The sequence below is a fragment of the Dermacentor albipictus genome, chromosome 1 (assembly GCF_038994185.2).
Source record: "Dermacentor albipictus isolate Rhodes 1998 colony chromosome 1, USDA_Dalb.pri_finalv2, whole genome shotgun sequence".
Classification (NCBI taxonomy): domain Eukaryota; kingdom Metazoa; phylum Arthropoda; class Arachnida; order Ixodida; family Ixodidae; genus Dermacentor; species Dermacentor albipictus.
Genome location: NC_091821.1, coordinates 216975409 through 217097883, shown reverse-complemented (window position 1 = coordinate 217097883; position 122475 = coordinate 216975409). Strand labels below are relative to the sequence as shown.

The window sequence follows — 122475 nt, the reverse complement described above, 5'->3', positions numbered from 1 at the left end:
CCTCCTCCTCCTCCTCCTCCTCCTCCTCCTCCTCCTCCGTATCATCATCATCATCATCTGTAACCAAAACATTTATTGGGTTTCTATTCACAGGGTCTTTTTTGACGCTCTTTACTAGGTTTAGCAAGGGTGGGACTCTTTGTCCAATGCTCCAGCGGTTTCAGCTTCCCTGCCTGCTCGCTGCACGAGACCAATTTGGTCCTAGCAGCGGTCGGCGGCCAACGGTGTCTGCCATTACTCTCCACTTGAATTTATGATTTTGGGGACTGCTGTCATATGTTGGCATTGTCATGTGATCTGATATGTGGTCTTTAGCTGCGCATCTGGCGGGGTAGACGTTTTACTTGGTATATTTATGTTGGGCAAGGTTCCTGTCTGGAGCTGTCTCGAATCATTGACCTCCGCCCTCGTGATTGATATATGTGAGGGAGGATATCGTATCCTGGTGCCAGTAAATCCGAGTTGTCACTGGGAACAGACGGTGCACTTTCCAGTTCGGATTCTCGGGTACACAAATTGCATACCGTTCAACCACTCTGTCCGTCTCTTCGTTCCCCGGCATTCCTGCATGTCCCCGCACCCACAGGGCTGTGGCTTTGTTGTGTGAAATGTTACGCCACCTCTCATCTCGAGGAGTACATTGAGTGCGCGGTGGCCTATTCTGCTGTTCAGGAAATGTCGGCAGGCGTCTTATGAATCAATTGGAATGGTTAGTGATTTGCCGGTTCTGAAGCCCTCCGCCGCAGCTAGAGTGATGGCTCCTCAGCTTCAGTCACGCTTCTTCAGCTTATTGAGCCGCTTGTAATTTCGGAAAGGCTTGCGTTGATGACCATGGCCATTCTGCATCCTCGTTCGAGATTTTGTGCGGCTGCCTCCTCGTACACTACGTTGTTTTTGTGGAGAACGTGCGTTTGATTTCAGTACGTTGGATGTCTTCAGCTGATCTCGCGTCCGTCGGGTTCCCTTTTTTTAAAATATGTTTTCGAAACTTTCACAGAGCTTGAAATAGAACTTACAAAACATATTTCACGTTAATAATTTTCTCACTGCATATGCACTCTGTGGAACAATCAACAAATGAAAGAAGGATCCCCACGATTTGACCACGTGAGTTTATCTTTGCCATCCACCCATGAGGTGACGTGCAAGTGATGTTAGCCAATAAAACTAGACGCTTCCTTCGAGTTAAATTTTATGTCTCCATACGACTAGCTCATATATAAGACGGGGTTGTCGGAGCTCACGAAGAGTACAAGCTTGGCCAAACTCCAAGCCTTCCTTCACATCGCCCCTGCTCTTGGATGTCTCATTGTGCCGTATTCTAGAGCTTTGTAGGTACCCTACTCCATATGGGATCAATAGATAATCAAACCAAGGAAACATAGGGGAAATATATGTTATTTTACTTGGAGTGTAGAATTGATAAGCTAAGGGAAAATCAAAGTCGACGAAAAAACACGTAGTACGGTTGGAGTGTGTAGTGCGAATATTCAAGCGGTAGGCTGTGGTGTCATCATCATCATCTTTAACCATCATCTACTGGGGCCAGGCGTTTTCGCTCCCTGGCTCGAACTCACTAAATCGCTTGGGAATTTGAAGGTCTCGTTTATTTCATGACATTTCAATGCGAAAAAAAAATGTTTCATAGCGTTCTCGTTTAACCTACTACGGTCACATTTAATTCTCGAGCGCTCAAAGGAGTTCTAGGGATAGATTAGCACATCCGAAGGCGCTATGAAGACGACGGCATAACCGTGGCATGACGATTCTGAAATAATCAAGATAGTATAACGAGGACAGTACGACGACGATGACATGACGATAATGGGATGACGACCGATCGTATGGCGATGTTGCCTTGACAACAAAGACATGACGGTGACGATATGACGAGAATCGGATGAAGAATCTGCAATATCGACAATGAAAGGGCCATGATGCTTTCACTATGACGATATGACAAGAACTGCATGACAACGAATGTATATCAACGATGAAATGACGGCGATGGCATAACGCTGGCATGTTCGCGACTGAATGACGTCAGCGTCAATGCGATGAAATGATGAGGGAATGACGTTGATTAAACGACGTAATAGGTGTGACAATAGGATGACGACGAGTGTATGATGATGACGACATCACGACATTTGTACGATGACGATCAGGTGAAAAACACCGCGTGGCGAGCCTCGTTTGACGACGTTGTTTGACGACGATGGCGTGACGTGGACGGCCTGACATCAACTGTATAAGAATTGGACGAAGACGATTACGCGAGAAAGCTTGGCGACGACTTGGTGTGACGACGCTGATGCGAAAATGACGGCGTCACGCGACGACGGCCCATAACCAGTGGCACATACCCCTGGAGACTGCAGACTGCACAATCTCTGGGTTCGGCGCGCTTGTGCTGACCGGCTCGTACCGCTCCTACTGAGCCTCTTATTTTTTTATCTGACATTGTCTCTTATAACAGCGGAGCTGTATGTAACTAGGGTGCCATAGAATTTTCGTGTCCGCATACAAAAACTATCATCATCAACGGCTCATACGCCCGTAAGTAAGCAAAAAATGCAATGGCTCATAGCTCCATGAGCCAGAGGCTACAAGCACTCAGCCAAGTGAAGCGAAAAGTTCTTACATTCTTTCTAATCAGGCATGGGACATACACAATGGCATGTCGAAAACTGTCATCATCAATGGTTCATAACCCCGATGGGCATTGGCTCATACCCCCGTTGAGGAAAACCAGTGAGGAATTTTGAGCCGTTTTGTAGGTACGAATATGCGCAAGTCAATTTTCATGACCTTCGTAAACCAATTACATAAGCTGTCACGCTTGCGATCGAGGAGTAGAAGTTTTCAAGATAGTTGTACAAACCGAGGGAGAAGTTCACGGTGCGCTTTGTGTTCTTATTGCAACGGATACTGCGTTTCTGAGATACCACAGTTAAAGTAACGCTTAAAGAAGGGTGGAACTTCTAATAATAATAATAATAATAATAATAATAATAATAATAATAATAATAATAATAATAATAAGCTGGGTAATCATGTTCTCGCACTTCTACTTCATCTTCCCAACCATTACCCCGTCCGAACGTACAGTCCGCAAAAGGCTTGAGCGATGCGAACACATTTCTGCGTATGTGACTGTGGGTTCATATGTTGCGGCTATGCCCCATGCAATCCTTAAAAAGGCAGGCTGAATCCTGCCAGCTTTAGAAGGACTTCCTTTCGAGCAACGCGGCGTGCAATTCCAGCGACCCCTGTGCATCCGTGGATTACAATCCATTGCAGGGTATTACAGTCAAGCACACAAACAGAACCATTCGAGTGGTCTGGCCACATTGTCGCGAGGCAGGATTGTCGATATTACGTCGTAGCTTTTGAACGGTGTAGTTATCAATGAAAAAAAAAAATTACAGTGTGGGCTCATTCAATTTCGCCCATTACCATCGCCCACAAGCGCCATGCTCAAGGAATCAACATACCAACATATTTCGATCGCAAAAAACTGTATTTTAAGCACATATACAAATACTATTTTCACACCAATACACTGAAAAAAACGTGAAAAGATACGAAACAAAAGAGGACGCACTCCCCGCAAGCGGTGCCACAGTTTCGTTGCACTATCGCCGCGGGATAGCGACACGGCGACTAGCTCGCAGCGGTTGGTGGGGGCGTCCTCGCCAAGCCTTGCCCAAGGTGGCCATCCGGTAAAATCAGTGGAGCAGCCAGTGCGCCCCCAAACGTCTACTGTGGCCATCGTGCTAGCGAACCGAGTGCGCTTCGAAGTCGCCGGTCACGCGGTCAGGAGGGAACGCACGGTCAGCCACTCAGCTTGGATAAGCACAGCTGAGGTGGCGGTTAGGCCGCCTGCAGAGCCTGGTGGTGTTGTAACGCTGCAGTTGTGACGAGGTGCAGCCGGGCAGACGGCAGCCACACGTGCGGTGAAGCAGGAGACGACGGGTGACTCCTGTCGGGATTGCCGTACTGCCGTCTACTCTGCTCGCGGAAAACCTGATGGAAGGAAGGAAAAGATGCGAATTGTTTGTGACTCAACCAGGGGTAGAGTCAATATCCTCAAGAACGAGTAAAGGACAGATTTATCTTTGACACATCTAGGAAAGAAGGTTTGTCTATATGAAGGAGCTCTGCCAAAGGAATGGTTATGTGCTCAACAAGCTTCAGAGAGCGTAAGTGTAGAACAAGGCACGGGGCTTGCTATGCACAACAGCAGCATATGCAAACATGTATGAGTGCGTATACTATTCGAGTTACTTCGAACACTCTCTCACCTAACCGTACACGGTGAAATAAAAGGCTATATCTAATTCTTTGTGTGATAGGTATAACGCATTTGCAGTGGAAGAGCAAAGGTGTTGTACTTTCAGGACATGAAAACTCAGTTGTACGAAAGCACTCAACGTGGAGGAAGGCTCATGAATGAGAAAAAAGTCATCCACGCGAATTTTCGCATTTCTTTGAGAATTTAAAAAAGTGGAAGCGAAATAAAAATTCGGCTTTGTGATATCTCGTTTTCACTGTTAAAGTTCAACTGTAGTATGACGCTTTCAAGGAAGCAGTTGATGAAAAATTCGTCCGGGTCCGGAGAGATCGACCTCATGACCAATGCGTTTCATTGGCGGTCTTTCTTAGTTAACGAGGAAGTTAAAAGCTCGCCGCAGGAAGACGAATTAATCGCCATCTCCAAGCACATGGACACTGAACATCGGAAATCAGTTCTACTGAGGCGCGCTAAGGGAGGAAGGACCATGAAAGGGAAAATTGTCATCCACCCAAATCCATGTGTTTCGATTTGTCGACTCATTCGCCTTCGTGCTGCGTTCACTGAAGCTAGACTAGACGGGGTCGCCAACAAATCGCAATTTCTTCGTAATTAACATGCCTAAACGGAAACCAATGAGGGCGTTAGAAAAACTCGTAATGCCAAGTTTGACCTGCAGTCTTTAATTTCAATGTGCATTCACAGCCGAAGGAGAAAATTATATTTATCTGCAATCCCTGGTCCATATAATTTTGGTAAAGGGTATGGGTGCCAATAGGGCTGCACAACATCATCTGGCACGCAAAAGTTCCGAAAAAGTTAGTTTTTTTGCGCCACTTTGAAGTGGTGAATTTTCGTAGTTTGTTCACATCGCGTGACTGGCAGGCGAAGTGGGCAAAGCCCAAACACATTTGACGAACAGCGGACGGCTCTTGGTGAAAAAGTCGCAGAATCTGTAATTTCCTTTTTTTTTCTTTCATTCGGTCTAATGATTCATAATACGTCATATGAGTTGAAGGGTTTTCCTGACGTCACGTGAAAGACAAGCGAAGTGTTGGTGGTCCGAAAAAAATTTGACCAATTGTGGAGGGCTGATTGCCGAAATGGAATAGAATAATTACAATAGTTTTTAGTTAATCGTGGAGAGCTGATTGCGGAAATGGAACAGAACAATTATAATAGTGTTGCGTTAATGCGCCCACGGATGTTTGGGTAGGTCATGGTCAAATGAAGCGAGGCGAAACAAATTGTAAAAAAATAAATTAGTGCTAGTCATTCTTTTCACAAAAGGATTCATCGGACTTGTAAGAAAGATCACTGCCTGTAGACGAGCAATACATTATTACACCTTAACGCCTTAATTGTTTGCCATTTCAATTAAAAAACAACCACATCAAAACTTCAGACCGTAAAAATAGCCCTGTTTAAAAAAGCGCAGGTGCGGGTAAGAGCAACTTTCGTGCAAGATATTGCATGTGAAATACAAGCAGGCCTGTTTGTATCAAGAGACATAGGCGTTTTCGACACCGAAACCGACAAAAACGCCTCTCGCTAGCGGAAATAACGCACACCCCAAAACACTGAGAACCAACTCGCTTTGCTCTTTGGAAACTCTGAAGGATTAGGCATCACCAGGGCTACGTGAAATAACGCAGGCCGTGGTTTGGGATTTGCGGCACGCGCTGTCTCCTGAAATGGTTCTTGCGGGCTCTAATAAAAAAAAAGGCAGGCAATTACGAGCCAATTTTTGCCAAGACCACTATCATAACCTGGCACTACTCATTTAGAATCAACCTAGCCAACTTTAAACTTCGTTGCGGCTGGACAATAAACGGGGCACAGTGTCATTTGGTCTTGAATATTTTACTTTCGAAGTGACCTCGACGCTTCGGGTGGTACGGAGTGTAAGTCAGGGTTCAATTTTCCATCGGCATGCAGATGTATATATCTGCACGAGAAACTGGCTACTCAGCTGACTTTCTGTGTTTTTCTCAAGACTACTGAACGGGAAAATCAGTTGCGCAACATTTAGTATGCCTGCTAAGAGAACAAAATAACTCTGTGTCGCGTCCTCCTGGGGGGCACATTCTCTTCCGCTTTCTACTGCATTTAATGCGGCCACAGGATACGCTGCGCATGGGGCTGTTGACATCGCGAAGGCGATGTGAGCCAAGGCACATCGCCAAGGCTGAGAGACCCTTATGGGTTTCCGTTATCCCTTCGTTCAACATGCAGTCGGGTGGATAACAACTTTGCCTTTCTTTCGCTCCTTTGAGGACACAATGACAGTGACTCGTAGCTTCCACCAGGCGATACCTTTTCTGTACGACCATATTTGACCACCATAGGGTCTAGCGACTGGTCTCACGGAAGACTATAGATTGCGAGGCAAAAGTGGCTACAGCGACGTTTGGCTTCCGCGTATTATATCCACGGTGGATCGACAACACGCAACAACACATTTTCTCTATCGCTTCATTGTTAAGTTGGCGCGCTTGCTTTTTTTTTTCTCAATATTTACATACCAGTTGTATGTTTATGGTATTTCTAAAATAAAAAATAAATTACGGTGTTTTACGTGCCAAAACAACAATCTCATCATGAGGCACGCCGCAGTGCAGTACTCCGGAAATTGCGACCACCTGGGTTTCTTTAACGTGCACCTAAATCTAAGTACACGGGTGTTTTCGCATTTCGCCCCTGTCGAAAGCAGCTGCCGTGGCCGGGATTGGATCCCGCAACCTCATGCTAAACAGCCTAACACCGCTGGCACTAAGCAATCACGGCGGGTGTATCCTACTCTTTCTCATCCTGAACGCTTTTATCTAAACACGTAATTTCGTACGAACTTTATCGCATCTATTACTCCTGTGATATTGGTAGGTGGTGTATTTCATGGTAGATGTATATGGTTCAGGTGTCCATAGAGAAGTCAAACAGTAAGCAAGCCCGCAGCCTCTAGCTTTCCTCTTCGTCTACGAATTCACGTAAGGTTACCACCGGTACTGTCCGCATTATGACTCAACTCATGGAGATTTTAGAAATATATCGGTCATATATTACTCAGCTACAAAGTTGTAGACTTGGTACAGCTGTTTACCTCGTGTCTACTTTTTCTTGGATTTTAAGTTATGTGTGACTGAAAGAAAACACGGATTGTGCGAACTAAAAATTTGCTCTTTACAGCCCGTATATCTTTACATACTCTCTCTATCTCATAACAGCGTTGACTGTAAAGCCAAATAGCCCAGAACTAGGTACTAATGAACAGTCTACATGCCCTTCTACAAGTACGGACATCGGTATTTGACGAAAACGCTACAATCCATTCGCTGAACGATAATTTGTCATTGAAAGATTACGCTAGATGATTACCTGAAACCGGCCTATAGGCAGTAGTTAATCGTGACACCTTGTCTTACACGAGCATATATGTGACCTACAATCACGGTGTCTCTTACGAGATAAGATGGCGTAAATGGAATAGTAATAAAAGAGGCCGCACATTGACTGCAGCGTTTTAGTTGGACTGGTGTTTGGCTTACCTCGCGTGTAGCCTCCAAATGCGGCTGCTTGGTGCAGCCACGCCGTACGTGTCGCCGTTGCTCTCAGCCTTGATGGCGTTCAGCATCGTCAACGCGCACGGCAGCGGGTCACGTGGGTGGATGCGTAGCCTGCAGCCCGAGACGTCGAGGCTGCACTCGGCAGAAGTCACGTGGTCGCACTCGACGAACCGGCCACTCGTGGTCGCGGCCGCTTCCGATCCACGCGTACTCGGATCTCGCGCACTGCGTTGACAATGCATGGCGACAATGAACACTGCTGTTGCAATGCACATTCGTCAAGCAAGGCTCCGACGAACGCTGCAGCTCGTCTCACGAAACGTGTCCTGCTTGATTCGAAGCAAACAGCGCCTTCAGAATCGAAACACTAACGACGTCATCACCCATCCGGGAAGCAGGAAAATAGATTCTGGCTGCTCAATTGGGCTCTCTTACCATGCATATATGCTACGAAATGACGATTGGCGCCGAATATACATAGTAATGTTGGTTCTGGATATCTAACTGCCATGTGTTAGAATATAACAGAATTTTTTCTAACTCATCCTCCCCACACTGAAAAGCTTTTATAGATTGCCAAAAAAACATTCTGTGTGTTCGAACAATTGCTGTTTCCGTTGTATTTCAAACTTAATGATTAGCCGCGACCGAAAAGACCTCTAGCAGCGGTATTCTAGGATGGAATTTTTCTCTTCGATTTTATTTATTCAGACACGACTTCAACCAATAAAGAAAGTGCCCTAATAAAATACTTCCCGGTGTACAGAGATTACTACGTCATGCGCCACTCGTTTTACTGTCAGTGTTTCTTGCCATAATTTCAAGCACTTTTGTTTTGTGTGCAATTTTGTCATTTTTTTCATTAAGGGGAAATAACCTGAACTTCATCCTTTGATACCCCGCTTTTGTCTATGTGACACAATGTGGTATCGGAAAGGTGTCCTTTGGGACAAGAATGTGTCTGAATGCACTCTTTTCAATTGATAATTTGCTATTTGATTCTTACGCAATTGGTATGGTAGCAAAGAGCGGCATTGTATGTATATATATAGGAGTGCCAACTTATCACGTACCCAAACATGACGTTGTTGTTTTTGTTGTTGTTATTATTATTATTATTATTATTATTATTATTATTATTATTATTATTATTATTATTATTATTATTATTATCGTATGCAGCTACGCTAAGTTCTTAGCCTATTTTTTTATACCATTGTTGGCACACGAAGGTATATCAATACAATAACACTGAATCTGTCTGTAACTCTTGCTGAAACAATACTATCCAACGAAATGACGTGGTCTAGCTGTGAGGAGATTTGAAATCAGTTGGGGAACTAAAGGTACCAAGCAACGAATGGATAAATAAAAATGGTAGGCGCTATTTTCACGCGTAGACGATCCAAACCTCCAAATTTGCAGACGGGTTCTCCTTGGCGCAAATCGTGTTCGTCTCTCTTTCTCTAGACTTTTTGTAAAAGAATAGCAATAATTGCGCTTTCGGCGAACATTATATTCCTTCTGCCAGATTACTGCCGATACGAGACATTGCCGAATGCGCACAACTCGATTCAAGGCGCTCAATCGTAACTCCTTGCTTGGTCTTGGGACGTGAAAATTAAGCGATGAAATTTTTTATATTTACGCCATATAGCGGAATGCAACCGACTGCCTGAGCCCACATGTTCATTTGAGGCGTAAACGTGTAACTCAACAAGTTACACGCTGTCTTTATTTTCTTTGCCAGGCAAAAGGACCCGTCAATGGGATTTTCACAACAGTATAGAAATAACATAAAATTTGTCTGTCCACTGAGGATGTTCCCAGTGGTCCTGATGTAGAATATAGAAAACACCGAATTGACCGTTACCTCGTTATCAGTAGGTGCACGGTGAACCTCGAGGCTTCCACCCTCTGGTGCCAATCTCCTTGCGCGGCCCATGGTACTTGCATGGTGTTACGCAGAGGCACGGTGTCCTTGACGCCCATACCAACGAGCGGGTACCACTCGGCCCTCGGGAACAGCCTCCTGGGTTGTCCTGCGTGGCTGCCGCAAGTGCGTTCTTCGACCGTGTACCACGGCTTGAGGTCTCGATTATCTGGGAGGACGTCCTCGGTGGCCAAGTTACTGAACGCGTAGGACAGGTCATCGTTGGCCCCATCTGGAAGTGCGGCGAGTGAAATCGAGGAAGGCGTCTTGCGGGATGGCGTCTCTTCCGACATGGTTGACAGGCAGCCTTGGAGGAGACGGCGAACTTCGATGCCGCTAGGTACACCGATCTCCATGACAGGTAGCAGGACGATGCCGTTCCTTTCTGCGATGGTTCTACGTGCGTCCGCCACGATGGGTTGCGTGTTCCAAAGCACGAGACAGATTCTCCTTTGTCGCGTGGGGCTCGCGTGCCAGCGCGTGAGCGCGTGGCCTCCGTGTCGCTCTTCTTTTTCCTCTCTTCCATTTCTACAACTTGTTAAGCGAGTCATGGCGGTTTTCTAATATAGTGCTAATAATAATAATAATAATAATAATAATAATAATAATAATAATAATAATAATAATAATAATAATAATAATAATAATAATAATAATAATAATAATAATAATAATGTTTATTGCCACACAATATACAAAACAACACAAGCAGGCCGGTCTAAGCCTTAGTTGGCTTGTAGGACCGTGCCGATGAATATCATAGACAAGGCAAAAGATGTACAAAAATTGATGAGAGATGAATAAAAAAAACAAAAAAATGAAAGGCAAAAAATTAAAAAGAACAAGATAACATTTGTTTACCTATAAATATAACAAAAATTGAGGAGGTAAATAATGCGATGAAAAAAAAAAGCAATGTACAAGAGGGTAATTTTACTCTAGATGTTTTAAGATGTGTTTGAGCGTTCTTTTTGATGTCGCGTTAAATAACTCTTCTGGTAGTTTGTTAAATATATCAGGCACATAAGCACAGCGTCTGGCCGCGCCATACCTTGTGGCTGAACGTGGAACAACATAACGGACATGTTTTCTTAGCTCCCTTGCGGCGGCACGTTTTTGTTTGAAATCGGAATTCCAGAAATGTTTAACGACAACTGTTTCTATAAGTAATGAATAGAAGTTTGGTAGCCCAAGTTCACGGAAGATGTTTGCAGATGTTACTGTTGGGGAATTGTACGCAACGTTTTTAAGAATGTTTTTTAGAATCCGGTCAACCCTGCATCTCCAACGATCCGAGCAAAAGCCAAAGACTGTAATGCCATACCTTAATACACTGTAACCTTGTGCCTGTGCTATAATCTTTTTTACAGCCAAGGGTGCAATACTTTTGATATTAAATAACAGCCAGGCTACTGACCTCAGTTTGGAACAAATAAGTGATAAGTGATGTTGCCACGATAAATTACTATCGAAATAGATTCCGAGATATTTCACACAATCCACGTATGGAATAGGTGCGCATTTACAATGAACACAGACAGACTCATGTAAGTAGAGAGGCAAGTTAATAACAGTAGTCTTAAGTGGGGAGCGAAAACAAACAAGTTTTGTTTTTTGGGCATTTACAGCAATTCCATTATTAGAGAACCAAAGCATTGCCTTGTGCACGTCATTTTGCAACATTTCAGTGGATGTTTTATAAGAAAGGTGTTTCGCTAATAATACGGTGTCGTCAGCATACTGGAATACTGAACATTTCGAAATTGCCAAGGGGAAGTCGTTAACAAAGATATTAAACAACAAGGGCGACAAAATGGACCCCTGAGGAACTCCAGCTTTTACCGACAGCTTAGAACTAAATATGCCCTTATCATCGGTAGAGACCACCTGAAATCTGTTGCTCAAATAATTTTCGAGAACTTTGTAAAAAGGCCCACGAAATCCCCAAAAATGCAGTTTACTTAACAAGATTTGATGATTCAGAGTGTCAAACGCTTTCGCTACATCTAAAAATAGCGCACATGTGAAAAGATTCTGATCAAATGCCGAAAACAGTTCATCTGAAAATTCCTCAAGCAGTGCCACAGTACCACGCCCTAAAACAAAGCCAAACTGTCGATTGGTAAGGATAGAAAATTTGTTAAGAAAAGAAGACATAGTGTGGAAAAGAAATTTTTCTAAGAGCTGAGCAATAATCGGTAATATTGAAATTGGCCGATAGTTTTCAATACTATCTTTTTTCCCTGACTTGTGTAATGGTACAATAACTGCAGTTTTTAAGCATTCTGGAATTTCGTCGCCTTCCAAAAAACCATTCAGTATATGAAGGATAATATCCGACAGCGCATTGAAATTCCTCCTGATGGTGTGTAAAGAAATTCCATCATATCCAGTGGGCTTGTTAGGACGGAAACTGAAAATAATTGCCTCCAGATCACCCTTCAAAATTTTCGGAAGAAAAGCCGACTCAGATACGGAATGTCCTAACGGTGAAGTGCTTGTATATGGAGAAAGGGCCCTTTGGGAAGCTTTAACAAAGTGCCTGTTGAAAGCATCAGCCACTTCTGTGGGAGGTTGTTGAAAAAAACCGAAAATAGAACGGCTATTCGAACTCACTCCTCTGAGATGATTTACCAAAGACCAAGTTTTGCTTACATTATTTGAAGATTGTTGGAATTTATAAAAAAAGTAACGGCGTTTGGCGCCACGCAGAAGAGCAACAACTCTATTTCTTGCCGACTTGTATTCTAATCGCAGTCTTTGATTTCTGGGATTTCTTTTGCAGCGTTTCCACAAGTTGTCTAGTTGGTTTGTTTGTCCACAAGTTGTCTAGTTGTCGTTTCCACAAGTTGATAGTTGGGCTGCCCTCTGCGAGGCAACAAGCTGGAAGCTACGACGACGGTTGCTGCGGGACGTGGACGACGTCCTCTCCCTGACGAAGAGTAAGCAGGCGCACGGCTCCTTCTTTTTTTCCGCAAGACTACTGCAGCAATACCCCGGGCAACGCTGGTGCGCGTGCGTCGCTGCTTGCTGCTGTCAACGTAAAAGTGCCTGCCTCGCCTCCCTGCTCGTCATAGTTGGGCTGCCCTCTGCGAGGCAACAAGCTGGAAGCTACGACGACGGTTGCTGCGGGACGTGGACGACGTCCTCTCCCTGACGAAGAGTAAGCAGGCGCACGGCTCCTTCTTTTTTTCCGCAAGACTACTGCAGCAATACCCCGGGCAACGCTGGTGCGCGTGCGTCGCTGCTTGCTGCTGTCAACGTAAAAGTGCCTGCCTCGCCTCCCTGCTCGTCATAGTTGGGCTGCCCTCTGCGAGGCAACAAGCTGGCAGCTACGACGACGGTTGCTGCGGGACGTGGACGACGTCCTCTCCCTGACGAAGAGTAAGCAGGCGCACGGCTCCTTCTTTTTTTCCGCAAGACTACTGCAGCAATACCCCGGGCAACGCTGGTGCGCGTGCGTCGCTGCTTGCTGCTGTCAACGTAAAAGTGCCTGCCTCGCCTCCCTGCTCGTCATAGTTGGGCTGCCCTCTGCGAGGCAACAAGCTGGAAGCTACGACGACGGTTGCTGCGGGACGTGGACGACGTCCTCTCCCTGACGAAGAGTAAGCAGGCGCACGGCTCATTCTTTTTTTCCGCAAGACTACTGCAGCAATACCCCGGGCAACGCTGGTGCGCGTGCGTCGCTGCTTGCTGCTGTCAACGTAAAAGTGCCTGCCTCGCCTCCCTGCTCGTCATAGTTGGGCTGCCCTCTGCGAGGCAACAAGCTGGCAGCTACGACGACGGTTGCTGCGGGACGTGGACGACGTCCTCTCCCTGACGAAGAGTAAGCAGGCGCACGGCTCATTCTTTTTTTCCGCAAGACTACTGCAGCAATACCCCGGGCAACGCTGGTGCGCGTGCGTCGCTGCTTGCTGCTGTCAACGTAAAAGTGCCTGCCTCGCCTCCCTGCTCGTCATAGTTGGGCTGCCCTCTGCGAGGCAACAAGCTGGCGGCTACGACGACGGTTGCTGCGGGACGTGGACGACGTCCTCTCCCTGACGAAGAGTAAGCAGGCGCTAATAATAATAATAATAATAATAATAATAATAATAATAATAATAATAATAATAATAATAATAATAATAATAATAATAATAATAATAATAATAATAATAATAATAATAATAATAATAATAATATTTATTGTTGCCATCTTACAATAATCGTACATCAGAAGGCAGGCCCGTCAAAGCCAACGAAGTGGCTTGCGTGACTTGGCCCGGCATGTCGGCAAACAAAGTCAAAATGGCAACATGTACAGAAATGACAAGCTCGTGAAGTTCATCACACAAAATGAAACAGAAAATCAGCTGAAATCAGTGACAAAAGAAATACAAGAAAAGAGAAATGCAGTATTATACATATCTTACAGTGCCTTCAACATTTTTTTCAAGTTTCGTTTCGAAGTTGCAGTAAATATATGATCAGGAAGATCATTGAATATTCTTGGGACATAAGCATACCTACTAGCCTTACCAAATCTTGTGTTGCAGTGCGGTACTACAAAACGCAATGTTTTCCGCAGTGCACGGGGAGCAACATATTCTTGTTTGAAATCAGGGTTCCAAAAATGTCTCACCACAACCGTTTGAGTGAACAAAGTTTGAAATGACGGAAGACCCAGATGTATAAATAAGTTCACATTAATAATAATAATAATAATAATAATAATAATAATAATAATAATAATAATAATAATAATAATAATAATAATAATAATAATAATAATAATAATAATAATAATAATAATAATAATAATAATAATAATAATTGCTAATAGTAATAATTCTGGCCCGCTCGCGAGCTCTAGCGGTGAGTGAAATTAGGTGAAATGAGAGTGTGTAAAACCCGCAAGCGCTGTACAGATATGGGCAAAATTTGTTGCATTTAATAGATACAGTTACAAGCTATCTAGTTTGGGAAGCACAATATCAAATTATGGCTGTGCATACTTCTAAATGTGATTGATAAGAATGGGTATGTCCAAAAAATATACATACGCAAATTTTACACATCTGTAATCCTCCAGCAAAAACAGACAACGCACTTCTGTCAAGTGCATCTCTCCGAGAAGATAAAGTGGAAAAACGGCATATGTGAAGTCATAGTCTACGTGAAATTGTTACAATGTTTACAAGTGTGTTGCGGAAGTCATCATAAAAATAGTAGTACTGTTCAGAAAGGTGGGTGATAGATCACGTTTATCTGCTCTAGTCGTATTATTAGGTGTAGTTTAGTGATTGGTGATACTGTTTTTCATTGCTGAATTAAAGAGTTGTAAACATGGCGCTTGGCTTTCTTGATTTTGAAAATATCGAACATTATTGATATTACCTTTTTGTTCGAAATGCAAGAAACCGCATCGAAATTACTGTTGTGGTTGCCGAGTAAAAAGAAATCTGGCAGTTTTGCACGAGGCGAAGCATCGATTGCGATAGCAAATTATTAGGCTGCTATACGGAGGGAGGATAGTTACTATAATCGGCCGTAAATTTGTAAACATTGGCTAATGACTAAATTCACAAACATAGTTTTATGCGCGCACACGGAAACATGAACACATCTCACTCGATGACAGCGGACGCTCGCTGTAAAAATGCTGGCGTCACAAAACGCGGCATATGCAGTGAGCGAATTGACTCTAGTGCTGTCTCTCACTTCAACGCGTACTAAGCGCACACGAAACCATCAGCTAACGGCACACCTACGACTACGAACCGACCGCCTGTCGCTTTCACGATGGAGCCGGTGCGACCGCGCTAAGGCGTGCCATACGCAGACGCCGCCAGAGTGGAACGCGTCTTCTCCTACTCCCGCCTCCCGGTGCCTTGCGCCCGAAGGAAGACGGCGCGCTTGCTCCCCGCCTCCCACGCTTGCACGAGCGAGATCGAGCCACCATCTTCGGCTTATCCTCGCATGCTCTCACTCGCACCTATAGCTTGCAGCTCGCGGCCACGCCGGTATGGAACTTGGACTTTATACGGAATATCATGGCGACGGTGACTGCCTAAATGGTCCTGGAAGTGTCTACATAATTAGTTTTGCAATTAAACGATGAGGGCTCCCGAGCTAAAGCTTAGGCTTGCCACACATACTGTTAGCAGAGGTACAGCGCGTTCAAAGGTGCGAAATCGTCAGGGCAGTCAAGCAATGCAAGATGTAAACGTGAATGCCTCCCTGTCTATCTGCAGACTGCTCGAAACGCCTGCAGCCTGCACCTTCGAAGGCGTATCTGCTCATTCTAGTGACTTGTAACGTTGTGTCATTCTATAATTCTGTTATTGTGGACTTCGATCATTCCCCTTCCAGAAGGCAAGAAGTGCCCATGCGGGCACTACGCACACATCAATGTGCAGCAGAGCGCGCCGTCTGCTTCACTAACATCATCATCATGATCATCATCCAAAACACTTATTGGTTTCCATTTACAGGGTCTTTTGTGGCAGTCTGTCAGGGTAATATTTGACGCTCTTTACTGGGTTTAGCAGAGGTGGGACCGTTTGTCCAGAGCTCCACCGGTTTCACCTGCCTTTTGTTTCAGCAGCACCCACAGGATCTTGTGTTGGATCGACTGTGGCTGTGTTGTGTGGAGTGTTACGCCGCCTCTCATCTCGGGGAGTACACGGAGTGAGCGGACTGCACGGACTGCACGAAAATGAATGTATGTCAACGACGAAATGAGGGCGATGGCATAACGCTGGCATGTTCGCGACTGAATGACGACAGCGTCAGTGCGATGAAATGAAGAAGGAATGACGTCGATTAAACGACTAAAGAGGTGTGACAATAGGATGACGACGAGTGTATGATGATGATGATGACATCACGACATCTGTATGATGAAGATCAGGTGAAGAAAACCGCGTGGCGAGCCTTGTTTGACGACGTTGTAGGAGGACGACGAGGCTGCGTGAGGGCCGCTACGAGCCTGAAAGCTTCGAAAACTCTGCCAGGCCAAACTCCACTCGGCCAGAGAAAACGAACGCGCACCGAAGTGCACCACGCAATGCTCGGGGCAACACGATAAAAACGCTTGCGCTCACGTTGGCTCTAGCAGTCCGCGGGTAGCGAGAACAAGAAAATTGAAGAGGCTCAATGTGTCCTCGCGAATAAAAGTCAAAGTAAAAAAATAACTAAGAACGTAGCTACCTTCGCTGGTTTTCGTGTCTTGACATGGATGCTTTGGCGCAAGAAATGGTGGTATTCTTTTGTTTCATACGACGGCAAAAATGAATCACCACAACGCTTTGTCTCAGCGGACCTCACTGCGTGCTTTGTCAACTTGTCTGAATGTGTGTTCGTATGGCTTGTCTAGTTGTATAGTCCGATGCATAACTTTAAGGAAGTCAGTGCACATTTGGCGTCAAATGTTTATAACAAAATTAAACCCACAAAGTTCCGGAACTGAAAATCTATATAAAGAGCGACTTTGGAAATGTCAGTGCACCATGCACTCCGTAGATTCCGCTGCCTCCGCGAGATGCCGCGTCCTGCCCGTTCCATATCAAAACGCCCTTGAAACTTTGTGCTCGGATAGGACTCCTTGCGTTATGTGACTCCTGGCCTATGGGCGTTGCCGCGAAATCCAGCCCGATTTCGCAGTGCTCCAGCTGAAATGTCTTTTCGAGCGTGGCAACGACATTCTAGACAAAATCTAGCATGATTTTCGGCACCGGAGGTTGTTTCGGTCTGTAGTGAATGACAGCACGGAAAAATTTCGGGGGGGGGGGGAGGGAGGGGCTGAAGCCCCATAAGCCCCCGCCTCCATACTGGCTACGGCCCTTGTAGCAACAACAGCGTGCTAATGACCGGGCGTATCGCTGCCATGATGACTCTTCTTTTCAGTGCTTCAAAAGTGGGAGGGATGTAAAGCAATATTTTTTGGCTTCGCTTAAACGCGGAGTCTAGGAAACAAGGAAGACTCTGCTAGCTCATTTTTGGACGCACTTTTTCAACAATTTGATATCTGTACTTTTATTGAGACCTGCTTTTCCGGTGACTGCCATGTTATTCAGTTAAGGTGCTTATACAGTTTTGCGAAGCATCACGAGAGGAGGCGGTGTGGCTATATTTACGTTAAATAGCAGTTTTCAAACTGCTTCAGAGTACTCACTGATGAATGTGCATTGCGAGTGCGTGTAGATAAAGTGGCTTGATAAAGTCATTGCCGTTACTTATAAACATCCATTTTGGTATTGAGTGGCTATATAGATATCGATGCATTATCGAACGACACTTGTACGTAAAGAAGACTTCATGTTTCTTTTTCTTTTGTGTGTTGAAATGTTATTCACGTGCTTACAAGAGTAACAAACACGTCTGAATTGCTATTTGTTGCATAAAAATATCACAAATAACTCTGAAGTGATCGCTTGCCCACTCCCCCGTTTTTTAGCTTTTTTCACCCTGGTTTTATGAACTATTATATAACTTTATAATACAACGTCACCTTTCAGTGAACTTAAAAGAACCATGGGAAATTAAGGAAACCGTAAGGAAACCCTTTCCTTCTGAAAAGGATGAAACAGCTGGATAAGTTCTTTGTTCCATTCATTTAAGAAATCTGTCTGTCGAATATACAAAGATAAGAAGCAAATTGTATTTCGATATTAAGCACACACATAATTCATAACATTAAAGTACGATAACCAGCATTTCTAAATATAAAAGGAAAACATGAAAAATGTGTTGCCGAGCTTATGGTAACGAGAGGCCAGATATTCCAGAGTTCATAATCGAGGATGTACCATGCTCAGGCGCCTTACTTTGCTGGTGTTTCAACGACTGCGGTCCTCAGTAGGAGTAGTTGCACTTAATACATATCTGGTAGCGTCGGATCATTCATTTATGGCAGCATCATAAACGCACACTCCGCTGCTAAGATTAAACACTAAGGCCCAAACAATGAAACGTTCCTTTCCATCGAGCGCTTCCTAACCTTACGTGAGGCCTCCTTACAGCGAAGGACCGATGGAGGAAGCAAGCGTACTCTGTAAGCTCCCTTCGCCCATCCTCACGTAAGGAGCGGTTGTCCCATGCCTGGGTTCGAGATGATCTCTTAAAAGCTTTACGTGAACACCATTATTTAATAAAAAACTGTTGTATGGTCAGACAATTTTTAAATTGAAGAGCTAATATAGAGATGCGTGGGTGTTTTTTTCTAGTTTTTTTCACTAAACGTAAAAAGTACCATATTACAGTGCAATACTTGATGTGCTCCAGCAACGCTGGCACGCCGGCGTCGTGCAACGCCTACCAACGCTTTCATGCCGCACGCGTGACTGAAACGAACATGCCTGGCAAGATGTACCGTGCTCGTGCTTCTCCGCAGGTGGACGACAGCGCGCACGCGCAAGGAAACGTCACGTGGCTATGCGTTGAGGTGAAGCGCTCGTTCAGGGCCAGAAGCGGCGTAAGGACGCATGAAGGTAGCTTCGGAGCAACCTTACGCTGAGGAAGCACCAAGGAAGCCTTCACCGAGGGCCCCTCAGTAAGGAAGCTTTCAGAGTGACATAAGGTGGCCTCACCGCAATGAAGGCTTCCTTACTGAGGTAAGCAAGATTTTGTTGTTTGGCCCTAACATCGCATATTAACTAAGACCGCAGACGAATGAGGCCGTCGAGCAAGGTTGTAATCGGGGATTGTCGGTGTGTCTGTCACGAAGACCTTCACTGTAGCGCAACTAGCAGACGGAAACAAAGGAGGAACAGAGCGCACACACAGCGCTGACTTTCAACAATGTTTTATTTCTGGTAAACAGCGACACTCTCACAGTCGGCATCAAAAGTTATTCGGACCGTGGAATCCGAGAAACGTTGAATTGCCGACCAGTTTGAGACCATAGCCAGTAAAAAAAAAACGCTATGTTGTTTGCATATAGTATACAGGGTTTAGTACAGGGTGGATACATCCGAAAACCAGGCTGCGATGCTCCGGCTGTGGAAACATTCAGCTTTTTCTCCGATCCCGTGATCTGTAAATTTTTCACTCCAACTGTAGATCCCGCACGTGACGTCACAGAGAAAGAAATAACAGGAAAGGCAAGAAGTTAACCAGGTTACCCTACCCATGGTGGAGGGGAAGAGAGCAGGAAAGAAAGAAGGAAAGGGAGAAGAAAAGGAAGAACAAGTGATGCGTGAGCACACCCATAACAGCGTTCACCGCGCAATCGCACGTGGTCGTCACATCACAGAACACGTGTTCAGACTTAGGGATAACAAATAAACGCTAATATTAAACACCATTGTAAAAAATGTCACTATTATTGTCGTGTACTCCTAACGCACGCGTAAAAAAAAATCTGTGTCTTTGTTTGATAGGGAAAAATGATGTCTTCGTTCCTAGCGCACGCATCACAGCATGTCTCCATGTAGGCACATACAATGATTATTTTGCCATTACTTTCAAAAGTGATAGAAGATAATAAATACACTACTTTGAAATCTCCTTCGAGCAAACAAGGCGGTTATAAAACGTCAATACGGTTTTCAGAAGACACAGACACACACACATAAAATTTAAAATTGACCGAGATGGCCTTACTTGATATAAACCATAACATGATTCAATATTTCCAGCGTAAGTTTCTGGCGGTAGGAATCTTTCTAGACTTCAAGAAGGCCTTTGTTTCAGTAAATAATGATATTCTATTACCGTAACTGTGGAAGTGTGGTATCTGAAGGAATGGTTAGAAAATTCGTAAGGTGCTACGTTGAAAGCCATTTGCAAAACACCAGTTATTACCACCGTTAAACCTAACGCAAGAAATATGGCTTAGATAACGCGCGATGCGCCACAGGATTCAATTCTAGGCGCGTTACATGTTCTCGTTGACATAAACGATATTGCAACCATACTACATACGCCCAAGAACATTCTATATGCTGACAGCACATTTTTTATTATTTACTATTTATTTTATTTTTGTCTTGAGCGAGAGGGATAATATTGCATTACGTTGGAAAAGCTATCTTTTTAGGTTCAGGACAAATACATTAGAATTAGCTGCTAGAAAGACAGAGTACACATTGCTTTTCAGCACATAAGAAGCCTATTGAGCAGGAGGATTTTGTCCAATTCAAAGGGCAATCTGTTAACCATGCCATATCGCATAAATGACGTCAAATTTCATGAAATCTCATGTTGGTCTGTCGACACCAAATATGTCTATACTAACACTTGGCGTTGTATCAGTACTGTTCGCAAATTAAGAATCATGCTTCCACAGTGAGTAAAAAAAAGCAACTGAATCCACTCACATTTACAATATTGTCTTTTACAACGAAAGCTAAGACAGTAGCATTCGCGTACTACGAAAAGGAGCCGTTCTGTTGATTGAAGGAGAGGCGTGTCGCTATCGTATACGGCTCCTACTTAAAAAATAAATTAAACAATACTAACGGTTACAAACATCACGAAGAAAAAGCATTTGGTACATATCAGCAAATCAAATGCATTCCTGCAGTTTCTTTTGTAGAAAGTATTTTCGGCAAGGCCACAGTCATTACCTAAATGACTCAGATCTACAAAAAGGAAGAAAAAAGAACACACAACAAAAACGTGCAAATTATGGCATCCAGAAGCTGTGCTCCGTCTCGCAAACTCCGCGCAGAGCAGCGAAGGCTATAGTGCTCGTGTCAGCCAATCAGCAACGAGAGCCGGTTGCCTAATCCAGAGGAAGGAGACGGAGGGCTCACCCATTGCGCACTAAGTAATTCTTCCGCGACGCATCGATTCTACAACGCGACTAGGCGAGCTAGAGGGTACGTGATTTGGATTCAAACAGCGCTAAAAAACGGGATAAAACGAGAAGCGCGCAAAACAGCGCAACGTCGTGTGCCTTCTCGTTTTGTCCCGTTTTTGGCGTTCTATGCTTCCCATGATTCGACTCCGTTGTCGCGCATCAGGGGCGCACAGTGGAGGAGCCTTTATTCTGGCTCCTCTTTTCTCGTCGGCTCACGCCACATAACTCCGTGTCATTGCACGGAGTTGACGAGATCGGTTCCTGCATTTTTTAAACCAACATGTCTCGACTTCCGTAATTGAAAAGTGGGTCTCAAATATGTCCTTCATGAATTAAGAGAATATACTGCTGCCTATTATCAACTCAGAAGTAGCTCCGGACGAGGACGAATTTTTCTTCGACTACGAAGCTTTGTTTCTGATAAAGCCGGCCGTGTGGGTTTCCTTTGTATCTTCGTGCTACTTACGGGTAGATGTCAGTTTTTCCTTTCGTGAGCCTTCCCCCACCTTGCGGAATTCCGCAGAACTGATTTGCAATAGTAAAGGTAGCTCAACATCCCGTTTTGCTTGCTGTTTGAATGGGCTACTCATGTTTGTTTGCAGGAAATTTTCAGTCACGAATTCCAGACACACGTTTGCTTCGCTTCCGCTATGTACTTCGTGTGCACACTTTCATATGTACTAATACGCGTTTTCCAAATCGCTGTTCTGAAAATTATCGGTTATAAATTTTAGAATTTTAATTTCTTATTTTGCTACGCACTAAGAACATTGTTGTTGTTTCTTTGTACCGCCTTATATGTTACGGTGCATATCGAGCACTGTGTCAAGGGAAATTTAGGTTGATAGGTGAGTATTAGACGTTTCATTGCCTTTTTGCTGGTTCCCTAGACATCTGTTCAGTTCCTATCGTCCGAATAAAAATTCAGATGCGATTAAATTCAATTGAGAGTGAAGCCATCGATGAAACTGTATGGAAATACAAAGAATGAATTCACAAACTACATGCCTTACGACATTTAAAACGGCAGTGCCGTATTGTTTGAAGCTAGATCAGGCTACCTGAGAACGGGAAGTAATAGGACAAATTTGTCCGACGACCACGATTCGTTCATAGCGCGTGGAAATTATGCAAAAACTATTAAACATGTCCTTATTAAGTATATTAAGTATGTCGAAGATCAAAAGTTAAATCCTGGTATTTTACGTGCAAAAAGCCACGATCTGATCATGAGGCACACCATACTGGGGAATTCCGGATCAATTTTGACCACCTGGGGTTTGTTAACGTGTGCCTAAATATAAGCACAGGACGCGTTTTTACATTTTGCCGCCATCGAGAGCCACCAGATGAAGGAACGCGTAAGAATGTACCATATAGTGATGACTCGCACGACCTCCAAACTATTAAATTAAAGGCAGCGAAAGTGCCTCGAGTCTGCTAAACCCATGCTGCTGATTCGGCCTTCCCCACGTTTCTCAAGAGTCAACGCATTGAGGGCTAATCTGTTGAGAAAACTAAACGTCAAATCACACGACTGCAAATGCTACCGGTCCGTTTCGCGCCTGCATTCGCCAACCCGCAGATGCGCCTCTGCAACGAGCGGGCGGTACTGCTCTCGCGAATCGCTTTTGAACTCGAGAGTTTTATGGTTTGAAACATATTAAACACCGGTCACATTTAAAAGAAAGAGATAGAGAGAGAGGTAAAGAGCAAAGGTGTTTCGGATTGTGTAGAAAAGACTCCGGATGAGGCTCCCTTGTGGGCACTTCCGCCGTGAAAGTATCTTTTTTCTAAATTTCTTAGCAATTTGTAATGTGGTCGAAGATTTACACGTTTTAAGCGCAATAAGAATGGGTAAGAATAGCTAGTAATTTGATGGTTTGCGCCGCTGCGAAACATCTTAATCCCATCGCGGACAGACGTACAGGCCGTACGATCCAGCGGCAAGTGCCCACAGTAGTACGCGCGAGCTAATGTACCATCCTTAATTTAAAGAAACAACTACATGCGTTTTAAGCGGTTATTGAAGCCTGAGCACTATTAACTGATCGCCCACGAAACGCGCACCTCCGAATGAATCCGAGGCGGCGCCGAACGTGCTCGCCGCGCGACAGTGCACACATTTCCACGTCGCGCTGACGGCGGCTTTCTAGCCGGTGAAATGGACGATCTGGTAGACCGTCTCGGTGTTGGCCGCAGCGGACCCGGTCGGCGAGCTGGTGGCACTGCAGCGGTATACACCGTAGTCTGTCGGCGACACCCCGTAGATGTGCAGCGAGGCGTGGTGTCCTCTCGAGTCGGCGAAGAATTTCCGGTCGGCCAGGTCCAGATGCTGGTAGACGCAGCCGTACTGCACAGGGCAGAAGCACGGCCCGCAGCTGGGCAGTGGAGGACGCCACGCGACCGGCGGCTGGCCCCGCGGTAGCGTCGCCTTCACCCACACCACGTTCTGCGAACAGGCAAAACGCGCTCATTCCTCCCGCAAGCTCCTGGCGTGCATGGCGTGCCATGGCATGCAGCTGCGTGCTCTACACAAAAGCACATAACGCAGGCCGCCACTATTCGGACGGGCATGACCCCGCAGGGCCCTGGCTAAATTTGCCCAAAGAGGCGCGGCCGTCTCCTTAGCCGCAGTCGCTCTATTACACCTATTTAGCTAGCTTGTCCATGGCAGCGTATACGTTGGTGTGACTATCATAAAACCTCCATTTTATTTAATGTAGTTCGCTCTTCTATAGACATGGAGCTCGCCTGCAGGAATAGTTTCGGCCATAAATCGCCCTGCTTCTATCACAGAGAGTGCGCAATTAGCTGGAAATAGAATACAACTGAAGTGCAAATTAATAGAAGGGTCTGGCATGAATGCATATCGTGACCTTAGTAACAGGCCAGATAGACCGTTATATCATGCTTCCGGTGCAGCATAAGTACATATACAGGGTTCTCATTTTTTTTTTGACAATGCAGATTTTTAATGATACGGCTATAAGCGCAGCGAACGTGGCGTTTTTGCACATGAGTTCATTGGCAAGGCGGACATACTTTGTCTCTAATAACGTGAACTTTTGAAGACTGATTAAAAAAAGATTCGTTAATTAACATTTTCCTAGTGTCTTTGGGGCAGTTGTCTCAGTGGAAAATTTGATGGCAGTCACATTTTTAATGCACCCCCATTCTTTAAATACCTTGAAAATCGCACTTCGATATATTCATCATCAAATTGCAAAGCTCAATCGAGGCAATATCGAGACTGAGCGCGTCCCGCTGGGCGTCAGACGGCAACGCCCCGCGTAGAGAAGCGTGAGGGAGGTGAAGTTTGAATGGCAACATGCCGCGGCAGATCCTGGCCCGACACACTCCAGCCGCATATGCTTGCCAGGCGAAGCGTGCCGTATCAGTAGCTGCCGCGACTGGCCCGAGACGTTCGGTGTCCAACTTCCTCGCGCTCATCGTCACGGGGCGTTTCGTTCTGATAGCGGGGCCGCCTTTCTCGCGTTCCCGCGGCGGTTTCGAGATTGCATGGATTTACCGTTGAAATTCCATGATAAATATATCTCGAATTAGGTGCGACTTAACAGATTAAAAAAAAAATGAGGGTACAATAAAATGTGACTGCCTTCAAATTCTCCATTCAAACAACTGCCCCTGAGGTACTAATAAAAAAGTTAATTACTATTTTTTTTCGTTAATGAGTCTTCTGAAGCTTTATTAGCCGCAATGTATGTCGGCCTCGCCTAGGAATTCGTCTGCAAGAACGCCATGTTGGCTGCGCTTATAGCCTTTATATATATAAAATATCTATGTTGTCCAAAAAGAAAAACATTCTGCACATACCACTTACTTCCTCTGGAAAGGAGAAAACACAGAAATATCGGTTCACGCTGGCGGTCCTTCGTCGCAAAGCGTGGCGTTTGCCTCAGACGCATGCACTTACACAACTGAAACGACCTTTTCATGGCTCTCTTTCAGTGCTAAGAATGTATACCGCGGGAAAATTAGTGAAGGCCCACAGTTCAACCACACGGAATAGAAGCGACCTAGCTGCAACACATATGGCGCTAATTAACGCAAATATTTCGTCATACGCCCAGCATCCTCCTCTTGAGGACGGCTTTGATCCGCGCACGCCGACAGAGAGACAAAAACATAATCTGCTTCCGCTTAAATAATGACTACCCCAGCTAACCCACATATTAGCGTCCTTAATGGGGTTGAATAGGCCCCGCATTCATTTATGTTTTCTTAACGTCTGGGAGCAGAAACGACGCTGGAAACAAGCTTCACCTAGAGACCAGTTATAATGTAGTCATCGCATCTTGGTACAACGAACAGCGGTTCCTATTGATAAACGCCCCGAGCACGCTGTCATATCAATATCCACATGCTGTAAGTAGCTATATCCAAACAAATGTAGGATGCAAGTGCAGAATCATCACTAGGTTAGTTATAAACCTCTCATATACATGACACTGAAACCCTCTTATATTCGGTAATAGCCCAATTATTTAGAAATAACTGTACCCACGTATCATGAACTTTTGTTAATAGTTCATGATACGCGGGTACGTTCCGAAAAACAGCAAGATATATATGCCCCGCTAATTGGTAAAAACGTGCAGTGTATTTTATTTATGTGGTTAGGCGCTTAGCTCCGCCTCCCCGCTCCCTGGAACAAGCCCCTGGTTTGTGATACGGAATGTTGAGTTTGGCACAAGCAATGTCTTTTGCATGGATAGCACTCATGGAGTTATTGTTATTCTCTATGGTAAATAAGTGTCGTATTTGAGTTCGCTGCGGTTTGAACCCTATAACGGCACACCCATTACTTGCTTGCGCAACAGCGTTGCTTGGACATATGTGCGGGCTCAGATGCGCACCTATGTTTGCTTGCTCGGGGCGATCGGATGAAACAGCGTGTTTCAGCACCTCAGTCATGACGTTTAAACGTCCTGTCGTTATTAGGGCTACTTTCGTCGACGAGCAATAAATGACGCGGCCGGTGTGAAAGGGACAGTACATCACCCGCCGACGACCTGCTTATACCATTATTTGCAAGAGCGTATGCAAGATTGACAGGTTCAGCACTGATGCTCGGTTAGAGTAATCAGACTTTGGTCGCGGGTTGCAGCTCAAAAGCGAGCGAGGTTGTTTACACAGTTACTCCTAACGGACAGGACCAGACTGGTCAAAGTAGCTACCAAAATAAAGAAAAAAAAGAAAAAAAGAAAAATATATATAGAAAGAGAAAGAGAGAGCCCTCATAAGGAAACAGAACATAGAAAAATAATGCAGCACCATCCTTGTAAGCTACGAGTGTAAGTTTGAATTTACGTAAAATGGGTCCCGATTATTAAACACCAGAAAAACGAAAAAAAAAATGATGGGCGTCACTATCCTGCCTTGCACGAGAAAATTCGCGACTCAATCAGACGTGCATGGAACACCGTTCGAAGACAGGAAAAGTGCAACGAAAGAAAATTAAGAAAAAAAAACGTTTTCAGAGTACTCGAACACCCGCTACGATCGCGGAGCGCTTGTGGCATTCTGTTGTGAAGCTAAAGGTCACGGGTTCGATATCTGGCATTAACAGTCGCTGTACTCCCCCCTATTCCCTCCCCTCCTTATTACCACTTCCACCGTATAGACGGTGTATATTTTTTGGGTTGCTACAACAAATACAAAATCAACCATTTCAACAAGTGTGAAGCGCTTGTGAGGGGTGAAAGTGTAATCGAAGAGCAAGTGTCTTTACCGAGACCAGCTGATCTCCGTGCAGGTCGCAGACTAGCTCGACGTCGCGTCCTCCGTTCAGGTAACGCACCGTGCCCATGCCAAGAAATTTGCCCGGGAATGGGTCCATATTTTTCGGTGTCGGTTGCCTCGGGTATGATGGGACCCAGGGTCCTGGATAGGGCAGCGACGGAGGGGGCGGCGGTGGCGGTGGAGGTGGGGGTGGAGGCAGCGCAATGACTGGGTAGCGGCCATCGGGGTAGCCCTGCTGATAGCCGGGCGCGTATGGGTAGCCGTGAGGCTGGTGGTAGCCATGGTGCCCCGAGTGAGGGTACTGGAAGCCACCCACGGCGGACGCCGGCTGGTACAGCCAGTACTGGTGGTGGCAGTCAGCGCGCGGCGGCTGCGGCGCGGGTTGATGGTGCGCCGTGCTATGGCGCCGGTCCACCGCTGTGAGCAGGCAGAGCAACAGAGCTGTCCTCATAGCGCGCTGGCGTCTCTGGGCACTGTCGGGCGGCACCCACGATATCGCGGCTCTTTTGCTTTTCGGCCAGGAAAGAAGGACCGTCTCGGGGCATCAGCCAAGCCGAACGGGCCGAGAATCGTGCAAGGACGGCCTTGCACGCCCGTCTCCAGGGCCGCCTGATGACGACCCCCGGCGCGTCCAGGTGCCGCGCGCTCCCGGCGTTGGCGAAGCTGCCAGAAGAAGCGGTGCGGAGGCGGCGGCTTTTGTCCGGCTCCACGCTGGAGGCGCCTTTAATGAGGGCCCTCCGCAGCGGCCATTCCTTTCACGGATGACACTGCTCGTCTCGACGGCTCTGCTGGCCGGAAGCACGCTGCGCACACCTAGCGCTCAACGCCCATCTCGTTACTCGCCGAGCGCGCGTGTCACAAATTCACGATGGATGCCTGTTCGTCTTGTCCTTTTGAAAGTAACAGGGAACGAAGGACCTCGCAAGTGTTAATATACGCGCATCTTGTTAGATCTGTCCGTTTTATTTTCGCTTTTCCCTTTGCTATCAAGAAACGAATGTTGTGCCACTGAGATCTGCTAATCGTGCTTACATGATAGGAAGACGCCCGCTACGCCCTAAGCGCGTCCTGCAGGACCACAATAAAGTTTTCCAATCCAGAGACCATCAGAGACGCAATATATCGTTGAGCATTAAGCTCTCTTGTTCCTTCTGCCGATTACTTGACACAAATGCTAAATTTATTAGGGAAGCCATCGAAGCCATATCTGTCCTCGGGTATAGGTGGAACACGTTCCAAGACTTCAGTGCCGGGAATTTTTCAGAAATTCCTTTGGGCTTGTATTTTAATGCGATGCATTCTTTGGCTCATAGCAGGCATAGCGCATTCTATAGAACTTACTAGAGGGAACTCTGGTGCTGCGATTGTTCAACTTCCATGGGAATGATGGTTAACATGGATTTGTCTCGTTTTCGTGCTTGTGGCTTCAAACGTTCTTGTGACGTTATTACGCTTTATCTCTCTAAATTTCCGAGTGCTCATTGTTCTCTAAACGCAGCAAGGTAATTTGTCTCTGAGGACGTGCACATAATCATTGAGAATTGTTGCATTTATAACGCAATGTAAGGGTTAATTAACTTCCTTGAGACGATCGAAAAAGCGCCAGGGGATACATGCTGTGGGCGGCGTAAAGGAATTAAGGGGTGATGGGGGTTGGGAAGGAGTGCGACGAGAAATATGGTGATGGGGTGAGGAAGAATCGCGTGCCTCCAGCTGTGCGCGACAGCACGTTTATAGCGAACCCGCTTATGCTATATTTAACCATCCGTGCTACCTAAAGAGGTTCCTAAGACCGACTCTGTTCTCTGCTGGATAGCGCAATGAAACAACAAAATGTACCTGGGCAACCTGATTGCAACACATACGCCTTTAAGAGCAGAATTCTTTTATGAAAGCGAACCTTTCCTTGCTTTCCTCCCCGGGATGCAGCGAGTCTGCTCGGTCGGTTTCTTGCCGACTAAAGTGGACCGATCCCGTAGGGTGTGCAATAGAACACTGAGCACACCCCGTGTGAAGGAAATATAGGAGGTGCGGCGAGAGCGTTGTCAAAGAGTGCAGGAGGAATGAGGTGGGAAGGGAGGGAGGGCGAAGGGGCAAGGTTGCTTGCTCAAGCCGCAATTCCAGCGGAATTCCAGCAAATTTCTGAGAAACTAGCGCGGTCTGACAATCACTATCGATGATTATTACCAGAATTTCGTTGAAAATAGGTAGCTTGAAAAGTCACAGAGCTGTTTGAAGCCAGAAGGGCGACTTGAGTCCAATATAGACTTCTACATGTCTTGATTGCATCTCTGAAATACCTTGCTCAAAATGCATTCTAAATGAGTCACTTCTGTGAGTAGTTCGACATTTCGCAAATGATTTTGCAAAACAGTACTTAGTACTGGAATTTAAATACATTTAGATGGTGGTTTGTACTCTTAAAATAATTTTCAAGATACTTCAACGGGAGCTGACTGGTTACCCGTGAATCACCTTACTTGGTCTTTGATTAATTTTACAAACCATTGTTGTTACAGCATCGTGCGGCGAAAAGCGCGTCCGTGTGTCTTTATGATGGCTATGCGAGCCACATAATCAGATAATGATTTTGGCACGTAAAACCCCAGAATTTATTTAATGATGGTTATGTGCGACAGTTCTGACATGACAGCGTTGGACGAGGCCGCAAGCTTTGCTTTGAAGCTGACTTGCTTCACTAAGTAAAAAAGTGTTGTTTGGCGCTGCCAACGTCAAGAGAGAGAGATAAACGGGATGATAAAGGCAGAGAGGTTCATCGGACGAGATTATGTTTCACTACCCTGCACTGGGGGAAGTGTAAAAGGAAATGAAAGACGGAAAATACAGCGGAGAGGAAAAGAAAACTGACGGGAAAAAATGTGGGAGAGGTCGTGAAAGTCGATGAGAATTACAGTATCTCCAATAGGCCACTCGAGCGAAAACATTTCAAGAATGCGTTCACTGTCTTGTGGTATGACGACCGTATGGATCTGCGTTCCAGGACCGTCTGCTCCGAAAACGGCCAGTCGTCAAGACGTACCAGCGCTGTCGCGAGTAACTGCCTGTGTGCGCTGTATCGGGGACAATGACAAAGAACGTGTTCGATACTTTTCTCGTCGCCGCAGTGGTCACACGCAGCACTATCCTCCCATCCGATGCGGAAGGCAAACGACTTCGTAAATGCGACGCCAAGTCACAGTCGGTAAAGTACCGTTGTCTCGAGTCGGGATAGTCCAGGTGTACCCCTGCATACAGGGGTACAGTCGATGTGGACGTGTGTGCTGGAAACTAGATGTGTTCCACAACGATTGCATCGTATGCAAGCACTCGAAGTTGCGCTGCTGTATCTGTTCTTGACAGCGGCATTGGCTCCTGCACATCGTCTTCATGAGCAGATCTAGCAGCTTCATCGGCCTGTTCATTACCCATTATGCCACAGTGGCGAGGGAGCCACTTAAATGTGATGTCGTGCCCTTGCTCCACGAGGCGATGAAGGAGCTCGCGGATTTGTCTAGCAGTCTACCAGTCTAGCAGTTTCATTTATTACGCCACAGCCAGTGATGTTTTTCCTTGCAACGGGCCTTTTTACATGTGTCTATCGTAGACAACTCCTTCAGTAGCCTTTTTTCTTGTTTTTCTGCAATTTCTAATCTTTTCTTTTTCTCGGCAACCGTATATTTAGTCTTCTTGGAAAGCCACTTTCGTTCATTCTTTCTTGGAGGGCTTGTTTGCAACCAGGCTCTAATGTTTGTTGAGAGGCTACTCATGCAGTTTTTCTGTATGACAACTAGTGATCTTGAGTTTATCAAGAAGGATAGTGAGCTTTCCTTCTTGCACTAGTCAGTACAGGCATGTTATTATACCAAAATAAAGGTTCTTGTTGTAAACATATGCGTCTGCACCTGACTATTAGATATTCGATTCGATATTCGATATTTACTATTCGCCCTCCTCTACTTCTTTTTCAATATTCAGCACTTTTTAAGATATGCTTTTGGAATATTCGGCAATTTCCAGAGTAAAATTCTTTAAATAAATTGAGTAAGTTACGCTCACTCACAACGAGGGCTGGCCAAGAAGCCAAAGATTATATGGTTCTGGATGAGGTGAAGGAGGTGCGGTAGGAGGTTAATGTAATAATTTAGATTAAGAATGCAAAAAAATGCTATGTTTCAAATAATAATGAAATGCTAATAATAAATTCTGCGATGATGGGGAAAAATAAAGGTCTTACTTAAATAATTTATGAGCTTATTTTCTTTGTGATGCACGGAACTGCGTAGTGAACGGTACAATGCATAAAACATAAATATTTCACGACATTACACGTTTCACGGGGTAAAAAAAAAAAAAACGCAGTTGTGTGCATTTCATTTATTCATTGCTTCTCTAAACCTTGGCATTACATAGATTCCAATTTACGCTCCCTATAGCTCAAGTCCGTCTGTTAGCACACAAATCAGTGGTGTTACCAACACTCAATTATGCTGCGATTATTTGGGAGCCATACACAAGTACAAATATTGATTAAATGGAAAGGGTGCAAAAAAAAAGGCTGTTCGTTTCTTTTTTAATAGCTTCGGTCGCAAATTGATAATTGAAATGTTGTCGGAAGCCAATTTCTACCAACCCAAAGTCAGAGAAATCGCTGTTCCCGTCTGAAGTTTCTCTATCATTTAATTAAAGGACATTATAGCATCGACACGACAAAGTTAATTTGTCATGCTTTCAACTTTATTGGTTGATTGTTTATGCAAATTTTTTCTATACTATTTTTTGTGAAGAACACTGCTAAAATCCCCAAAGAGGGGATTGCAGTATAAATAAATAAATAAATAAATAAATAAATAAATAAATAAATAAATAAATAAATAAATAAGTGTGAGTTGGATCTGCTTATCTTTTTTTTTTTCTAACACTAGCCACAGTTTCCGGTCCCTGGTAGTTGGCTGTGTATAGAACGCCTGAGGCATAGAGTTCACTACAATAGGGGATCGTTCAGCCACCATGGGAACGATGGTCAATACATGCATGGATCTGACTGACATTCGCGCTTGTGGCTTTGTTTAGTACGCGTCTTCTGTAGGGTTGTGCGAATATTCGAAACTTTCGAATAACGAGTCGAATATTACCAGGCCTATTCGATTCGGTCCTCGAATTGGACAGTTACTGTTAGATTTGGTTCTCGAATAGACATTATTCGAAAATCCGAATAGTTTCGAATAATTTTTGGAATACTTAATGCTGTGAGCTTTACGTGATCGTATATTATTTAGACAATTCAGACAGCATCGTCGAATTGACAGTTCGTCGCGAACGGACGCTGTTCCTTTTTTTTTTTTTCGATGGGCAATGCTCGTCAATGCGGCATTGTGCTCTCTTCCAACCTCCTTGAGCAATCTAGAAGATCACACAAGTTCACAATCCGCCGTTTGAAAAACAGTACACGGGAGTATTTGTATTATGCCATCCGGTAACCGTAAATATCGAACCCGCGACGTCGAACCCACGACCTCCAACGGATAGCGCCAAAGAGCCACCGCAGTAGGTGATTAGCGATCGTCTGGTGAACTTTCGTCCGGGCTTCTAAAGAGAGAGAGGGAGAGAGGAATAGAAGAGAACGCACGTCCGGTTTGCTACCCTGCACTGGCGGAAGGGGTGTAAGGACGAAAAGAGAGAGAGATGAGATAGAGCACAGTTTCGGGAGCACAGTTGAAGGTTCGCACCGAGTTTACACACGGTTCCCGAGACCTGTCGACTTGAGGAATTTCAACAGCGATTTCATGGCTTTCTGTGCCATCGACGCGTACAGCCAGGGTCCAAGGATCTTCATTTCCGAAAATGGCCTAGAGTCCAGCTGGTTCAGTGCTGTCCAGAGAGCTTCACGCTCGACGTCGTACTGGGGACAGAGACATAGGATGTGTTCAATCGTTTCTATAGTTCCGCAAGAGTCGCACATGGGCGTATCCCCCATTCCAATGCGGAACGAGTAGGCCTTCGTAAGTGCCACCCCGAGCCAGAGGCGGCACAATACTGTTGATGGCACTTATTGCTTTAAGGATGGATCAAGCCTATGAATATGACACTTCGGAAGGTTGGGAGAAAACCAGTATTTGTGTGTGTCATAGCTTTAACCACGATATGAAGCTTTCTTGCAGCGTCCGTTCTGGATAAGGGGATTGGAACTGGTCGGGCTTCCAGGTGGGTAGACCGGGCGGCTTCATCGGTGAGGTCATTACCAGCAGTGCTAGTATGTCTAAGTAGCCACTTTAATATAATTTCATGCCCTTTAGCGATAGCTTCACGGTGGTCCTCTCTTATTTCATATGTCAGCTGCTAATGAGTCCTATGATATAGGGCGAAATGCAGACTCTGAAGTGCTGCCTTAGAGTCGCAAAAGATGACCCATTTCTAAGGTACCCAGACGTATAAGTCGATCTCAAAACCTACGTGAAAAATACGAGGGAAAGAATAATGTAGCATATGTCCACGCCACTGAATTTCGAGACACAGATAAAATGGCCCTAGTCGTTGTAAATACTTCCCACCGCGTGCTCGCTGCATGCTCTGTGAGCACGCGCGGCGCATCGAGGAGGCGGAGGACCTTGCCATAGGGCTGGCCATGAGTAAGGCCGATATAGAAACAGCGATATGTGTTTCTAAAGCCGCGGTCCGAAACTTCAACCGAGGGCGAATCTCTCCGATCGCGCAAATTATTGTAGATCAGTCAACTAGCAAACGAAAAATACAACTGGTACGGACTCCAGCACTCCGGGGCTCGAGGATTTATCGACCGAGACGCAGAAGGCCAGTCGGAGTACGGGGGAAGCCGAGACAGGCTCTACCTCGAAATTGCACAGCACTTTAGGCTAAAGAATAGAACCTTTCCCTCCGGGAGAATACAAAGCTAGATAAAAGGCAGGAGGTAGCCTGGCGACGACTCCAGAGACGTTACCACGTCCCGCCCTTTATTACTTCTACTACTCAAGTCAGTTCTCAAGTGAATGGACGTGTATTTGGTTTTCTTCTTTTGCGATCTCTTCCGCATCATGTAAGCAGTGGGAGACCGTGCTCCTCAGCTTCAGCTTCGGCCCGAAGATCCAGATCTCAGCAGTTGCGCGAGCCGAGGAGGTCGCCGTGCCCCAAGGGTTGACATACGAGCCAGTAGTGGCGACTTTTGTCTCGCGGGTATGATACCGAGGTCTTACAGTGCTTACAGCGCACCACGATACGTTGCGCATGCATATCTTAGTTGTTAGTATCCCCATCGCCCAAAATTTTTCTGGTGAGGGTATGGCGTCAGAGTGACAGAAATACGTAGCCATGATAGTGAGCACGACGAAGAAGGGCGAAGGGAAACAAGGGATTACTTGAGTGACGCTGCTCCGAGAGTCTCCGTGTAACAGCACGTAATGGCCTTCAACACGGCTTCCGCCAATAAAGGAGAACGAGCGCGGAAGTTGTGAAAACGCCGAGATTCACCTGCCCGAACGAGCGTAGGAAAGACAGCTTGCCCGACAATCATCCCCGGCGCGCTCGCTTCCTTCGAGTGAGCTGCCAGAAAGACTGGCGAATAAGTGGGTTAGCAGCGGCGGCGCCGTTCGCGGCCGCGCTCGCATCGGCGCGCGTGTGTTTACGGTGTTCATCCAGCGTGCGCGCAATGAGGAAAGCTGCTGCGCCTCGTTGCCAGCTTTGTATCCGCGGGAAGGACTGGGCGGAGGGGGATACTTTCCACCACCGTCGTTTCGTAATAGGACGGTGGCGAGCAAAAAAAAATGGGAACAATAAGCGTAGCGAGGCAGAGGATAGAGCTGGTTGAGGGGTGCCCAAGGAAAAGTGGCGGAATTTCGGCAGTGTCTTTTTCACTCGCGACGAACGCGCGCAGCCGAGTGTGACTCCTGTTGTCTGTTGCGCCTCGCGTGGCGCTCCTTTTCAATGCGGACGCGCGCGGCTGCTGCGCGAGCGCGGTTGGCGTGGCCTCCCGCACGCGCGCGCTCGGAATGGGCGCCGCCCAACTTCGCTCGTTTGGTCGGCCGCGTCTATAGCGGGCGGTGAAAGCGACCGCACCATTATGCTTACCGTTGCACGTCGCGTCGGTACACGGGAAGACGCCCCTTCCGCCGTGGTTTACACGCCGTGGGCGTCATTAACCATCATGCGGAAGCGGCGCGTGCCGCACACACGGATGTGAGTCCGGGAGGCACAGGCTCGCTAATTTCTCTCTACGGCCTGTTCAACTTCTCGAGGCTCGAGTGTTTACGTATTGTCGAAGGAGATGGGGTTGACGCGAGTGCAACGAAGCACTCATTACTAGAAAACATATGAACGAATAAATGGCAGTTCCTTCGCAAATGTACATTAGCTGTACTGACACCATGTATTCTGATGAAGGCCGGACCCCGGCCGAAACGTCAATAAACCGCTTCATACGCGCGTCTACTTCACTATGCCACGCAATGAACCTCAAACTCAGAGGCTATGCTGAGAGCACGCACGCTATGGACTTAGGGATTCGGACCGTCTACCTGAAATGGCGTCGCCCTCTTCCCTCACCTGACAAAGAAAACTCTTCATATCCTATGATCAAAAAGAGCAAAAAAAATTTAATTATGGGGTTTTACGTGCCAAAACCACTTTCTGATTATGAGGCACGCCGTAGTGGGGGACTCCGGAAATTTCGACCACCTGGGGTTCTTTAACGTGCACCTAAATCTAAATACACGGGTGTTTTCGCATTTCGCCCCCATCGAAATGCGGCCGCCGTGGCCGGGATTCGATCCCGCCACCTCGTGCTCAGCAGCCCAACACCATAAAAAAAAAAAAGAGAGAACTTCTGTTTGCTCAAATGCATGCAAAGTTCGTATATAGTTATTGCAGATTTCCAATAGGCAGCGACTTTACACACACCTTCCTCCCTATGTGTCATCTCGAAACCGGCACTTCATAGCATTAAAAAAATTGTTTAGTGGTATCCGCCTTGTAGCTGAAGCAGCGTGCCGGAATGAAAGTATAATCGGCCAGTCGCATGTTTGTGGGAAGCGCGATTTTTTTCGTATAGTGCGTGGTTTCATTACAGCGATGACATATATAGCCTATACGCTACGGCCTCTCGTACCGGAAGTGCGCTATCATATCTGAGCGGGCATTGTGAATCAGCCAACATCCCCGTCAGAGGCTATCAACGGCATGTACACCTTTGTACTGCTCAGACAAGGGCAGCTGCATGTTTTTTTCACGCTCACTAAGCGAGTAGTTCGGCTGCTGCGCGTGTGACAGCGGCGGAGAGAGGGAGGAAACCGGAGATGATACATGTGCACGGTTGCTGCAACGCGCTGCTTCCGGAATCCGGCTCAACTGCGGTGTGACCCTGACTATCGCGCCGCGTTGGTGCGTCGCTGCCCTACTCACTGTTAACTCTGGCGCCACACATAGATGGTTTCAGGAAAATAAAAAGAAAAACCTTCGTTTTTACGAGCGCCGTTTCTACTACGGGTGCCCAACTTGTCTTAATAAATTCGATTCCTCATTTTCATTATCCCACTGGCGCACGAGAGAAATGCAGATGACGCATTGTACTCGATGAGGCCCAGTTCGGAAGTGCTTAATTTCACATTTCCAAACGAAACCAACGGCTCAAATATTCTGAGCAGAAATTTATTTATTTATTTATTTATTTATTTATTTATTTATTTATTTATTTATTTATTTATTTTCTGCACCCACGAATAACCTACGAAAGAGAAGGTTAAAATGAGTAGCTGCATGAGTTTCTTTAAATCCCGAGACATACGTATAATACCCTAAAGGTCAGAACTAAGGCTGGGCTCATTTTTGCTTTGCGGCCAAGAACAGTACGTGGAAAACGTTGGTCCCTGTCCAGACAAGTAGTTTTCGAAAGATGAAGGCTCCTTTACTGACTATTTTTCCAGCCAGCGAGCTCAGACGAAGATTTAACTTCCTTCATTTACTAGGTTGACTATAGTGGCGGTTGGATAACGGTTTCGGAAAGAACTCGGCGTTGTTATGACCGACATGTGCGAAAACTCAAGACTCAGCGGTCACCCAGGCGGCCATTTTCACGCCATTTTCGTTGTGTGGGAGAAGGTGCCCCTTCTCCCACACAACGATAATCACCATCTGCCTTGATGCGTTTCCTTTCTTTAACGCTGCGAGCCCGGTACTTTCCAGTAACGAACGGCACGCGCGTTATCAGCATGACGTAGCATTCCCGACAGGAAAGTAGCGGGCGCGGCGTTTTCAAGAAAGGAAACGCATTAAGGCAGATGACGATTATTGTGTGGCAGAAGGGGCACTCCAAAGGGTGTAAAATTTTCTTACAGTGTATACAGCTTCACTGCAAAAAGAGAAAAAAGAAAAACTGCTGCCGCGGCGCATGTCTGCTTCTGGAAGTTGCTCCGGAGCGTCGACGACAAATACAGCCATCGACGATTGAGCGGATTGGCTCTGCAGGAGGTTTCACGGCACTATCGTGAGCAATATGAGCGGGAACACAGGAGCGCGTGTCAGATACCCTCGAACCTAGTGTTCCTGTATATGCTCCTATACGTGGCGGCCGGCGTCGGAAACAAAATGGAGAGGAGGACGATGTTCTAATAACTGTTGGCCCTCCCATCATGCATCTCTTTATACGAAGTGCGGAACTTCGCATCGCCAGCGCACATTGATGAAGCTGTTTGATATTTCGGTTACTGATAACTTTGTGCACCGAAGCGTGGCCAATAGCAGCACTGTTTTGAAGCGTAAACACTTGAGAGCTACTTTCCTGGGAAATCTGTCAGCCTGTTTGGAACGTGTGACACGATGCGCTCCATAAGATATACATAAGGTCCTATGGGGATATATCTGAAAATACCCTACGTTAAACGCAGGAACGGGCGCAAGAGCTGCGCTCTCAAAATGATAAAAAAAGCATGACTGAAAGACAAATGACTTGCTGTAAGTTACTGTGCACGTAACCGTCTTATCGGCTATCGGCGGCCATTGAAATGCCGTAAGCTGCCGTTTTCGACAAACGCAGGCGCGGTGGGAGCGCCAACAGTTATAACGGAAAAGCGTCCCCCTTTCCCCTGTGTTTCGACAGCGCCATCCCAACACCACCTAGACAACGCGTCTCGGTTTCGAGGCTATTTGCCATGCGTTCGCCTCTTCCCTCTCATATTTCTCGCGATAGTGCTTTCTGCTTTACATGAATACGGAGAAAGCGTGCCTGCTGTTGTGTTTTTGTCTTGAACACTGCAGGTGCTGTATCAGTATACGTATCTCACGTAGCGCCTCAGTGTACGTATCACGCATGATACGTACACTGAGGCGCTGAATTATTTGAGGTAATGCCTATACATTACAACCCAGTCTAACCTAACCTAACCGTGCTTAAACCATGTGCTGTGACAGCTAATTGACCTGCGCCGTAACCGGGCCTGATCGATGTTCATCTTGCGGGCCATATGAAATTTAAGTGAATTTGCAAATGGTAAAATAAGTAACCATCACGGAGATAAAATCTTGGCATCAAAACCATTTGTCCCCCACTCCGTCATTTCTTTCTTTTTTGCGCTTTAAGCAGTTTATTTCGTTATCTTGATTCTTTATCTGGTAAACTGGTACATAAAAGCGGTATTGACCGCTTTAGCGAGGCACAAAAAAAAAAAAAGGTTTCGCGCGCGTTCGCGTAAAGTAAATATCCATCGTAAGTATTACGCGACTCTGACCACGAATGCTCTCATGGAGAGTATACTAACAGGAATAAAAAAATTGAGTTATGGGGTTTTAAGTGCCAATATCACGACCCGGTTATGAGGCACCCCGAAATGGAGGACTACGGAAATTTGGACCCCCTAGCATTCCCTAACGTGCACCTAAATCTAAGTCCACGGGTGTTTTCGCATTTCGGCCCCATCGAAATGCGGCCGCCGGGGCCAGGATTCTATCATGCGAACAGGAATGTGTCGCATGCAAGCAAAGTAATAAGAGAACCATCATGCACCGACGCGACCATGCACGCGCCCATGTGAGGTCAACGTTCTGCGTGCTTGTTGCGCCCAGCATGATTCACCGGGGCAAGCGAAACGATCGTGTCTAATCTACAGTATTTGAGAGCGTGCCAACTGGCGTCCATGTCATAACGAAATGTGCGGTCACCGGTACCGAAACGTCCATGCAGTCAAACAACAATTAGTAATTGGAACGGCATGCAGCAATAGAGTATAGTTCCCTAAAGCTTAATTTTACTGCTTTCTTTCAGTGTTTCATTCTTTTCTTTCCTGCGAGGGCCGACAGGCGTTTGTGGATGTTTGAGATAGCTGGCGCAATCCAGCAATTATGTATTATGCCAGATGACGTACAAGTAAACAAGACATCATTTTCTGTCCCTCGAGTGACAAAGGGACAAAATGTGAGGGAGCTACAAGTGCAGGAGGCGCGTCGCGTTACCAGCGAATCACATGTGAATTAAGCGAATTGCAGCACGTTGCCGAATTATTGTAGCAGTGCTCAGGCACCAATTATTTGCCGTGTCATTTTCGCAGGACGTGATTCCGTTATCTTTATTTCATTTGAGGGCGTTTCAGTTTTAAGTTTATTCGCACTTTTCATAACGAAAAGGAAAAGAAATGCTAGGAGCATCAAGCCCTGACGAGGTTCTTATATGTGTGTGTGTGTGTGTGTGTGTGTGTGTGTGTGTGTGTGTGTGTGTGTGTGTGTGTCTGTTGTATGTGTGTGGTGTATGTCTGTGTGTGTGTGTGTGTGTGTGTGTGTGTGTGTGTGTGTGTGTGTGTGTGTGTGTATGTCTGTTGGCTTCTTATGATATGATTAATAAATATCGGGCCCTTCGGTGCCCTTTCTTCTCGTTCATTGCATTATGAGGGTCTCGAATCCGGCAACACTGATGCGCTCAGTTAGCATGTGTGGGTTTATTAACCAGTTGCCTTGACCCAGAAAGTTCACGTACCCGTGTCGCTTGCGGCAGAAAGGAGTTTCACATCGCCGCTAATGTTTGTGAGTGGTGGCACTGGCTAACACTCCCTCGGTTAGTTCTGGTAGTAAAACATAAATACCGCGGAAAGTGGATGTGAAAACGGCACCGTGGTAGCTCAATTGGTAGCGCATCGTACGCATAATGCGAACACGTGGGATCGTTCCCCCACCTGCGGCAAGTTGTTTTTTATCTGTTTTTATTTCCATTAATTTATCATTTCTTTAATTCAATTAGTAAGTGCAAGTGATTTCCACTGTGTTGTCCTTGTTGTCTATGTTTGTTGGCTTCTTATGATATGATTATATACAGGGTGTTTCAGCGAACACTTTCAAAAATTTTTAAAGGTTACCTGAGGCAGAAAACACAATTCTAGTTCACGAGCAGGTCTACTCGAAGCGGCGGACACTACTTGCACAAGAAAATTTAAATGCATAATCGACTAATTAACAAGCATTCACTAATTAGGTTTTAATTAAATAACTTATGGCCTATATTTCAATTTACACATACGATGGAGCATGTTTTATTCGAATGTGAATATATCTGCCCAGCGGTCGATTTAGGCATATCTGGCCTCCTTGAAGCCCTTTGGTTCTGCAAGAGCAAGGGGGAAAGTAAACATGTCCGCAGTAGAGATTAGTAAGGGACGATTGGGAGATTGGTGGAAGAAAAGTAAGGAAACGACAAAAAACGGAGACGTACAAAAACAAAGTTCGCTATAGGGGGCCAGAAAATTTGGTTATGGGAACTCATCGTGTTTTTTTTTTTTTTTTCTTTTTTAACCTAGGTTGTGCATTAGGTAGTATAATAGCAAGAACTTGGTGACGCAATCCCGCCACCCCGTTCCAATGTAGACGCTCATAACATCCATCCCTTCATCCATCCATCCGTCCGTCTATGTTGTGTAGCGTGCACTCCCACGTAATGTGCTATATAGGGTTGGTTGTGGCCCCGCACCACGGGCATTCATCCCTGTAGGCTGTGAGGTGTATGCGATGTAATATGTGTAGGTGCGTGTGAGTGCCTGTCTGGAGCCTACGGAACAGGCAGTGGCTTTGCCGCATCTTTGTTTTTGTGTTTAGGGTTGGTGAGGCTTGTCAAGCAGTCGTTAAGAGTGCTTTTTCTCTCACCAACCTCATTTTCCTGTGTACGGAAACTGAAGTAAAACATTGATCGATCGAATGATTGATTGACTGATTGATTGAAACACAAGATGGCGGGCCTTCGGGCAGTTCTGCTCCCCAGCAAGTACACACTAGATTTGGCAACCAAGCCACACTTTTAAAGCAAAGCTATCTAGCCTACCTCCTCGTGCTTTGACGTGTCGTCGTCGGCTGTCTCGTCGAGTAGAAGCAGTCTCTATCGGGGATGACAGGGTTTATAGTGCTGTGCCAAGCTCGCTATCTCTGCACAGACTCAGGAACACCAGTGTGGCTGATGACCATTACGGGACGCGAACTCCAATTCCCATTCCCTTTCGGCGGAGAACCAATTGTACAGAGCGAAATTGTATCCTTTGAAAACATAATAAAGGTGTTTTCAAACAAATAAGTCGCCGAAACCCGCTGCGCGTCTCTTATCGTTATGGGCCATTGTCTTGCGGGCTCGTCAAAGCTTCGCTTAGATCAATTTCCACACTGTATGTTCTTTTTTTTTTTCCAGGTCCATAATCTGCGTGCGCGACCCAAAGGTCACCTGATCTCCTTAGCATTCCTTTTTTTTTTTGACCCTGTACGATTTCACATTCTTTAAGCACGCTGAAGAGCTCCCATTTAGGTCATTCGCTGCCATTAGTCGCCCAACGCAATCGCTCGCGTGCGGGGCACTGTTTCAGCCATGGTCAGACCGCACTCGTCACGTCATGTGCAGTTTGCAAGAGACGCAGGAAGGCGGCAAGGCCGAGACGTTGCGTGCCGCGCGACAGAGCCACGAGCAGCGGCACGCCATGATGCGTGCCCTCGCGTTGGCGGCTTTCACCGAGAAGCCGCGACTCCAATTGAAAAGGGCAAATATTTCAGCTTACTATACGGGGACTAAAAATTAGAATCGCATTAAAGTGTTTTCCGTGCCAAAATCACGATCCGATTATGACCCATGCTGTAGTGGGAGACTCCGGATTAATTTTTACCACCTGGGGTTCTTTAACGTCCACACAATGCACGGTACACGGGCGTTTTTGCATTTCGCCCTCATCGAAATGTGGCCAACACGGCCGGGATTCGATTCCGCGACGCCGTGCTTGGTAACGCAACGACAAATCCAATAAGCAACCATGGCAGGTACTAAGGGGACCGCCCGTCTAGACCATGGCAGGCAGGCAAACATAATGTCCCGTCTATGCCTCACCAGTGGCGTAGCAAGGTCGTCTGGCACCCGGGGCCCATAGGTCTTCTGTCACCCCCCGGGTGTAGCCGGCGGAAAGAGGGGTGTCTTGAGACGTATATGACACCCCCCACCCCCCTCTACAGGCCCCTTGCACCCGGGGCCCACGGCCCCCCGGCCCCCCCTATTGCTACGCCACTGTGCCTCACTGTTTAACTATCGCACTTTTTTGAAGTCACAGCAAAGCTTTTATAAAGCAATGCATTATTACAGTTCAAAGCGACTTTAAAAGGCATTTACCAACGTTTCGAGTGTGAAATGCCATAACCATGCGTTTGCAAGGAGGTGCAGGTGCGTTAAACTTGAAACGTCACGCTTTGCACTTTTCAGTACATACAACCAACCCTATTATAAAATATTAAACTTTGGAGTTTGAAACTGCGCAGTGTGCTATGTGAGGAACGCCGTAGAGAAGGGCTCTGGATTAATTTTAACGTGCTCACAAAGCACGCTGCTGCTGACAGTAACGTTAGACTATCGATACCATGCAGCAGCGAGGACGTCGTTTCAAAAAGGTGGGAACCCGCAAAGTGCACCCCCGGGGATAGCTCACTGTCACGGGAGGTCTAGCGTCATTGCTCTCTGCGAGTGTGTCTGGTGCATCCCGCCAGTGCAGCTGGCGACATGTTTGCACTGCTGCAGAACATCATTATTCTAGTATACGCTAACATCGTTGCACACCGCTTGCATGCATACGTGTTCTCAGTACCCGTCAGCTATGTGGGAGCTAAAGGACCAAGCATGCGTGAGCGGTTCGTGTCAAACTCTGCGATCTTCTACATGCCAAAACCACGATTCTATTATGTAAGCCACACCGTGGTGCGGACTCCGGATTAATTTTGACCACCTGGGATTCTTTAACGTGCTTTCAATGCAAGGTACACGAGCGCTATTATATATCCCGCTCCCATGGCGGAACGCGGTTGCCGTGGCCGGGATCCAACCCCGGTGGCCGCGGTTTGCGGATCGTATCATCCGCCTGTTTCCGTACACAGCATGCGCGACGAATGCCTCACCCAGCGATCCCCAATTACCCCTGGCAAGCGTCCGTTGACTCCATAATATTCCTGCGATTTTCATAATCTCCGTTATCTCTCAATTAATCTGTGCCAATAAATAACGCGAATTCTTCCTGGAGTGCACTCATTCGAGTCTTGTCTGATGGTCACCTATACTGCCTCTACCACATCTCGTTCGCGTGTAAGCACACGAATACGAAATCGATCGTTGCATTGTTACTGACATTATACATACACCACTATAATGGAGAAGAATGTGTTCATTATTACGAATCAACATGGCAAATGACACTGAGTTACCTGTAGCGAAAGCATAGAAACCAGCCTTTCAGAACGTTCCGCCATGCATTCCTGACATATTTCCAATGGCGACGCTTTGGCCGTCAAGCTATATGATCCATTCTCATCAGCTAGCTAGCTGATGAGGCGTTGTGGTCGCACACAGTTTCTAGACAAATGAGTGTGCGGTTGATTTGTGGTGCTAATGTGGCTCCTCGAGATAAAATTGTACCCGCCGCGGTTGCTCAGTGGCTATGGTGTTGGGCTGCTGAACACGAGGTCGCGGGATCGAATCCCGGCCACGGCGGCCGCATTTCGATGGGGGCGAAAACACCCGTGTACTTAGATTTAGGTTCACGTTAAAGAACCCCAGGTGATTAGACTAAATACAGCTGATTATCCAAGCTCTGTGGTAACAGCGGCTTGCGAAAAATTGATGAAGAAAGTTGTGTAACGCCACAGCTTCAACTTCCAGGAGCGTAAGAGGCATGCTGTGATCCCTTACCAATATAAGGTGTTGCACAATTTGAAGAACGTCGCGCAACGTTATGAGGTGAATGTAGTGTTTTCTGCTCCTCTTTAAATGGCCCGTTTGTGTGCACAGGTCCTGGGAAAGATTGAAACGATTCTTAGCCATAGCCCTTTTGCTTGCCATGTAAGCCACAGGTCACAGTTGGTTCCTTGCACGCGCGGTGTGGTTTACGAATTCCATTTCTCCCGCGGTGTTTATGTCGGCCAGAACGGACGCTGTATTAATATCCATCTAAAATAAAATTTCAAGAATAATTCATCTGGCGAGCATTCCCACGTAGCAAAACATTGCAGGGATTGTGAAAAAGATACAAACAAGGTGTGCCTTCTGCTTCTAGAGAAAACAACAAATTTATTCCGTCATAGGGATCGTCGTACACGGGAGCTGTTCGAGGCATATGTTATAAAGAAGAAAGCGCGTGCATGTGTTAGCGATCCATCTTACTTGCTGATTGTGAGGTCCAATTTCTGGACACAAGATTGTGACGGCAGCGATTTTGGATGGCCTATCAGCATGATGACCTCATTTTAATTGATCATTGTATATATATGTCATCTTTCACCCAATAAAATTCAGCTGTGAATCCGCGCGTCCTGTCATTTTCTACTTCTGCTGTCCGTGTATCTTAGCGCAGTAATCCCAGTATTACAAGATGTACATCTCTCTTGCTGAGGTGCGAAGTAAAACAAATACACGCAGACATTTGGTTTGTGTTTTACTATTTCTCTGAACCTTAATTCGCCTATTGATGCAACAGATTACACAAATAACAGATGTTGCTTTGAACACTTCTCGACCTTACGAGTCTAAGAGCGCAGTCACAGCAAAGACACATGTCGCACAAGCCCGTATACGTCATCCCTCCGGTCTGGAGCGCGGCGCCCGCGAGAAGGGCAAACGGCGTCCGGTTTGAAATATCAAATTTTTCCGCGGCGCGTAGCGATGTAATACTTGCAGACACGATCGTCAGCGCGCATTGTATGAACAGCGCTTGTCAGCTCAAAATGGTCAGACCTGGTGAGGAGTCCTTTAAGGAAAGGAAATGCGGCAAGACAGATGACGATTATCGTTGTGGGACAAGATATAACCCAATGGGTGTAAACTTTTTAAGAGTGCGATATCTGTTACACTCTTAGGCAAAGTTACAACCTTTGGAGTCCCCTTCTGCCACACAACGATAATCGTCATCTGCCTTGATGCGTTTCCTTTCTTTAACGCTGCGAGCCCGGTACGTTCCAGTAACGAACGGCATGCGCATTATAGCATTTCCGACAGGAAAGTATCGGGCGCGGCGTTTTCAAGAAAGGAAACGCATCAAGGCAGATGACGATTGTCGTTGTGTGGCAGAAGGGGCACTCAAAAGGGTGTAACTTTGCCTAAGAGTGTACTCTAAAAAAAGTTTGCACCTTTTGGGGTGTATATCTGCCACACAACGATAATCGTCATCTGCCTTGATGCGTTTCCTTTCTTTAACGCTGCGAGCCCGGTACTTTCCAGTAACGAACGACATGCGCGTTATCAGCATGACATAGCATTCCCGACAGGAAAGTAGCGGGCGCGGCGTTTTCAAGAAAGGAAACGCATCAAGGCAGATGACGATTATCGTTGTGTGACAGATATACACCCCAAAGGGTGCAAACGTTTTTTTAGAGTACTCTATCACTACCCCAGTCTATTGCATGTCTGACGAAGCAACAGTGAATCACTTTTGAAGCGTTTATAAAAAGAATAAATTGAATAAAAAATTATGCAGAAGCCATTGACGATTATTGTCAATGTAAGCGAATAGCCCGAACGATCAAGCGAACGAGTTCACTCTTAAAAAAGTTTGCGCATTTTGACGCTCGTTATCTGCCTTGCTTGTGTTTCCTTGCTTTAACGCTGCGAGCCCGGCACTTCAAAGTCACAAACGGCACGCGCGTTATCAGTACGACATAGGATTCCTGAAAGGAAAGTAGCGAACGCCGTTTTTAATAAAGGAAACGCAAGCAAGGCAGATAACGAATATCGTCGTGCGACAAGCCCCAGGTTCTAAACTTTAAGAATGTGTTGTACACTCTTAAAAATATTTACACCCTTTGGGGCTTATCTTGTCCCACAACGATAATCGTCATCTGTCTTGCCCGCGTTTCCTTTCTTTAACGCTGCGAGCCCGGTACTTCCCAGTCACGAACGGCATGCGCGTTATCAGTGTGACGCAGCATACTCGACAGGAAAGTAGCGAGCGCCGAGTTTCAAGAAAGGAAACGCAAGCAAGGCAGATGACGATTATTGTTGTGGGACAAATATACACCCCAAAGGGTGCAACCGTTTTAAGAGTGTACACTCTTAAAACTGTTGCACCCTTAGGGGTGTAAATTTGTCCCACAACAATAATCGTCATCTGCCTTGCTTGCGTTTGCTTTCCTGAAAACTCGGCGCTCGCTACTTTCCTGTCGATAATGCTGCGTCACACTGATAACGCGCATGCCGTTCGTGAATGGGAAGTACCGGGCTCGCTGCGTTAGAGTAAGGAAACGCGGGCAAGACGGATGACGATTATTGTTGTGGGACAAGATAAGCCCCAAAGGGTGTAAATTTTTCTAAGAGTGTACACTTAAAAATGTTTGCACCCTTTGGGGCGTATCTTGTCCTACAATTATCTGCCTTGCTTGCATTTCCTTTCTGTAACGCGGCGAGACCGGTATTTCCAGGTCACGAATGACATGCGCGTTATCAGCGTGACAGAGCATTCTCGATAGAAAAGTAGCGAGCAAGGCAGATGGCGATTATTCACTCTAAAAGCAGTTGCAACCTTTAGGGTGTATACTTGTCACACAACAATACACTCCAAAACACAATTACACCCTTTGGGTTGTATCTTGACACAACGATAAACATCATCTGTCTTGTCCGCATTTCCTTTCTTTAACGCTGCGAGCCCGGTACTTCCCAGTAACGAACCGCGTGCGCGTTATCAGCATGACAGCATTCCCGACAGGAAAGTAGCGGGCGCGGCGTTTCAAGAACGGAAACACAAGCAAGGCAGATGACGATTGTTGTGTGGCAGATTTACACCCTAAAGGCTGTACCTTTTGTCTGAGAGTGTACACTCTAATAAGAGTTTACACCCTTTGGGGGGTGTATATTTGCCACACAACGATAATAATCTGTTTTGCCCGCATTTCCTTTCTTGAAAACTCTGCGCTCGTTACTTTCCTGTCAAGAATGCTCTGTCATGCTGATAATGCGCATGCCATTCGTGACTTCGAAGTACTGGGCTCGCAGTGTTAAAGAAAGGAAATGCAGGCAAGACAGATGACGATTACTGTTGTGTGGCAAATATACACCCCAAAGGGCGCAACTGTTAGTGTGTTGTTGTGGCACACACTCTTAAAACGGTTGCACCCTTTGGGGTGTATATTTGTCCCACAACGATAATAGTCACCTGCCTTGCTTGCGTTTCCTTTCTTGAAAACTCGGCGCTTGCTATACTTTCCTGTTGAGAATGCTGTGTCACACTGATAACGTGCAAGCCGTTCGTGCCTGGGAAGTACCCAGTCGCGCCCAGTTCCCAGCGTTAAAGAAAGGAAACGCGGACAAGACAGATGACGATTATCGTTGTGGGACAAGATAAGCACCAAAGGGCGTAATTTTTTTTTTAGTGCAAGACAAGCACCAAAGGGTGCAAATTTCTTAAGAGCACTCTTAAAAACATTTCCACCCTTTGGGGCGCATTTTTTCCCAAAACGATAATCGTTATCTGTCTTCCCCACATTACCTTTAATGCTGCGAGCTCTGTACTTCCAAGTCACGAACAGCACGCGCGTTATCAGCGTGACAAAGTAGCGTGTAAGTACGTAAATCTATGTACACGGGCGTTTTCGCATTTCACCCCTCTCGAAATGCGACCGTCGTGGTCGGGATTCGATCCCGCGACCTCGTGCTTAGCAGCCCAACACCATAGCCAATATGCAACTGTTTTTAGAGTGTGTACACATGCTTAGCAAATGTACACCATTTGGCGTGTATATTTGCTACACAACGATATTCATCATCTGCCTTGCTTGCGTTTCCTTCTTTGAAAACTCTGCGCTCGCTACTTTCCTGTCGAGAATGCTCTGTCATGCTGATAATGGGCATGCCGTTCGTGACTTGGAAGTACCGGGCTCGCTGCGTTAAAGAAAGGAAATACAGACAATACAGATGACGATTATCGTTGTGTGGCAAAAGGGTGTAATTTTGCTTAAGAGTGCACTCTTAAGCAAAATTACCCTTTTGCCTTTTGTCACGTGGGTTTGCCCACGTAACCCCCATGCCACATCACACAGACTGCGGCACCAATCTTTACATTGGCAACTCCAGTGCCCAATGTTTTGTTTTCTTCTCGAGTAACATCTAAAGAAAAAGTGGGCAGCTCGCATTAAAAGCGAAAGCAAGGTTTAGCGTTGTGCTAAAGCTTCTCATACGGTGTTTTAAGAATGTGCGGGGGCGACATGTTGGTACGACACAGTTCACGAATGGAACTGCTACGACTCGCAACACTGAAGTGATGAGGTGCGCCACCAGTGCCGTTGCAGGCGTCCCACATCAATGGTGCACGAGATGACACCGAAGGAAAACCGTCAGCGTTTGCAGGTTGAAGTGTACTGTCCGTTCTGTTCGGACAGAACTGTAACCCAAAAGAAAGTGGGGGAGAGTCATGTTCAGCCTCCCCCGACCCAACAGAAAAATCCTGGCACAGCCCATGTTGTGACATGCGCACAGCTGCTCAGCAGGAACGCTTGTGTTTGTGCGCACAACACTTGTACGCCAACAGTGGGGGGCAGAACGCTGCCCAGGCTCAGCTGCAGAGTCAATTGGGCAAGGCATGAGAGTGTGTCCACCGGGCATCCTCCGTTTTGCAGCCAAACACATCAAGTCTCTCTGCACCTCAACCTCCACATGCAGGCTGCACATGCGCGTCAATAACACGACAGCACGACCGTGAGTGCCCATATAATTGCTAATGAAAAAAAAAGGAGAGAAAAAAAGAACTTAATTTAAGCTCCTGTTATTTTTGCAGCTAGGCTACGCGGTTTGGTGGATGTTAGGAAGAAAAAGTTTTAATGATACCTTCACTACTTGCAGATACGAGCTAAAATTTTATTTTCACTTGTCATATTTTGCAATTGCAAAAGTGAAGCCTAGCAGCAGTGAAGTCCCCCATATCTGCTTAACAGAAATCATGAGACTAGCACTACTTTCGAGATATCCATCCCTAAAATGCACTTACCTATTAGTGCTGTTTCACTTAGTAGCATACCAAAGGCTCTCGACACTTTGGGACAATCTTAGCTGATATGCCGATGCACTTTCTAGCAAATATTAAAGACTGATCTCTTGAAAGCGGTACTAGTCTTAGGATTTACGCTGAGCAGATGTCAATTTCGCAATCCCAACATGCATCCTAAAGTAGTTAACATATTTTTGGTAAGTGGCCAAATTATCGTTGTAACTTGTACACACACACAATCGAAGGGAAAGATCAGTGGGTCTGGTGCATATTCAGGAAAGTAGTAGCCACAAGGGATGCAACATTTCAGAAAATCTTGAGTGGGGAAAAAGAACCAGTTTGTTTACCATTTCTTTCAGGAAACTTCATAAAAATTGAAATTGCAGTACAAATAGCTTATAATTATTCCAGCAGCAAAAAATAATTATTCTTATACATGCGATAATTACACAGGGATTGCGAAGACAAGAGAGTGAATGCCTTGTTCTTTTCTATGAAAGATTGCCAGTCTGGTAACTGACAAAAAGATCACTCTGTGTCGAAGTCACTCATGCTGGACACACTCACATTAAGATCAATCGTGGCTGCTTCCACCTTCCAAATTGATTTACGTAGATGAGTTTTTGAACACGTTTTCTTGTGAGCCTGTTGCAAAAATTGTTACGAACATTTCCAAGCAAAGATCAGTTTCATTCACAACTTGCAGATGGCGAAAATGTGTGCAGCAGCTTAGAAGCTGTAGTTGTCAGTAGCTGCTTAATGAAAAGGCTTTGCCACCAGGTTGATGGTTGCATGTGCTTCCCACAAATCCCAGATGCCAGTCCTGGACCAAAACCCAGAGGGCATCCTGTATTTCACGATGTTTGAAAGCTATGCTGTGTTTTCAAAATGGAACTGAAAGCAATTAATTGACACTTGAAAACTGTGCTGCCCTTTTCTAGTCATCATGATCGCCTCAAGAATTGAATGATGCACAGCAGAGAATGGCAGGTATGCAGAACTGTACGTGGAAATTTTAATGTTTTTTCCTACTTTCTCTGTGGTGGAAAAAACAACAATGAAACAGCCTTTTGAACATCTCATATGGTCACAAGATTCCTGCGCTTACAAGATAAGCTTTGCAAAATGACCTGCATTATGCTGCCTTACACATGCTTTCCATGTGCACTGATTTATGAATGTTAGAGCTGTCACACACACTTAATGACACATAATTGCACAAGAATTTTAGAGGCAGAATAAAGTAACATGTCAACCACAAAAAGACAGTCTAGTTTTTAAGACACTGCAAGAAGTGTAGAAACACTCAACATCTTCAAGTAAGTAAAAATGTTCACTATCTAATATAGGTAAGGCTCTCTCAATACAAGACTACACTAGAGTCGAGAAAACTACATACCATATGCCAGCATTTCAAATTTCAAGAAGACAATTATAAGTGACAAACAGTGCCCATGATTAGGTGTTCCCTGCATTAAGGCACCGCTTATGGATTGCTTTCATGAAAGAGACCATATTAATAATTTATAGCAAGGAGGAGGTTAGCAACTCCATAAAAGTCAGAGAGCTATCGCATATGTGAAACAAAAGGGAATATTAATGACACGGCCAACAATGCTAAATGATTACCTTGAACTTTATTGCATTCCGATAGGCTTGCGGCTTTACGGAATACACTAAAACATTGTATAACATATGTTTAACAACTATGCTTTTAGTTAATGGCTGGAGGGGTATTACCTTAAGTACAAATCTTTTGCAGTGGCAACATTTACAACAAGAATGAGAAAATTGATGCACCGTAGTGTATAGAGGAAACAAGTGTGTGTACATGTCTAATATATACGTGTGTGCGTGCATGTGTTACATGTCAGAGTTGCAATTATAAAAAGAAAAAAAAAAGCAATATAGGCTCGCAAAACATGTGTATAAATGAGAACAAGCTGCCAAACAAAATAAATGCAGCAGTGGGCACAAACAGAGAAATCCCTCAAAATATGTTCAAGATCATTGGCAAAAAGGGCCTCTGCACCCTTTTCTTGATAAGCACTACAGGCCATTTGTAGAAAAGGACTAGAATTTCATTCAAAACTTGAACAGGTACTAACAATGACAGCAAAGATTAAAAGCAACCTGAGATCGTCAGCTACCTTGTAATCACAAGAGGACAAACAATGCACATGTAGCTTCAGCGAGGGCACATGTATCACGTTAATGCTAGCACAACCTACAATTTGCTGTATACCTGCATAAGTGCAGCTGCACTTTCCGTTCACTCTGAGCCTCGAGAAGACTATGACGTGGCACTACTTGCCAATGACTACCAAGCTGCTTTGAATTTTTTTTTTTGCTCAGGCACCTTCAAATGATGGACTAAGAGGTATCGGCAACAAGAGATGTGCACACTTTGTGTGCTCAATCCTTTGCTACTCTATATAAGTATGAAAAGGCAGCTGCACCTGCATGAAAATACTGGAAAAAAAGAAAAAAAAAGAAGGTTGCATAAATGCAGGCAGGTAAATCTGTCCAGCAGAAGCTGTAAATTAGTGGCACCAATTTCATGAGGGCTATATACACAAAGCACCCGTGCAAACTTTGCATGACCTGCAAAGTGAAGCTGCACCCCTACATCCCTGTGCTGTGGAGGTGGCAAGGTGTGTAGAACTTGTGCGTCATCTTGCAATAAATAAAACTGAGGAGTGGCTACATGGAAGCACTGGCCATGCGATAGAGGCAGCAGAAGGCACCCTTGTTGCGGCCCTCGTCCTGCAACAACTGCACGCGCGCCCACTGGCGCGCCTGCGACGATTGGCGCACTGCCTCCATAACCGCTTGAATGTAGAGGCCGTCCTCGAAACTAGCAGCACTTTCGGTAGGTTCCTTGGCCCAGCCCTGGCCATGGGCACGCGAGGCGAAAGCATCCCGCAGCGCTGTAACCATCTTGACGAGTCCCTTGGCGTGCGGCTTCGGTACCACGCAGTCCGGCGCCTGTTTCAAGTCCTCAACGTCCAGGTACAGCACTTCCTCTTTGGCGCCTTTGCGCTGCCCGTGCAGGTCTCCGCTGCGTACCACCAGGTTGCCGCGGGTGCCGCACACCAGAAGCTCCTGGCTGAACTGGCCCGCGCAGTGGCTGTTCAGCGTGACGGTTGCATATGCTCCGTTGCTCAGCTCCATTTGGAAGGTGCAGAAGTCGTCGCTGCTCACCTGTCGGATGCCACACACAGTGTCCGTCGTCTTGGTCAATGTCCTCGTCAAGCCGTGTACACGAACTGCGCGAAGGCCCGTCACAAAAGCTGCTATGTCGATTATGTGACTGCCAAATGTGGACAGTACACCACCTCCCATGGACTCTTCGCAAGTCCAGTCGTAGCGGTCATGAACAAGAGACCCGCAATGTACTCGAGCCTCAATTATCTGCACAGTTCCCACATACCCGTCCTGTATCTGCCGCTTCATGTGAACGTACGCTGGTAGGAATCGCAGACTGTGGCAAAGCACCGATATGAGCGTTGGGTAGTACTGCGCCGCTCGCACCATCTTAAGTACTTCTGACTGTGACAGACCAGCAGGGCGATCACACAGAACATGTTTTCCAATACCTAGAGCCTTCACGGCGATCTGGGCGTGCTGGTGAGGAGAGCACATGATGCACACCAAATCAACGCTTTTGCGGAGAAGGACCTCATCTTCCTTGCTCGTGTAAAATGGAATGCCCAGTTCCAAAGCAGCTTCCTTCGCTGTATCAATAGTCCGGCCCCAAATGGCTTCTACCTTAAAGCCACGAGAGCGCAAACACGGGACCAGCACTCGCACAGACTTACCAGTGCCGAAAACACCTACCCCTGGCAACATGTTCACGACGGAAGACTGCTCTGACACCTTGTTATAGTTTTCGAAACATTATAGAGACTACAATACGGCGAAACTTCATTTAGATCACTACAACGAGTACACCGAACGCTAGCGCGAAACCCGCGCACAACGACGAGAACGAAAAACTAGCTATCAGTCGCACATGACGCAGGCGCACACACCAATGCACACACAGCCACCGCATCCAACCGATCCAACGGCTACGGCCGCTCTACCCTCTGGCGATCAGCTGGCGAGATTTGAGATACTGGCATTCAAATTTTAACTAATACACGAACAAATGTGTGTTCTAAACAAATTAATTTATCTTGAGAATGAAAAATTAGGTAACATTGATATTAATATGTTGACACGATATCGACTTGCATTGGCTTGACTACTCCATCTATGACTCCATCCAGTTAGTTTTTTTTCTTTTTTTTGAACTTTTCTGCATGATGGTCACCACACGGTAGGGCAGTCGTGTTGTCAACCGGTGAGTTAGGAGTCTTCGTCATGTTAATTTTTGTAGTGCTGGGCTCAGTATACCGTGTATCAGGCTAAAGTACTGTCTGCGCCAAGGGACCATCAGAGAATAACTTTTGTAGGAGGGCTAGGACGGAAACAAACGGAGAGTACACTGCTGCTGAATACTGTATTAATGCTGCCTGCGTATTTTCCCCACAGAAACATGCGCTTTCCCCGTGCGTTCAGTTACTTTGGCTCTCTCCTTCCAGAGTGAAGTACCAACCCTTCAAGCTGTATGTAGTTGGTCACACCTAGCGAAAGCACAAACATTCACCGAGTTGAATCGTCAAAAGAGAAAGCTAAACTCTACCGACTGTTGGAAGCAGAATTTTGATTTAAGCCCGCAAAATTTCAAGTGACTAAAGCCAGCGAACGTAGTAATGAATGTGCACATTTCACAAGTCTAGTTCTGTGCCAAGACCGGAAACTGTATATGTACGATCGTCGACAGCGGATGATTATTATGCATTAGATTATAGCATTACATTGCTTAGGTGACTGTTGCTGAACTCCTCGTCAAAAGATATAGATCAAAGTAGTGTATAAAATTTCAGCTTCGTCAGCTTTAGACATCACAATTGTGCAGTTTAAAGAAATATTGTTCTTGATTGCGAAGTTGTAAAGGTAGGTTGGGTTAAGTAGGGCTAAACTGGAAAGGTTTGAAGCGGTACGTCTCCGGCTACTGCATTTCATGCTCAAATGCATTTCACTTATAGGAAAATGTAAATTTGCTTAAAGAAATAAATGAAAAGAATGTTAATGAGAAGGCCAGCAGGTCATTTTGTATGCTGTTGATCCTGGATTGAGATTACCATGAAGTGTGGAAACATGGGGTATATGTAAGGGCCCCGTTCGCCCGATTACATTCGTTTATCATCCATCATTAACAGCTAGTCGATTCCAGTGATAATGTGGGAAGAGCGCCGCTTGTGCCACTGACGACGGGCAGGAAGGAATAACATTGGAATAGAATGGCTGCATTATCCCGTCCCCTTGTGTCACTGCTTTTGTCATGGTGTTGCCTGCAGTAAACATTTACTTTTTAAAGTCAATTCTACTCTTTCCGCCTCATGGAGAGTGGCAGACGATGCTTTGACCATGATGTTGCCTGCATTAAACATTTCCTTTTTTAAAATTCATCATACAATCCCCACATCATGTGCATGCATGAGTGGCAGACTGTAACATAGTCCACGTTTTGCTGAACCAACCCTATATGTTACGAGTGCTTGGTAGCAATTCATTGTCAGTTTTGATAATACTTGGACCATGGCTATTTACTGGCATTGAAGGGACAGCAATGCACTGAGATACTTCTTTGTTAGTATGGACATGTGTTCAAAGTATTGGGGACGATTTTATGCAGTGACACATGTTTGCCATTGTTTTGTCTTCCTTCCCCTCTTGTATGCTTTAAAGGGAAGCTGAAGAGTCTGTCGAATTGAATAAGACGCTCATATACGAATGCAGGAACCTTATAAACCATGCAGGTAAAATATTGGGGGGGATTTTTCGCTTAGGAGTGACGTAATCGTCGGTTAAAATTGCGCTGTAGCTCCGCCCCCCGTCGAGCGCCGCGCGCTGCTGCTGACAATGCGAGCGGAGACCAGAAACCGCGCCGTAGTGACGTCAACACTGGTGTTCCGTTCCTTCGCAGTCTGCGCGACTGTGCCTGACCGTGCTTATTTCTGCGTGCGTGCCGTGCTAATCTGCTTTGCTCCACCCTACATTCCTTTTCTTGTATGTATGTAGAGTGGTAGTTGATGTGCGCAGCATCAATTGAATTTGTAGGCCAATCATGCCGGCGTTCTGTACAGCCTACGGTTGCACGAACACCAGCGGTCGCAACGATGTTCCAATGTTCCATTAGTTCCCGCAAGACAAGAAGCTTTTGTGATGAACGTAGCTTTAAAAGTGGGAGGCTGCTGTGAAGCGAAAGAACTTCAAGTGCTCAAGAACAACAGGGCTGTTCTCTAACCGCTTACGTGACGACGATTACTACCAGAGTATCAATAATGCGTGCTTTGGGCTCTCCTTCGTGTTTGCACGCTGAACGGAAGGTGCATGTTTATGTCCCACCGTAGACGCAGGTTTCATTGCCAAGTGCCGCGAATTTTCTATTCGCACGTGTGTTGTGAAACAGCCTGCATGCAGCTACCATAACGCTGTGCATGTGTTGGAAAGCCGGCTCACGCCAGGGTGCTGCGCTCCCCCTTCTCTCGCGCACATAGAGATACCGACCATCTCACATAGCCGACGGAATTCGCCGGTTACGAGTAGCGTGCGGATGACGGGCTGATGAAGGTTCTATACTACATGTGCTACAACAGCTGGTAAAGTTTTACCACGTTTAAACCGTCTGTGTGGATTGCCGACTGCTTTGGGGCAGCGCACAAATGCCGAAGATAGCTTCACCGCTTACATTCTACGAGGAGGCCTGCAGGATCATAACACTACAGTTGTCCACCCGGAAACGTACTCACTGGATCGCCGAGTGCAGCTTAGCAAAGAACATACTCGCCAAAGAACATTTCCAACACAAGGAGATGCTAACACTTCGCCTTCGTTCGTGATGCTGCTTGCACCAGCATTTTTTGCTTCTTGGAGAGGCCGGCTCTTCGCAATTGGCTCGTACATGTAGGGACAAGTACATGTATGTACAAGTATAAACCCCATACAAGTGATATTGCACACGACAGCGACAAGCGAGGCGATGGCTGTCGCATTCACTCGTCGCCTACAAGCCCAACTCCACGCGAGCGACGGCTTTGAGTGATGACTTCCTGGTATGAGGTATGAGGTATGGCAGCAATATACGCGCCGAAAGTAGCGTGACACGTGCTTTATCAATTTAAGTTGATGTATTTTACTGTAAAAAGGCGCATAAAATATTTCTGAAGGTCTTGCACTAGGTTCTTATTCTTGTACGTGTAAAATTCAATAGTTTGCTCATTCCATGGGACAAACAGTAGTATTTGAGTTATGAACTCCAGTTCTGGCTTCGCACTATTGGCTAGTCGCTCATAGCACTTCCGGGCAACAAGCGACGAGTTCTAGATTTCTAGAAACGAGCAATCAAGCGACAACACCGAGCGATCTGTTCAAGCGACGGCCTGTTTTGTCTCTCGAAGCCGTCGCCGTCGCGCGCAAAATCGCTCTCGTGGGGTTTGGTCTTAACGCCGAACTCCTTAGAGAAACGCAAGCCCTCGAAATTTTCCATGACGGTCTAAGCAAAATAGCACCAAACTACCTTGCACCATACTTTGTCTGTAGCGGCAGCAGTCGGTCCGGACGAACACCATTGTTGACGTCGCGAGGCGCCCGACCAATCACAGGCGGAAACGAGGCGCGCAAGCTGCCCTGAGTGTGCTGCTGCACTTTTTGTCGAAATAAAATCTGTTTGCGCTTTCTTTCGCTCAATTTCGATGCAATATTCGAATTCAGAGGGTTGAAAACCATGACGTACTGCTCTTCACTAATTTTTTCTGGAAAAGCTTTCAGCTTCCCTTTAATGTTTGTGCATGCTGAAGTGTCCTTTCTTTGTCTTTTTTAAAGTTGTAATCTTGCCTCAACCTTATTGAATTCTCTAGTTTCTGGAAACTTGGTAGAAAAGAATGGAGGCTTAAGTAATACCATTCAACAGCCAGCACATTTTTAAACTATTATGTGTTACAACCCCATCAAAATTGGTTCAGTGGACGCTGAACCAACTTAATTTGCCCTTCTGATGTATTTAGAATGGTGCTCACTAAGTCATTCTATTACGAAGTCGCACCTGCAGCTGAGCGCACCATATGCAAGACCTGACTTCATTACCCTGTGAAAAAAAAAATTAGGATTAGTGTTTAAATGTTTTTCCATTAATTTGCTCGGCATTTATAAATAAATTTTATGTTGTAAGGTTAAGGGTTGCTAGCAGGTCGTCATTTAGTATGGGCAATGTTTATGCATTGTACATGCAGTATTACAAGGCTTACTCTGTGTTGCCCCAGTACTGTGCTCAGTGATTGAAACACAGTACTCGGAGTGTGTGGCTGTCGGCACATTTTGTGCCACTTGTGTGTGCTGATCTGGTGCCTTTTTGTATCGCATGAAAGCGAGAGATTTTGTGATGCATTGTGACTGCATACAGCCCCTCAGCGATCTCCCAGGGCTTGCTGGTGGTGCAAGAAGTGCCGGCTGCCATGTCGTCAGAGTATTGCATTTCAATTGCTGAACACTGTACTTGCTGTGTATGGACATTCGTTGGTCTTATGTTTTATTAAAAGCCCCCTGGAAAAGACCTATCAAGAAAGGGGTCAGGCAGGAGACTTAATTTCTTCAATGCTATTAACTGCAGGCTTAGAAGAAATATTCAAGCCATTAGTCTGGGAAGGATTAGGAGTGAGGATCAATGACGAATATCTAAACAACCTTCAGTTTGTAGATGACATGATGCTGTTCAGCAACACTGGGGATGAATAATAAACGATTGAGGACCTTAACCGAGAAAATATAAGAGTAGGGTTGAAGATTAATACGCAGAAGACAAAGGTAACATTCTATAGCCTGGCAAGGGAACAATAATTCATTATTGCCAGCCAGCCTCTAGAGTTTGTGAAGGAGCCCGCTGTGGTTGCTTAGTGGCTGTAGTGTCGGGCTGCTAAGCACGAGGTCGTGGGATCGAATCCCGGCCACGGCGGCCATATTTTGATGGGAGCGAAATGCGAAAACACCCGTGTACTTAGATTTAGGTGCACGTTAAAGAACCCCAGGTGGTCAAAATTTCTGGAGTCCCCCACGACAGTGTGACTCATAATCAGATCGTGGTTTTGGCATGTAAAACCCCATAATTTAATTTAGTCTGTAAAGGAGTATGTTTATCTGGGTCGCTTACGCACAGGGGACCCCGATCATGAGAAGGAAATTTACAGAAGTATAAAAATGGGGTGGAGTGCATATGGCAGGTATGACCAAATGCATACTGGGAACTTACGACTGTCGTCGAAAAAGAAAGTGTACAGTCAATGCGTTCTACTGGTGTTAACATATGGAGCAGAAACTTGGAGATTAACGAAGAAGCTTGAGAACAAGGCCTGTGCGAAGAGGGGTGTAAAGAAAGATGTCAGGCGTAATGTTAAGAGACAGGAAAAGAGTGGTGTGGATCAGAGAGCAAAAGGGGATAGCTGGTATTCTAGTTGTCATAAAGAGAAGAAAATTGAGTTGGGCAGGCCATGTAATGTGTCAGGCAGATAACTAGTGGACTACTAGAGTTACAGAATGGTTTCCAAGAAAAGGGAAGCACAGTCGTGGGTGGCAGGAAATTAGGTGGGGCAATGAAATGAGAAAATTTGCAGGCGCAAGTTGGAATCAGCTAGCACAAGACAGGGCTAATTGGAGATCGCCTTCATCCTGCAGTGGATAAAGATAGGCTGATGATGATGATGATGAAGAAAAGGGTAAGACGGTAGAGGACAAGAGCGGCAGCCAGTGCCAAAGCCACTCTGGTTGTATGGGCAGTGCAACTACCATGCTCCGTGGTGTTGACTGGTGCTGAATTCTGTGGAGCTATCAGGTGGAATGGTCGTAGGGTTGGTGTGGCTAAGCCCTTGATATCACAGTTAATAGCTAGCAGTGGTTTCAACAAGTACACATACTGCATGTGACCCTAACCTACAGTGCTTTGAAGATAATGCACTTACTGTTTGTATGTGTGGTGCAGTGTTTTGGTAGTGCCACAGGACCAAATTTCAGTTAAAGGAGTGCAGACACCAAATTCTCCAGGGATCATTTTTACTCTTGGGTAATATACAGCATCTAGGGGATAATAATAGTGACCAGCATATGCATGATCGTGTCCCCAGTAATTTAATACAAAATGATTTCTTTGCACAATTATGAATTTTGAAATTCCTGCCAGTAGGGGTGGAGATAACCTTTGAGTAACATAAATCTTAAGTACCCGATGTCACGGAGTTCACATGAACCACCAAAGTGCTGATGACTATGTTCTCACCCATCGTCTGCTCAAATTTCACACGTGTCCATGTTCGTTGGTGCCGGAGCTAGGTGGTACATGCACGTTTGTGTCTCCTGGCCATGTGCAGCCTCTCTGAAGATGCGTTGCCTCTAGGGTCTTTAATGTCACGCTATGTTGCTCTCAAAATGATGTTTTCATGATGGCTATTGCCATGAGTCTGAAGAAGGGAGCCACATTTCATTTATAGACCGTAAAATTGAAATAAATAACCTTTTAGCAGTCTGCTGTCAGTCATACTTCGTGAAAGCGTTCCTTGTAAGCATACAAAGCTTATGCTATAGTCACTTAACCTCTATATTTGGTATCTACACACCTTTAACACTGTCCACACTACCTACCTGTGCTGAGACTTTTCATTTGTAACTGAGGAGCAACTGCAATAATTTCTCAGGTGTATGATATGCATTTACTAATTACCATTGATTTTCTGTAGTTGGTTGAAATTAGAACTGCTACAGTGTATTGTGAGCAAAGGTGCTGAGAATTTCGAAATGGCATGCTGTATGAGGGACGCTGCAATTCTTTCACACGAAGCAAGGCCACCCTGAAGAGGCATGGTCATATTTTACCTGCAATGGAGCAGGGTTATGGGGGGGTGGGTGAGGTATTCTGTAAGTGTCTATCTAGTGAACATGTCCATTTCGTCTGCTGCTGAAGTTCTAATAGGCTGGCCTGGGGTATGCATCAAAAGGAGACAGGCGCGCCCAGCAAATCAGCACTTTCTCAGCAGACAAAATGAACATGTCCACTAGGTGAACACTTGCAGAATAACCCCCCTCTATCATGACCAGGAATTCGCAGTGACTGCAGCAGAGTTCCTTGTTACTGTACCACAGCTTTGATGGGCTGCAAGAGGGGGAGAAAATGTTAACTGGAAGTGAACAGGCTATGTTTTGTTTTATTACTGTTAATGGGCCTTTGATGTCTTTGAAGAAAATTTAGAAGCCAGTAATACATCATCGAATCTCCTTAAAAACTTATTTGCAGATTTGATGGTGCAAATGTCACACATTTAGATCATAGTGTTGTTATTTGTCTAATGGGAGCAAAATGCAGGAACATCCATGTACTTAGACTTAGGTGCATGTTAAAGAACCTCAGGTGGTCTGAATTATTCCGGAGTCCCTCACCACAGTGTGCCTCATAATCAAATTGTGGTTTTGGCACAGAAAACCCCACAATTTAATTTTTTTATTTGTCTAATTACGGAGTGGCAGTTGTAAAATTTGCACTGTTGTTACTTGGGCTGACTCTTGATGCTATTCTACTATAATTCTTATTTATAGTTTTTTTACTGACTAGGTCTATGAGGTAGTTATCGTAAATTCCTTTTTTGGCTTGCTTATTCATGATTACCTTCCTCATATTAAGCAAGAATGTCGTTTTCTGACTGCTTTGCTTTAATGGAGTTGTAATTCATATGGAGGTTGTAGCTTTTAATAGATTGCATGTTGTTTTCATATTCAGTTAGTGATGTAGTATTGAGTGCAGAGCTTAATGTTACAGCTGCATGCTGGGCAGTGCTAGCACAGGAATGTTACACATAAATGAAAGGAGACAAATATATAGGTCAAAGCTGTTGGTGTTCTTTTTTTCCTGTTATTTGCTTTTGGACAGTTTTTGACAGTTTCTTTATATTCATCTACACCTTTTTCACTGGAAAGCCTTTGGTCTGTAGCTTTCATAAAATAATTTTTATTTTGTGGAAAAAGTGTGAAAATGTTTTTTTTTTAAAGGAATATGAAGCACCCAAACAGTGCTGACAATTCATTGAATGACGAAGACATTGAGGGTGTCAAGGGCTTAAAACGAATGCGCTTGGGAGAGATGGATCAACCTTACAGCGTAAGACTGAGTTCACATTATTATTGCTTGTAGAGGTAAGGTTCCTGCGCTCTCTAAGGTAGCATCGTTACCCATTTTTCTTCTCCTTCCCTTCTACAGTGTCCTCTTTACCTTTAACTATTATTGGTCACCATCACAAAGAAGGCTCAGAATTGGGCCAAATAATTTTTGTTGTCTCTCTTAATGCCATTTAACCTGTTTTTTGCCTTCTTGAAAAATGAGGATAAGAAAAGAAAAACTTTGAGGTACCAAAAAAGTTGGGAATACAGTGGCAACATGAAAGAATGTTGTTACCTTGTGAGCGTGCTGGTACCTTATGTAGACACTCCATTGTCTGTAGGTCTCGCTGTGCATGCTTATGAAGCACTTCAGGCACCATGACATTATTGTCCATTGATTACTTTAATAGCAGCAGGATTCCTCAATGACAGAGGACACATGAAAACACTTATGTTGTCTCGGATACAAAAAGTTTCAGCTGCTTGCAAGAATAGGCATATGGCTAATTTTGTACATTTACTTGGAACAGCATCAACTGTATGGGAAGAAACTTGTGTTTTTTTAGAATGTACTCATGACTGGAGAGGCCCAGATATGATGTGCAACTCAATATACACAGCCTAGCTTTTCTGTAGTTCCTGAAATGTACTTTTGTTTCCTCTTCCTGTGGCAGAATTTCTTCTGGTGCCTACAGGTCAAAAACAATTTGTTTTGTCAGGTACCATGGTTAACAGTGGAACTTGCCTACCTTGTCTGGAAATGATCGTGATTGATTGCTGTGTGAATGGCGCATCATAAAATGTGACATAGTGATCCTTTGTTCTTTGTTAATTTCTTTTTCTACACATGTTGGAAACACTGTATTGTGGTGAGATGCTAAAGGATTACTCGAATCGTTAAGCTTGGGCAGATCTCCATTGCATGTCTCAATCACAATAGAAGCACATTGTTTTCGGTTCAATACCATTGACACCCATCGCCCACTTCTAGTGGGATATTAAAATAACTAAAAATAAGGCCATCAAATGTGCAATGTCTTGTAGAGTAGCAGTAACCTTTTTCCCCATCTGTCGCAACTGTTGCTGCGTGCCCTGCAGGAAGCAGAAAGAATATTTTCAGCACAGGTAATAAACACTTTGGTGACGCTAAAGAAATATTGAGGTGTTGCCATGGAAGCCATGTCTGCACCTTGGCTATGATGTCACCAAATTTGAACATTTCTCAGGTGTAATTATCAACTCCACGTTTCCCTGTCACTCCGTTCCTCTGCCTCCGCATTTATGTCCCAGTGACTTTGGTCGTAAATACTCGTTGGGTTTGCTTGTGCTTCACACATAATTTCTGTGGACTAGTGGGCAGCTCTCTGAAAACAAGACGAAATTAGTGGCATGGTTCGATTGAAAATGGTGCAAAACAGGGTGAAATATTTACTCGAAAGAATGCTTTTAAAATGTTTTATTGATTCAATAAAAGGTACACATTTTTTTGAAGAAGTGTGAGACTGATTGAAACATTGAAGGAAAACAGTGAAATACTGGTAATGACATTTGGGCTGTGCTTCTCATTTCTGAACCACAAGCATTATTGGCCAAGTTTAATGGCCTGTGGCGGTGAGGTGGTAATCTAGGTCCTTTACTTTCAGGGATACAACTACTTTTGCCAGAATTCATGTTTACAGGTGACAGGATTCCTGGCACATTGCCAAGTATGCGGTCTTAGCACAGTGTCAGAAAGGCTGTTGCCCATAGACACTGACAGATCCAGTGCTAGTCATGCTAAATCTTGAGAAAGTGAAGGACCGAGATGCCAGGAATAGGCATGAAATTATTGTCTTATGGATTAATATATCTTCAGCACCAGTAAACCACATAAACAGTGACAAGCAACAGGATAATTTTATAAGCTAATTGGTGAAAATGACAAGCCCATATCCACTCATAAGGGAAACAGGTCACCTCATTTCTCATTGTGCCACTGTCTTGTACACCTGGCCTTTCAACTGAGCTAACATCTTGTTGCATAGAATCTTGTAAAACAATTCTCTTTTCTCCATTGTGCTTAGATTCTGCTGATTACTTCTCTTTCAAAGTTCTCACCTACGTCCGTAATTTGGCCAAGTACTTGCAAAGAGTTGTCCTCGGGATTTGTGTGTTGTCCAGCTTGAAGTCTTTCAAATGTCATATACATTATGGCTGGCCAGGTGCTTCGTTTCGTCTGTGTGAAGACTTTTTAATGGTGATAGTCATTATACTGATCACAAAATGGGCCTTCACATGATGTGCTCATTTAGTTGGCTGGTTAGTCAGTTTGTATAATAATGAAAAGTTTGCCAGCAGGCTGGTTGGTGTGACATAATTTAAGGCTGTGCTCTAAAGTTACAAGAAAGCGAAAAATCATAAGAAGCCAACAAACACTGACACCAAGAACAACATAGGGGAAATTACTTGTGCTTAATAAATGAAATAAACGATAAATTAATGGAAATGAAAGTGGCTGAAAAACAACTTGCTGCAGCTGGGGAACGATCCCACAACTTTCGCTTGGGGGATCGTTCCCCACCTGCAGCAAGTTCTTTCATCCACTTTCATTTCCATTAGTTTATCGTTTCTTTGTTTCATTTAAGCACAAGTAATTTCCCCTATGTTGTTCTTGGTGTCAGTGTTTGTTGGCTTCTTATGATTATGACTAATCAAAATCGGGTCCCTCGGTTAACCCACTTTCTTTTCGTTTAAGAAAGGGAAGAAGCGTTTTATAGTTTTATTTAATTATATAATTGTTCATGCCTACTTTATAATCAACTGTATGCATTTATTCTTCTACCAATTTTTCATTTCTTTGCTTTCATTGCCTTTATACCATATATCAATGTGATTATTCTCTTGTTGGTCATTTGTGCAATGGCCTGTTGACTGGAGCTTCACTTGTGAATAACAGTATCTGCATCGAAGGATAGAAGTCATCTTCACGTTTTGGCGTTTTTTGTCTTTCATCTCCACTAAAGAAGTAGAAGAGAACATCTGGTGTTTGATAAAGTGCTGGAAGCCAGCTTTTATAGTCATGCTCAATTTGATTAGTGAGTTTCCTATCTGCACATTCTATCTGTATGATCTGCATGTGATGTGCTTGTTAGTCCTGCATTCTAAACATAGCCTAATTCTTTGTTGCAGTGTCGTATGGCTTGGTGATTTTTTTTGGAAATGTCTAAGATGTTTGTTTACTTAAAAATATATATCTGTAGGCTTTACTACAGTCCTTCAAGGAAAGCATCTTTGCAAGACTTGAAACATTGGAAGGTCGCTTGGATGCTTTAACCGATCAGTGCCAAACACTAGAAGACAAAATTGAAGTGCTTTCAACTGCTGTGAAAGAGCATGTGTCAGCAGCCTCCTCTGGTCTTGGCAGGTACGTCCGTTTATCCAGGTAAATGAAGCGAATTTTTAATCCCTAATTCTTTGAACTCTGGAGGGCACACATACACAATTTCACTAATGCTTTTTCTTGCCTTTTCAGCTCGGGAGGTAATGCAGTTTATCACTTTTATTGAACCATAACTGGCATGGAGCTTAATGTTAATCTACTGTAGGTTCTTCTGCTATTGTCTCCTTGGATGAAGAACCGGTAGCAGCTTTTGCTGCAGGGTCGAGTGTGACCCTCATAACTCTCAACACAGAAGGTAATTATTATTGTTTTTTTATTGGTGAGACCTGTGGCTGTTGTAATAATGCTTCCATGCTACTTTAACAATTTTTCTTATAGAGTGGAAGTGTCGGCAGCATCAGCATGCAAGGAGGAAAGAGTAATGTTATAGTTCTCTTTAAATCCATGTTGGCTATGTTATGCTGTAATTTACAGCTCCGTTTTATAGCAGTAAAGTGTTGTAAGACAAGACCTTCTTATTCTGGGTATCTTAATTTTCACAAATTTCATGTTTGAAAGTTTCATGAAGCCTGCGAAGTTTAGTAGCTGCAACTTTATGCGATGTGCATGTCTTGAGGAATATTTGTGCTGAGAGGAGTTTTACAGTATCTTAATATCTTTCATTACCTGTACAGTTCATGAATATTCTGCATAAAGTTGAAATTGAACACCTTAAAAGAGCTTTGAAACCAGTTGTGCTTAATGGGACTGACAACTGACCAAAATGTGTCATAAGTTTTTGGCAGAAATGAAAACAAGATATACTTTATATTGATAAAATCAAACAGCATATTAGCAGTTAAAAGAGGCATTTAAATTTTGAATCAGTACAGTAAGTTGCATAAAACTGCATGCCACAACACTCTACTGCGGAACTCATGATGGTAGGGCTGGAGCCATACCATGTGATGGCAAATTGGTGTGCGAAAGTTAGCAGGGATTAAGTGTACTGTGATTGATGTTTAAAAATGTTTTCATTATATCTTTATATGCATTTGCACACTTATGAATGAATATTATGAAGTAAAGAATGTTCACACCTACAAATAGCATGCTGTCATTGTGGCAACGAGTGGAACGGCAGAACAGTGGCTTCCATTGGCGTCCATGATTGCCTGGTGGTGTGCTTCAGTGATGTATGCATGGGTGTTTGCAGTGGTGTTCTGTAGTCTCCCTGTGAGATACGAATGCCTTGGTCTCATTGTGCTGTAAAGGCTACATGCATAAAGGGGTGTTGGTGCTGCCAGGTGAACACTGCTGACGGAGTAATACTTGTTGGCGGGCTAGTTGGTGCATGTTTCCAGAAGAGGGTTATAGCGCCGAAAAAATACAACACACAGCAAGCGAGACGGGACAGGCACATCCCGTCTACTTTATATCGCGCTTGTCCCGTCTCGCTTGCTGTGTGTTGTGTTTTTTCAGCGCTATAACCCTCTTCTGGAAACTGCTGACGGAACTTGGTAATGACCGGATCATGAAAAAACATGTATAATATCACAGAAATTCAGCAATTCTGGGGACAGCGTGACAACATGATGGTCGCCTTGATAAATAAAAAAATAAATTTCTAAGGGCTGAGGCCGCACTTATTGGCTCCTCTCCCATGCCAGCATATGATTGCTAACATGCTTACCTGTCAATGTTTTGAGCATAGTGAATGACTGCAGATAGTAAAATTCCTATGAAAGATGTATAAAAGGATGGCCTCGATGATCATTTCCATGTGCACCAGTCAGCATGCTCAGAAGTTGATCTTCAGTGATGCGTTGAGCTGCCATGTCACAGGTGGGAGGGCTGTACGATGCGTCTCCTCAGTATGTGTGAAGAATGATGGTTTAATAGACACCATGCGATACCAACTAGCTCCATCTTTACTCTTGCTGATGTGCAGCAGTGTTTTAATGTCATGTTACTGTCTAATGAGAATATTTTTTATTTTATTCTTGTCATTATGATCCTCCATCCCTTTTTTTTACTGTTTTCCCCTTCCCCAATGCAGAGTCGCATGTTAGATCACTCAAGTTCAGTCTGACCTCTCTGCCTTTCCATAACTAAATTCTACTTCTACTACTATTTTGCAGAGGGGTTGTTTTCTCACAGTTTTTGCAGAAAGCAATAAAAATTATTGTTTTTTTGCAGAATATCTTTTTTTTTTCAAGTAGTTACTACAGCGAGATTTTTAAGTGTATGTCTAAATTTTGTTTTAATTCAAAGCTTATGAGCGCTAGAACTCAGTACTCAACTTCTGGTTAATTTTCATGATAAAGCCATTTCTTCACCAGTATTATTATGCACTATGGTAATGTCACCAAGGCAAGCAGCGAGATTAATTTGTAATTTTTCTTTCCTCTTCTATAGTCTGTTGCAAGTCCAAGAAGCTAGAAGTTATGTACAATATCTAGGAGGTAGCAGATAAGTGATGATGATTAGCTGACTTCTGACAGATGGGCATTTTATGATATGGCAATGGCTTGTCTAATGAATGTGTTTCCTTTGAGGAGTATTTCCTACTTTATTTTTCATGTTTCAGAGATTATATTGTCATCTTTTTGAGGCTGCTTTCCTTTGCTGCATGAGTTAAGTTGTAGGAAATGGGCATACATCATCCTGATTATCACTGCATCACATTCTCAGACTGATAGAATGCATTGTCATATGATCACATTGTTGACTTGTAGTAGCTTTTCTGAGAAACTTGTCAAGTGGGTTAAAGTGATCTTGTGTCTGGAAGTGCAATGACATGTGAGGGTTAGTATGCATAATGCAGTAATAGTTACAAACGTTATGAAGGAAAGTCCTTACTTGCATCTGATTTTCACTTTATCTTATTCATGTCAGCTTATGTATGTTCCACGTGAGCATGCGTATGATAGTGCAGAAACACTTGGTTTAAAGGGGGCTTGACCGAGTGCCCTTCTTCTTACTTCAGTCCTTAGCCCACATGTGAGCATAACTATGACTGCCATTGATATCTGCCTGAAGGCTTAAACTTTTATTCTTATGTTTATTAACTAAATGAGCTCTTTGTCTTTTAGTAGAAAGAGTTTTGTTTATCTTAATTTAGAGACATTAGTAGAAGAATTGCTGGTAAGGAATTGATTAATTAAAAGAGAGCACCTACTTTACCAATATTAGTTTCCAGTACAGCAAAGGACCCTTAGTGTAAGCATGGAGAACTCGCACATGGTAGTATCCAACATTAGTAATAAGCGATGTCTCACTGCCAGGTGATGTCCTATCAGATTTATTTATCTCTGTAACACATGGCTGTATGTTTGGCCAGAGATGCAACTGTATTTAGGATTTTGCGCTTGCCTGTGCATATTTTATTTCTCCTAATTCCTGGTACTTGTGTTTTGTGGTTGTTGCAGCGGATTATCCACATGGTTCGTGGCTTGGGGATGAGAACAATCCAGAGATGAGAGTGCGCTGCCCTATCAATCCAACCACATTGTTCCACATCAACAACACCTGCAGTACACCTGAGAAGATGGCCCTGACCTTGCTTGACCACCTCTTTGACAGAGAGACACAGGCTCGCTCCAACATTTCAGGCTCAGGCAAACACAAGAAGCAGCAGTTGGATCCATTGATGATCTATGGAATTCGATGTGAGTTGCTGCTCCTAAACATTGGTTTGATATTGTTGTCTGTTGTCATGCTTCTCTGTTCTAAGTGTACGTACTATGCTCACAGGCTGGTTTGTATTTACTATGACATTAGTCTCAATGAAATGACAAAAAGCTCTGCTGCAGTTAATTGTCATTAATGATGCACTTTAGGGTTTCTCTTGTTAAGTGGCTCATGCTGATTTGTATGAATGTGTCTTTCAGATTAGTAATGTTATTTCTCTGTCTCATTATGTAATTATGTACTATCAGCATAAATCCAAATTAGAATGATTCCGAAACCACTGCAATGTGTTTTTCCATTTCCAGGTTTACCTGCAATTGTAACCGTGACATAATTTGGTCTGCAAAATGTACACGTGGTACTACAGATACAGAGCTATTACGTGTCGCATTTCCATGGGTGTTCTGATCGGTTATTTCCTGTTCAAGTTTCAATTTATTCTGATGATACATATTGCGTTCTTGTAAAATGCCTTTAATTGCATTTTAGAACGCTGCAAGGCTGGCTGCGTGGTCACAAACTCAGAGTCCTTGGTTGTGCACTTCGCTCTCTTCATTTTCTGTCGCTCATCCAAATGCTGATATATAATACTTCCCCCCTCTAGTGAACCCTTAACACATCTCACTCAATTTTATGTTGACATGTTCAAATGCCTAGTCGCTCTGGTGCCTTCAGAACATGACCATAACGACTGCGTGGTATATAGTCTGGAATGGATTGTGACTGTTCTGGTTGCTGTGTTCTTTCAGGCGTCCCTGCTTCAGTGGGCAAATCTGGGTAGGCTTTAAGAGACTAGTCAAAAGTCGTGGGTGCATCTTCTGTCAAACGCTCAGCACCTGAACTGAGTAGGGGTCTTTTAGTACTGAAATGGTTGTCTTTGATTGATTCATTTCCTAGACAAGAATAATGGGGTGATTCCTGAACTGCGTTTCCAATCAGCATATGGTATCTTCTTTTTATATGATCCAAGTGATGCCTGTGCCACCTGCCATCTTGGGTCATTGTTGCAAACAACCTGTTGCCGCAATCTTCAACTACTGCAGTGGTGTTGTTCAGCAAATTCTTTATCCACACCTTCTCGCCTGGCACATAATCTTTTCTCATGTCATCCACCCTCCCCTTTTTGGTGTCTTTCCGGAGATGCAGCGCATCCAGTTGAGACGGAAGCAGCCTACCAAGCATTAATTGTGTAGGCGTTTTCTGTGTTGTGGTGTGTGGTGTCGTATGCTGCTTAAATAAGAACCGTTACAGCTGGCAGGGGAGGCTCTTTGTTTCTGCAACCGTGCGCTCCACTTGTCCATTTGTAGCCTGGTGGTATGGAGCTGATGTTACGTGTTTGATCATGTTCAATTTGAAGTAAGCGTCGCATTTCCTAGGAAACGAATGCTGTACCATTATCAGAAACTATCACTTGTGGAATGCCAAAAGTGGCGAACAGTGATCGGAGCACATCCGTAGCTGCAGAAGTAGACTGTGATTACACGTCTTACTTCTAGACACTTGAAGAAGGCATCCACTACGATTAAAAAGCTCTAGTTGTTCACCGGCCTTGCAAAATCCACATGAACGTTCCCCATGGTTCACTTGGACAGGGCCATTCCGGCATTGCAACTGCTGGAGAAAGACTGCTGTGTATCTAACATGTCTCACATGACCGCACCTTGGTCTCGATGTTGGCATCCAATTCAGTCCTCCGCAGGTGACTGTGAACGAAGCGCTTCATCATAGTCATTTTTGGGTGGTTAGAGTGAAGGAGAGTCAAAACTTCCTGTCTAGCCTATGTAGGAATCGCAACCCATGTGCCCCATAATATGCAACCACAGCATGTGGAAAGTTCTTGCACCCAACTCTTGTAGTGTTGGAAGCTTATACCTTGCCATGACGCTGTTGATCATGTTTGTAGCCCCTTGTAAACTTGAGAAAGCATTGAGTCTTCCACTGTCAGCCTTGCTATCTCCTCGGCAGTCAATGAAGGTTTGTGCAAACCTTCAGTCATCAACACGTCACCTGGTACCGCTAATTCATCAACATCTTAAGCAAGAGGAAGTTGACTGAGAGCATTTGCATTCTGATCTCTTTCCCCTTCTCAGTACAACAACTCGTAGTCATAGGTGCTCAAAATCATGCACCAACGAAGCGTTCACAGTGATAACATTTGCTGAATTTGCCTCCTAGGGCACATTATTCCAAGTAGTGGCTTATGGTCAGTCACTATCAGTACATGCCGACCAGAAATATACTGATGAAAATATGTGATGGTAAACACAATTGCAAGCCCCTCTCTGGCAAGTTGGGGTTAGTTTCTCTCATATTTGCCGAGTGTTTTTTACACAGATTCTACTGGTATTTCATGCCCGTTTCTGTTCAACCGCGTAAGAACTGCTCCTAACCCGTAAGGTGAAGCATCACAGCTCAGCATCAATGGATGAGCGCCATTGTAATGCGCAAAAAACGTACACTCATGTAGTGCATCCTTAAGTTTGTTGAAAGCAGCTTTGTGCAGGGCTTCCCATCTCCACTTGGTTTCTCTGTCCAATAAACAATGAAGATGTTTGGCGATGGATGCTTTGTCTCAGAGGAACTGGCTTAAAAAATTATTCATAAGAATGATTATAGCTCCTGCTTGTTGGTTGGTTCTGGTGCACTTGTTATTGCTTCATCCTTTTCAGACATCAGCTCAATTCCCTTAGCGCTCACTTTGTAGCCCAGGGACTGCACTTTGTGTTCCTCAGATATGCATTTTTCCTTGTTTACTTTGAGACCTGCTTGTTGCAAATGCTGCAAAACTGCTTCCATTCGATCTAGATGCTCTTCATTCGATGCTCCCATGATGAGGATGTCATGTAAATAGGGTGCAAACACCGGGCAGTCCAGCAAGCAGAGTATCCATGAAACGTTGGAATATAGATGGTGAGGCTGAAACGCCGAATGGTAGATGCTTCACTGTGTACAAGCCTTTGTGTTGACATCCAGCATCTCTGAAGTGGCCTTGTCAATGTGTAGCTGTTGATAAGCCTGTGTCAAGTCAATCTTTGAAAAGATCTGTCCTCCTCGAAAAGTTGCAAGCAACTCTGCTGCCATTGGCTTAGGATGCGCCGTTGGCTTGATGCTTGTGTTTACTGTGCTCTTGTAATCCCTGCACAGTTGTAAGGATCCATTCTTTCTCAAAACGACCATTGCTGTCACCCACTGAGAGGGGGAGATTTGCTCGATTATGCCTTGAGCCTGAAGTTTGTTGAGTTCTCGACACTTGCCAGTGCTTTAAAAACTTGGGTGTCAAGTCTTCAGCAAGGTCAATGCGTACAGATGGCCTTGAATGTCCAGTGAGAGCTTCACTGAACACCACACAGAGCTTGGCTAATGTAGCGTCGATTGTTGTTCCCGTGAGATTGTTCAGTCCATGCAGTGTAAATTCAAGTTTTTTGCACCAATTTCTTTCTATCAAGCTGGCTCCAACTTCTCCAGCCACGAGTAATGGTACCTGTGCCTTGTTTAAGTAGAAAAAAACATTGATAAGCACGAAGCCGAGGATGTCCAAACATTCTCCTGATCACGTCTGTAGAGTGAGCTTGCATTCTCTTAATGCAGGGGTATCGTCAGTCCAGAAGCAAGTGAACATCACTTATTATAGAAAACGCTGTTCCGGAGGTCACTTCCATCTTGAGTGGCGGACCGGACAGCCATACTGTCACGATGAACCTAGCTGTGGTTTTCATCTCTAGACCCGTGTGAAAAACAGTAAAGAGGCCATCTTCCTGGTCCTCTAAAACTTCATCCTCCTCTAAACGATGGCTTCCTTGGTATGTCTGTTGTTTAGTCTTTTTCGGGAGGCAAGCTTTTGCAATGTGACCTCTTTTGGAGAAGAAATTATATGTAGCATCCTTGAAGAACCATTTGTCGGCCTTATGATCTGCTATGCATCCAAAGCACTGAGGTGCCTTGCTTGTACAGCACTCGCAAAAATTGTTGGCCTGTTGCTGATTGCCTTAAATCTGTCTCTGCTGATCTCTTGCTCGTTCAGCAGTCAAAGTGAGCATGTGCGCTTCGTTAAACGTTAGCTTAGCCTCAGCTGGCAACCGTTGTTGAAGATGATAATCATGGATCTCGCATATCGATCTGTCTCGTAGCATAACCTCCAAAGGAAGCCTCATACTCCCTGCGTGAGTCTGGACTTCTGTGTTTCCGCCTGACATATCAGGACCCACTTTTGTGGAGTCTACGTTGCTAAAGTTGCAGTCCTTTGCCAAAGTTCGCAGAACTGTTACATTGTCTTTGACAGATTCATTAGCGAGCTGGTCTCGTTTCTGAAAGCGATATTGTCCAAGTAACTTGGAAGGCTGGGTGTTGAAGTGCTGGCTCAGTAACTTGATGATGTCCACCAAATCCACCCACGAAGTAGCAACGACTTAATTTGGGCGAGTTGGTACATCTTGAGTAAAACTTGAAGCAGCACGATGAAGACAAAGACAACAATAGAAAAAACACAACAGGACAAGCACTGTTGTAGAAGAAATGGGTAGTAGCAACAACTTGATTTGGGCAGGTTGGTTCATCTTCAGTAAAACTTGAAGCAGCACGATGAAGACAACAGAAAACACGCACAACAGGACGAGCGCTGTTGTAGAAGAAATGTGTAGTAGCAACAACTTGATTTGGGCGAATTGGTTCGTCTTGAGTCTTCTTTGCGCTGCTTCAAGTTTTACTCAAGATGAACCAACTTGCCCAAATCAAGTTGTTCCTACTACAGATTTCTTCTACAACAGCGCTCGACCTGTGGTGTGTTTTTGTTTGTTGTCTTCGTCTTTTTCGCAATGCGCCAAGTTTTACCCACGAAGATTTCCGTGGTGCAACTAGGGCCCTCAGCCTCTCATAGGTCTGCTCATTGCACAGCGTGAGAACTGCTCGCTTCTTGGAAGATTCAACGATGTTGTTGGCTTCATAGTAGAACTCCAGGTGCTCTACCCATGATGACCAGTCAATGCCGGGCACAAATTCTGGTATCTTGCCTTTAGGCATTGTCTTCAAGGAAAACATTTTTTGCAGGATCTCGTTTCCTCATCGCCAGTATTGTAAAATGCCCTTTATTGCATTTTAGAACGCTGCAAAGCCAGCTGTATGGTCACAAACACAGAGTCCTTGGTTACACACCTTGCTCTCTTTGTCTTTGCTTGCCCGTCCAAACACCGATATATAATTTGTGTATAATACTGGGTATTTTTTTTTAAATGCGAAGCTTTCCTTTGCCTAGTCAGAACCAAGGTGATTTGTGAGGCCCTCTGATGTCGGAGCTTGTTACTGATGCACGTGCAGCCCCATGCGACCGCTTGCTGGCCGCTGTTGGCTCGGCACCTTTGCGCCATGCGCATGTGCGCGCACCCCCACGTGCCCGCTTGCATGCTGCTACTGGCTTGGCACCTCCTTGCTCCACTCGCTGGGATGGCTGTGTGTGCCACATAGCTCATTCGAACTCTCAAAAGTATCAAGCGGAAGAGTGCAAAGGCTCTGCAAAGTTTGCAGAGGTATGCGATGCATACCGAAGCCATGAGGCAGAAGGTGAAGCAACGGGGCGACCATCAAGAAGAGATGGGCCGTGGAGTGCGAGCAAGAAGAGAACTTACGCATGGCTGAAGAACAGTGGCATGCCAAGCAAATGGCCATTAAACAGGCCGCTGAGACCAAGTGGTGCCTATTGGAGCACTGGCTTTTATGGGATGCAGGCACATACTTTCAGAAGCATTTTGTCAAAGATGAATTTGGTGTGGTGGGCAGCTTCTGCGATCGCCTATCGTTCCGATTGTACGTCACCAGTGTGTCATGGCTCATGCGTGTGGCGGTCCTCGAGCCATTGTTTCCCCGGGTGAATGTGAGTTCATTCGAACTTTGCGTCATGTGCAGGGGAGAACTGCTTCGTATTGACTTAGATAATCATCAAGGATGGTTTCTGCCATAATTTTTTTTACCTGCACCAAAGGCAATTTGGAGGGCCCTTCCTCAGGAAACCGTGCCAGTGATGACAGTGCGAGCATCACGAAATGCAGGAGATAGTGTTGATGTCATAGGTACTCTTTTTATGCATCAGTTTTGCATTCAGAGAGTCTCTGAAAATATTTGTTCGTGTAGGTCTTGCAGCAGTGCGTATCATAAAGATTACTTCACTCAGCTAGACAATTTTGAGGATGGGCTCCAAACTACTCATTTGCTTTAGCCGCCTACTGCATAACTACATAACACATAACTGCACAAATTACTTCTTACCTTCAATATTGCAGCAATATGGCTTCAATATGGTAGCAGTAATGTCACCAATGACAATAGAAATAATAATGACATCATGATCACCCACTGCAGTAACCCAGAGGCTATGGTGTTGCCATGCTAAGCTTAAGGTCATGAGTTCAACCTCGGCTGTTGTGGTCGCATTTTCATGGAGTTGAAGTACAAAAATGCTCAGTTACAGTGAAACCTTGTTAAACCGTAGTTGGCTGAAGCTTGGAAACAGTTTTCACTAAACGGTAGTACTGCGTAGCCGAAATAGCATGAGATCGCCCACTTACCTGTCGAAAGCAGAACTCTGAGAGAGCGCGATAAAAGGGGAAAGAAAACATACAGTAATTATTCACTTAGTGCGCCAAAAGTGTGATTTTCGTTTGATGCCGCGGCAGCCTAACAGCGATGACCGCGGCCTCAAACTTCTGAAGCTGTGAGCCAGCTTTTCAGCCAGCCCCCTCTTCTCGGCAAACACCCGCATGGCAGATATCTCGTTGGCGTTGCATATTCTCTGTGCATGGGCACGGTAGCGCTGCAGATGTCGCAGAGCGCCTTTTTCGTTGCGGGGTGCTGTTCTCGTCGCGACAATTGCATTCCTGAGGCTGATGTAACGTGCAGCTTCTGCCACTGTTGGACCTGAGTCGCCCATGCTGTCGCTTTCCGTGTCGTCCTCATCACTGTCACTAGGCGACACTTTGGCAACAACAGAGGCAACGATGGGGAAAAGTCGAACCTCATAGCCGACATCTCTTTGCGGTCGCAGCAGTGCTGCCGAGGAACTGGTGTTTCGCATTCACTTCGCATTCGCATTCACTTCACTAACAACTGAACATTTATTACAGAAATCATGTGATATTAGTTAGCACTTGTCCTGTCCTCTGTCTTGTCGTTTTTTATTTTTTGCACTCTTTACTTTCATTATGAATGAAAATTAACTCGTCCAACTTGCTGTATTAAATGCTCACTTTGTGTGTGGGTGGCACATAGGGCTGGCCATTGCATAATTATAACATGCAACCCGCCTTGGCATAGTGGCAGTGGCGTTGCAGTACTAAGCCCTATGGTGTGGGATCTATCTCGGCTGTGGTGGCCGAATTTTGATGGGGGTGAAATGCAAAAACACCTGTGTACTGTGCATTGGGTATGCCAATGGCGTAACCATAAATTTAGTTATTTCGGGGTGTATTCTACCACTCCAGACAGCTACCACTCCTCCCTCTCTGCTTCTCTCTCTCTCTCTCTCTCTCTATACATATATATATATATATATATATATATATATATATATATATATATATACACACACACACACACACACACACACACACACACACACGAAGTGTGTCACAAAAAAAAAACGAGACTGGTCCTATAAATTTTTGTACTTACAGAATCAGTTCTCTGACATTATCGCCTTCAAAGTAGTCCCCTTCAGCATTCACACACTTCTGCATTCAGTGCTGCCAGTTCTGGAACGAGGTTTTTGGAAGGCCCTTCAGGAGATTATCCGTTTTTGCCTGAGCCTCTTCAACTGAGGTAAAATGGGTTCCCTTTAAGCAAGATTTAACTTTAGGAAATAAAAAAAAGTCGCATGGAGCCAAATCAGGTGAATAAGGTGGATGCCCCATCACGGTAATGTTTTTGCTGGTCAGAAACTGCTTGACACATAGGGGCACGTGAGCGGGTGCATTGTCCTGGTGCAACAGCCATCCATCACTCCACAACTGTGACCTTTTCTCCCTAATTTTTCTCGAAGTCTTTTTAGTACTTCAATGTAGTAGGGTTGATTAACAGTCTGACCACTGGGAACCCACCCAATCATTACAATTCCATTAATGTCGAAGAAGACAATTAACATTGCCGTGAATTTTTATTTTGACATGCGTGCTTTCTTGGGTCTTGGGGATCTTGGAGACTTCCACTGCATTGACTGGCGCTTACTTTCTGGGTCATAGGTAAAAATACATGTCTCATCACATGTTACAATAGATTCCAACAAGTTTGGCTCGTTAGCAATGCATTCTACCATGTCCACACACACGTCTTTATGGCACTGTTTTTGGTCATCGGACAGAACTTTTGGAACAACCTTCGCACAAATCTTCGTCATGTGTAATTCGTCCCTTAAAATGCGTCGAACAGCTTCCCTATCCAAGTTAACCAACTCCGCCATTGCAGGAACACTTAAACTTCGGTCACCACGGATCACATCACGAACATTGGCAATGTTTTGGTCTGTAATCGCTGACCTTGGGCGCCCAGCACGTTCATCATCTTCCACACTGTCCCTTCCCCCTGAAAACCACTTATGCCATTCAAACACATATGCGCAAGACAAAGTTTCATCTCCATAAGCCTTGGTTAAAATTTGAAATGTTTCCGTGGCTGATTTCTGAAGTTTCACAAGAAACTTGATGTTGATTCGCTGTTTGGTTTTTACATCAGACATTTTTCCGGCAGAATGCAGTTGCACGTGTTCACTCAATGACGCAGCACTCTCAACTGGCGTGATCGGTTCCATCGAAACTGGCCGCATGAATAGAAGAGGAGGTGTGTGGGATGACGTCAGCAAAACTGTTGTTGCCAACTCTACTCTTTTTTTTAAGCTACACACTTAGCCTTGTTTCTTTTGTATCACACCTCGTATATTTAAATGGAGGTCGTAAACCACGTGAAGACAACTCCTTACACTCCCTGGATAATAATGCTTTAAAATGTGGATGCCTGTTTTTGCGTTGCAGAAACAACACTTTGCTTAACTTCTGACAAAAGTTTTTTCATTGCTAAGGCATGCAGCCACTTCACATCAAATTATGCTATCATCCACATGCTATTTTAAAAATAATGATATTAAAGAAACAAAGTTTGTACTTAATGTATGTCGATGACCTAGCTGGTACATGACTTAGAAAAGCGAACAGCGCTAAAAACTTGGCCATACAAAAACAAGACAGTGCACTATCGTGTGTCTACTTGTTTGCAGGCCAGGCATGTAACAGTGAAGATAATCATTGTTTTGAAGCCAGATCTTCTAGTGAGTGGTATGGCGACGGCTACATATGGAAGAGGGTGGCCACTGTTTTGAAAGTTACCTATCATTCGGTCATGCTTTCGGCGTTGTGGACATGCTACATTATTGTAGATTTAAATATACGGGAATGAAGCTTTGCGCTAGAACTTCGATAGTATCATATGATATAAGTTTCACTCACTTTCGGAGACCTGCTGCCCGACTTGTTTGAAGAGATGTTTGGAAGTAACTTGCAATCATGGTATTGTAGTCATTACGCGACGCATATTTTTAATTGATCACACTCGGGAATTGATGAGGCAGACAGTCTGAAGCGGGGCTGCTTCCTGTTCAGAAGCCTTTGTGAAAATTACAGCATCCATAGCTCGCAGTAAAATAAGGGTCAGTAGCTTTGAGAGATTTGAAAGTTCCGTGTCTCCTGACACCCGTCTTTTCTGAGGATTGCAGAGATGTTTAGTTAGGATGGGCTCTCTGCAGCAAGCAGCATGTTATGACAGGGTAGGTGAGCGTCGGTTAGGCGACTGGCCACAGCCGTCTGGTGTTAAGCGATCGGGCAGGGACGAGTTGCTGTTTCTATGTCCATGATTATCTGCATACTGCCAACTTCGTTCTTGATGCCTTTTATGCCCCCCCCCCCTCCCCCCTCCCCCCCTCTCCTACCCATCACCCCACTTCCCTTCTTAAAATTCTTTTTCGTTAGTCACTGTCACACGCTCCAACATCCACCGGGTTGTTCAACGGCGCGGCAGCCCCTAACATTCCTATAGTTCTGTTTCTGTGTGTTCTTCGAGGTGATTCACTTTCCTGCCTTCTGTCAGGATTGGGGGCTCAATCCCATCGTCCGTGGTCCTTTGCCAAGATTGGAGTACGGCATGAATTCGAAGGTAGCTGGCCCATGCCGTCGTCCAACTTATTTATGCTGAGATCGTTGATGAAGTGAAGAACTGCTTCTCATCGAGAACGAGGAAAAGGGTTTATTTACAGAAACTAAATCAGTCTAACATGACTGCTTGAGAAAAAGAGTATTAGTCCAACAGGACTGCATGAGAGAAGTGACTCAGTCTAACATGACTGCTCAAGAGAAGTGTCCTCAGCATTCGCACAACCACAGTTTTTATACACTCGATCCGCCGGTCATACGACGCGGCGACTGTTCGTTTACTCATCACCAACTCGCAGCTGCTCTGCAGACCAGTTTACAGACACAAAGGCAACCGCGCTCTGATGCCCGACGACGGCGTTGGCGGGGTGCCGAAGCGTGAGACGCACCAAAATACGTTGTCCCCACGGCAGCTTGTCCATGCGTGTCAAATCAGCTCCGCGTTGGGGAACTCCGGAATCATTGTTCACGCACCGAACTAGTTCCGTCACAATGTCGAAGGGGCTGGAGGAAGGCGGCGGATTCCAGCGCAAAGGTTGCTTCTTTGAACGCCTCCCAGCTGCAGCGACGGAGAGGGAGAGGTGCGCGTCGTGTCGCCCTGTCGTAACTCTGTGGCAATCTTGTTTCACAGCTCGCCATTCTTGACAGCGCCTCCATGGCCCGGAAAGTCTCGACTGTCTAGCGCTGACAACCGCTAGGCAGGAAGAGAACGGCTGCTGGTCAGGGGGGGGATTGATGTCTTGGCTCGCAGCGACCACTTGTGCATTGATGTCACCGCCCCAAAACATCCAACAAGGACAGGCAACTGCAAAATGAACCCCACAACACGGCTCTGCGCCGAGATGACGTGCATTGGCTCTCACTTTAGACTCGCTAGGCTTCAAAAAAACAACAACAACATAAGTGCAGAAACAAAAAAAAAATGCTACATTTCACTATGCCAATTTCTGAAGCAAATTCCTGCTGAAAAATTCAGCAATTAATGGAGGGAATTCTGCTGAATGAGAGGGGATTTTCTTCGCCTAAAGAAAAGCTAACACTAGTAACCCTAAAATTTAGGCGGGACCCTCAAACGCAGAATTCAAATTAGCCTGCTCAAACCATCCGCATTGCTATGCAACTTTCCCTTCTTATATCTAACGGAGAAGTTGTACTCTTGGAGAGTGAGGCTCCATCGGAGCAAGCGGCCGTTTTTGTGTGACATTTGATTGAGCCACGTCAGAGGACAGTGGTCGGTCTCGAAGATGAACTTCGCTCCGTACAAGTAACACGACAACTTCTGGGCGGCCCAAACCAAACAAGCGCATTCCTTCTCTGAAGCGCTGTAGGCTTCCTCTCTTACATTTAGTTTACGGCTGGCGTAGAGGATAGGATGCTCCTCGTTATCGTCGCCGACCTGACTAAGTACCACGCCCATACCTCTGTCGCTTGCGTCGCATTGAACTATGAATTCCTTTGTGTAGTCTGCCGCGCGAAGCACAGGGCGAGAAACCAATAGCGTTTTCAAACTTTGGAAAGTGTTCTCTTTGTCCTTATCCCAGTGTACGTTACTCGGTGCTCCCTTTCGGAGGGCGTCTGTTAGTGGACTTGCCAATTGCGAGTAATTCGGAATGTACCATTGATAGTACCCCACAAGTCCCAGAAATGAACGAAGGTCCGTTTTCGGGCGCGGCTGAGAAAATTCTCCAATCGTAGCTATGTTCAGCTCAGCCGGCCGTCTCATGTCCTGACCGACAACATGGCCCAGATAAGTAACCTGCGAACAACCAAACCTACACTTTTCCGCTTTCATCGTTAAGTCGACTTTGAACGTACGAAGCCTCGCATTCTTGTCGTAATAGACTTTGGCGTTCTTTTGAGCTATTGCCATGTTCTTTCCGACTAGTTCTTGGGTTGCGCTTAGCCGTTCCAGTAAATTTAGCACGTATTCAACCACTGTTGGACTCTCCCCTCTTTCCTCCCACATCTCTCTTAACATTCTCAGTGGAGACCGGAGTGTCCTCCAATACACTAGTTCTGCTGGTGAGAACCCTGTCGCCTCATGTGGAACCGTTCGCAAAGCAAACAAAGTTGCCGGCAGACAGTTCTCCCAGTCCTCCTTGTGCTCGTAACAGAGCGCACGCAAAACTCGCTTAAGCACCGAAGGCCACCTCTCTACATTGTTTGACTGAGGGTGATAGACAGAACTGTGTATTAACTTTACCCCGCACTTTTGCAAGAATGTGGAAGTCAGTGCGCTCGTGAATACTGACCCTTGATCTGCCTGAATTTCGGCTGGAAACCCAACTCGTGCAAACACTGTCAAAAGCGCGTCTACTACTTCGGTGGAGCTGAGCTCTTTCAAAGGGATTGCTTCTGGAAACTTGGTAGCCGGACACAGCATGGTAAACAAGTGCCTGTAGCCTGATTTTGTTTTTGGAAGAGGCCCTACCGTGTCTATTACAAGCCGTCTGAAAGGCTCTGTTATTAAGGGCACTACCTTCAGTGGAGCTTTCCATGTCTCCCCTGGTTTACCAGAACGCTGGCAGGCGTCGCATGATCTCACAAAGTTTTCTACATCTTTGAAACAGCCAGGCCAGTAGTATTCCATAAGCAATCTTTCCTTTGATTTGTTTATGCCTAGGTGGCCGGACCACCCATTTCCATGACAAAGACTCAAAAGGTCCTCCCTATACTTAGTAGGTATGACTAACTGATCTAAAATCCTACCCTTTCGATCTCTGTAATGCCGATACAACAATCCTCCTCTCTCATGTATCGTTACGTTGCGCCTAGCAATGCCTTCTTTAGCTGTGTCACGTAATTTAGCTAAGCTCTCATCATTCTTTTGCTCAGCTGCCAGTGACTCTCTATCCACGCGTAAGAGTTGATCAAAGTTCTTTGAGGCCGGTGATAATAACGACCCTGTCTCGCTTGTGAGCGCGTCTGCTTGCTCTTCCTGCAGGCTAGAACTCTGACACTCTAGTGCTACGCTCTCATTGAGCTGGTCAGCTGGCAGGCTCTCCTCAACTGTTCTTTTGTCCCTCGGGCCTAGCTCGGATTCGGGTATTGAAGTTATCCCCTTTTCTGCTTCAGCTGGAGGAGCTTGAGCATTTTCAGCCGAAAGCGCCGCGATCTTACGAGCTTGGCCTCTGGTCAATGCCTGTACTATGCCCTCTCCCAGTTTGAGCCCTCTGTCACGCAGTAACTGATTCGAACGATTCGAAAAGATGTACGGATACTGCAGTGACAAAAATTTGGAAACTGCAGCCTCAGTCTCTAGCTCCCCGAATGGTCCACTGATTTTGACTTTGGCCATGGGCAGACACACGCTGTGTTCTTCTACAACCTGTTTTATCTATGCTACTTCTCCGGTGAAGTCATCTACCATCACGTAAGACGGATGGACAATGTCCAGCGTGGCGGCACTGTCTCTTAGCACTCGGCATGGTTTTCCATTAACTTGCAGGTCGTGGAGATATGGACTTAAAAATTCCATATTCTCATCTTTTTCCTCCACGTAGGAAAAAACTACGCTAGACTTCTCGCAGTTTACAGCTATATGTCCCAGTTTGTGGCATTTGTAACAGCGAATTGGTCTAACAGATTCGAATTTTCTTTTCTGTTCTTTTTGTGCGGTTTCTCCGTTAAGTTTCTCCTCGCTCTTTTCTGCGGGCTTTTCCGCCATGTCTACAGGCTCTGATCGTCTAGTTTGCGCACCCTTTTTGAACGGAAATGGTTTCCGCGGTCCATTTCGACCGTCCCAGTTTCCCTCCTCGGCGTTCAACTTTCTACGGGTTGCGTACTCTTCGGCTAATTCAGCCGCCCTTTCCACAGTGTTTACATTACCTCTGTCTTGCACCCACAGTTTCACAGCTTGGGGGATGGTTTTGTAAAACTGCTCTAGACACATGCATTCAATGATCATGTCTCTGCTGTCGTACGCTTCCGCGCTTTTAAGCCACTCGACTAGGTTGGCCTTTAAGCTATATGCAAACTCCGGATAGCCCTCGCTATCTTTCTTGCCTGTGCTCCTAAACCTTTGCCGAAAAGCTTCGGCTGAAAGGCGGTATTTCTTCAGGAGACTAGCCTTAACTTTTGCATAATCATATGCATCCTGCACACTTAGTCTGGCGATTACTTCTGCCGCCTCACACGGCAACATAGACAGCAACCGCTGTGGCCATGTACTCGGACCGAAGTTCATCTTCTCGCAAGTCCTTTCAAAATTGCTTAGGAACAAGCCTATGTCGGTCCCGACCTCAAATGGCTTTAATAGCCTGTCCATGCGGTACGATTCTGCCTCACTTGATCGTCCCAGAGCGCCTTCACTTCCTTGAGGCAACTCCAAACGTTTGCTTTCAAGTTCAAGTTGCATTTTCCTTAACTGAAACTCGCGATCTTTATCGCGTTCCTCTCTCTCTCGCTTTTCTCTTTCTCTTTCCCGTTCTTCTCTTTCTCTTTCCCGTTTCTCTCTCTTTTTGAGAAGTTCCATTCCCATTTCAATATCTTCCTCACTGGCCTGATTGGAAATTAGCTCCAATAATTCCGATTTGAGCATTTCCTTGCATACATCTAGGCCCAGTTCCTCACCAACAATCAACAACTCGTCTCTCAGCAGTGTCCTTAACTCCATGACTGCTGCTTTACTGCCTTGATTCTGCTCTCTAAATCTAGCTAGGAAAACACAACCTAGCTAACACACAACAATCTAGCTTCCCTACTGTTCTAAACAGAACAACCCCAAAATGAAGCCTAGAGAGTCAAAGCAAAAACCAAGCACTCACCGCAGATACAGCACCATGTCGCAAAGTCCATCTCACCGCTGTCAGCCAGTTGTCAGGATTGGGGGCTCAATCCCATCGTCCGTGGTCCTTTGCCAAGATTGGAGTACGGCATGAATTCGAAGGTAGCTGGCCCATGCCGTCGTCCAACTTATTTATGCTGAGATCGTTGATGAAGTGAAGAACTGCTTCTCATCGAGAACGAGGAAAAGAGTTTATTTACAGAAACTAAATCAGTCTAACATGACTGCTTGAGAAAAAGAGTATTAGTCCAACAGGACTGCATGAGAGAAGTGACTCAGTCTAACATGACTGCTCAAGAGAAGTGTCCTCAGCATTCGCACAGCCACAGTTTTTATACACTCGATCCGCCGGTCATACGACGCGGCGACTGTTCGTTCACTCATCACCAACTCGCAGCTGCTCTGCAGACCAGTTTACAGACACAAAGGCAACCGCGCTCTGATGCCCGACGACGGCGTTGGCGGGGTGCCGAAGCGTGAGACGCACCAAAATACGTTGTCCCCACGGCAGCTTGTCCATGCGTGTCAAATCAGCTCCGCGTTGGGGAACTCCGGAATCATTGTTCACGCACCGAACTAGTTCCGTCACAATGTCGAAGGGGCTGGAGGAAGGCGGCGGATTCTAGCGCAAAGGTCGCTTCTTTGAACGCCTCCCAGCTGCAGCGACGGAGAGGGAGAGGTGCGCGTCGTGTCGCCCTGTCGTAACTGTGTGGCAATCTTGTTTCACAGCTCGCCATTCTTGACACTTCCCACCTGTTCGTTTGGTGTTTTCTTAGCTTCCCTGGCCCAGCACCCCCATCATTGATAAACAGTGTGTTCAAACTAGCCTAACACAAGCTCTTCTCAAGTTTATGAACATAATGAAAGTCAAAGACAAGGGAAAGGAAAAGAAAAAAAAAGGGGGGGGGGGGCTGCTTATGGGTTTTCTAGGCAAGCAAGTTGCAATATTTTCATAAAGCTTCGGCACAGCGTGGTGGACGATTTGTTCAAGTACCAGAAATGAGAAGCTCTCGACAACACGAAGGCCTGGTGGAGAGCAACAATGCTCCCAAGTTTTATGCACATGCTCGTCCTATCTTTATCTGTATGTGGAATTCTTAGCTCTGATCCCCCCTCAGCTGTTGTGGTTAACACATTCTGGAATGAGGTAGAGGTGCGCCATGAGCGGGGCCAGAATGCTTGTGTATGAGAGAGGGGATTGCCCCCACGACACCGTCCTCCCCCCTAGGGCCCTTTGGACTGCCACTAGCCCTGGCCTTCCTTTCACATTGAAACTTTCCCTTTCATCCATGTTGCTATTTCGGAGCCCACCTCCCTTAAAACTTTTTGTTCCGTAGGAAAGGGGGAAGGGGGGCTTCGACCCCCCCAAACCCGCTGGCTATGCCAATGGGGTACAAGTTAAAGAACTCCAGGTGGTTGAAATTAATCTGGAGTCCCTCACTATGACATGCCTCATAAGTGCATCATGGTTTTCACACATAAAATCCTAGAATGTAATTTTTAAATAACATGCAGAAAGAGTATACACAAAGTACAGTTAAACCTCGATATAACAAACTTCCATATAACGAAATTCGCGATATAACAATTTACTAACGATATAGCACTTTATTCTATGCATATTACGAAGTAAAAAAAAGAAAAGTTCACACTAACAAGCGGTACTGCCTTTGCTGCACCGAGTGGGGCGGCAGAGTCATGGCGTCTCTCATTGCATGGCAGCGCATGTGACTACTTTTGTATGCCCACAAGTTTGCATGTGAGTACCCTGAGTTCTGTCTCCCTGCGAGATACAATATGCCATTGACTAATTTCGCCATACATGGGTACCACTAGTAAGCACTACTGGCATATTCTACAACTTAGCTTGGCTAAGTTTTGACTTGTGTTGGACTAAAGCAGTGGGACAGGAAACAATGAAAGCACGTAGCTAGTATGTAGAAATTTTTCAACACTTACGAAAACATGAACCACAGGAGCATCGCCTTGATAAATAAAATATTACTTTCTTACAGCTAGGGCTGCATATGGCACCTGCTTCCCACCAATGCCAGTGTATAATTGCTATCGCGCTCACCTATCACCATTTCCAGCATGTGTCCAGCGTAGGACTATATTGTCACTGCAGATTGATAAATTCTGGTAAAAAATATTCCACGGCATTTTTCATGTTGCCACTGTATGATTGCACACTCACCGGTAAGCTTTCTGTTGCTTTAATGGAAAGTGGTTACTATAAAAATTGGTTGTCCATCCCTTTAATTTCGCAATTTCAACTTGTTCCTAAGGTGAATGAAAGTTAATTAGCACATTTTAATATGTTAGCCAAATTACCATTGAAACTTTTCTTGCTGTTAACATCCGCCTAGCCATATAACCTGGCTGTGAAAACTGTGGCTTAGATCAGTTATTTTTATTAGTGTTGTGCATTAGAAAAGGGGCACCCTGAAATAAGTTGCATATTTTGAACACAATCTTCATGAAAAATTGTTCAGCTGCAAAGAAAAAGGTTGGAATGAGTACAATGTTAACTAAAACATGAATTTAAACAGAAGACCATTGGTACAACATCTTCACTAGACAAGGAAAGAGAAGTGTCTGTGTCAAGATGCATGAAAAATTGTCATTTCATCAAACTACCTTTTTTAGGTTACTGAATGGCAAGTGTGCAAACACAGACACAAGACGGAACGAAAGGGGCAATAGAAACACTGACTACACCTTTTTTTAAGCTGGTCAATTGATGCTAGATTGTTTGTCCCCTAACAAGTGTCAACCTTTAGGCTGTACTGTTGTAACTGTACATGAGCATGTGGCCACTTGAAGTAGGTGAGGACACCAGTGCTGCCCCATCTGCTTGCATCTATTTATTCATGCTGTGCTGTGCCTGTTTTAATTACTGAACTGAAGGAAACAATGTGTATTGGGCTGGCTGCCTTACCTGAAAATGAGTGTTGTGCTACTGCATTCTGTAGTTAAAGCTTTCCTTTTTAAAACTTTTGTTTCAGGTCATCTAACACATTTGTTTGAGGTGACCAATGCCGACTGGGACAGAATCAAGCTGAATATAGACTCAAAATGCCGTACAGCATTTCGGCGCAAGAAAAGGGGACTGCCTTTGAATCCAAAGGTGAGCGTCTCTTTGGTTAGTAAAGCAGCAACGCAGTCTACCTTGGTTAATCTGGCATTAGTGAGGTGTGTTGTTGCTCTAGTTTAGTTCGACCACATGCCATGATGTACCCACAAATTTGTACAGAATGTAAAAAAATGTGTACTGGGTTCCAAGCAATTACTATATTGTAGTGGATACGTTACACTGCAGAAAAACGTTTATACTCCTTACCTGTGGCTTTCCTTCAGTGGCTTCTGTCATTGCTTCTACTTCCTCATCCTCGTTCATTCTGTTGGTCAGCTTTTCCTGATTTGCCCACAACTGTCTACAGTACAGGATCAAGAAAGCGACACAGCCAGCATAGCTTTGTCGATTTGTAGCTATGTGCTTACCTCAATGCATATTGTAATTGCTAGTGTTACTCATCTCATTATTTACAAGTGTATATAGCAGGGACATATTGTCAATGCAAAGATTATTAACCCTTTATGGATGAGTATACACCAGAAAATTTTTTCCCCCAAGTTCCAGTATGAAGTTCGTTGTTTCTGGCTAAATGTATTCAGCCAACACTGAATGACAGGCAGCAAGCATCATTTGTTGGATTAGAGCAGGATGAGGAAGACGTTTGCCGCAGTGCTCGGTTTCTTTAGAAAGCGTGCTCAGAGAAGACAGACAAATGCAAGATCCCCAGCTTCAGCGCTATCACACAGGTAATGTAAAGCAAATGCATTGCACACCTGTGGTTCTCGTCCAATGAGAACTGTCTGTACAAGTTCCTAACAAAGCCATTGTTGGCTTGGAGTGAAGCTCTCTACCACTGTTCTGCCTTGTGCTGCCCTCCTATGACTGGATAAGCTTTCTACAATATAGTTTTCCTTCTTGTTGAATATGCTTAGTATTTTCAGCGTATATTCTATTTGGCTAATTTACTGTACAATTCCGAGCAAGCGCCCCGACCTGTGCAAAAGCCCCCCCCCTCCCCCCAACTTCACTGCTAATTTCAAATTTCCACGCCGTGTTCCGGGAAAGCCCCCCCACCCCCCCCCCCCCACGCCAGTGTTACACGCCGTGCCCAGGCAACACTGGCTTGCCAGATTCAGTCCAAAAATCCGATCCAATTCAATTCTACTTTGCAGCCCAAATGCTACGTGCCATTTGTTGTTTTGTTTTGGCGGCTTCAGGTCATGCATTCCTACACAGTAGCAAAGAAAATCAAGGTCATCCAATGCCATCGAGAAAACAGAAAAACGTGCACCAGACGTCTTTTCAATTCAAGCTCTACCAGAAACAGATACGGGAATGGGAGAATTTTGACAATTTGCTGCAGCAAAACTACGGGAAAGCCTAACTTCGACAGAAGCTAAGTACAGTCGACTCCCGTTAATACGAAGTTCACGGGGACCACAAAAAACTTCGAAATAAACGAACTTCCAATTAAGCACAAAACACAAAAAACAGCACTTTATTTGTGGCGAAATCGAGTATTTTCTCTAAGAAAAATAGTCGGTCATCTTGCTTTGCTTCTTCTTGCCGAATCGTGCTGCTGAAAGCAAGTTCTGCAGGCTGTAGATGTGGCGGAACGCTTCTTCCACGTTACCTTCAGCGGCAAAGAAGCGCTCCGCGAGAGCAAGGCCCGCAGCTACATCAGCAGCCTTAGGTTGCGGCTCGCCTTCAATGTCATCGTCGCTTTCCTCAGTCGCTTCCTGGGGCCGAATAATTTCTACAATTTTGCTATCCGTCAGCGCACCGCACGTTTCGACTGCCTTGTCTACGGCGACGTAATCTTCAAAATTGACGTCCCCGAGAGCATCACCAAAATCAGTGCCGTCAAGCTCGCTTGCTGGCGCTTCCTCCGCTGAAATTTCAGAGGCATCCTCCGAAGAAGCTGCCACAAAACCGCAAGCCCTGAAGCAGTTTGCGATTGTTTCTTGCTTCACACGATCCCATCCTCGCGCCAACATGTGGATGGCACTAAGCAGGCTCACCTCGTACTTTGTGGAGCTATCCATACACAAAATCATGCGCTCGAGGAGGTGCCGCCTGTACAGGACTTTAATATTCTTGATGATGCCTTGGTCCATTGGCTGCAAAACAGCCGTTGTGTTTGCAGGCAAAAACGCGAGGCGTATTGCACTCAAGGCTGGCACATTCACGTGAGCACTGCAGTGATAGACAAGGAGCAACACCTTGCGGTTCGTAGCAGCAAACTTACGGTCCACTTTGCTTATCCAGCTCTTGAAGATTTCGGCCGTCATCCACGCTTTCTTGTTCGCCTCATAGTCCACAGGCAGCATCTTCACGCCTTTAAAACATCTCAGCTTCGCGGCTTTCCCGATCACAAGTAACCGACATCGTTCCGTGCCAGTCATGTTTGCCGCGATCAGCACCGACACTCTCTCCTTGCTGCGTTTGCCCCCAGCACAGTTGTCGTCCTTGAATGTCAGGGTCTTCTCTGGTAGAAGCCGATAGAAGAGTGCAGTCTCATCTGCATTGAAGATGTCTTCCGGTCTGTATTCGGCGAGATATTCACGCAGCTTTCCGTCCTTCCACGTGGCACATGTTTCCTGGTTAACGGACGCCTTTTCACCACACACGCTCTTGAAAACCAGGTCACGGCCATCTTTAAAGCGCGTCAGCCATCCATCTGACGAAACGAAGTCATCGATCTCCAACATTGCTGCAAGCGTTCGGGCTTTCATCGCAACGATGTCTCCGCTGAGAGGAAGTTTGTTGCTCCTGGCCTCCCTAATCCAAACCAGCAGAGCCTTCTCCAACTCTGGGTAAGCGCCGGTGCGCATTCACTTCCGAGAAGTCTTGAACTTGTCGTTCTCAAATGCATCCATTATTGTGCGCTTGTTCTTGATGTAGTTTGAGAGTGTGTTCGGCTTGATCCCGTACTTCCGCGCTATGTCTTGTTTGGCGGCACCTCCCTTCTCAACTTTCTTCAAAACCTCGACTTTCGTTGCCAGGTCGAGCGTGCGATAAGAGCCACGGTTTGCCATGGCTATAAACTGCACGACTAGGTACAGTCAATTCCGAATCACCCGTGGAACAACCTAGCCTACGAGCTACCCGCACAAAGGCGCTCGACCAACACACGCCTCGACATACGCTGCGCACGCTGCAAGGCTAATCTCGCACAATCTCGCCACTGCCAGTATGCAGCGCTGCGTGCACCTATGGCACCCGCGTGGCCTCTGCGATCAGCTCCAGCCACGCGCGGCAGCCGCGCGTGGCCTCCGGCGGGAGCCGCTTTGCCTCCCGCCGGAGTTGATCGCGGAGTCCACGGCAGCCGTAGCAATGAATAATCGCGCCACTCCAAGATGGCGTTGCAGGCGGCTGCGGTGGCGATGACACCAACGCGGAGCACGGAACTGTTGCAACACTTAAAAAATTGCACATTCTACGAAAGAATGACGGTCACCTCGAGGATTTCGGCTGAAAATTAACTTCCAATTAAACAATATTACTGGATGAGGACTTAGAATTACATGCAAAACTGACGGGACCAGCACTTCACTTCTAATTAAGCGAAATTTCAAATTAAGCGGCTTCGAATTATCGGGAGTCGACTGTAATGGCACACCAGTGTTCAGTGTATACGTGGACAATGCGCTGTTCGAGTTCTTTGAGCGCAAAAGAAGTGCAGGACGTGTCATTAGCAACTGGCTACTTTCTGAAGAGGGTGTCAAAATAGCCATCAACATGCAGTTGGGAAACTTCGTTGCTTCCAGTCATTATATAAATAGGTGGAAGCAGCGGTTTGGCATTGCAATGCGTCGCGCCATGAATGAGAGCCAAAAAATGCCTGAGGAATATCTGGAGGCGGCAAGTGCCTTTCGGACTTCTGCGAACTCCCTGCGACGGCACAATGGCTACACTTTGTACATCGCCATTATGGATGAGACGATGGTCCGCATCGACAATCCGGCGAACAGGACAAACAACTTGGTTGGCGAAAGCACCATGTGCATTGCAAATGCTGGATGTGCCTGGCGAGGCTTCACGGTTGCCCTAGCTGCACGCACCACCGGCCACAAGCTCCCGGCCTTCGTTATCTTCAAAGAACCAACCAGGAAAATTTCAGCTAGGGCCTTTGCATGCCTTTGCATACCAGGTGAGAATAATTTTATTTTTGACTGGAGCGAGGAGTCAGAATGCTGCCGAGTTCATTGTATCACAATGCTGACTTTTTTTTTCTTCACTCATAGCAAATGTTTGTCTCATCGCCACTAAGAATGGGTGGATGACTTAAGAAAAGATGCAAGAGTGGCTATAAAGAGTTTGGGGCCCAAACGACAATGACGTGTGGCGGTTACGGGTGCTGGACCAGGCGCCCATTCATAAAATGCAAGTTGCGAAAACTGCTTTCGAAGTGCTCTACCGACGTGCTCTACGTGCCTGTGGGATGCATGAGCATCCTGCAGCTCGCTCACGTATGTTGGAACAAGCCGTTTAAAACCACCGTACGACGTTTGTGGGAGGAATATATGCATGAGGAAGAGAGTAACACCGAAAGGAAACTTGGAAGAAGCTGTCGCGGCAGGAGGTCCTTGATTCTGTTGCCAAGGCTTGGGCCACTGTATTGGAGGAGACAGTGGCAGGGTCCATCAAGGGGGGCATCTTTAAAAACACACTCAATGGTTTGGAGGACAGTGACCTGCATGGCGGGCTGGCAAATGTTGGAGCCGTGGTGCCAGAAACCGGGGTGAACTTATAGCGGAGGGCTGCAAACTTTCTTTTGCTACCGACTCTCAGGAGTCTTTTGATGGTTTCGCTAATAAAGTTCATCTTCCCAATAAGATTTTAAAACCATGTGCACTGCATTTTTTTTTGCAAGAAAAAACTTTTGTCATCGCCATCTCAAATTTTGGTGCCCTTCTGGGATAGTGCCCTCCCCCCCTCTCTCCCCCCGCCACTTTGCCAGTACGCCGGTAATTTCGACTTTCGAGGGGGTGGGGGCCACATGCTCGGAATTCATGGTACATAGAAAATTAACGTTTTCGTTGAGTACTTGTCTCTTCCTTGAAGGGTCAACTTTATTGAAATACTTTAAGTAATAAAAAAAATTTAAAAAAATTATGAGTATATGTAAAAAAACGTTTAAAAAAAGGTGCTACTATCGCATAAGTTCATGTCGCAGATTACAGGCTTTACTCATTACACAAAAGTGCTTCTGCCCATGCGCAAACAAGTCTTACGATTCCAGCATGCCATGGAAAATAAAAAAAAATAAAGCTATTTTACAAAGGGTTGCTTTACAGTTCCATGTGACAGTGATGATGTGGAAGGCCATGTTTTGTGGTTGTGGTCACGTATGAGCTGGTTCTAGGCAATGTTTACAAATATGTGAACGCCGATGGCAATGTAAAGTTGGGAGAGTCGTTGATTGATGACAGTGAATTTTTCCTGCAAACTTACTATGCAACACAGATTATGCCCATGGAGGTGATGAGCCGTTCCAGGAGCCGCAGCTAATCGGGACTGAATTGTACCTCGCACATCCCCATGCATAGCAGTTTCTTCGTTTATGCATAGAATATTGACCAGACTCTGCTGTGCATCTCTCGTCTTGCAGAATGATTCATTCTCATATTGGCAATACTGTCTGAGTAAATATGACCACTAATTTTAATTTGAGTTTTCTTGTTAGCCTTTGTAAGCAAAGTTTTATGAAAATGCCACTTTTCAAGTTAAAAGTATGCTTTTTTGTTCTGTTGTGTTTTCCTGGGGCCTATGCTTTCCCAGCTCTCAGTAATTTTTGTTCTATTGTCCTTTAAAAAACACTGAGAAAGCTAATAAACTGCATTACAGTTGAACCCACTTATAACAGTATTCAAGTGCAATGAAAATCCCATTGTTATATGCTATAACCGAGAATTGTTACAACGGGGTTGCAAAAAAAAAAAGAAGCAGAGGGGACAAACATTCAAATGTTTTAATTCGACAGAAAGAATTATAGTTGAACCCACTTATAGCATTACAAAGATGTGTGTAGGGCACATACCTTCGAATGCAAAGGCAAAGTTGTATGGTATGCAGGCAGGTGCGGCGGCTCGTATTTTTTTTTTCAGGAATTTTGCTTTCATTTTCTTTTTGGCGCACACACCCAGTAGCCAGATTTAGTTTTTATAATCGATAATGCAGCATAGGCACATTGTATGAAGTGGTTTATTTCACCATAAAACACTCGCAAAAGGCAGTGCATCGGCTGCTCATTGTTATATTCGATATATTGTTAAAAACGGTATAGTGCTAAGTGGGTTCGACTGTGTATGTTGTATGTTATTTATTGTTCATAACATATTGCAACCTTTGTGGAAAAATTACGGGGCAATAATAATCCATTTTATGGCTTTTACAGCGGTTTTATTTGTCTGTGGAGACCATTATCCATGCAAGTGTGAATAAGCAGTGCGCTGTAGCTGCTGAATTGGTTGCCTGTCCAGGTATCCGGTTCAACCGCAACAGGTTCATCGGGCCAGAAGGCAGGGGCTGTCCACAATGAGCCAGAAGTGTCGGATGACAGCATGAACAGCATCGAGCTAGTTCCACAAGCCTCGGAGTTTTGCACTTTCTCTCTGCGAACAATCGAGGATGGAAACAATGAGGAAGCTGAGCTAGCAGCAGCGGCTGCAGTGTCTGAGGGGCAGGTATGCTGGTCAGCATGTTCTCCTATTGGTCAACCTGAGGTCTTTCTGCACAGAACTTGGTTTATATCTTTTGAAGAAAAAAAAAAAATGACGATTGGTGGCTGATAGCTCTCTCTTTCACTATAAGGTGCATTGCTTTGACATTTTAAATTTTTATGGTATTTCTATTCTGATATTCTTTTTTGCTTTAGTCTAGGACAGTGAAGACAATTAAATATTTTAAATAAATTTTTTTGCCCTGAAACACTAGACAGGCGGCAAGATGGAAGTGCAGGACGTCGAACCGAGACTTTTTCCAGTTCAAGCTACTGCTCAAACAACCTGGTTTGGTCGAGGTTCAACATGAGAACAGATAAAACAATGGTTCAAACCAGGTTATTTCAGCTTATTCAGGTTCATAACAATTCAGTAGCGATCAAAATTCTGAAGTCAAAATTTAAAATTTTTTTTGTCTACAGCATTTTTAATATGCCTGGTGGAGATAAAATAAAGAAGCGAAATTTGTAAGCATAAGCACAATGATAATGTTAATTTGCCATGAAGATCCAAATTTTTATTAAAGTTTTTATCATCGTCATTCATGTTTCTATCTTAAGCACTTGAGCCTGAAGCCCATGTTACTTCTTAATTTTAATTCTAATAAATTTTTGAATTACCTGTCACAGACATAGTGATCCTGCATTTTCAGCTTGGTCATTCAAATTGGCAGACAAAAATATTAAGAACAAGTTATGGCCACCATATAACTCTGTACTGAAATTCCACTAATTAACATTGCAATTAATGTGTCACGGCGAACGAAAATCACGGCGAACAGATGTCCTATTCTGTCGTATCAGAATAGGACACACATTTGGCACGCATAAGTTTTTACTCACTGGAAATGATCCTCCAACCTGTGGTAGATGCGGAGAGAGGCTGACCGTCCTCCACGTCGTCCTGGAGTGTTGGAAAGCCGAGTCTGAAAGAAAGATTTTTTCCTTGCATACAGGCAGCACATACCCCTTCATCCTGTAATGTAATGTTACTCGGCCCAGAACCGCTCTTTGACACGCAGTCCTAGGCTTCCTGAAAGATGTTGTGTTACATGTTATTAGCCCCACACACTCGTAGCGTGTCTTCTCTTCAGAGGATGCTGCTGTGATAGCTGTTTCATATAGCACATGCCTCTAGGCCCTTGTGTTTCAAGGGCTCTGGCGAGGCAGTAGTGCTCCAGGTAATCTAACATATTCTTTATCTTGCATCATTCTTTCACGATGGATTTTAGTGCATAGAGAACACGTCATTTGTCATCGACATAATCTTATTACAGATAGATTTTACGCACTCTAGAGCGTCTATTTTTAAGGCCTCTTTACAGCCACGTCACATCAACCTCATAGAACCCATAACTACATTGCGAACTCATCACCATGGACCTGGCGCTCTTTGGCCATACGTCGCCCTTGCGCCAATAAACACCATACATTCATTCAATGTGTACAACCTTTATCATTGTAACTATCATCAATATCCATCAGTAGAAAGTGAAGGTATTAAAGGTGCCCTGAACCACTTTTTGTCGAAGTGGAGAAAGTGAAGTGGGGAAAGGCATTTGAAGGGAAAATAGGCTATTTAAGAAATACTTTGCTGCAAAAAGTACTTCAATGCGTTCAGCAGAAGTAGAGTTATTGGCAATTAAACATGGCCTTCGCTGTGCTCCCGTTCTTCCTTTAATGCCTTGCTCTGCGAAGGCTAGAGCGCAGTGGGGAGTGTCCACAACGCTCTGCCTTCTAAATGTGACCATGGCGCGCAGTTCAAATTTCATTTTGTATGTTAACATAGATGCCACACCTTGTGCCCCTTGTGCCTGTGACGCGCTAAACATAAGCCAAACGCAGTTTTCCTCAGTGAGCTGCAGTGCACTTAGCCAGTGGACTCGTGGCGGCACCCGGTGGCGGCCGTAGTATCTCTGCCATGTAGCCGACCGTGTCTTGATGTCAGTTATCGGTGAATAGCAACCGTCTAAAGGAATAATAAAATAAAGCGTTCTGAAAAGAGTGAGGACGAAGCCCTCTGTTGAATAGATAGCGTTTGAGAAAAAGGTGGCCTCGCAATCCGCTTGCGAGCTCCACACACCTCGTACGACAGCATAACTTGGCTGAGATGTTCACAGCAGCGTATGCTACACGTGGACTATGTTATTTCACCAATTCCAAGTGGTGGTTTTGGGCCCCTTTAAACTCCAATGGGACCCACTGCGGTAGCCTAGTAGCTAGGGCCTTGCATGGCCGCATTTTGATGGGCCTGAGCTTGAGATCGCGGATTCAATACCAGCTGCAGTGGTCGCCCTCAGAGGGACCACTGCAGCCACACCTTTGTACTTAGTTTTAGGTGTGCAAGTTAAAAAACCTGAGGTGGTAAAAATTAATCCCGAGTCCCCGACTGTGGTGTGTGCCTTGTAATTATATAATGGATTTGGCACGTAAAACCCCAGAATGTAATTTTAAAATTTTGGACTCGAATGGAAAGCTTGGTTATTGAACATCTCTTGTGCACAGAAGTGCACAGGATGTTTTGAGTATGTAGCTCTTAAACTCTTTAAAAGAGCGTTTTGATATACTTACAGTGCTTAGTTTATATTTATTTATTTACAGTGCTTTTGATCAAATGCTTAGTTTATGAGTCAGGTTCAGTAGACAAAACTGCAAGTCACCCAGGACAAATACAATTTCCTATAAAATTTTCAGGACCACCTGCCGAACTGATTTGTAACATTTTCTTTGTTTTACATGTAACTGTCCCATTGGTTTGCTATGACTTGTTCAGCTTCAGCTCTGAAATGGCTGCACATATTTCAGTTCAAGTTGAGTTCCAGTTAAAAATAGACTTTGCTTTCAATTATAATTCAGTTCCCACTCCAGTTTGGCACTTAGTTTCTAAATGTGCAGATATATAAGGTGGATTTAAAAACTATTGGTTTCTATCTATTCCAGTTTTTGAATTAACATGTTATGGAAAAATCTTACCCTGAGAATGTGCCTTTAGTTCTCAAGAGCAGGCCAGCCTAAACCAGAATTTGCTCTCAGCGTACTGAAATTATGCATATATTCACCCCCACCCCCCCCCCAAAAAAAAAAAAATGAACAGTAATGCTTTCAACGCTTTCCACTTTATTGGTGCTTCACTTTGTCCTAAGGTCCCACATGGTGTAGATATATTCCGATACATATAGGTCGAATGTCAGTCCTAAAAAAACAATTATTTGCTCTTTATTCGTAACAGTGTCACGTACACTGCACGAAACTTAGAACTCTAGAGGCTTTAGGCATTACATGGTCAATATCAACACTCCCAGGATTAAGTCTTTGTTCTCGAAGCAGACAAAATGTAACTTTTGTAAAGCTTGTCTAAGAACCATGTTCAACTAGACTGCATCTGTACTTTTAAAAAGCACTTGATCGTTTGCCATGCACACATTTTGTGTGGATGGTGTTATCAATTCATTTTTGTGCTTTTTGCATTGTTAATCTACCGTATTTATTAGAATATAAGTGAACCTTTTTTTTCCCGACAAGGTTCCCTAAAATGAGCTGTTGACCTATATTCGGGATCAAAGAATCTCGACTTATATTTGTGACCAAAGCTAGTGAAAGTACCGAGCTAACAGAGTTCCTCAGTCGAGTCTGCTGGATCTGTTAGCAGAGATTATCCATACTGACTGTAAGAAAGGCTGCATACCAAATGCACTTGACGGCACTGAGGACATTGTTTGTTGTGGTGTCGTGGACACCTTCGAAGCATCCGACGAGGTTGCAGCTTGCACCATTGACTGACGAGATTTAGTAGCTGAGCTTATGGTGAATAAACGTGTGTCATGTTTAAAGTCTTTTGTTATTATAAAAAGTGTGGGTCAGCCTATATTCGAATGAATTGTTTTTATTTCTCAGGGAGTTCAATATATATTGGTCTACCTATATTTGTGTTGGGCCTATTTTCGAGTAACTATGGTAAATAGTAAATAGACATATCTTAGTAGTCTTAAAAAAAGCACTGAAACAGTTTTTTAGCATTTTTACAAGCTTCACAGTTGGTAGATCGTGCGGTCATGCAAGTCTGTGCAGAGTATTATTAATGTGTGCAACATGGATCCTACATTCTCGTTCAATTGTTTTTTAATGCCCACAATTTTTTGCTCTTTGTGTGGCATCTTGGGGATTTGGGCTGCTGTCGAACAATATGTCATGTTCTACAACATACATAAAAAAATTGTAATTCACCATAGTGTACCTGTAATCTCTCAAATTTTACTAATAACCTTAAAAAAACTATTTTGGCAAACAGTTCGCAGGACCAGCTTTTTCAGTGGTGCTCCTCTCTAGCAGCATGGCTGTCTGAAATTTACTATAATCGAATTTCTGTATAGGTTGGAATCAAGGAAAATTGAGTTCGCGAAATAGAGGGAATTCTACAGTAGTCCTTACTGTCTTTGACCTTACTCAAATGTATGTTACGGCTTTTTGACGAGATATTTATTTAGTGGTATATATATTCTTTATTGTTGCTTTTACAAGATCCTTAAAAGCTGTTAATATTTCTTTCTTTCTTTCATTAGAACAGAAAACATGCAAATCAAATATTTTGTCAGCCCGCTAAAGCAGTGATGCTTTTGAGCGGGACTGGGCAGTGCTATGGCCCGAGTGACAGTCTTGTGCTCTAAGAACAGAGGAAACAATAGGAAAAAAAAAAGTACAATAGCAAAATTAAATTTCTTATATGTGCCACAAATAGTAACCTGTAGTCTGCGAAAGCATGATGCTTTTATGCGGACCACTGTATATTTGCCTTCAACAAGGCATAATTCAAGTACACGATTTCTTTCCTTCCTCCCTACCATTCCCTCTCCCTTTTCCTCCATCGCTCAGCTAATTTCTAGTATTTGTTCCTGCACGAGCAATAGTGTAAGCAAAGAGGTATTACAACAGCAAAATATATGTACTTCACAACCCTGTGCTTCATCATATACGGTTGTAAATGTTTTGGAAGAGTAGCAGTCACCAATAACTTAGAAAGTAAAAGAACACAATACAAATAGAAAGAACATAATACTGCAGTCTGTTTTATACATTTGTTAGCGAAAGTTCATCAGAAGTCCTGTCACATGGTTTTCTTCGATTATTCCCAACCACTTGTCAGAACCGTGCCGTGTACAAAATCTTTTATTTTCCTGAATGACGATACGTTGCAAACTTCTTGTATTTTATTAAAGTAGAACGGTACATAAAATGATCTCGTTCTCTTACCATAGTTTGTGAACGCTTTAGCCTGAACGAATGTCTCAGTCTTGCGCAGATCACGAGTTTTTACGTTTTTTTGTTTTAAATGATCCATCAAAATAATGCTTCGTAAATACCACCGAAAGAAAAAGTTGTTTAACATCAAATATACCATGTTCTACCATCAGCTCACTGTGGCTGATGGAGTTGCTGTTTGTTCCATATGTTGTGTTGTTTGTTATTTTTTATTATTATTCTATTTAACACGTTTAGCCTGTATAACGAAGCAAGTCTGTAGATCGTAATGCCATACCATAATACAGTTTCACCTCGAGCCTTAAAGTGAGTTTTCTTAAACCAACATCACATACTGATCTGATTTTGTACATGACTACACTACTGCTCAGAGTCATTTAGCTACATGCTGTATGTGATGGACAAATGAGAAATATTCATCGAAAATAACACCAAGGTACTTTATTTTTGTGGCATACTGCATCCTTTGGCAAGAGCACTCAATGCAATGCTCACTATGCAAGTATAGATGTTCAGTTAGCTGCACTTTTTTGTACAGACTGTGAAAGCAGATTAACTGTGTTCTAACCTGTTCTGTGTTTAACTGTGTAATAACCATGCCATTATTTATTATATATCTTCCTGTAACAAAGTAATGCATTCATTAAAATTTTCATGGGGTAATATTTAAGCAGTACCATCAGCAAATTGGTATAACTTTGAGTGCAGCGATAGATGGGCTAAATCGTTCACATACAAATTAAGCAGAGGGCCTAGTGTGGATCCTTCTGGGACTCCATGCTTTACGTGTATTAACTCGCTGTCTATATTTTGAATTCAAATGACATGATATCGATTTTTGAAGTAGTCTTTAAAAACCTCTATGAAAGGCCTGCGGAATCCCATTTGAGCTAATTTTCCAAGGAGTATTTCATGATCTAACGTGTCGAACGCTTTCTTTCAGATCTAAAAGAAAGCCCAATTACTACCTTATTTTTATCTATTTCGCTGTTAACTACGTCTGCAAAGTCTTCTAGCAGTGTGATTGTGCTTCTCTTGCTTGGTTGTTTCTTTAGTTTATGTGCTGGTATGTAACTACTCTATCTCTACCAATATGTGTGATGAGTTAGTTGGAGCGATTCTGTAGACTCAGTTCACCTGGGGCACTGGTGCTGTTGTTTTGCAAGAAGTCGAGCATGTTATGATCGAAGATTGTGGGAGTGGATGTTTATGTTACTTTGTGTTGACATAATGTTAATGATTTGCTGCTAAATTAACTTTGTCATTCTTTCTGCATAGGTATTCTGCACACAGCATGGTGACTTCCAAGTTGTTCACGCCACTGCTGAACAACTTGCCCAGATCCAGCAAACCCACCAGATTCAAATTTTAAATGGAAACCATATTCTGGCAGCAGCTGTAGATAGGGCCTCTGATGATAATCCAACTGTTACCATAATACCTTAAAGCAGCTGTAAACATTTCATGGAATGCTAATAAACCTGTTATTTATTAGTGCTGTGCCTATTTTTTTTTTTTTTTGCTTGCCATTAGAGGAAACAACTTTTTTTTTCTGTAAATCACAAACAGGCTTTTGCATCGTGCCTTCCTTTAGTTGGTCTGCCTGTCATCACAAAATGCTGCTCATAAAAAAAAAAAGAATATCTGTGGGCAGGGTTAGAACTTATGACTTCTTGGTTAATAGCCAGGTCTTAGCACCACTGTACCACAGCAGTTGCATTAAAGCAGTGAAATAGTTAGAGCATGTAATTCAGCTTGATGCATTTGCAGCAAGTCAATTAACCCTTTATTGACAAGCGTTGCCTACAGGCAACACACCAGAAAACATTTTTTTGTAGAGTTTTGGTATAGAGTACGAAGTTTCTGGTTAAATGTCTTTGGCCAACACTGAACGACAGGACGCAAGTGTCATGTGTTGGTTTAGAGCAGGAACACAAGACAAGGAAGAAGTTGGGCACGCAACTTGCTTTCTTCTGAAAGCATGGTGAGAGGATGCAAGATCTCTGGCTGCATTGGTATCACATATGTGATGTAAAGCAAATGAAATGTACAGCTATAGTTCACATGTGATGAGAGCTGTCCAAACAAATTAGAAACAAAGCCATAGATGGCTTGGAGTGAAGCCCACTTAGTTTTCTGCCTGGTGCTTCCCCTATTGCTGAAAAAGTTCCTACAATAAATTTTTCTCTTTTCATTGGTTATGCTTATTCTCGATGTCTTTTGTATATTTAGATAGAAAATAAACATTCTTTTAGGGTATTTATAGGTGCTGTCATTAAAGGGTTAACCTGCCACTTTGTGTGTGCCCCAAGTATGGTGTTGCAGGCATTGGTATTCAATGCCTGACATTGCAAGCGTTGTAATGCTGTGTACGACAATAAAAGGCACATTTGCCACTTTCAGCATGTTTTGTGGAGAACTGACGTTTGGTGTTGCAAACCCTGCACAACAGTGAAAAGGCAGATCTATTTGTGTGTGCAGCCAGGTTTCTTGTGTGATGGACAATTAACCTAAAACATTTGGAAAAGGCAAGGTCAGTCAGAAGTACCAGCACATTGTAAATTACACACATAAGGAAATTCTAGTGTAAATGCGTTTGTTGGAGAAAACATGGGTTCTTTTTGGCTATTACATATCCTGTTTGCTATCTAAAGGGAAGCATCTTGTATTTGCAATTGTTGCTTTGACGTAATAGTTCTGCAGAAATCCCCAAGGTGGAGATAAATAATTAATAAAGGGGAAATGAGACATCCACCGAAACGTAACGAAGGGCTACAAAGGAAACTCGTCCTGGTCCGGGACAGCCGCTCTACCATCTGAGCTAACCAGGTGGCTAGCAGATTGCAGGCGAAGTCGAATTTGTCAACAACACACAATCAAAGGCAAGAGTTTGACGTCATAGTTCTGCAGAAATCCGGGAAATGGAGAGAAGTAAATAATAAAGGGAAAATGAGACATCCACCCAAACGTAGATAAGTGCTACAAAGGAAACCCATACAGGTTCCTCAAAAGTAAAGCTTCGCAGTTGCGAAACTTTTTAACTGCGAAGCATTTCTTTCGAGGAACCCGTATGAGCGATGGCCAATTTTGTCACTTATTGCTGTTACGAAGGAGAACAAAAATCGCGGGCGAATTAAGATCGAAGCAGGCTGGGTGGTGCCATGTTATGGGGGGCGGGGGCAAACATGGTATATGGCATAAGCGTTGGTATGCGGCGGGGCATTCCGGTAAACTTGTACCCGAACCCGCTGAACTCTGCGCATGCACAGTCGTAGTAGCCGGCATACGGTAACGCTCTGGTAAAACTGTCTCTACTTATAAAAAAAAAGGCTCTTTTGCGCCTCCGAAGCGTTGTAGTGAGTCGCAACAGTTATTAAAATGTAGTTAACGTTACGGGCCTGATTAGCGCCTGTATACGAAACCACGTTGCACTATATCCCTGTAAAGGGTGCACCGCCGCAGATATAGACATGTTGAGGCAAAGCCACTTTACGGCATGCTTTTGGGAAATGGAGCGATTTGCTTGGACAAAGCAGGGCTCGCGCGAGGCAATAATGCCTGGACGGCGGCTTTGGTGAGGCCTACAAGAAGCGATAATTATCGCACAGTAGGTAAAAGTAACGGTGCACATGTAATTGGTGCTACAATAGTAGAAAATTAACCGCATTGCACCAAGGACGGTACTGTTCCCGGGATCGACTCGTAAGAAGGGGCCAGTGTAGACGCTAAAGAAGACGAGCTCGACGTAATCGCGCGTGGAATACGATTCGAATAAAATACGAAATGAGTGAATAATGAACATGAAAACGAGACTGAGAGGTATAATCACCATTTAATCGTATCATTTGAACCCCTATACAGCGTTCAGGAAGTGAAACGCGATACTGGGAGCGCATGCATGGCTGTAGGCGCTTTTTGCGCCCACCGTGAGCGTTCGGAACACCGAGCTGATGAAAGTGAGAGCCTTTGTTACGCATTGTGACTGCATTTGGTCTCACAGCAATCGCCCAGCGCTCACCGTGGGCGTAGAAAAGCGGAGGCAGCCACGCGTTGTGAGTGTCAAGTTTCTTGTTCTTGTTCCCCAGTGATGTGGCGCAACCCACTCGGGGGGATCGGCCATCAATCGGGCGGCGAAAGAACTGTTATGAGTATATTTAAAAAAAAAATAGCTGAGCACTCTACGTCAACCTTGTCTTCATTAGCGCCGGCACTTGGTCGACCTATTTTCTTTTTCTTTCTTTTTTTGCATGGTTGGGTGCGTAGGAAACAGTTCATGCTGTGTGACAACGCTGTGTGTCTTAAGCCAGCGAATTCAGGAAGACGGGATGACCTTTAAGTTGCTTTTCGAAAGGTAGAACATGTCCTAAGTGGCCGGCGAGAATTTAACAGCGATCCTGGAAGGACCCTTGTGTCGCGAATATTTAACAAACTTGATCACACAGCCGTTAAGAACTTTATCTTTCATGGGACAGAACTCCCCTGAGAAGAAAAGTCTGATAAGTCGCATTTTGAAGCGATTTACGCAGAAAACATTGAGAACGTTTGCGGACGTGTGGGTGTCTCGACTGTACATTTCGAATGGACGAAACAATTGATCTGTGCCACCGCTTCGCGATCAATGTGCTTGTGGCTCTACTCAACGGGTCCTTTTTTCCGGCCTGGAATCCTCTCCGCGTTGTGGAGGAAACAAACAGCTGGACAATTTAGTGTGCATTTATGGATACTTGCCAAAGGTTTTGGCCCGGTGGAATCCCGTATGAAAGACTGAGTGTCGTAACGAGTTACCAAGTTACCACCATCTCAAGTGCGTGTTTCATAACCTCAAAAGTGTCACTTGCATTGCTCACACTCTTGATCGCGTTTCAGAGAAGATTTGCGATATTTATTTATTTTGTACTGAAGTCACTGGGCAGTGGGCATGGTGCTAGTGAATGAGAAGAAGACGACGAGGAGTGCTTGCTTCCCCGTTTCGATATAGCACCGACCTGTTTTAAGCCTACCGCTGCAACCTAGAGCTAGTGCTGCTAGGCGAACACCCCCGTTGCAATTTATTTATTTATTTATTTATTTATTTATTTATTTATTTATTTATTTATTTATTTGTACATACTGCAGCCCCATAGCAGCGCTATTGCAGAAGTGGGTTAATACAGTGGTGAACAAAAAATAAAGTGAAATCAACAATAACTCTTGCAACATTTGCAACTGTATTTGTACGACAGCCAAAGAACTGGAAAATCGTTTTCTTCAATTCTAAAAGCAGCGAAGGAGTGAAATGCACAAACATAAAACACAAACTAAACCTTATTTAAGCATGCAGTTACGCATACTGGTTTTCATAGCACTTTCGAATTCGCCTATCGGGAGTGAACGAAGGCAGCCAGGTAAGGAATTCCATACTTCTATAGTGCCGGGAAAGAAGCTGTGCTTGAAAGTATTTGCGCGGGTATGGAAAAGGTTAAGATTAAGCTTGTGGAAGTTACGCGTGCAAGAAGGCTTGGTGAGAGATATACAAGCGGTGTTTGAAGCATGATAGGACATGTCAATTGTGTTGTGCAAACATTTTAATGGTTCCACATCGCGACGTACTGAAAGTAATGTTAGTCACAGCGTAGGGAGGTCAGACGAAGGTGAAAAAATAGCGGTCATACCGGTGGAAAATGAAGTGGATGGATTTTTCTGAACTGCTTCTAGTTTGATTGTGTTATTTTGGTTATGGGGTGGCCCACTGTGATGGCATAATCGATAACGGAACAAACAAGAGTTTTATACATTAAGAGTTGCCTTCGGAGCCTTCTGCATAGTACGTCGTATGTATCCAAGTTGTTTTAGGGCCGTCGAAAATGCTTGGTCAGTGTGTGCAGTCCATGAGAGATTGTAAGTAAATGTTACACCAAGGTATTTATATTGTCGAACTCTGGTTAAAGATTATCCATTCAAGGAATATGTTGCAAATACGGGTGCCGCTCTTTTCGTGAAGGACAAAACAGTTTTTTAAAGATTAATGTTCATTTTCCATTTTTCACAACAAGCACCGAAAGAGACAAAGGAATCGTTCAATCGCTTATAACTGGTCGCAGAGTCAATCACGTCGTATAAGACGCAATCGTCAGCATAAAGACGAATGGTGGAAGAAAAAAATTTCCGGAGGTTATTGACATAAATGAAAACCAATGGAATGATCCTTGATGAACTCCAGAGCGTACTTCAAGAATGGATGACCTTGCAGAACGAAAGTTGATGTATTGGGACCGTTTAGAAAGGAAACTAACAAGCCAATCGACCAGATGGGAATTTTTTAGTACTGCATTTAATTTTTCTAGGAAGTGAGAACAAAGTAATGTATCGAAAGCTTTATAAAAATTCAATGAAGACAGCGTCAATTTGTTTACCGAGATCTAATTGATAAGCAATGTGATGGGTGAAGTCGGTTAACTGTGTCATAGTGCTGAAACCACGTCTAAAGCCATGTTGAACACTATAGTTACAATGTTGTTCGACTCAAGAAAATTTATTATGTGTCTTGTAAATAATATGTTCCGGCATTTTTCACGAGTGGGAAGTTAAGGAAATCGGTCTGTAATTCGTTACCTCTGTATTGTTGCCTGTTTTATACTAGAGTATTACTCTTGCAAGTGTCTAGAATGAAGGAACGATTCCTGTTTCTAGACACTTATCGACTATAATTTCAAGACAGTGTGATGTCGATTATACATAGCTAAGTAAAAACGAGTTTGCAATACCATCAGAGCCAATAGATTATTTTGGTGTCTAAATTTAAAATAAAATTAAGGACGCCATTACCATTAACTGTAATGTCGAGGATCGGAAAATCTGAATCATTATCAAAACCAGGGTAGACATGAGAATCGTCTGCATAGATAGAATGGAAATATTCATTGAATGCATTGGAGATGCGTGCAGGATCATTTACATTTTCATCATTGATAGTCAATGAAGATGAAGAATCAGTAGCAGGCATGACAGAACGCCAGAACTTCCGAGGATTATTTCTTAGCAATCCTGGCAGCTCTACATGTAAGAACAAAAATCTTTGCCCATATTTTTTTTTTCAAATTTAGTCCCTCTTTGGCAGATGCGAATCTAGCAGTGGCATCAGGGTCATCAATGCGTTTTGAACGCCTCAGTCTTCTAATAGGGCGTGATAATTGGAAAACTTCTCGTCATCCAAGGGGTGGCACGATTTTTGTTTCTTTTTAACAGAACAAAGCGTTGAACACAAAGGTTTGTAATGTTTTCAAATTTGATGAACTAGTGTATTCACGTCACAATCTTCACTGAGCGTGCAGAATGACTCGAAACCTTCTGAAAAAATTTCAAGAATAGGTGTGTCGTCAGAGCGATTAAAGTCGAAAAAAGTTTGAATTTCTGCACGTGGTTTACAGACTGCAGTTTAGCGATATAAACACTGCCTTGTGATATGAAACTCTGTCAGTAATTTCACACTGGACAGCTTATCAACAAGGTCTGAGCTAATAAAAACCAGGTCAAGAAGTGCGTTCTGTCTTGTTGCGCCATCAACTACTTGTGTAAGCCCAAAAGATGAAGAAAAGAGAATTAGTTCGCTACCTAAAGAACTGCCATGCGATAGGGAGGACCAGTGAATATCTGGTGTGTTAAAGTCTCCCATTAGAATTAAACTAGATAGATGAAAACTGTGCGTGTTGATATAATCAGTGAGAAGAAAAAGGTTATCGGGGGAGGAGGCAGTTTGATGGTAGAAAACGGAGACTATGATTGTTTTTTTTTGTTTTCTTTTTTTTTGCCTAGGTACAATTTACACCAGACAGACTCAAGATCTGCTGGAGTATAGATAACCGAAAAGTTCAAGTCAGATTTGAAAAAAAAAAAAAGGGCGACTCCACCTCCTTTTCCGGTTTTTCGCTCTGATCGGACCGCTACATGGCCGGGTGGAATTATTTCAGAGTCATATATGTGATCGCGAAGCCAGCTTTCAATGACACCAATGAAATGAGAGGACTAAGAGGTTAGCAGGGAAAGAAACAGCGGGAACTTATTTACTAGACTTCTTGCTTTCAAATTCAAGAAAGTAAGCTTTTAAGAGTTGCGGATATGTCAGTGTGAAGACGATGTAGCCGGGGGAGTTTTTGCAAGCCTTCAGGAAGACTGGAATTATTCACTGGGGCGTTTGCAGCGAGACCTGAATCGTCAACTAGGGCGTTAGCTGTATCATTCCACCTGTAGCGGACACAATTTATGAAAACAAGGTCATAATGCAACCTCACCACAGAGCCATGGTCACGAAAAGAGGTTGCTGCCCATAGCTTTTTTTGCGAATGACACGTACATTAGCTGAGAAATCTTCAGTAATGTAAAATTTTGTTCCTTGAAGCTTTGAGACAATTTTCATTATTTCCATCTTATTCCTGAAGTCTAGTACTCGTAAGATAACTAGGCGCGATCCACCTTCACGTTCGATGCCAATTCTATGACAGCGTTGGATGGGTGGGCATTTAATCGGAAGTTTCTCTGTGAAAAACTGGCGCACATTAGACAAAAGCGTGTGGGTGTTTTCAGCAACATATTCATCAAGCCCATGTAAAATTATATTGCTGCGCCTGGAACGATTTTCAAGGTCATCATTCAAGGTCATCATATGTGCCCTATCGTGAATACAAACTTGAAAATTTCAGGCATGAAAAAAAAAGTACCGATTTCGTGGTGAATGTCGACGTTTATGCGACTAGCATTGAATCAATGTAGCGACACACCGTATTGCCACCGCCGAAACGTATCATGCATGACGATGGTGATGTTTGTCTTTTCTGGCGCGTACCCACTCAGAGGGATAGGCCAAGAATCAGGCGGCAGCAGGTAGCTTAGAATTTTGAAGAGGGGTAACTCAGCCAAATGGAGTCTTCTTCTTCCTCTTCGGACTCCCGCTGCTGCTTTTGGCGGTAGCCAGTTTGGCCCATGTACAATTAATACAGCATCGCAGGATCTCCTTGATTACTTCTAGGGCGCAGCAGGTTAACATGATGATGTATAATGCTAACCGTATTGTTTGTTTGCCTCTAAGAGTGGCTCATATCCACTATGGGGGATCTGCCCAGAATCGGATGCCTTAAGAAAAAGGATTAAACGAATCTAAAAAGAAGCAATATTGAAGAATTTTGAATAGCTGAAAGAATGAAGTCAGATAAAATTTAAGAATTTAGCAAGAAAATCGTCCTGATTCAATTATGTATCTCACAATAGCTGAACCAACATCCCTATGATAATGTCCCAGAGTAGAGGCCCCGAAAAATAAAACACCAGGAATCGTTATATTCAATCGAGAACCATGAAATTGCCCTTCTAAAGTATGTTTTGTTAATGATGATAAACGGCGACATGACAGGAAGAAGTGTTCCATTGTCTCGTCCGCACCACAGTATGAGTTCAAGGAGGAGGGCGCCAGACCAGATTGACGCAGAAAATAGTTTAATGTTGGTATTCGACGTCGAAATTTTGTAAACAGGACTTCAATTTTTCTATTACGTCAGAAGTTTCTGCTCCAAGAAAATAGGAGGTGTCGGTAATAATTTAAATTCATGATAGGTTCAAAGAGTCTTGCATGACTGCACGTCTTTTGAACCTAGCAGCAGTTATGAATGCTTGTACAGGAAGCATTGGAACAATTAGACCACTAAGGGCCGCTCTCACCAAGCTGTCTGCTAATTCGTGAATAACTAATCCTTCCTGACCAGGCGCCCATAAGAACCTAATTAGTATTGGGTGAGAGGGTATTAGACAATGCAATGTACGTGATATATGCGAGCCACTATTTGCAGTGAGAGCTGAACATGGAGATAAAGAATCTGTTACTAAAACAACTTCCGAGATTCAGCAGTTCACTTTTCGTAAAGCCAATGTAACCGCCAGAAACTCGGCTAAATATACTAGTATGTAGTCAGGAAGTCATAAAGAGAACGACTAGTCAGAAGTGGAAGAGAAAATTCCAATTCTCGATTTTTCTTCTGATTGCGATGCATCTGTCGCTATGACGGCGTTTATTTTTAGCTCCAATAAGTGAGTTTGTAACAGCCATTTAATATATTGTAAAAAAAGTGTTTCGCGTTGTTTGGCTATATATCGTCAAATATAATCTGGAGATTCTCTCTCTCACTGCCAATAGAAGGCAGCTCACATAATCGTACATCTAAGGGACCAACAAGTGCCTGTAGGAAGACGGCCTGAGTATGGAACCGAGGCCAACCCCCGGAAGTCGAGTGCTAGTTTCAGTTTCAAGCAACATGCGCGCTCCAAGCGGTTGCCGGACATCCTAACTTATGTTTTTATTTCTCTTTGTGTGAATTCAAACCGGGCCTGTCGACCTTACCCCAAGGATGAATCTTCGCATGGCTGCCGTTGGATGTTTTGAAGCAGACGCTCTTTCGATGCTAGCGCCAAGGTCGCCTTCAGTTAAGGCCCTAAAACGAGGGCGATGCTTTAGCAAAATGGCGGCGCACACGATTGTTTACGTTGTAATGGCAATAGGAACAGCAGCCGCGTTGTTTCTATTATGCCGATACGCTCTGCTCCCTTTCCACCCTTCCCCATGCCTCGCGCGCCTTTACTTTTTCTTTCTTTTTGCCTGTCCGCGGCGTGTTTTTTTTTTGTTATCGTGCGTGTGCGCTATCCCAGGCATTGTTTGTGAACTGGCGGTTGGTGCGCCGTGGGTTCTTTATGCGTTAGCATTCACGCATTCGTGTCCATACTTTGAGTATGCCAGCTTATGCCAGAGCGTATCTAAATTCCAGTTCCAACACAACATATCTTTGGCCTCGTTTGATTGACTTCAGTTTCCGAAAACAAGTATGTTTGCATAACTTGGTATGATACACGCTCAGAAAATTAAACAACACGTACATTACTACTAAACAACACATAAGTTCACAGACAGTGAAATAACAAAAAATAAATAAATAAAGCTCGACAAAACGCGAAGGCCTTTTGAAGTACACACATAAAAAAGATTTCTATAAAATGCCCGTAAGACCAAAGTGTAGAAGCGCTTCTGATATATTCACTGAGGCAGGCATGTACCTAGCATATTTTTCGGGGGGGGGGGGGGCAAGCCAAGGTAACTTTTCTGTGAAAGTAATGGGGGGGGGGGGGGGTACTTTTACTTGTCTAAACGTGAATAATGACTACCGTTCGCTATAAAGGCGCGTAAACCCACAAAATAGAAATGAAATAAGGTGTATCTCACAGGTACGCCTGTGAGATGAACCTCTCCTTTACTTGACAAACAAGGAACAACATCAAATAGACTCGCGCAGGAAGAACACTGCCAAGAACAAGTACGCAAGCGAAAGTCTAAAAAAAAATTTCTGGTAGCGTTTGTGAATTAGGTCTGGAAGAATTATGGAGAAAGTTATATTTGCGTAACAATCCCAGTTTTGAATCCCTCGTTTACTGCTCTACCAAGTGCCAAAACCGACTCGTATCGTTAATTGGGAAATTGCGTAACGATGCGAGGCTACCGGTCCCGTACAATAGTGTTCCTGTATATGCTCCCTGCGGGAGCATATACAGGAACACTACCGTACAACTGCGTAGAGCGCCGGACGCGGAAGGTTAGAAAAACACCCACATAAGCACAGCAGAGAAGTGGCTGCGTCAGGCGGCTCGACTGATAACTGTGTAAGCGTCATTTAAAACACACCGAATCATTATCCACTTCCGGCAGCGTTCTTTCTACTTCTTTTTTAAATAAAAACATGTTGATCCATACATATTTTCACAAACAATGGTTACATTTGTTAATTTTCGCTTCTCCTTCCTGTTTGGCTGTTGCCTCGGCTCTCTCCCTTGGTAGAAATCGTAATTTATAAGCTCCTTGCGACTGTTGTTTCCAGTTACCAATTTGCTCGAAAAGTGCTGTACAATTTGGGAAAAAGCGGACGAGGTAACGGGTGACATTCATACTGCTTATGGATGTAAAGGGACACTAAAGTGAAAAATGATCTCTTCCGCATCAGTAAATTACCGTTCTACAACACCAGAAACACCACTCTTACAACGACAAGACGTTTGGTAAGGCAGAAAAAGCGCAAGAACGAAATACGGGTGGCGACGCCTACTTAAGTTCCCGCACCTGGGGGCTGTGACGTCTTGGATTTTGATGGCATCTTCTAGGACCTACTAATTATATATAGCGGTACAGATTGACTACATTGTGTTCTAAAGGAACCAAATATTAAACATGGCAAGTTTCGGGAACCATTATTCAGCCAACGCGGCCCAAATGCGAAAACATACTTTGGAATCCCTGAGGTCACGCTGACGTACCGGCGCTGGGGTTTCGGCGCGAAATTCAAATACTGATACTTGGACCTTCATTTCCCCATCAAATAATCAAACTATTTTTTTGAAATGCCTGCAGGGTTCTCAAACAATGCTTCATTAGTCTAAACTGGTTTATTTTTTCGCTTTACTATCCCTTTAACGGTTATTGCAGGGTTCTATGACGCACGCTGTTTCGCATGATATTATTTTCCACCTTTCTAACCCATATCGTGGGTGTACGGTTTCGACGATCTGCCAGCCTCGCGGCGAGCCGTCACTCGAGGAAGTAATGAGGCAAAAGGAAAAGTTAAACACAGCTGGTGTTTTCCCCGGCCGCAACTAGTTCCAAGAGCATACAGACAAGCTTACTACGAACTGAATCCCTTTCCTGGTCCCTGGATGAGTAAACAAAGGTTGAACTAACGAAGGAACAGCGATGCGCGTGACCGTTGCAATAGATGGTGACAACTGAACTTTCGTAGCGCATACAGTAACTCTACTGCTGTGCTGGAATGTATTTCTATGCGGCTGAAAGCACGCTCCTGCAGGGCGCGCCGAGTCATTGCGCCTGACGCATGTATGGAACCACGTGTCACTGACGTCACGCTGGTTCTACTTAAACGGCTGTGGAAATAAAGACGGGGCCCTTTCCCCTTGCTGGCGTTTTGGACTACAGTCGTCTCCTGTCTTTCGTCGGTCACGCACTGATAGCGGCGGCGCCGATACGACAACTGCCACCGGATCGGCCGAGTTTCTGAGGCCGGAGCTTACCTCCGCTCACCCTTGGCACTCACTCACCGATATCAAAAGTCGGATCGCGCTTGGTCATCTTCTTCGGTTGTCGTTCCAAGTATGAAGATGAGAAAGACAGGACAGAGAAGCTTGATCAGGCGTGCAACGAACGGAAGATGCAGGAAACCAGGTCAACCAAACATTAGACGAAGATGGCTAAATCAGGGCATCACATGTGTTGCGTGGCTCTGTGGTGTTCCAGCACTGGGAATTCCAGTTCTGCGAAGTTTTTCAGGTTTCCTAATGACAGCAGGTAAGCACAAGTATTTCACTTTGTTTTCCGAGCAGGTATTAATTTTGCTTGAATAAACAAGTTATTTGCAAACCTGAGTGGACTGACATTGGAGCAGTGTCGCTGTATACCCATTCGTCATGAAGGCAGCCCATCTGCTGTCGGTGAAATACTTGTACTGAAGGGCTTGCGTGCGTGTTTTTATTGCTCAGTTACCTTGCTTTAGGCTCAGCTTCGCTGTGTGCAACTTTTTGAGCACCTGTATTATAGACGAGGCACAATGTTATTTGTTTTGCCGCCAAAATGTATCTAATAATGCCAGTAATACAAGTATAGACTCTGTAATGCTAATTAATAGGAACTGGTAATCCCCCTTGTGATGAAAAGTGCTACGAAGATATTTTTTTGGTTTGTGTGAATGGTTGATTCCTTGCGTTGCTGTTGTGTCAAAATAGTGTCCTTATACTCGCCGTGCTTTTCTGTATATATGAATATGACGCAAAGTATGATGACAGCTAGATGATATGCGCTTGTAAGCGCTATAGAAATATGCGTCCTCATTCGGCATGTAGTTCAAATAATGAGAGCAATTATATGCTACTTCCTGTTCATGCAGATGCATGCAGCCAACTTAAAATTCTTGGGTCCTTACTTCTCATACTGTCAATGAAATACACGTATTGTACTCTGCCTTCTTTCTGTAAGCCACAAGATGTGTCGCCGTCATAACATACGTGATAGTCAAGTTGCGTGCGACCAGCCCGTGATGGTTTATTTTCGCATTGGTTTGGATCTTCTGGAATCTGGCCTACGCAACAGCAACCCATGGCCTTTCGCGCGACGGAAGACAGCGCGCTTGCTCTCCGCCTTTCTCCTCGCGCACGCCAGATTGAGCGGCGATCGTCGGCTCCCCTCTCGTACTTTCACTCGCTCATAAAGCATACGGCGTGCGGCGACGGTGTTATCGCCCTTGGACTTTATACGGGACATCACGGCGACGGCTGTCGATCTATAGACCGTTTTATCGGCGAGGAGGAGCGTAGCCTCGAACCAGCGCGCCGCGCCGCTCTCCTCCTCGCACTGGTATGTGCGGATTCCGTTTTCTCCTAGCGGTAGCTTGGAGAGGAAGCGCTTTAATTGCGAATTAGTGCGATTCTAACGCGTTCTGGCTGGGATTTCTGCGATGTCAGATGACTCAAGGCCGACGGGCTACCACTCTACCGTATTCGGCTGCAAAAATAACTTTCGGAAGCAAGCGTGAAGTGCATCTTCATCCGCGGCTACTTCTTGGACACCGCCGCTGCGATAGCAGAGAAGCGTCCCCTTTGTATTGCCAGCATAAACAGAAAGGACTTGATGCCATCGCGTGCATGTTCGGAAGGTTTTGTTCCCAATGAGCGCACGGCGACGAACTCGGAATTCGGCACCCATGATCAAACTGCGATATGAAATAAAGGTGCGCATTCGAGTCGGTCAATTATCGCGAATGGATGAAGGTAACTATTTATTTTTGCGCGCACATTAAAGTTATTCTGTTCAAGCGTGTTCCAAGATTATCATGCTCGGAAACGAACGTTCTGGCGGAAGTTGACCGAGGATGTGGTATGAAAACTACGTGCCGACTAATGAACGTGTGTTCTTTTCCATTTTGCAACCAAAGGCATGCCTACCGTGTGCCGGCCGGCTTTAGTTCACATGAGCCGTCACGTGCTTCCGGATCTCGCCGGCAAGCTGTCGACGCCGCTCATCGCGGGCTGTATTGCTGCAGAAAATAAAGTTGCTGTTGCAAAGAGCAGTTGTTCGTTTTTCAGCTCTCACGAGTAGGTGAGGTGCCCTTGCACACACAGGCACCATTCGAGACCTAAGATGCACATAATCTTCCAGCGCGTCACGAGCTGAAATCGGTTGATCGTGACATATTCGCGGCCACTATCATCAGCTCATTTCATCCATGTTAGCAGCTCTTTCGATCGAGTTATCTTACAGTTCTTTATTGGGTAAAGGTTGATGCCCGAGTGCTATAGATAAACAATATTTACAAAATCGTGCCGCGAAAATTTTAGGGGCACGAAAGCTAGCAAACCGTGTTTCCTCGGAGCTTCGCAGTTACCTAGATCGGGATGTACAGTCGGAATCAGACTTGTCTGGAGCAGTCTAGCAGGCGTCTGACGGCTGCACGAGCGCCGCCTCTCAGTGTAGCTGCTGGGTTCGAGATATGTTGGATTCGAGTGCCAGAAACCTGCGTGCGGCATGTATTCTCGCGGCCAAACTGCGATATCGGCCGGTAAATTTTGTCATAATAGGTAGCCAAAGCTATCTTAGTTTTTTTTTTCTTTCTGTCGCTTGCGCAACAGTCGCCGTTCTTGATAAGCGCGGATTTGCGCCGGAATGCCTGCGCTATAGCTCTGACAACCGCGTGATTCAACATAAAGAATGGCAATAATTGATCTGCACCGCGGTAAATGGCCACGTCAACGCCAATTGGCACATGAAGTGATAGACGTAAATGATTACTGAAGCGAACTATAACACTCTTTCTTGCGATGGCTCCACGGCTGACCAGGGAAGCGCGACGAGCGAGCGCTATAATGGGACGCACAATTTCCCATAGAGCTATTTGTAATGTGACAGATCGCCCAATGGGAACTGTTAGCCGAGTCTTAAAGGCGTACCGTGAAGAACGTCACATCGAATACACTGCACCCTGAAACGTCGTCACCCTGAAAGGGCCACGTCACATGAGGGATACCTGCTGATTGTGGCCGCATCAGTAGCACATCCCTTTCCATAGCTGCTAAGGAGATCAGGGATGAGCTCGGCTTGACAAGTGTCAGCCTGCCGACGATAAGACGGAGACTCCATGAAGCTGGCATTCACAGCAGGGTTGCGTCCCAAAAGACGTTGCTGGAAAAATCGCACAGAAGGGCTCGCCTTGAGTTTGCCTCCGCATGCGAGTCGTGGAGTCCCGATAATTGGCGCGCGGTTGTCTTCACCTATGAAGCGTCATTTTGCACCCGGTGGATCATTCAGCGAAAAGTCTGGCAGCCTGAAAGGTGTCGGTAAGTTGGGAAAAATTGCATTAGGTGCTGCTATCTTGATTAAATTGTTTTCTTGCGTTATGTCTACAAAGTCCAGATATGAAATCTTGGCTTTCTATTTACCAGTGCGATATAAATTTAAGCTGTATTATTTTCCTTGCTCAAACAACTGTGGGCATTACCAGTTGCATTGTCCCGTGAACTCCCTCTTATTTTGTCTGCATGCGTCTATAACGTGATAGTTATTTACTTTATGCCCCCTTACCAGCCCGCCAACGTGCCGCTCTCGTAATTTGTTTGCAAAATTACGTCCGGCTTATTCACATGGCATGAGCCGCAATCTGTGTAAGAAATAGCGTGACTAGATTACTTAGAATATAGCAAGGTAATCACCTCACGTTACATTGCAAAAGCTTTAAAGGGAAGCTGAAGAGTCTGTCGAATTCAATAAGACGCTCATATACGGATGCGGGAACCTTATAAACTATGTAGGTAAAATTTGGTTTTTTTTTTCAATTACGAGCGACGTAATCGTCGGTTGAAATTGCGCTGTAACTCCGCCCCCCGTCGGATGCTGCGCGCTGCTGCTGACGCTGACGATGCGAGCGGAAACCGGAAACCGCGGTGTTGTGACGTCAACTCTAGTGTTTCGTTCCTTCGCAGCGTCCGCGACCGTGCCTGACCGCGCTTGTTTCTGCGTGCGTGCCATCGTAATCTGCTTCGATCGACCCTGCATTCCTTTGTTGGTGCGTCTGCGTGTATGTAGAGTGGTAGTCAACGTGCGTGGTAGTCAACATGAGTGGTAATCAACGTGAGTGGTAGTCAACGTGGTAGTCAACAGATGAAGGTCACTACACGTACTGCATGAACCGGGAAGCTTTTTACGCGTTTAAACCATCTTTGTAGATTGCCGACAGCTTTGGACAGCGCACAAATGCCGACGATCGCATCCCTGCTTACGTTCCACGAGGAGGCATGCAGGAACACAACAGTACAGTTGTTTGACCGGAAACGAGCTCCCTAGATCGGCGAAAGATCAGCGAGATCACTAGATCGCTTTGCAAAAAACATACTCACCAAAGAGCATTTCCAACACGAGGAGATCCCAAGACTTTGCTTTCGTTCGCGTCGAAAGCACTGCTCGCACCAGCATCGTTTGCTTCTTCGACAGGCCGGCTCTTCGCAATCGGCTCGTACATGTAGGGAGTAACGCCGAACTCCTCAGAAAAACGCAGTCTCTCTAAATTTTCCATTACCGTCCCAGAAAAACAGCACCAAACTACCTGGCACCGCGCTTCATTTGTAGCGGCAGCGGTCGGTTACTAGAGTTGACGTCTCGAGGCGCCCGACCAATCACAGGCGTAAACGAGACGCGCGAGCTGGGCGTGTGCGCTGCTGCACTTTTCGTCGAAATAAAATATATTTGCGCTTTCTTTCGCTCAATTTCGATACGATATTCGAATTCGGAGGGTTGAAAACCATTATGTACAGATGTTCACTCATTTTTTCTGGAAAACCTTTCAGCTTCCCTTTAAAGGCGTTCATCTCCGACTATAGGCGACACCCAAGCTACACGGAAAGCCCGTGAAGTGCAGCCGATATAGTGCCACATTGAGTTCGCTTCATTAGTGTGAGCATAACAGCCTCATTTACTCCGCTCGCTGGCGACAGGGTTCAATTATTTTGTGCGCTCGCCTTTAAGTTTTGTTATACAGGATTTTAACATTTGTGGTGCAGGTTCGACGAACCATACATGTGGAATATTCGTTCTAGTGGCCGCACATCTGTCCAGGTGTGGAGTGCCATCAGCTATGCAGGCCTCCGACCAATTCACCGTGTAACACGCCGAATGACGTCCGATGACTACGTGGAAATCTTACAACATGCCCTGAGGCCTCACGTGCTGGAAGGACCACTTCCCGATGGCTTTTTTTGGCTTCAGCAAGATGGGGCGTCGGTGCACTCAGCCAGGCGCGTCAAAGAGTTGCTGGACAACTTAGGCATCTCGACATTTGAATGGCCGGCACGAAGCCCAGACCTGAACATGGAGAATATTTGGGGCCTGATGAAGCAAAATTTGAGTAGCAGTGTGAGTTTAACGACAGCCACAGCTGATCATTTCTAGGCAGCTATTCAAGAGGAGCGCATTCGACTGCTGCCCGATGACGTCAATTCGCTCTACGAGTCCCTCCCTCCAAGGATCGCGTCTGTGATTGAACGGCGAGGTTGTTTATTGAGTTCGTGCATTTCAGGGGTGCACCTATATGTTAATTCTTTAGTTTCGCTTCATCAGATTGAGTGAACGTGTTACTTTATTTTTATTGATTTATTTTCATGAGAGACTTAATAAATCCTGTGTGTCATATAGCCACTTGAAACACGGCCTCATATATGCCTCATATATATATTTGTTGAAATAGCCGCCGAATAAATTTTTAAGTCAGCAAATTGATGCTCGTTTGGAATAATGCCGCGCTAAAACAAATCTTAACCTAAGGGCAAACCTAGGCATCCACAATCAGTGGCTCTGAAACACCCATATGCTTTCAAAAATCATGTAACTTACTCCAATAAGATCTTTGAAATCATTGAAATAATTTTGGAAAGTGCCGAAGAATATAAAATTATGTGTAATGCTTAGCTTCTCACTACCCCATAACTCATTTCTTTGTTTTGCAAAATGCCGTATTTTAGAGCATCAGAAGAAGATAAATGTGATGTATGCAATAAATAACCTATTTGAAATGGTTACAGAGCTTAGTATCCAAAAATTATGTTCCCAAATTAGTGGTGCAATTCGGAGCTCCGTATGATGCACTATCATCCGCTTTATATGTGTGCACAGATGCTACAATTTTTAAAAGAAATTGCATTTTTTTTATTGATGACCAATCCTTCCTACAGTTATAGATTTCCGCTTCATTTTAATTCAATAAACCATGTCATATTCGCTAAGCTAGAGACCAGATAAACAATTTCAGAATTTCCATGTGTGTTCCCTAAGGTTAAGCTTCCTTTTACTGTTTCTGGAGTTTCATCGGCTATTCCATATGCGTCTTGAAGTGTCTCATCAAGTTACTATGATCTTTCGGTATGGTCTAAGCAAAAAATGGATAACTTAAAACGCGGCCAAGCTTTCGGCTTCAATAAGATACGAATGTATTAGAGAAACCGCGTTTCATTTTCGCTCTCTTATCAGCAGCGGCGGCCGCTGCGCGCGCCGGAGCAGTCAAAGAAAAAGTGCAGACTCCGTTCACCATCACTCGTGACAAAATCTACAGGCTGATAACGCAAATAGCCGCGAGCAGCCATACCGCACGCAGGTTTTTGGCGCTCGTATCCAACATATCTCTAATCCAGCAGCTAAGGAGAGGGGGCGCTCGTGCAGCCGTCAGACGCCTGCTCGACTGCTCCAGACAAGTCTGATTCCGACTGTAGATACGCTGGTGCGGCACAGCGCATTACACATAGAAACACCTCTAATTGTTTTCGTCTTTAGTGATACTTTAGTAGAGAACAAGGCTAGACGTACAATAATAACACGTTACATGTACACGTTACGTATCGACCATGCTCAGACTTGACTCGCCTCCTACTTCGATCGTGGGAAGAGCTGCGGGAGCGCCTCTAGGCCCGTCGCCGTTCGATATTTCCGCTATATTAAAGCTAACAGCTTAGTGACGACACGTTAAGAAGTTTTCCAATCCAAACAGCTTGTTGAAACTTATCGGGAAAGCGCGAAAACTTGCCACTCGTCGTCAGCAGCACGTTCGCCGTGCACCCTCCAGCGCGATCCCACATACCAGCATAGCACCGCGCGATAGACGGCGCTGTGATTGCAAAATGGCGGCGCCCTCAATAGAATGGTCTATACGTGTAGTCATACGTGTAGTGCACCATAGAGTTTCCTACAAAAATTACTAGAGGGAACTCTGGCGCTAGTGTCTACAGGAGCTGCAATGGCAGCGGTTGTCCCAGCATGGGAATTATGGGAAGTACATAGATTTGCCTTAACTTCGTTCTTTTGGCTTCAAACGACTTTGGAAACTCGTCATTTTCAACAGTGTATTGCATAATAAGTAATTAAATAAACATCATTAAAATTGCCCGAAGGCAGGATTCGAACACAGGGACTCTAACACAGAAGCCTGATATTGAAGCCATTAAGCCACGGACGCATGTATCGACAAGCGAATGAAACGCCCTTATGAATTTGTCGTGCCTTGAGACGCTTGGCGCATTTGGATTTGGCCACCTGGACAAGCTCAATCATTTCAATTAATAGCAATTGTACACGTTCTCGGCGTCTTCCGCACTTCGAAGAATGTAGATTGCGCTGAAATACTATACGATAATAAGATTTATATAGCGTAATATACAAAGCCACAAGAACGTCTGAATCCATAAGCACGAAGATCAGAAAAGTCCATGTACTTCCCATCATTCCCATGGTAGGACAACGACTGCAGCGCCATAGTTCCCTCTAGTAATTTTTGCAGGAAACTCTATGTAGTGCACCGCCTATAGAGGTGTCACTGATGGCCACCTAGCGGACGCTTTCAAAAGTACGCCAGGGATGCAGTAGCACATGACAACACTTTGCAGCAACCATGGCTGGAGTGCACGGCTGCAGTTTCCCTCCGTTCGGCTAACAGACCGCTACTTCAGCGGGGAGAGAGAGAGAGAGAGAAACAACTTTACTGGTCCATTGTGAACTGAAATGCGTTAAGCGTCTGATGGGGTGGCTCCCTCTTCGCGGGCTCCATATGCTTCCAGGGCCGCCTGGCCCCTGTGGATCAGTCGGAGCTGGTCTTCCAGGGCGGGGCTGGACAGCATGATCTCCCATCGCTCGGAAAGAGTGGGGATAGCAGGGGGGTTAGATATGGGTATAGGTGGGGGGTGGTCAATGGAAAAATTGCACTCTCCTATGACGTGCCGAAGGGTGCCTAATGCATTGCAGTGAGGACATGTGTTCTTATATCTCTCTGGGTACATTTTGTTCTGGAGGCAGGGGTGGGGAAAGGATCCTGCCTGGATTTGCCTGTATATTGTTTGTTCTGCTCTGGTCAAGGAGTGGTGGGGGTGCGGGAAAGTCTTCCTGCCGTCCCTGTAATATCTGACTATATCTCTGTAATTTGTGATGGGTTGCCATCCCCTTGCCTCCTCCTCGTTGGCCCGGGAGTTTAGCGCTCGGGCCTGTTGATGAGCATATTCATTGAGGCCTCTATGAGAGTGGACATGTACAGTCGGCGTCACCCTCGTGCAAAGCGCGGGAACGGTGGCCCGCGGCGGCCGCCGGGCCGCTCCGGACCAGCGACGCCTAACGGTAGCTATACTGGGCCCGAGAGAAGAAGAATGTGGGCACGCGCGGCCGACGCGTCCAATCTCGGGCCGAGCCACTACCGTTAGATTTCGCTGGCTCGCTGCGGAGCCAGTGGATGGACAGTGGGGGTGGTTTCGGTATTGCCAATGAAGCGTCGCCACGACGCTGGCAACCGAAGGACAATTCAACAACTTTTGCACATGTGGCTCTATATTTTCGACCTACATAACAATAAAGTGACGTAATTCAATTATGTGTAGAAATAAAATGTACTTTGGCTATCTTCTTTTTCGGCGTCTTATATCTTTGTTTGGTCGTCGTTTGTTGCGTCAACGGGTGGCGCTATCGCTCTTAATTATCACTTCGGCTGCCGTTCTCTTGGTCCGCTCCTGCCGCTTTCATTGCGCGTGCACGTTGCACGTATTTCTCTAATGCTCTGAAGTTAAAAACTTCCTTTCTGCGCCCGCGAACGTTCCGGCAATGTCGGAAAAACCAAGGAAAGGGCACAAGACAAGCTGCGCGGCTGTGTAGTGTGGCGACTCGGGGAGGAACAGCAGGGCGAAATTTTTCCGTTTCCTAGCGGACGAGAGGTAAGCTGACTTTTTCTGCAGTCGTTATGGAAAAAAAAAAAAAACCAAGCCCTACTCTTATCAAAGCAGCTCTAGGACGAAACGGAAGATCTTCTGCGGTTGTTTTCAAGTGAATATCTCTTTTGGTTTGGCTTGACGCATTTTTCTGCGGTGTTGTAGAACCTGAAGTTACTTGTTGACAGTTGCGCATGGGCCGATCGATGCTAGCTGACGCGCAGACGGAATTTCACTTCGGTATACGTTAGCGGTTGCTCTTCATTTTTCCACGAGTAGAAAACTTGCAATTTATATCTGCCGAAGGTATTTGAATGCTTGCTGCACAAACTGCTTATCCTGGAGAGCATTCCTGTGACCAGTTTTTGTTGTTGCATTATGCCACCTTTGAATGTTCATAAACACGGTAGAAGCCCCCCCCCCAAAAAAAAAAAAAAAAAAAACCTGTACATAGCAGCAACCGGTTGCGTTTCGAATTATGAGAAGTTCGAGTTACCTATATGGCGACATAGGTTCTCCAATTTTCAACCTGTGCCTAGGACGTAATTTTTTCGTCGCTTCTTCGTACTCTCAACTTTGGTTTCACTTTTAGGTGTTCTTTAATCATGGACACGCGGTATTTCGCCCATTTTTCAGATGTGATATATGGCGAAATTAAGCTAAATGGCGAGTACTGGCTGAGCTGACATGGGAGCAGATGTATACCACAGCTACCGCCTCTCCTCGGACCACTTCACAGAAAGGGTGCTCACCGACCCGGCCAAAAACCTAGACTGTCGTGGTCGACTGTGCCGACTGTTGGAGTGGAAGAGCGGTCCCTGATCTATGAAGGTTAGGAAAACAGGTTATTAGTGGTTGCGAATCTGTCATCCTGTAGTTCATTATTTTCGTACAGAAACCTCTCGACAGAGCACGGCGCAAGTGCCATGACCACGGCGAGCGCGGTCCTTGCCACGTCGTCTGATACGGCGCCGGTTGCCCTCTGGCGTTACGCAGCGAAATTTGCTCTGCGTGCGCTAAAAACTGCGCCCTTGCCAATTCCGTTTTATGGCTTGCGCGTCTGAGGTGCG

At 44.9% G+C, this 122475-nt stretch overlaps 3 protein-coding genes across 4 annotated transcripts; 1 reads left to right on the top strand and 2 right to left on the bottom strand.

Moving 5' to 3' along the window:
• Positions 1–19561: 19561 nt before the first annotated feature.
• On the bottom strand, positions 19562–28234 carry LOC139054203 (uncharacterized). The gene is made up of 2 exons (XM_070530878.1): positions 27334–28234; positions 19562–24030 (listed from the first exon to the last, which is right to left on the bottom strand). The coding sequence occupies exons 1-2, from the start codon at positions 27793–27795 to the stop codon at positions 23731–23733; spliced, it is 762 nt and encodes a 253-aa protein (XP_070386979.1). The 5' UTR covers positions 27796–28234; the 3' UTR covers positions 19562–23730.
• A 22565-nt stretch (positions 28235–50799) lies between these two features.
• Positions 50800–53895, bottom strand: LOC139054201 (glucose-fructose oxidoreductase domain-containing protein 2). The gene has a single exon (XM_070530875.1). The coding sequence runs from the start codon at positions 53654–53656 to the stop codon at positions 52508–52510; it is 1149 nt and encodes a 382-aa protein (XP_070386976.1). The 5' UTR covers positions 53657–53895; the 3' UTR covers positions 50800–52507.
• A 167-nt stretch (positions 53896–54062) lies between these two features.
• LOC139054202 (protein BANP-like) lies at positions 54063–100617 on the top strand. 2 transcript variants are annotated; one of them, XM_070530877.1, is made up of 9 exons: positions 54063–54152; positions 61940–62048; positions 65287–65468; positions 65559–65566; positions 65632–65721; positions 68837–69076; positions 87071–87192; positions 93627–93830; positions 100400–100617. In XM_070530877.1, the coding sequence occupies exons 2-9, from the start codon at positions 61944–61946 to the stop codon at positions 100565–100567; spliced, it is 1119 nt and encodes a 372-aa protein (XP_070386978.1). In that variant the 5' UTR covers positions 54063–54152; positions 61940–61943; the 3' UTR covers positions 100568–100617. The 2 variants fall into 2 exon arrangements, with proteins under 2 accessions (XP_070386978.1, XP_070386977.1); XM_070530876.1 differs by lacking the exons at positions 54063–54152; positions 65559–65566 and having other exon boundaries at positions 61945–62083; positions 65287–65450.
• Positions 100618–122475: the final 21858 nt, after the last annotated feature.

Coding starts and splice junctions, on each gene's coding strand:
- LOC139054203 (XM_070530878.1), bottom strand. CDS start 27,795: ATGAGGACAGCTCTGTTGCTCTGCCTGCTCACAGCGGTGGACCGGCGC. Junction 24,031..27,333: donor ACGGAGATCAGCTGGTCTCG/GTAAAGACACTT, acceptor GCCTGTTCGCAG/AACGTGGTGTGGGTGAAGGC.
- LOC139054202 (XM_070530877.1), top strand. CDS start 61,944: ATGAAGCACCCAAACAGTGCTGACAATTCATTGAATGACGAAGACATT. Junction 62,049..65,286: donor AGATGGATCAACCTTACAGC/GTAAGACTGAGT, acceptor ATATATCTGTAG/GCTTTACTACAGTCCTTCAA. Junction 69,077..87,070: donor GATGATCTATGGAATTCGAT/GTGAGTTGCTGC, acceptor CTTTTGTTTCAG/GTCATCTAACACATTTGTTT.
- LOC139054201 (XM_070530875.1), bottom strand. CDS start 53,656: ATGTTGCCAGGGGTAGGTGTTTTCGGCACTGGTAAGTCTGTGCGAGTG.